General features: G+C 30.1%; 2 protein-coding genes across 2 annotated transcripts; both read right to left on the bottom strand.

Annotated features, from left to right (window-relative positions):
* Nucleotides 1–41,799: 41,799 nt before the first annotated feature.
* Nucleotides 41,800–44,459, bottom strand: LOC113517682 (NADH dehydrogenase (ubiquinone) 23 kDa subunit-like). The gene is made up of 3 exons (XM_052896591.1): nucleotides 44,336–44,459; nucleotides 43,588–44,146; nucleotides 41,800–42,416 (listed from the first exon to the last, which is right to left on the bottom strand). Exons 2-3 carry the CDS (start codon nucleotides 43,913–43,915, stop codon nucleotides 41,983–41,985), a joined length of 762 nt encoding a protein of 253 aa, XP_052752551.1. The 5' UTR covers nucleotides 43,916–44,146; nucleotides 44,336–44,459; the 3' UTR covers nucleotides 41,800–41,982.
* A 6,676-nt stretch (nucleotides 44,460–51,135) lies between these two features.
* On the bottom strand, nucleotides 51,136–116,595 carry LOC113521205 (chondroadherin-like). Its single transcript, XM_031911717.2, has 2 exons — nucleotides 116,446–116,595; nucleotides 51,136–59,263 (listed from the first exon to the last, which is right to left on the bottom strand). The coding sequence occupies exons 1-2, from the start codon at nucleotides 116,493–116,495 to the stop codon at nucleotides 57,538–57,540; spliced, it is 1,776 nt and encodes a 591-aa protein (XP_031767577.1). The 5' UTR covers nucleotides 116,496–116,595; the 3' UTR covers nucleotides 51,136–57,537.
* Between the last annotated feature and the right edge of the window lie 27,584 nt (nucleotides 116,596–144,179).

The raw sequence follows: 144,179 nt of genomic DNA, 5'->3' as shown, positions 1-144,179 counted from the left end.
TTAAATATCTAGTGTGGGGTATATTATAAAATTACTAACTAGGAAAAAGAGGTGCTGTATTAAAAATTATTGCTTTTTATTATGTCAATTTTATTGCGAAATTTTATATTAAATGACTTTAAGAATGTAGATTAATAAACAATAGGGTGTTTCATAAATACAGTAGTGTAAAAATATTTAATTTAGTACATAGAGTCGTGTGTCTTTAAAAATGATAAATTTTATTTTACAACAAACAGTGATTAAACAAAATTATAATAATAATAATGGTTTAAAATTATGACTTACGAGCGGGTATTAACGTGATCGTTTAGGTGAACTATGATAATTTATCTGGGACATCGCGATATTACTACTGGCCGTGATCACAAGTGTTTACTCACGGATGTAAGACTGCGCTACATCAGTTTTTATGTAGCGCTATCATACCTCTTCCGAGACCGAAGTTCTTCCTACTACCCATTCTTGTTTCACATCACACATACATTCCTATAATTAATTTCGGTCTCTTATAAACCGTAAACCATGCAATGTGAAAGTCTAAAAGTTAATTGGTTCAGAATTGGAAATGTAATCGCGTAAAACAGTTTCAAAACAAATTGATAACTTACATTTTCCCTGAAAACTTTAAATAGCATGTCTTGCACAACAATCGTTTAATTTTACTTGTCTTTTTTAGAACTACACTGACGAAGTTTCGATGGCAAGTTAGTAACAGTTTAATGCCCAGACTTAATTTCCAGTGTTAATTTAGGTCTAGCAAGTTAAATGCAGACGACCATTAATGTCGACAACCGACCCGTTATATGAGAAAACTTCGTCTAGACAAGAAGTTGCGCGAAATTTATCACTTGATGCCCATTTCGTGGCTTGCTCCCTTATTACTTCGTGGCTTACTAATATATAAGCAGATTGATAATTAATGTCGGTCATGTTGTCCATGAGGCCATTCTAAATGTGAATAATTTTACAAGGTGAAGCGATTAATTTTATAAAAGCTTGGCAGCTGATGATGAATAAAACTCACGACTGTAATATAAGAAGTCAGAATAATAAGCAATTAGCCTGTGTTCGACATTTTTTTATATTTATTTTGTAATTTAGACATCTACTTTTTATCTATGTACGTTTAGAATTATATTGTACAACCCGAGACAAACAGAAATGATTGTTGTATAACAATCATTTCTGCTTGTCTCGGGTTATAGCTTCTAAAGCAAGTGAGACCGCAATCTAAAATTCACACAAAAATAGATTATCGCGGCACAAAACTGAGGAAAAAACTTTTAAAAGGTTTTATAAGAGAACGAAAATAAAATTTTCTGAAATCTATGTAAAACATAAGTATTTATGAGATGTCATTTGAAAAAAAAAACGTTTTCGAAAATGGCAAAGGTTTTTAATTCGCCTTTAATCGCCTTCCAATTAATAGGGTTTACTTCCGTGTTGACCCCATATTAATTTCGTCACTGTTAAGGTTTCTGGGTCTTTCGGAGGTCATATGTAAATTTGTTAAATATTTAAATTCACAGGATCTCTTAAATTGTAAAGTAACTAGATGATCTTTGTGGATAGGAGATATTTAAGAAAAATAATAAAAGAGCCTTAATATTTTTTTTTATAGAGCTTAGAATGGCAAACAAGCTGACGGCCCACCTGATGGAAAGTGGTAACCGTCGCCTATTGACATGAGCAGTACCATGGACATAACAGAGTATACTGTTTCACCCATGATACCCCCATGCGTTGCCATTCCTGAGGACTCAGGTGTTATTCCTCTGTACCCAGTAAATTCACGCCATATCCCACCCTTCAAACCGAAACACAGCCATGCAAACACAACTGCTTCACGGTTGAAACACGAATGGGACAGAGGTACCCAAGCATTCGACTTTTGTACAAAGTCTCCCTCTGATAAGTTTTAATAATAAGAGTAATACAACCAAAACAGCAATTTTTATATTATTTAAATATCTATCTGTGTTTTTCCCGACATCACACACTGAACTGAACTGACTGAAGATCGAACTTAAAATCTGTAGCATATTTTGTCTTGTGTTATTTAGAAATAAACTATTTAATTTTTATTGGGTTCCTACTCTAAAATCCTAGTCTAGCCTACAATAAAAATTAATTTACAATGGAAGCTAGGTATACATATATACTGATATTTCAACGACTTCATAACAATTCTAAGACATACCCATCTAAAAAAATATATTGCAATAAGTATCTAGTAGTTAAATACACATTTAGAAATAAAACCTTTTTAAAATAAAGCAGACATGATACAGCTAGCTAAGCATGACTAGTACGTTATGAGATGCTCTCAGAAATGATTTACGAACAAAAATGTACCTAATGTTAACCGACAGTCACACGTCGTATGTTAAAGATAATACGCTCGCGTGAGAGACAAATGCTCGTGGCGTGGACTTGACACGAGGCTGTAAAAATAAATAAAGGGACCGTACCATACTCTGACTCTTAAGCCTTATACACACGATGAAATAAGATAACGTCGCAAACATCGTCGAGCCGGCAGATTCCAAGCCAACCTGGACATAATGCTCGCGATTTCTACGTCTATTATCGTTTGCTTGATAACGGTATGCTAAACCCCGATTTGTGTATATGAAAGTTTAACAATATCAAAGGACTTAACGTCTTGTACTTATTTACCTAAACGTATAATATACTCATAGTACGTACACGTATCTATTTCTTTTTTTATACTTGTAAGTTATCAATATATAGGGAATCCTAAAATGTTTACTAAACATTAGTAATTTTTGATTAAAATAATTATAACAATCGATCTTGTATTCATAAAGACATCGCGTAATATAGTGAAAAAATTTAAATGTACAATTTTTATTAAATAGGTTGAAAATATGAGTAGTTACTGTTTCTACTTACTTGTTCATAAAATCATCAAATTATGCTCATTTTACTTTTTTATTATATAATTACTCATATATTACATATTATTGTTCTTTATACATCATAAACCAAAAAATGGCACGATTCTAAAATCCACATAAGTTTAACACTTAGATATTGATAATATAGAATATCTTAGCTTCAAAGTGAAACGGAAGTTTGTAAATGATAACATAATTAGTAGAAAGTCAAACTTCATATGAGTACCTACTGCAAAACATCTGGCTTTGACTTACTACGGGGTTTATAATTACATGATGAAGAAATTAATAATTAAAATAGAATAGGAGATATAACTAACATCGGTTGCGTGATCTTTACATTATTTGTATTAACAGACATTTAGGAGAATACTCGTGGATAAATAATTATTTTATATTTAGGAAGTACAAATAGTTTATTTGTAATTACCGAATGAAGATTTTGTATAAACGTTATCTACTTAAATACATTTATGCTATTCGCTTCTGTCGCGAAGCAGCTGTGCTTTCATTATTGTGTCAGTTTGATATGTCAGTAAAATTATATTGATAGAGACATAATACTATAATAAAATGGAGAGTGGAGGAAAGAGAGGGAGTGGAGAGAAGAGGAGGAGTGGAGATCATAATGTATTCTGTGGTGTCCACGATGGTGTGCGTAGGCGACCGTTACCACTTCCCATATTCCATCATGTAAGTCATCAACTTATTTGCATTCTGTCGCATAAAAAAAATAGGTTGCTCCTTCTAATGTGAGTTCAATTTTGTACTTTCGATATAACAAAATACTTTCTCAAAGAAAAAGTATTTAATATTTCTATAGATGCTCTTTTGCTTAACGTATCTATCCTTATCATATCCTAGTTAACATTTAGGATATTATTTGATTAGTTTATATGGTGATTATATGTATAGTTAGGTATTAGAGATCGGTGTTCATCAAAGATTGATTTCTGCAAACCAAATACAGCTAGTAGTTATTTCACAATGTTTACACTACCGAACAAAGTAAACATTTCGAATTGGTGCAGAATTCAATAAACAACACAGATTTTTTTTAACAGTTTTTATTTCTATATTACGAAGTATGTTAATGGCATTTAAAATATATAAATATATGTCTTATTTACCTTTCTTATTTAAAGAAAACAAAAAATGTTTAAAAATTTTGAACTATTGTTATAAAATTTATAAAAATTACTGTTTTCCTCTTATTCATACTTAAACAATAGCTTAAGAATGCAAATATTTAAATATTTTTTTCAGAAAGAAGGGTATATGAATACTCATTATTTCAATAACTTATATAATGTACATTGAAAAATTTATGATAAGTCTTTGACAGAAGTAAAATTCCTACCCCTAAGCAGATCCAGACTTAGTGTAAAGTATATAAAGTCATCGGTTAAAAAAATTATCATCCGACTTCAAGAAACATGTACGTATGACCAGCTCAATTAACCCAAAGATAAATCTTTATTGTACATTGCTTTATTTATCTACACAAGATAAGTTACGATTTCTGTTCTATCAGCTTGATTGTTTATTAATTCCTACAGAGTTGGGAGATATGTGTACAGTCATGACAGTAAATAGTGACTTCTAATTATTTTTTTAAATAAAGAGTTACTTGAAAACAAAGTGTAACAGGATGACAAAAAAGTTACAGTACAATAAACGTTTTGGCACTAAAGCGTGTGTCACGCATCTGTACGTGCTGTGTTTTATGGAAATTTGCAAAGGGAGTTACCACGCAATATGATTACGCGATCGTTCCTGTCGCAGTAAAACTATTTACTTGTCGATGTTTTGTTACCTGTCTCTCTATACTATATTCACATGCGTCTCAATTTCTTTATAAACGTACACTATATAATGTTCCTAATTTGATAGCAACTAGCACTTTGTATATACACAATTTTGTTATGTTATTACGTACATAAGTAATACACCTCAGAAGCATATGGTAAATATAGCACCACTAAACAGGGTTGCTTGTTTAAAGTCTGAAGACAGCGAATTGATGAATTTATTATATATTTGATCAGTTTCGTCGTTTAGGGCATTTTCAAAGGTAAATTTTTTTATATTAGTTTTTTGTTGTGCAATCAGGATAGTTTTTTTATGGGCGAAAATGAAACTGTGACGCCGCTTGAGCTATCTGTGTACCATGGTAACAGGCCACCAGTGAGTGATGATAGGTAAAGATGAAGACTGGTCAATTATCCCATTATGTCGAATTCAACAATTAATAAACTCAATGATTACTGGGGAATACAGCTTGAAGATCGACTTGATAGGGTATATGGGTATGTAGAAATTAGACCCCAAAACTAATAATCGCTTTCTCCCATGAAAGAAAGCTGTTGAGTCACTATGAAATTAACATTTAAAAATACCCTAAACAGCTAAACTGCTTAGGTATTTATTATAAAACCTTTCTTGGAAAGGAGTATGGTCTTTTCTAATAATATCAATATCTACACAAAGTTCCACTGAGTACTATTTACATATAGCATAATCTTTACTTTTTTCATTTCGTTGGGGTCCTTATGACATTTTGTAATTATTATCACAACGTTGTTTTTCTATATCTATTGTAAAATTATAATAATTTCGCGAACAATTAGAATACATAGCCTACCTATACTCATAAAGGGATAAATTACTAGGTACTGACTTGCTCATTACCATTAAGTTGAAACTACGAAAGAAGACTACATAAATATGCGTAATAGATTATTTGTATGCAGGAAACGAGACGTAAGAAAGGATTTTGATAATTCACCCTACGAAGGGATGAATCAGAGGTGGAAAGATTTTATAAAAGCCAGTTCTAAACTTGGAGACTTGAAAGTTTTATTCATGTTTTTAATCATAATAAAAATCATCTATTAAGATGTTGAAATTAAGGGTGAGTATTTTTTTTTATGTATAAAAGATTATATTTATGTTATACATATTTACTAAAACCGTAAACAAACATATTTTAGTTATAGAAGTGTTTTGTCGCTTTCTTCTAAATTGAGAATTTAGCGCTAAAGAAAAATAGGTTTATGAGACGTTAAACATTTTTATGAATAAGGGGGTGAATCTAAGGCTAAGTTTATTAGGTTTTGTTTTCAGCATTTTTGCGAAAACATCTGAATGGCAGTAATTAAAAGTATAAAAGTTTATATAGAATAATTGGAATTTTTAAATCTTGTATTTATTATTTAATATAAAACAAAAAAAAATTATATAAGAGATTAATATTAACAACAAAATGTAAATTTAAAACGTAAATTATATTTAATTAAATTAAAGCTCAATGCTTTTATTTAATTTTTTGGCGAATATAGATATTCATCCCACATTTTAAATTTTAAAAGCGTGAACGGTACTGATTGCGGGTAAAAGCATTTAAAAATAAAGAAATGGACCAAATTTTATGTGTCCATGTTCCAGTGATTTTCTCTTGAGTAAATATTAATATAATGAAGAAAAAATAGCATGAAGAATAGCTGTAAGGTAATTATCATCCACATTTTTCTTGGTTTTTAATTTCATAATACTATATTGTAGAAAATTTAAAGGGCCACATTCTATTCAGCATAATAATCCTATTGAATCAGTTTAGCATTTAATTGTGTACTAAAACTAGAATTTTATGCAAAATAAAAAAACTTGATTCTAATATAGTCGTTGTTACATACGTAAATAAAATTTATATTTACTAGGTACTCGCCGTGTATGCCCTGGCATAGAATGGGCCGCCCCTACCTTTCCCGTGGATGTTGTAAGAGGTGACTAAGGAGGGCGAGAGATGGGCAGCAGCGATCCTCTTAAAACATCTCTAAAAGTCTAACTGCGGTTGCCAACCCGCCTGCCAAGCGTGGCAACTACTGGCAAAACTCCCGTTATGGGGTAGGCCGTTATGTCCAACAGTGGAAAGTTAACGCCTTAAATAATAATAAAAATTTACTAGGTACTGAATTATTTAATTAATCTCATAACTTGTTTATATTGTGAGAAATTTTATGTATCACACAGAAATAATACTTGAATTAAAATATGAGTTGTGTGATTTGAAATCCTAGCCTTCGATTCAGTTATTAAACGTCACTAATATAAATTATAAAAAAATGGTCACCTTGTTTCAGCGAACAATAACAATAACGGTGTTGTTATAAATAATAATATTATAATGAATACATTTATATGATACTATTTGTATAACAGTTAGACTGAGAAGTAGGTTTTGATTTTCAACTTCTCTATATACTTAAGACAAACATTTACATCGTCTTGTTTATGATTAAAATAAAGTGTTCAGAATTTTTTACTTGAAAGTGACATAAGCTAGACATTAAATGAGGTCTCCGATCCTTGTGATTAAAAATTTAGGATTATTAAATTATACACAAACTACGAGTAAATTGAAAATATTTAAACTATAAGTAATTAATAAAGAATATACTTGATATAAAGTATAAATAAAATTTACTTTTCCACTATAGTATTTAATATTTTAATAACTACTTAATTTATTTCTTGAATAACGCTACCATAAAAAGTAAGGCAATAGAATGAAACAATGTTCTTAATTAAGTATAAGAAGCGCCTTCATCACGAATCTCTGAACAAGATAATGGCTTCTAATTTTTTGTTACTAAAAGCTTAGTTACCTGTTGGTAAAAGGAAGTAAAATTCAAATTGCCATCCTTTTTACGTAGAATAAAAAATACTAAAAACAGGCAAACAGGGGTACAACCATAAATTGACAGTGACATTATCACGATCTAAAGAAAAGCGAAAGCGCTTTGGCAAGTAAATCATTTATTTAATTGAAAATCCGACCCTTTTAAATAGCCATTCTTAGTTTATTATATTTGAGCCTTAGCTATTTCATTTGAATTTACTAATGAAGTTGTATTATAAATTTAGTTAACTTTCGAACAATTTTTCGCTTAAAATTAAGGTAAGAATATCTTAGACTTCAAAATAATTCATCCATTTATCTATTATTAATAAAGAAGTATCTATTGCTAATAATAATTTAATATGAAATTGTAATTAATAATACATCAATCTTTTACTACGTTTTGCTTATTGCAACTATTACGTATATAAACTACCTACTGGTTATATATATTGGTAAAATAGCTTTTATTTTTGTACAAATGCATATTTAAAAATAAAGAAAAACAGCTATGGACATAATATACTGCAGCACCTTATCTGTAAATAAGCAGAGCTTGTTTTAGGCAACTGGTAGATGTACATATTTTTTAGTAAATGAATGCTTTAAATATATAGAAAACTCCCAAACATATGAACAAACAACTCGTGTATACAATGTATATGATATAATTAAGCACAAAGGCGGAGTCCATAACTACTGGAAAGTGAAGTGGTATAACAATTCAAATATCATAAGTTTGTTATTATACCCTGTTCGTTATTGTATACATAACTGCTAGAATCTTGTACACATAACCTTGAAAACAAATAGTACATGTTAATTAATACTTTTTAATTTGGCATCTTGAAATCTCTGCATACTGTAGCGGGAAAGACATTCTAAGCAATTAGAATAACCTTCGGGGAAGTGAGTCCTTAACGAATGGCTAAAACTCTATTCAAGTTGGAGACGAAAATTTCTCTGAATAACATTGCTGGGCGGTACGAGTTTTTCCCGTTCAAAAGTTCACGAATACATTATCGGAGTGGGATTGAATTTATATTATTCCCTTTTTCGACATCAAATGTTATATTATACTGCCTTACCTGCTTTCTCGGGTCTATTATTTTAATAGATATTCCTGTAAGGGATTTTTTCACATATTGTGCGATGGATATTGTCCTTTCTATTAAAATTTTATTCAAAAATTTAAGAAACATTCTATACTAATATTTCAATGTATATTATTTTTATTCGCTAAAAAATCACACACATTTTATTTATTAAAGCAGAAATTTTACTTACAATCGAAGGCTAATGCTACAGCAGTGCTAAAATGTCGGCAAAGATTAGTTTAAAATGTAAGGTAAGTAGGTATGCCAGACACGATCTTACAACTATCAGACAAATTTCTGCCATCCGGTTCGCGTGCATTCAGTGCACATTAGAATAATAATCGTATGTTTGAAATATCAGAATTATGACCATGTATCGAGCCCCAGTAGGTGTTGTCGGGTATTTATGACCCGAAATTAAGCTATAACCAATAGTACCTGAAACACGAAAGCTATGTTGTTTTGGCTTATTCCACAGTGTTAATGTTAGTATCAACCTACAAAAATATTATTAGATATATTCAGTCTAACACCTACCAATCGATATTTTCTATTAATAGGACAGATTATGTAACATGAATTGTTTACTACCAGAAATTATCAAAACAAAAAAAAAATTTCCACTGCCCTCTATATTTGTGATGGTATATCAATGAAAATTAAACTGAATCTCATTATTACGATATGATATTTAAATTAATAACGTATCAGTAACAAGTTTTTGAATAATAAAATATAAAATTAATCTAGAGTTATAATAATATAGCAAAGGAAAACCCTTTTTTAATTATCGTTTTGGTTTAGTGCTTACTCATACTAATGCAATAAATCGAGTAGTATACTCGATTTATTGCATTAGTTTTACAGATTAACTTACAGAAAAGACAAAGTAAAACGGAATAATATATCGTAAATAATTATAATCCGAGAATTCTACCGATGTAATAGATATAAAGTAATTCATTTTATGGAGATACGCGGAACTTCATATAACTAATTATTATAAAAACTATTTTATTCCTTATCGATTAGTATCCTTCACATCACTAGTCCTTTGCACTAGTTATTTAAAGTTAAATATTTTTTTTATTTTTACTACAATAATAAAATATAAATTTGATTTAAAATTACAAAATAGTTTTTCAATTCATTTTTAAGCACAGTACACATATTTTGTATATGTATGTTATATGGTAAATTGTGAGTTATTTGTAAAAAACAAATACATTTCTTACCTGTTATTTAGGCAATTATTATACGATTTCGTTTCAAAATGATAAAAAAAAACATTGAGAAAATATATACACAATAATTACAGTTATAAATAAATATACAGTTTACATTTATAAATTGAAATAAATGCTAAAAATATATTCTTCCATGCGTAATAAAAGAAACGTGATTTTTTCGGCAAATTTGCAGTGTGAATTTATCATATAAATAAACCTAAACAAAAGCAATCGCGGTTTTTACTTCGAAGTAAGAGTCGGTGGTTTCCATTTCATTTACTTACTATGCCATTATCCATTTTGTCGTATAAACCCAGATAGGTGTAAAACATATATTTGTTAGTATTATAAGAATATTAGAACAAATCTCTGTATTTTTAGACATAATATTAATTATTTAATATAAATATGTAGCAACATTGAAACGCATAAGAAAAAATTACTTCTCAATTGGGGATAGATGAGATAAAACAGATGAAAAACACCGGTCGTCAGCTTTCTTTTACTGTATTAACTTCTGATTAAATTCCGTTTCAAGGTTCCGTTAGATTTCCCATGGGTGGGCCGGCTTCAAAATTCTGAGTACCAGCGTGTGGTCCCCGCCGTTGATCTTGCTTATAAAAGTCAATGTTATGACCTGTTTCAACTAAAACAACATATTACATTAAATCGAGGTAGTAAGGTTAGGTCTCACAATACCGACAATACTACATTAGCAAAACTTCAATCGGAATCGCTAACGAGTATCGTGTGCTGCGTTGTCTTTTATGAATACGTAACGCAAACATTTTGAAACACTTTTTAAAGCGTCAATGTGTAGAAAGGTTAGTGAACATTTTATGCAATTAGCACGAAAACCGTTTTGGGGTAATTAAGTGAAGCGAATTTTAATTTTATATACTAAGATAAATTTTGACAGTTGCTTAAATAAAATAATTTAACATTCTTAGAAAAGTAAATATCAAAAATCGTCACGTAGTTTTATCAATGCCAAACAGCTTTTATAAACTATTAATCAACATGTAAAATGAAATAAATATTAGTGTTGATGCATTTTTAAGAAATTGAATTGTGATTAAGAAACTATATAGTAAGAGAATAACATGTAACCCATCCTTATTTTAGTTGAGAAGTTAGATAATTATTATTAAAAGTCTAGTCATTAGATGTAAATCATTCATAAGTTTATTTTTTCTTTTTACGGTTTTATTTATGATACTGACAAAGAAATTACAAACCGTGCCATCTGTATTTACAAGACAAATACTTCGGTATTTCAATTTTGATACGGAAACGATACCTCCACTTTATTTCGCTTATTCATTGTGAATTTTGTTTATTTTATATCTGCACTTGAATTTAAAAACGGTTTTACATTTTGTTAATTACAACTCTGTTTTATATCAGTATGCTTTTTATTGTTTACAGGTAAATATATCAAAATGTTTGTGCAACTTCACTGATTTTGTTAACTTAATAATTTGATGAACTCTTTAAATAGCTGTAAAAATATTAATGACTATAAATCTTATTAAATTAAATTACTTTTTTTTATAATAGCACAACATATGACTGTTCCATTCTAAGTTTTTTTTTTATTATTTAATTATACAACTGAGGTGATAATCCAACATATGTCAACCTGATGGTAAGTGGTTACTATAGCCTATTAACAGTTGCAATTTAAGCGGCATTACGTTGTTGACCTTGAAGAAAACTCTTTATCCCTTTTTTGAAGAGAATGTTTTATCCTCAACTAATATTAAAAAACGAGTAGGGGTTTTCCCAAAAAAATACAATAAATTATAGAAAATATCGAAAACAGTATCTTACTATATACTGATGAACACAGCACTAAAAGTAGCTTTACTGATTCTAATATAAACGTAGTTATTTAACTAAGTACAAACGGTTTGCTGTGAAACGTTACAACTAAAACTATGTTGTCGGGCCAAAGTTCGTGATTTATGAAAAAAATAGAAGTAAACTTGCCATTTCCATAAATAAAACTTCGAATAAAACTCAACCATTTAGGATAGTAAATTTGCGATTATCCGAATATTTATTTCATTTGATGGTAAAAAACTTGGAAATATATGGCAATTCTAGTATTCCTCCTGACATAATAACAAAAACAATATTATTTATTGACATATTGCTTCATAGTACAATAAATGTTTCAATGACTTCAGATAATCAGAGAGATGATATTTATATTTATTTGAAATCTTTTAACAATAAATGATCTGCAATTTTGTGCCGTATTAGTCTCATAGTGTCTCTCAAACAGTACAATTCATGTCATAATTGATTAATCTAGTATTATTAACAATACGCTTTGTATTGTTTTTTCATAATAAAGGACAACTGTCATTCAATTTGCGGGGTAAGCTATTGCAAGACTTAAAAGTAATAATGAATATAGGTAATATTATAATTTATATTATTAAGGTCTAGATTTTTCCTGTAATAATTAATATTGTTCTAACACAATTTTGATAATTACACTTATTTTCACATCATAATAACAACCTATAAGTTTTCATTATTATAATGTATTATATTCATACGAATTACCCAATGTAACAAATTTAATAATTATAACAAAATAATCAATAATTTTATTGTACTTAGTATACAATATTGTTCATAGCTAAATATACTTATTCAGTAACCAATTAACGTCTAAAATAAATTTGCTCTTTGTTAGACCGAATAATTATAATCAAACAAGAGGCAAATATTCCATTCCGGTATGGTCCGTAACAAAGATTTATGTAATCCATCCAGTTGTTGTTCTACCTAGAGAGATTTCATTTTATTTAGATTTTATGCCAGCTAAAATACATGACATTGTAAAACACGTAAAATACGGTGCTCCTGGGGGCGTCATGAATTCATGACTAAGATACTTGGAGTACAGGTACATATTATTATTATTATTACGTAGATACAAATGTAATGCAGGTGAATATTAAACAATCGTATATGCTAGACGTGTACTTTCATATTCATATTCAACGTCAGTTATTAAATATCTATATATATAATTATATACTAATAGTATTTACTATATACGTAACGTAATGTCACCACGAGAACATTTCTATATCAAATCTAATCCATGTCAAACCATCGCTATTTACTATCCGGTTAATCCAAAATATGTATGAAAAAATGCATAATATTATATAGTATGCATATTGGTATTACTAATACATAAATTTTATATTTTAGTTATTTGTTTTTTAGGTTTTGTTATTCCGATTAAGATGCATGTAAAGATTATTTACTAATCATGCCAAGGGTAGAAAAACATATTATGTTAATATGTTTCAATATGAAGGTTAAGAAAAGATACAAAAGAGGTAACATAGTCCTCAGGAGTATGAGAGAGAGAGAAAGTGAGAGAGAAACATATTCGTAATATGCACGTCAAACGACGAACAAAAAAATAACATTTGCACACATATATTCTTATACAAAAAACATTACGAGAGTGAATATTTTTTTGCAGAAACCGGGCCAGCAACCTAGCGGTATAAATAATTATTTTAGCACGAACTCGGCTCGAAGAATTATGGAAAGTGCACTCCGCCAACCGTACGTCCAAGATGGCTGCCTGACTATTTTACTAAGTATATGAGAATTTTCGTCTAGATAATTAATTATAATGAAAATAATCCTACGTTATGATAGTGATTTATTTTCTTTGTAATTAATTAATATTAAAATTGGATGATATTATTTCTGAAAGATTATATTACTCGATAAAACTGTGTAGTTATAATTACTTTTAAACAGTTCTTATCGATTTCCAGCTTTCCAAGAAAAGCGGCGGTTTTATCGATGTATGTTTATTGGAGACTTTTAATGTACTTGTGTGTTAATTTATTTCATTTTAAACAATTTAACAATTCTGATATGTTCTGTTGTTTCAATAATATACCTAATAGTATTTAGTATCTAATAATGTTACTTTTAAGGTTACTATTAGATCTTTTATTCGATAGGCCATACGTGATAGTATCATTATATATATATATATATATATATATATATATATATATATATATATATATATATACATTGGCCACGCTTGACAGGTGCTTGGCGGGACAGGGTTTTCGTTTTAAAAGGGATGCTGTTGCCTATCCCTTGACCATTAAGTTCCCTTAGTAACCTCTTACGACACCCATGGGAAAAGTAGGGGTGGCCTATTTTATACCGAAGCACACGGCCGATTGCGTTTAGCTACAGATAATAATAATTCTATTATTTTTTTTAGAAAATCTGTACAATTTACGCAATTATACAACCGATTCAGGTTCAAAAATTATAAGTTACATTAAATTGAATCAGTTCTAATTATAAAAATTCTTGCCAATTAAGTAAATTAGATATGCACTAATAGAATTGTGCATTTCTTGTAAAAATAAGCAAAGTACTGTTACATGTCAAAATGCTTAGAAAGTTTATATAATCAACAAGATTCGAAGAAAAAAATCCCTATTAGCTATATCAAAGATAGGAGTGGTTTGATCAAGTAATCCAAAAATGTCGGAAAAATATGTTAATATACAGAAAGAATTGTAAAGGAATAAATCATTGATCTAATATTGATGGTTAATGTCCGGAAATTTGTAAAAATATACCTAATGTTTCTCACCAACAAAGACTGAATGTTTTATATACTTGAACACTCTTTGAAATAAGACTTTTACTAGTTACTATAGTACCATAGTTTAGTACTAATTTACTAATTATATTTTAAAGAAAAATTACACCTAAATGATGTAATCTAATAAAACAGATTTTTGACTCTATTCATCGAAGTTATACAGAAATATTGTTTTATATATTTTTTTTATTTTTTTTTCTATTCGTTTAACAAAATTGTTATATATCTAACTGTATCATTCCTTGATGTGTACAATAAAGAGTTTGCATACATTAATTCGAAAAATAATATTCGAAAAATAAAATTGAATATTATACAAATATATATTTCCATTCAGATAGATAGATCAGAGAGAAAGATTATCGTCAGCTATTCAAATATCAATTATTAAGTACTTCGGCCATAACATCCGAAATGAAAACTGCATGGAGCGTCCATTTGTCTAAGGTCCAGTACAAGGTGAACGTTGTCGAGGTAGATCCCTAACTCGATGGACGGCCACTCAGCAACCTATTGGAAAATGCTCTCGCTGAGCCGTGAGCACAAATAGCCATCTATTGACAGAAATAGACACATTTCGAGGTCCTTAATCATGAATAAGAGCTGCATCGATAATCCACTATAGTTTTGAAAGCCACGATCACTCTGTTAAGAGTGTACGACTGTGAGAGATAGAGAGAAAGAGATCTTGATAAGTAGAAATATATATAAAATTTTGAAAGAATACTAACAGTATACAGAACCTTGAAATTGTTCGACGCGTTATGGAGAGGATAATATTCATAATTCTGCGTGATATAAACCCAATATGAGAATATCTGCACCAGAACCAAATTGACTGATATGTAGCGAACGATAAACAAGTTAATGACAATATTTTAGGCATATAGCTCGAATAACTGTCAACCGAGTATTACATAGGGTATAGCTGACTCGATCTATTTAATAGGTCAAAATCGCCAGCAAAACAAAAGAACAACCTAGAATGAGAACAAGATTGTAAAAGTGTTGAAAATAATAAAAACACCAAAAATAGGTATTTCCAAGCGCTTCGGTATGATATTAATAAAAACAAAATTGCCGGTGTTAAATCAATAAAAACAGCGTATTCTTTTTTTCCTAATTTATACTGAAAGTTAATATAGCATTACAGATGCAAAAATATGAAGCAATAGAATAATCATGAGGTTCTCTGTGCTCAAAATACTCGGGTGAGCGAACATAGACATTGATATTTGGCAAAATTGTTAAACAATTCTGTTTGTTTTCCTATTTGAATGTAAGTAATGGACACATATCTATATAGAGAGACATCTATATTGCTTTCGTATATAAATATTATGCGACCAGACCAGACCAATATGAGAAGGAATCAAACTGGCGTATGTTACCTTAAGTTATTACCCTCACATTTCTACATTTGGGTGTTTCGGTTTGAAGTTACGCCATAATCTCATTAATTTTGTAAAATTATAAGATCTAGATACGTAGTTTGATACTTACAATAAATAGGTAATCGACTATTAGCTATTTATTTCTTATATTTTATTAGGGAATTCTTTCAGTTGTATCCTTTGTATGTAAATATCAGTCTTGTATTTTCTTTATGTTACACTCATTTTATTAAATAAAATTCTTTAGGGACTGTTTCTAACAAAAACATAATAGTAACGAATATAACTTCAAATTTAAATAATATTAATGCAAAAAATGGAAGCATTATAATGTACCTCAACAAACTTCTTTGTAAATTGCTTTTATTACTAACTGTGGCCAACGGTTGAATTCATGGAAATCGAAACAAAATATCCATATTTATTTGAAACAATTGTATTATATGTGTATAGTAATTTTGATACTACTCGATATAACTTCGATAGTAATATCAAAACTCGGCCCAAGCTTTCAACATGTAGTAACGCTAGGTTGGATAATAGAGAAGTGGAGATATTTTATAGCGCGATACCTAATGACGAATTACAAAAAATACTTCGCTTAATTAAATACTTATACACTTTTCTTTAACAAATAAAAATTTCTATGATAGATATGACCAAATATTTTAATACAATAATAATATTATTTATAGTGTTCTTTTAAATGTATTTATAACATATGTGTAATTATAACGGGTCTGTATTATAAAAGTGATATGTTGAATCTGTCCGGAGTGCAATTGGGCGCGCGCAAATACCGGTGCACTACACTGACGAGCCCATATACGCGATGTGCCATCACTCAGGACCTACTCTTAGTCTATCTTACATCTATACTTCAATAAGAAGGAGGAATGATTTGTATATTTGTTTGTAATAGATAAACTCAAAAACTACTTAACCGATTTTAAAAATTATTTCACCTAAAGTAAGCTATATTGTCAGCGAGTGACAGAAAATTATATCTTCCCGTGCGAAGCCGGGTCGCTAGTAGATCATATACATCTAGATGAAATGTAGAATAAAAGAACGTTTCAAAACTCTTTAGCTAACTGATGGCTGACACGTCATCATATGTATGAAAAATTGAAAATATAATTGCTAATATAGTAAACATTCGCTGTGTAGGTCCCGCTATAGAATGGGCCACCCCTTTCATTCTTGTGAGTGTCGTAAGAGGCGATTAAGGAAATTTATTGATAGTGGAATGGCCAACTCTTAAAACATCCTTAAAAGCCTAACTGCGGTTGCCAACCCGCCTGCCAAGCGTGGCACCTACTGGCGAAACTCTCCTTCTAGGAAGGCTTATGTTCAAGAGTGACCAATTAACGGCTGATCTGATGATATGATAAATAAAATAAATTAACTGCATGCATCAGGTTCGGACGAGTTACGACTTTTTAAAAGTATCTTTCATACTAACCTTGTCTTTCCAATTATGAATACTAAAAAAATAATTAGTTAAATAGGTGAATCCTAAGGTGAACCCGTTGTGAAATAATACGCTTACATGCATTAGAGGGGAGAAGGAATTGTTAGTAATGCGGTTTACCGGTCCTATTGCTAGCAATATAGCTTATCAGGTTGCCCTCTACGTGATTCCCCCTGGAAACCATCGTGTCGAATTCCAGATGTTTTCATAACGATGGGCTAACTGACCTGTATTTCCATCTTAACCTATCATCCCTCACTGGTGCCCCGCCAACGTTTACTGTTAGCAGAGGTAGGATTACCATTCTATTACCATTAAAAAAAAAAAACAAAGAAACACGCATATATATATTAGCAGACTTTACGCCTAGATGTTATTGATCAAAAGCTAATTCATAGACAGAAATAGGTTATTGATTCGTCTTTGGTATTTCCCAAATGTATGTGATATATATATAGATTTTCAGTGATACGAAATATACTTTTATTTTCTAGTATCATAAAATCCTACAGGTTATGGGTCTCCGTGTCCCGCTAACCATAAAATAGGCTTATCTTATAATAGTATCTGAAAGGAGTAAAGTATAAATAAAAAATTGATCATAAAAACGTGAAAATAAACAAATTGATAAAAATGACGGCTGCAATGACAGAAGGAATGCTTTGAATTTACCGTTTATATCACATAATGTCTTTCAATTATTTTCGTCTTTTATATTACCTACATTAAGCCAGGAAAGTTTTTGCTGTGAGCAAAGCAAAAAAATAGTAGGTATTTGGAATATTGTAAAGTAAGATTTTTGAATGAACGAATGAAAAACTAATGTTTCTCTCGAAGATTACATAAGTTAAAATTATGTACACAAAAAATCTTAATTACAATAAGCAAGTTAAAGAAACAACAATGAACAGCCTTATCGCTAAATAGCAATTTCTTCCAGGCAACCATAGGATGGAGAGGAATAATATAATTATATTGCAATAATAAAAATAATCTTTAGGTAACTTTGTTCGTATTTACTTTTCTTTGTACTTACTACAGACTAAAGATTATTATTCCAAGTAGACTAGGAATTATATGAACTCGAATATAGAGGACACCTAGTGACATTATAAAGGAGCATAAATTATTAAAGGATAAAATTTGAGCAGGTAATAAATTTTTTAGACCAAATTATTTTAGCAATTGTAGTGTTTTGTCTTTTTCTTTTGTACTAATTTCTCAATATGAAAGACAGCCACAAAGCACTTTAATAGTTAAAACAGGTTTGCAGGATGTTTTTTATGAATAAGGGAAAAACAATCTGTGCATGCTGTAGAATTAGTATATATAAATTATTTGGTTTATTATATGTGATTAAAAGTAATAAACATCGAAATTTTTTACGAGTTTTACATTTATAATAATCATTAGTAAGTCAAATATAAATAATTAAACTAAAAAAAATATTTTTATTACATTAACGCAATATTTTTATTAAGACGAAGAATTGTATATGTGTTATTATTATACATATATTACTTAATGACTGCAATTTATAGGGATGATCTTCTAATACTGTATCTATAATGACAAATAATCATAGCCAACAAACCAATTGACTGCGCCTCACTGTTGTATACGTAAGAACAATTGCAAGATGTGGTGAAAACCATTAATTTCTCTGTGAATGACAGATATCAAAAATACGTGTATTGGTAAACATTTATATGGGGTCTATAATATTACCTAGTAACGTAATACACTTATGTATATTTTTAATTAATTTTCTTCATAAAAAACCAAACAACAATAATAATCAAAGGGCTTAGTAACAGAATAATGACATCAGCTATCACGATCAGTCATATTCTATATTCTTAGAACTTAAATACGCAATCAAAGTTGTAGATTGTGTGTGGAACACCTAATGACTTCGCTAACAGCCCAAGAACCAAATTGATATTAGGGAACGTCCACACTACGCACGTTAGCTATGAAACATGTTATAAATCTTTCGCATAGAATGATACGACTTATCATTAGCACTTAATGCGTATAAAATCCGTTCCTGAGAGGGTGGTAAACGATCACGTTACAAGTAACTGACACGAAAATATAAGTACCGACATCGAGATATGAGATCACTCTCTGCAAAATACATTTGGTTCGCGTCAACAAAGACTAGATACTAAACCTTTAAACCAAATATATCCAGGCACAATTATGACTATCATTTTATAGACTATATATCTAGGTATTATTGAAACGCCTGCGCAAAATATAATACAGATAAGACGTGTCAGATAGAAGTAGTATAAACAACAAGCAGGTTTATGTTTCGCAATAACGGAGCAACTTTAGACACGGCAATATTCATAATGGAACCAACAATCTCGTGTTGGAATTTTACCGATTGCAAAAAGAATTATCAAAATTGGCGAATACATATCAGTATATGTCTCTTATTTATGTATGTATCTTGCGAGAAGAGAACTAAATTTATTAATAATATTAACCAGTAAAAATAGGCAAATTTGATTTTAAATATCGTAGGAACTTTTCATATAAAAAAACATTCAAACTTTGAATTTTTTTACTTGATTATGCTTAACGATTAATAATCTGAGCACACCAGTTGAAAATTACCTCAATAATAATAATAACGATATATCCACGCAGATTAATAAAGATAAGTTTTAGTAGATAAAGTTATAAATAAACCCTCTTTATGAAAAAATTACATTATTTGTGAGGGCTTCGCATATTTGCAGCAAACACCCCACGCAAAACTGCGACAAACACTTAGTATGTGTTTAATATTACCTTTACAGAGATAAATATAAAAATTACTTAGAAAAAGTTCAAGAATTCATCAAAAAATATTTATTGGTCCTCAGTGTACTAGGGCGGGGCGCAAAATATGAGTAAACTTTACTTTCGAGGTTTCATGTTTATGATTGCTACAGAATCAGTTTTCTGATAAAATTACATTTTACAAAATAGTTAATATATTTCGACACAAAAATAATCGCTAATTATGAGTATTAGATATTTCATAATAATATTAAATTAGGAAAAAAAAATTATGAGCTGAATATCAATCGCAACGGTATTATCTATATATTACTAGAAATATCTTAAAACATGGATACTATACTAAACAATTTTCTGTTTACAAAATCTACATACGAAGTTTGTCCGGAAAGTACGTATAAAAGTTTTTTAAAAATTTTATTTTACAATTATTCAGGTAAATCAATTTTATCCCCTTCAAAGTACTCCCCCTGTGACATAATGCACTTGTGCCAACGCCGTTTCCACTGTGAGAAGGCTCCTTGAAAGTCCTCTGGTTGTAGGTTTCTCAGCTGCCCCGTCGTAGCTTTTTTTATCTCATTTATGTCCCCCAAATGCCGCCCCCGAAGTACCAATTTGGTTTTTGGGAACAAGAAGAAGTCACACGGGGCCAAATCCGGCGAAGAGGGGGGTGTTCGGTCACCGTAATGGAATTTTTACTCAAAAACTCACGGACAACAAGAGAGGTGTGGGCAGGGGCATTGTCGTGGTGAAGAATCCAACGCCCCTCTCGCGCCAATTCTGGACGAACTCGTGCCACACGAGCTTTGAGGCGTCTGAGCACATCGACGTAGAATTTTCCATCAACTGTCTGGCCTGGAGGGACGAATTCTTGATGGACAATCCCCCGAACATCGAAAAAAACAATCAACATTGTCTTGACATTTGAGCGGGATTTTCTTGATTTTTTTGTTCGTGGTTCCCCGGATGTCTTCCACTCTTTGCTTTGGGATTTTAATTCGACATCAAATTCGTAGAACCAAGACTCATCTCCAGTGATGACTCGGTTCAAAAAGTCACCATTCTCTTCGGCTTCCAACCAGTCCTCACAGCAAGCAACTCTTCGTGATTTTTGATCCGGGGACAAAAGCTTGGGAACGATCTTGGCGCAAATTTTTTTCATTTGAAGTTCGTTTCTTAGAATTTCGTGGACCACGGTTTGGCCCAAATTAAGCTCTTCAGCCACCTGTCTGACCGTTAAACGACGGTCCCCATTAACACAAGTTCGAATTCTTTCCACGTTTTCGTCGGAATGTGAAGTGGAAGGACGTCCTGAACGTGGGTCATCTTGAACGCTTTCTCGGCCCTCTCTGAATCTTTTTAGCCACTTGTGGACGGTTGGTTCCTTCACAGCATCATCCCCATAAACTGTTCTGAGATCGGCAAAAATTTCACGGCCATTCTTGCCGAGTTTCGAGAGAAACTTGATTACGACGTGCTGCTCTTCAACGGAAGCGGGCTCCATGCCGACGGGGTTTCGTTAAGAGGTAACTTCACAGATGGCGTGACAAGCCAGTTCGCACCGCACGGCGGTCAGACCAGAACTGAAGCATTGTTAGGGACATAAGGAAGGGGTCCTGCGCTTACCTGGCCTCCCCACTCCTCTTTCTCGCATTCCAGAACACTTTTATACGAACTTTCCGGACAGACCTCGTATATCAAAATTTATATTTTTAAACTTTTCCATTAATTCGTCATCAATTTTAATTACTGTTGGCTTAGAGAAGATTTTAATCATAAATATCTAGTTACACCGTCATAAGAACAAATAATAGTCTAAACGTTAGTAGATGAAACGACCCGTTAACGTTGTGAGACTTCTATTACAACATGACATTAGTAAGACGGGATAAAAGTGATGTTGGCTTGAGATAGATAGTTTGGTGATACACATGTAGTTACATACGCAGAGTATATTTATATGCCGTAAAAATTATCTTGGTTACCCTCTACCAATATGCAAAATAGTTACGATTTTCCAGTTCTACTAGTAAAATTAAAATAGGTATTCTCTTGTAAATCCTCATAATTTCCGTTTAAAAGCTTTAATCCTGTCTTATCCTCCCGTCTGTTTTCATTTTTATTTCCAAAGTACCTTATTATTTTTAATGTGTAATCAACAAATGAAGGCACGTAATTGAAATATTATTTGGTTTTAAAACTAAAATATATTAAGTATTATATTAGTATTAATAACAATATTATTACTTGATTCTCAATGATTACTTAGTAAAAATGTTCTAGAATACTCGTAGTGAAAGCAAAATAATTTAACTTAATATATTGTATAAAAAATATTTCACTTTAAAAATATTGAATTTTTGAGCAGGATTTGATTGTAATGTTTTAATCTTCTTAAGATAGATCGACCCAATATTGACGGTTTAATACGTCTTACGCAATTCTCCAAGAACAAATTACCCACCGCCTTGAGTTCGCGTTTCAGTAGTATTAATCGATATGTGAAATAAAATAAATTGTATCTATTAATCTCGGAGCATTTCAATACCGCTGACTCGATGGCACTTCACTGTAAAGAATGCCCCATAATAAACAGGTAACAGTTTTCTTTTGAATTCCAGATTTCGCAAAACGTAGTTTATTTTATTTATATTTACCATCGCATTTATTATATATATTATTAATCATTATTAAGAACGTTTTTTATTCAGTTTTATTTTTATTCAGTATAATCTAATATATAAAATTCTCGTGTCACGGTGTTTGTTACCAAACTCCTCCGAAACGGCCTAATTTTTTTTTTATTTTATTGACAAAATTTTTTATTTTTATTTTATTATGATTTAGCATTGAAAAATATGTACAAATGCCAATTATTACGCTTTTAAGATCAACCTCTGTTTTTTAATCGCGATTTTTATATACCGCAATAGGGTTATAAGATGGTAATCGAATATAATAATTTTAGTAGGATAAATTTTCATGTATAGTTCTCGAAATAATGTATATGGTAAAACAACGTTTGCCGAGTCAGCTAGTCTTATATATAAAATTCTCGTGTCACGGTGTTTGTTACCAAACTCCTCCGAAACAGCTTTACCGATATTTATGAAATTTTGTGTGCATATTGGGTAGGTCTGAGAATCGGCTAACATCTATTTTTCATACCCGTAAGTGATAAGGGTGACCTACCCCAAAATATTTTTTTTTCTTTTATTGACAATTTTTTTTATTTTTATTTTATTATAATTTAGCATTGAAAAATACATACTACTTTAAATTTTCATCCTTTTACGATCAACCCCTGTATTTTAATCGCAACTTTTATATTTCGCAATAAGTGGTAAAACAACGTTTACGGGGTCAGCTACTATATATATTTAGTTTATATCTATAATTGAAAAAGATATATATGTAGGTAATTGTCAATTATAGAGATTTTTTTTAAATAAACTGAATAAAAAACGTTCTTAATAATGTATATAATAAATGCGATGGTAAATATAAATAAAATAAACTACGTTTTGCGAAATCTGGAATTCAAAAGAAAACTGTTACCTGTTTATTATGAGGCATTCTTTACAGTGAAGTGCCATCGAGTCAGCGGTATTGAAATGCTCTAATTTTATGTAAAATTGGCATAAATTTGGCCCCTTTCTTTCCTGTAAGTGCGAGGGATGGGCAGCAGCGTTCCTCTTAAAACATCTCCAAAACCTAACTGCGATTGCCAAGCGTAAGCCGCCTGTCAAGCGTGTAAATTACCAGCAAATCCCCCAAGGAGGAGACTTATCTTTAGTAGTGGGTAGTTAAAGGTTAATATAAATAAGTTATTAATACGTGAATAAAAAATACGTGAATATCAGATAAATAATCTAAAATTAGCTACTAGAATTTAGAAATACCTTATTGCAGGTGATAATTGACCTATTCTACATCAAAAACTTGTAATAAATCCTGAAAACAAGAGAATTATATTGATTCATTTATTTGTGCTTTACCAAAATTGGATTAGAATCAGATTATATAAAACACTGGGTAAAAAAATTAACATCAAAATATTTCAGAATATGGGTCACGCCTTTTATTTTTACTGATTACCTTTGTGGCGGCAGTCATATACTATTTCCTTTTAAATTAGAAACTTTACTAATCCTTCCTAATATGAAGCATCATATTATGGTGGGATATGATACTTTCCTAAATAGCTTCTCCTCTTTCAAATAATTATTTGAGCTGATATTGTTAGTTGCATAAAATAAATAACGTTGTCACTTTCATATGGATTTAAACTAAAAACTATTTAAAATTAAGGAAGCTGATTTACTATAAATATATTGTATTTCGGATTTAAAATATAATCAATAATAATAATAAGTCTCTTACAATCGAACAGGAATAGAATAAACCGCATTTTTTGTAGCCATACTACTTCTTATTCCATAATTCTATTTGACAGATGAGAAGTTCAATCCAATTTAAGCCCTCTAAGACACAAGCTTGCGCGTTCACCGTTAAGAAAACTCCATTTGCTGTGGGCCCACCTAATGTGGATACTTAGAAAAAAATAATTTTCTGACTAATACAAGTAACATCCGTCTCGATTACAGAACACGGGTGAGTTCAAAATATTGATTACTACACCTATTTACTTGTCTAAAAGTGAATCACAAAAACATATTTTGTTGATACCAAGTTCGGAATATAGAAAAACTGCGCTCTTTTACCTTATGCTGTATTCTTAAGGAAAAGCTTTGACATAATTTTCTGAAATCGCAGTTTCATAATACAGTAAAGTGCCTGTCTAATTTGTACATTTTTTTAACTCAACTAATTCTATCTATACAAATATTATAAATGCAAAAAAGAGTTTTGTTTGGTTGCTACCTTTTTATTATTTTAACAACATGTCATGAAATTTTGTATGAATACAGTATTAGGGATGGAGAATGACATGAGTTACTTTTTATCTCGGTTAATCAATATAGCATAGAACGAACTTATGGAAATATATCTTAAAATAGTTTATTCTCTCATTTGTACTATATTTCAAAGTAAAGCGGTAAGGCGACAATCTTTTGCTTACGACTACTACTAACGATTTATTTTATAAATATTTTATGCATTATTTTTAATAACAGATTCTGTTATTACATTACACCTATTTTCAGATTGTTTCACTTCAATGAAATGCACAACGATGAAATTTTTAGATTAAAATTCACCGCAGCGAGGCATGGTACGACCCTATTTTACAATAAAAACAAAAACGTGCCTCGCCATGCTATGATAGATTCAAACGTGCCTAAATACATAATATCTATTTTTTTTTAGTGAATTCTTATAAATATTATAAATGTGAAACTGAGTTTGTTTATCTGTTTGCTATCTTATAGCGCCTTTATGGTTTTACTAATTATTATGAAATTTAATATACACGTACTATATAAATGAAGGAAGACATAGACTACTTTTTATCCTGGTCAGTAAACATATCCAAGTTACGTAGACGAAATCGCGAGTAAAAATTAGTAATAAATAATAAAATATTAATGAAAAGTACCCCCATAACACTTCAAATAAATAAATGGTAACCCAGTTAGATAAATAATAGTTTATTAGTAAACTATGTAAATAAACCGTCTAACTTCCTAGTTTTGACATTTACATCTTGGCTGGTGTCTAATTAGATCATTGAATTTGCCCATGCCAAGGGTGGATATTCAGCTGAGTAAAATTTTCTGTAATTAGTATAATGCTTTCCTGGGTATTTGCCAACGAAACTAACAGAGGAGGAATACCTTAGCCTTTAATAAAAAAAAAAAGATTGGTGTTGAACCTATAACGTAGAAAGTTATATAGACTGAATTATTTTCTGTTACTAAATATTCTGTTATATCATAATATTATTTTTTCAGTTCACGTACGTTCAGTATGTCTACTTCGTATAAAAATAAATGTCAATAATAATAATAATAATAATGTATTGTATATCTTATTTATTTTTATTATATTTCTTTGTACAATAAACAAAGTAGAGATCCATGTAATTTAAAATGATATTGTCTATAATATTTGGTATTTCATGAATACAATAGTTTCTACAATGCAAGCATTTTTCTAGAACTTACTATGTTACGCTTGTAGACATGGTACTAGTTTGTTACTCTTTACAATAAAATACAAAAAGATAAGATTTTCTAATTATTCTTCGAAAAAGTAAACTTTAATCTTAAGAAACTTCATTAAATTTAAATGTTTTACTTAATATCTACCATATTTTGCGAACAGAAGAGTTACGTCAATACTAGGCGATTTTATTTGCATTTTGTTCGTAACTGAGATACGAGGTGAGAAAGGGCTATTTTTGTCGTTTGTCCAATTTTCTAGCAACGTTGATCAGAGGTAAACTTCACTTTATAAATTACCAGTTAAAAAACTGAATAAATAAGCTTCGGTGTCTATATGGCTTACTATGTACATATAATAAACGTGTTATTTATTATATGCAGATCATTCCACATAATAAATACCTTAACATAAGTTCTTATTCCATTATTTCACTGGGGAAGTTTGGTGACGTCACTGTAAAATTAATCAATCAAAGTGTCCTGTAAGCTGACATTTGACAAGTATAATAATGTCAAATTTAACAATGATAAAGGATACCTACTCTATTGCAACAAATTTATAATTATTTTGCTAAATTAAATAACAAACAACTATAAATGTCTAACTTTAAAAAAAACTTATTTATATGGTTATGCAAAATTTTAATTTATTTTCTATTTGTTTATAATTAAATGTAATATAATACATTTTATTACAATAACATAATAATTTTCAAAATAATTGATTAATGTGGAGGTCAGTCAGTCAGTTGCTTTTTCCATTTTCTTGCAAATCAATGAATATAAACAATCATTCATTTTGTAACTGAAATAATCCAGATTGTAACAATGTTGATATCAATAAAATATGTTGCCAAAGTCGCTAAATGAAGCGATCAAACCATAAACATAAGTAACAATGACGGAAATTCCTATTCGTCATAATTTTACTTGCGACTAACGTGATTGTTACGTAGGAAAATAATTGAGAATATTGATTTTACCAACAAATATTATTATTATATCTTTAATAGTTTAGTAAGTAAAAATCTTTTATTTTTTATCCACAGACAAACAGTTACGTAGTATCTACTAAAAGATCATTTGAATAATTTAATGAACTTTCATATTTTTTTAAATATTATTCAAAGAGGAAAGTAATAAAGTATAATTAAGAAAATTGCGAATAATATTTAACATTACCGAATAAAATAAAACTTTCAAACATTTTGTAGCAATTTTAATAGTAAAAAGTCTTCGTTCTGAATATTCAAAGATAATTTAATATTTGCTATTTTAGTCTTAAATATATCAACTTGTTACTAGCTGAATTTCGCGATTTCGTCCGCGTAAATTTGTATGTAAAGTATCTTATATACTAAGTTAGGATATAACCTACTCGTGTACTCAAATTCATTTGGCAGTTTTTGCATGAAAGAGTAACGAACATCTCTCCATCCATCATTACAAACATTTGAATTCATAATATCAATAGGATAATATTATTTATTTATAGAATATTTAATATTTACATTGTATTTTACAATTCAAGGCCAGAAAAATTCGAGCCAAATTTCTATGTCAAGTCGCATGCTAATATCACACTTCGGACACTATATAAAAACGCTACAAACCCTATCAAAACTACAAAAACAAGTAATCATATCAATATTGAAATACATTTATTTAAATATTAACATAAGCATATTTAGTCACAATATAATACAAATTTATGTATAAAAATTTTCGGTAATGTACTGCAACAGTAAAACAAATAGATGATTTATTACCAGTATTTTCAGTATTCTCTTAGTGAACCATTGTTACTATTCAATAGTATTAATATTTTTATATTAAAAAGGGTTTTAAATTACCAGGTGCGTATGGATAAAATATTAGTTCTCAGTAATAGTAATAATATATGAGTGGCGCCCAAAATATACAATGACATCTATATGTCATAGTATATTTTGGGAGACGCAGTAGTTTTTGTATCTGTAAGACATAATTAAAATTTTAATTAAATGAGCTAACGTACTATATATTATTATTTTGTTAGTTGTCTAAGTGGTCGCTTTCATAATATTATAAGGATAGTGCGACGCAACAATAGTCGACTTCGAATTTTAAATTTTAATTAACTCTGGATTTCGATAATAATTAAGACTAGCTGCAACTATCTAGTTATCTTCTTCATACCTCATAAATATTTTATTATCGATCCTTCTCTGATATTGGCGGCATCTGTATCATAGACAAGAGACATCCTGAGGTCAGATGGCAAAAAACAGTAAAAAGAGTTCATTGTGTATTCGTATTTTAGTACTATTATTTATACTGTGCTAATATACTCCTTTAATGGAGGGAAACTAGTACCCAACCAAACGCACAAACTGTCCTTATAATAAATATTATTATTCTAGGATTACTGAATACCGACACAGCACCTTCTAGTATCAAACTAGGGAGAGAGAAGATTGTCAGTAATAGAGTCTAATGCTTCCATTGCGAGCAATATACCTCATCAAGTCAACCTCCACGCTTTCACTACTGAAAAATATTGTGGTTAATTCCTGAAGAATACGTCACGATGAGCTAAATGATCTAACTTCACCTTCCTCTATGCCAGGTTGCCAACCTATTTTCTATATAAAAGTACCAAAATATTCAGAGCTTGTATTATGTATATGTGACAACCTCATGATCTTTTTCTTGGAAATAAAGGATTTTTTATTTATACTACTAAAAACTTTTTTTTTTATTTATACTACTAAAAATCTGCATGTGAATATACAATAAACAAAGCTTAGACCATTCAACATATGAAAAATTTCTAGTCTCAGAAAAAATAAAATAAAAGGAAACCTACACAATTTAATATCTACTTCAAGCTACAATGTTCAAGACATACCTATGAGAGCATTTTAAAAATGCAAAGCTACTTTAAGATATTGTTCGCGTTGGCAGTTATAAAATTTTCTATTATATAGCATATAAAAAAGAAAAGTAATTTTGACGTAAAGGTTTTTGCCCAAAAGATATTTAATTTAGAAACCTTTTGGTAAAAAAATAAAATATAAAACTTTAATTCTCCCATCGGCTATATTTACCCTTAATCAAACTTACCCTGAAGGGGAAACAACGCATTGCTAAAGTTTAAAGTTATTAGGTAGTTAGTAGAGGCTTCGCGTAAGTACAATCAATCTCAAATAAACTTAATATTTTGTTCCCAAAAAGAATCGGGTTTTACAAAGTTGTAGCAAAATTATATACCAATAACATAAGAGTAAATATTATCGTTTGCAAAAAGAATGATCAGAATCATAGTTAAAATATTTCACCAATCTTAAACTTATATTGACGGACAGAAAAATTGGCAGGAAATGAAAACAAATAAACATTTATAGTCAACAGCTGTCGTGTAAAGCAATAAAATCTGTCATATTAGGAAAATAATAAAAGTACGAAATTTCTTATGAGTAGACTATATTTCTATTTTGATTTTATTCAGGATTATCATTACGCAGGGAGCATTTAGTAAGTTTGAAATAAACTATTCAAAAATTCGTTGGTATCATCTGTCTACGTTAGAAAAGGAGATTACACTTTTTTTGTTTTGGGAACATAGCTACATTAATTTTGACTTTAGAGTGAGTCACCTAATTAATATTTCTTTGTTTATTATAATGGTATATATAAAAAAAAATTAATCAAAATCTTAGTAGGCGATGTATTATTAAACGTAAGTGTATATCTGTCTATTTAAACATGTATTTAACAAAACTTTTTTACTGAAACTGATTAAGTTTAAAACCTACTTAATTTACTGTTCAATAAAATTACCTGATAAAAAATGTAATATGATGCTTCAATAAATTAATTCGGTAATTTCTATTTTATCATTATGTACAATTTAAACAAGATATTTTAGTATATACATTTTCATTCCGACTTTCATTTATATATATTTATTTTAATCTATTATTTTAATGTGTATAACATTTGATACTTATTAATTAAAAAATAGTCATATTAAAATATGTAATCGGCTTAAAGTATTATTGAATAATTTTTCCAATACATATAGTATAATAATATATTTTTATAATCTATAAATCTATGTTATAATCATAATTATCTATGAAACATGCTAAGGATTACGGACATATAATAATCATTTAACTCAAATAACTACATAAGAAATGTGTGATATACTCGAATATAAATTTTGTATATACTTAATATTGTTGTTTAGATTTCTGTTTTACACTACTGCTGCCCACTCACTATTTCCTATACTACAGTGTTAGGTTGACTAGAAGAGATTTCTTTTACCTTTGCTTACATTATAATTATTATTATTTATTTGTTTAAACTTCAATACACAATTGTATAAATAAGTGTATATATGGCGGACTTAACACCTATTGGTGTTCTATTATTATTAGTGTATGTTTTAGTGTCATAAAAAATATAACAAATAGTATGTACCTAATTTACGAAATGTAATACAATGTAAAGAATATAAAAACTTGCGGTTTCTTGCGAACAAAAGGCAATTTTTAAATTTATAGATCATATTATAATATTTTTTTATGAACCATATGAAACATAAAAACCGACATTGTTACTATCGATTCCCGAATATAACAATATCGTGCAGATCGTATAATACTAACCTATATATGCACATTACAATGTTAGTCGATGTTTACCAATATTTGCAATCGTAGTCTTCACTTTAATTAATTTATAAGTCAGTCGAGAATCAAACACATAATCTGATTTGCCTCTGTATAAATTTCACACATTTTTTTTTTTAAATATTGATATGCCAAGTTAACGCAATTATTTGATAAGTAAATAATCTAATGTAATAAATATTAATATATTGCTTATACATTCAGATCCAATCATAGAGTAATAGAAAAGGATGCAAACATTTCGATATATTTTTATATACTCATAATATTTTTTATAAATACTTAGATTGGTATAAAAGTTATATTTATTTTTAGTGGACAACTGTACGTTGAGGCTTGTTAGCGTTTATAATTTAACTGTGGTCTGGTAATTATGCAATCTCGCCGTCCGGCTCTCTAATCAGAGTCAATTCACGCCCTAAACCAATAAACGCATAAAGCGAGTTACTTATTTTAGATGATTTTAATTATTAAGTCAGTAGATAGACCCAAGGTTTGTTGTTTACAGTCAGCTTTGCGCTAGTAGGTATAGATAGACAAAGTTTACACATTGTGCTAGTTTTTAATCCAAAATGGTTTAAAAATACAACTAACTACGTGGAATCACATAACTATTTAGTTTATAATTTGGAAATCTCTAAAGCTATTAATTAGCATTGTGTTTTATACGTATTCTTAATTCATAAGTATTTATAATATGTTGAATTAGATACAATTTACTTACTTAAAACCTTTAGATATCAATGATATTCTCGTACCATTATAATTGCACTAATATAATTTAATTATTATAGACCAGGTACTCAAAATAAATGCAAAATTGGTTTCAATTTGAATACTTCAATTCTGGAAATTGCAACCCCAACAAAGAGGCCTATCGACGAAAACTAAACTCATTAATGACGTCATTAAGAAACACTGAGTAAAGCCTATTACTCACTAAACGATTACTCGGAAGGCAAACGTGCTTGGCGTTGGTCTATCATGTAAGGGATTTTAAATTTATTCATTATGTTAGACGTATATACCTAAACATATAGACATTATATTAACAGAGTATTAAAACAGATATGTTTATAATTATATTGTCCATTTAAAAAAAAAAAAAAACAGTAGTACTGTGAAAAAAATACCTTGTATGATATATCGAAAACATTACCATTATCTAAATAACCTATGACCTTTTCCATTTCAAATAATATTAGTATACCTAAGTGCATGACGATTGGTTGAGCCGTTAAGATACCAAATGACAAAAAATTATTATATTTATATTATATATATATCCTAAACATGTTTGGAAATGTAAGCATTATTTTGATAATCTTCTTAAAGATAAATGAAAATTGCCATACTGGCCAGATACATGCAGGCAGCGGCCGGCAAAAGTTGTATGAAAATCCATATCTGTCGTGTTTTGCGGCCAGATAAATTACTATGTAAACTCATATCTGTCCTGTAATTTAAAAATGGAATAACCTTTTACTTCGAAACATGGCTTCCAAGGAGATAACTAATAAAAGGTTTTATTTAAATTTCGAACTGGCTTGCAAATGGAAAGCTGTTTATTGAAAAAAACAAAGGAATATTATGGCGCGTGAAAAATTATTATTGTTCGTTATTCGTCATTGAACTTAAAAAGTAAAATTGTGTTTTTGATTTCTGCGCATTGTTCGAGAAAAGTACTATACAAGCCTTGGCCACAACTAGGGATTGATGGACTCACGTATGTGTGCCTCGGCTACGCCTCGGTCCACATTTGCACGTTCTCCCATCAATGCCTCAGTTGCTAGCCGCTGCAGTAATGTACTATAAATTCCAATAAGGCAATAAAGGTTATTGTTTTAAAAGGTCTCGTATTTTTTACTGGGATTACTTTAACATAAGTATTAGCTAATTATTTTTTATTAAAATAGGAAATGCGCACTGGTAATATATCTTTGAACACTTCAAATAATAATCACACCTATATTTTTATAAAAGTTAATATTCTACATTAAACGATAGTTTCGTAGATAAAGAACCAATAAAATATAATAAATTTCAATCTCTATTTCAGCAATGCTTAGAATAATGTAGGAGAGATAAAACTTCCCTACATCTAAAAGCTCTCGTCACATTAATAGAACCGAACGCCGCCACTAACTAAGGATAATAAATCTATCTTACTCGCACGTTGGACTAGTGATGAATGAAAAAGCCGCTGTTACAAATGAAATGCATTGTGAATCGGAATAAAGAAACCCTCAAGTTTGTGGTATAATTTATGTATACATGATTGTGTAGTATTGTACAGTAAAGTGACAGCAAGCAGACTTACATGGCAGGAAAACCAGTAGTGCGCAGTGATTGGATTGTGTACCCAACTTTGTAAGTTTGCAGAGACTTAAGTAATCTATGAGCCCTGGGGACTTTTATAATATGTATGCTTTGAAAAATATTATACAATATATTATTGCCAAAAGACGTCGAATAATAAGCGAAATTATATTATTATGATTGCACAAAGCAACATTGTTGAAAATATTTTTATTAGCTTCTGCTATAAATTATCCGATATATTGTGTGGCGAAGAAATCTCAACGTTTTATATACAATAGCGCTTTTAATACTTACTTGTTGCCAATAAAATTAACAACCGCAATAATGAGCGTCACTTTGTGTAAATAAATTTATGCTTTTAATTCTTGCATGACCCAATTTAAGTAATACTTATAAATTTGTATTTTGATATTCCAGCGATTGTTGACGATTGTGGAATTTATCTTTATAAATAGGAATTAACGCCATCATCATCTAATTTTTGAATATTATGGTTTACCAAGTTATAGAAAATTAGATTTGGATTTAGTCATAGTCTACTCAGATCTTTATTGTATGGTTATAGGTACGACAGATGCTCATTAATAAATATTAACTAATAATAATAAATTTAATTTGAATTAATACTACACAGCGTTATCGAGTCCGAAACTAAGTAGAGCTGATACTATGAGTACAAGACAAATGAAAATTATAGTTAAATATGTATAGGTATTTTGAGTAAGTTAAATTATAATTAATACATATTTTTCTTTATACAATAGCAAGATCGATACAAATATACTCTCATTAATATAATTGTATTATGCAGAAATCGACCGGCATTAATTAGAAGGTAATCCAATAATGTTAAATCACATCACCACTAAGGTTAATATTAATAATAAAATTAATAATTATAATTGAATAGATACCATAATAACCTCAAAACAACTACGATTTGGACATTTTTGTCAGAAGCCTATCCTTTGGGAGTTAAAGGTCGATCCATCTTTATTAATAATGTCAGGATCGAAGCCGACAAAGTGGTTTCCACACAAAAAATAAATTCAAGTTACTTAACAATGTTTAATTGTTTTAATTTAATAATGCCTATTATATTATTATTAGTATGAAAGATAAAATTAAAAAAATTAAGAAAGTGGTAAAATTAATCACAAGTAGAAGTATCATAGATAACGTTTTTTACTTCGTCCACAATTTAAAATCATTAATAAAATTATAAAATAATATAACAGTGGCATAACAAAATTCAAAAGTTTTGTAAATTTAACGACATTTAACCTATGCTTTGACGTTACGAAACAATACAAGGAGTATTAACACCATTTCAATTGTAGTAAATTGTTATAGTATGACTAGTCCAAAGCTTAACTTTTAGAGGAGAAATTGTTAGAAGCAATCCCATTGCTAACAACATACCCTGTCAGGCGATTCCTTCTGAAAACTCTTATATTTAATTTCCGATTAATTATAAAAGTCGTGTCTTTTTATCATAAAAAATATGTCACTGGAGAACAAGAACAATATTCTAAGAGTATTAATTTATTACTACTTCCGTAATAATATTTCTGTTTATCCCTAACCCGACTAAAAAAATCACATGTCTTGTAATGAAATAACATTAAATAATTATTCCTTAATTCATTAATTAATGATTTCAAGTAGCAACCATAAATTTCCAGTCAATATTATGTCAATCGAATTATGAGATCTAAACAAGCATGAGATTTTTTCACTCTTCTTTATTTTTCATTTTCACTGGTGGCAAAGATTGACTTTTTAATTATTGAGTTCATTAATTAGGCCAATATTAAAATTTTAATTCGGTAGATTACCAAAATTCTTATATTAAGATCCTTTCATAGATAAGGAGTCGGATTATAAATATGCTGCAGAGACTAAAATATTCAAGCGGAGGCTTAAGCGGCAAACAGGTGACAAGACTCGGCCGTTGTAGAACAACGTGGAAGCAATCGGTTGAGAAAGAAGCTGCATTAAATTTCAGCTTAGCTTAGCTATCAAAAATGGAAGTCAAATTTTCTACGGTCCTTTATGAGGGATAAAAAGTAAACATCATCATCACCATTCTATTTAGGAATACTAACACTTACATAAGTAATTTCGATTCAATTTTATTAAGAATTTAGTTTATTCCTTATTATATACTAGTAACTTTACTGTAATTTCAAATTATAATTTTGGTTTGTCTCATGAACCTTTAGTGCATATAGCTATATACTCTAACTATGGACTATAACTACAGATGTACTCATAAGTTTACAGTCTACATTCTTACAAACTCAACAAAAGTTTGTAAGAACTATTGATGAGTTTTTTATATTTTTTTAGAAAAGGAATTATATTAAAAAACCACATCATTTAAACAGCTAAAATAGATTTATTACATGAATAAATTTTTTATGTATACAACACATATAGTATATGAACTTTAAAAACTGGTAGACTAATTACGAAAATCTAATATATATATCAATCAATACTGTAGTTCAAATATTCAAAAAAAATCAATAGAGCTGTAGATAGCCAATAGATTTTTCCCAGAAATAGAGATTTTGTCATTTTTATAGTAGCTGATACTGGCAGCAAACTTATTCCCTTCTAGTTGAAAATTTTTAAACTTAAAATTTTTGCAATATAAAGTATATAACAACCCTAAAAACAAATTATTGTTTCTATATAGACTCATTGGCTATGCATTGATTAATTGGTCAAATTCTTTTTTATATAAATTATATTTCATTAATAATATATAATTAAATATAAATAAAATACACACGACAAATGTCATTTTACATTTTGACTTATCACTGAAATGCCAAACATGCGAAGTTTATGTTACTATAGAGTTACTTATTAAATAACAAAATATATACTAAATCAATGAGAACTAATAATAACATGAGTACGATATAGTGTGATAAAGCTAATTAGTGAGGCGACAGAGTGAGTATCTACACATCAAATATTTAATAGTTAGCGGATTCGATCGACTAAGATAGATATCTACATAAATTAAATACAGTAGCAAGGAAACTCTTATAAAATTTCAGAGTACTTTAAAGAGCTTAAACAAAAATTTCTGTACCTATTGAATAGCTATAAGATTTTGTAGCAAAATGGCTTCAATTAACCGTTATCAGCATAGAATAGCAAACAAACTAATGGTCCACCTGATGGAAAGCGGTAACCGTCTTTTACAAACTTGATGCCTATATTCCTTATATATTATTATATTTTACTATAGTCTGATAGATTTAAAAATTTAGTTTTTATTATAAGGTTCAAACTGACGATATTAAAAGACTAACTACAAGCAAAAAAAAAGTCGAAATATTTTCTTTTCAGCAAAACAATATTGCAATACATTTTAACCTAAACACAGCACTGATATGTTTGTAATTTTGGTTCCGTAAACATTATTAACATTTTATTCTGTGATATTGTTAACAATTTTGTATACGCATATACATAATAGCTTAATAAATACTAGTATACTTGCGGGAATACCAATGTCTTAAATATACATATTGCAGCGAAATATGTATATTTAAGACATTGGTAAAATAAAAAATCAGATATTTGAAAGGTTATTTTGAAAAATCTTTGTTTACGATTATATTTTACTTTTACATTTCACATTATATGTTTATTTATAGGTTGTTACTTAAGATATTTCTATATATATGTACGATACATATGTATAATACACAAAGGTATATTTTGTGTCGTGTAGGTCCTAGCATAGAATAGGCTACTCCTTCCTTTCTCGTGAGTGTCGTAAGAGGTGACTATAAGCTTATGGTCGAAAGATGAAAAGCAGCGTCCCTCTTAACATCACCAAAAACCAAATTGCGGTTGCCATTCCGCCTTCCAAACGTGGCAACTACTGGTAAAACCTCCCTTATGGAGGAGGCTATGTTCAGCAGTGGTCAGTTAACGGTTGATACAAACAAACAATATTTCGTGAATTATATTTTGGTTCCTTTCCAAGAATTCAAGTCAATAAATAAAAAAAAAATTGGTTTTATACGTATATCCACTAGAAGGGCGTACCGATTAAACTTGTCTACTTACTCGTATATAGGTACCGAACTAGTTCTGCGTTACAAGAAAAAACAAGTGACCGTGAAATCATCAAATCCGAACCGCCGCCATTTGGGCGCACTTCGGTGAAATATCGTCCCTTTTTACAGAATCATTAACTTTGTGACCACTAGCAAATTGTTCAACATATATATTCTATTAACCATAAACCAAACTGATCAAATATGAACATGAGAAAGAAATAAGCGCTACGGCGAGAGGTAAAGGACCGGGAGAGGAACATTTTCGAGAATGAAAGTGAACGTAATAAAAAACGCATTACATGCGTTACATTTCATTCTATTGTTTCCATTTATTTTAGTCTATTTGGTACTTTATCTATAAGTAGTATACTCTGTATACTCAGTATACTCTGTTATGTCCATGGTACTGCTTGTAGCTATAGGCGACGGTTACCATTTTCCATCAGGTGGGCCGTCAGCTTGTTTGCCATCCTAAGTTGCATAAAAAAAGTATAAAAAAGTAGGCATTTTTGAAATATATTAAACAGAAATATAATATAATTACTAAGATAGATGTCGTGTTAATTGTTAGTCATTAATACATAGTTAATAAGATTTATTTTATTTGCCATTATATTACAACCGTTATCACCTAATACTCGCATAAGGTCAATGACATAATCCCTATTTAATAATTATTTTAGGGCTTAATTTACACAGAGTCTGATAGTAGTTTATTTTCGATAGTAAATTATACAGAACACTGTTAGCAATATACGATCAGTAAGTAGCACGGACTAAAATTATCAAAAATTCCTTTTAAAGCTATTTATGTTACGTGATTATTGTACATGAGTATAATCAAATCGATTTTATGTAGAACGTAATAAACTAACACGGGTAACCTGAACAATGAAGTAGGAAAATCTGAAGTAAATTAAGCTAACTAACGTTTTAAATTCGCCAAATTCTATTTCACTATTTACTTATTACATACTTAAATTTCAGGTAGCGTGCAAAACTTGTTCGTTAACAAAATGTCTTCAAGATTTTCAACAAATTTTTTTATTAGACAGGACAATCACCGAATGAAATAGAATTCTAACTTCAAGGTATATTTGCTGTCTTGTATATTGACATTAATGGTACTTGTATATTCATGTAGAATTATAAAAAAAATCTGCCATCAAGCAATGGCATATTCATATCCAATGTCTTCGTCAGAATTTTAAATGTCTACTATCGAAATAAACATGATATCTATTTAGACCACCTGTTACATATACAGATTGTAATGCTTATGAATATAAATTATAATTATCGATTAACTAATGACATAGAGAAATAATCGATATATTCATCCAAATTATAGATTTTAATATCTGACCTATATTTTGTATACAAATAAAAAAATAGATCTTTATATACTATTGGAAACGTTGAAGAACTTAAGGTTTATCCGATAGGAAACGATAGCCTTAACCTATCAAAAACAATATCATAAACAACATAAAAATAAACTATGGCAAACATCAGTATTCATATATTGCCATAAACTTGAATGTCTAAACTTTATGGGCGACGTAGTGACCATTATGCTCTAATGATAATTCAACTGGCAATTATTCCATAATATTTAATTATGTATAAATCTAAATAAAAGTAAAATGCGATGGTAAGCGAATCATTTGAGTACGGCTAAACTGATTTGGCTAATTTCTTTTTTAAATGTTTATGATAATCCGATTAAGATTATATGGGATAAGAAAAAATGGAATTTGAATTTAACGTTTATATTGAGTCAGTTAATAGAAAATAAAAACATTAAAAGTAATACCAAATTAACACCATTTAAAATTTTCAAGAGCCGTCAGATTCAAGGGACAAGACTTTTAAATAGGTCAGAAATTCTTAAAATTTGATAATTGATTTCTACTTTAGTTCTTGATTTATAGTGGCATCTCTTTGATTTCAAATTTTATTTTCTAACTGATGCCATAATATGTAAATGAATAATACTCTTCTTAAATTCAGTAAAAACATAAAAGCACAACACAAAGTATGTACAACATTTCATAGAAGACGCTTTTAGTGCAAAAAGCAATTCGTGGGTCTGTAGCTTCGAATAAATTGGATTATCGGCTGCCAATGACTTGATAGGCCGGACATCGCTCTATTACGGAACTCTATTTATCCTTACTGTAGTGGAAATAGGTAGTGATAGTAACACATTCAAATAAGACATATGTACGAATGGATTTTACAAAAATACATATAAATATTAACATCATCTTTTGTCAATAAATCATCTTATGCTATTAATGCGAAATAATTTAACGAGGATCATGACATTTGTTTCTTGTCTAACAGTACAAATTTAGTAGCTGAATGAAACCATCAATGATCTTTAATAATACCCTTTGTAGATACTTGGTAACAAATTGGCCGTAATTTTAACTACGGCTCATATTTTATTTCCTTTGAATTTCATTGCGGAATAGAGAAGAAAATAATTCAGGTTTAATTCTGTTAATCGTGGTCATTAAATGCTGGTATCACGGACTGGATGTCGCTACCTCTAACGACCTTTTACGAAGGCATTTACCTAACGAATGACCTAGGCAAGCGTACCGCCCCGTATTTTACCTTCTGCATCACTCTGTGCTACTATCATGACCGAAATATACTATGTTGAATTTCGTATAACTTTCCTGAGATGTTTTACTACGTTTCAACTTTCTTTAAATCTTTTTTTTAAAACCATACGATGTGTTAGGAAACCTGCGCTATTCTGAAATCGAGTCACTTAAGCGAAAATAAAATAAAAATATAAACGAAAATATAAAAATGTATATGTTAAAAACAAATTGAAATATAAAGATGTATAATGAAAGTATTTTATTATTATTTCAGTCATTAACTGTCCACTGCTGAACATAAGGATTGTTTTGCCAGTAGTTGCCACGCTTAGCAGGCGGGTTGATAACCGAAGTTAGACTTTTAGAGATGTTTTAAGAGGGACGCTGCTGCCCATCCCCCGTTTTCTCTTAGTCGCCCCTTACGACACCCACAGAAAAGGAATGCCGGGGCCCACACGACGATGTATGAAAGCATTATGTTCCATTAAATTATACAAAATGTGGCTTATTATGATTTTATGTGATAAATGAAAATTATTTTCATTATTATTTTCGCATGACAAAACGAAAGAGAACTTATAGAGTATTATATTTATTTTTATTTAATGAAAAATACGTTTATATAATAAATACACGAAGGTGCAAAAAATATAATTAAATCTAAGAAGGCTTGGCATACGATTGACAAGATCCTTTCTATTTACTCTCCTAACATTATAGACATAAAAGTTTGTATGTTTCTCTTTCACGCTTAAAGCACAACTTAAACAACTGAATAGTTTTGTTATTTAAAAAAAAAATTAAATTACGTATTCTGAGATAATCTATTTCCTACATCAAGTGAGAGAAGTTGCTAAATACTTACTATCAAACTTATAATATTAGTTGCATAACATTTTTAACGGAATATTTTTATACTTTTTTATGCAGACAAAGTGGCATAAATACAGCTAATAATTAAATATTTTTTGTTGTCGTTGCGTCGTTCGCCATCACGACGTATTTTGTAATAGCCACAGTACTGTAGAAATATCAGCGTGTTTGCCTCCAGAATAAAAAAAAAATTGATAAAATTAGTCGGACCAGTGCGGAATATAGTTATTAGTTATACAATATCTATTCCAGTTGAATTTACGATTGGTAAAGATATAGTAACTACGAATTTGAAAAAATACAGTTGATTTGAAAATATCTTCCAAATTGATATCAATTACAAGTTTCAAAAGATCTTATTATTTAGTATAAAACCGTGGTAACATTGTTACCATTGATGTTAAGATCCAAACTTCTAAGTTCTGTAGTTAATGAATAATGACCTACCTTTATAACTTTATGTCAAATATACAGTAAGTCTCGAACAATAGATTGAATTCTATTATAAAACCAATTCATATTTTAAGTTTTAATCAGATTGAAATTGCTATAATTTCGGTTACGATTATTTTATACCAAACAAAGGTCTGCGCCAAACTCATCTAATCTATGTATAAAATGCGACTTATAAATAAACTTCTTAAGAAAGTTACGTCAATGTAAAATATACATTAAGGTACAACCTACATACAGAATAAAACAATATTTCAATGTCGTAACTTTTTTAAAAGTTTTCATTATATAAATAACAATATCTATTATTTTATTTTTATTATCATCTGTAAGTGCACACTATAATTCTGTACAGAGTTTACTATAAATATGAAACAACACGAATTTAAAAACAATTTTTTAAAATACTAATTACTAATAAAATAATACACAAAATGAAACATTTGAATGTCGCGTTGTGATAATTCTTCGCACCGAGAACCACTTAAAGAATTAAGTATTGTGTGAATAACACACTAAGTACCAAGGCAGACTGAAGCCTAACGATATAAGTGATTATCCCTGATATTACTTGCTATCTCGGGTTCCCAGCGATCGCCGTTCGAGAGTAATTTTTCTTTATTATACAAAAGCTCCTCGTGCGTTTCTGTTGAGTATTCAAAATTTGGCCCCTCAACAATTGCATCTACAGGGCACGCCTGTTGGCAGAAACCACAAAAGATGCATTTAGTCATATCGATATCATAACGCACCGCTCTACGGGAACCATCCTGCCTCTGCTCGGCATCAATTGTGATTGCTTGAGCTGGACATATTGCCTCACATAATTTGCAGGCAATACACCGTTCTTCCCCAGACGGATATCTTCGTAACGCATGTTCACCTTTGAAACGTGGTGACAATGGTCCCTTTTCGAATGGATAGTTTATAGTCGCAGGTTCCTTGAAAACATGTGCCAACGTAACCGCAAATCCTGTAATTTGTATAGAAGTTTCGATGTATAGAAATAGTTATACAACATAAAAAAAACTTTTTAATTCTTGTATATTTTATTTGTGTGTATGTTTTACACAATTACAATTGAGTGACTGGTTTAATAGTTAAGGTGTCAAGAAGTAAAAAACAAACACTTTCACATTTATAATATTAGCAAGGATAAAAGCTCCTTAATAGATAAAATGTATAGATACCTATCTATATATTACTCCTATTTTATATTCCTTGTAGAAATATGTATTTATATCTCTTTATACAAAAAAAACTGTGATGTCATATGTAAAATATAAATATTATTTATTTAAACAGCAAATATATTTAAATACATAATATTAGTTTAGAAACTATTTAAAATTGTTATTATATTTTATATACGTAATACGTACAATATAACTACAAACATTGAATATAAGTAAATGTCATAATAAAAATAAAAAAAGGAAAATGAGCTGGAGACAACTTTGAATATTCTGAAAACTCAAATATTACTAATGACCTCATTAGTTAGATGTGAGTTCACAAAACCTATACATTTAATAAAAAATCATATAACAGTTTTGATTGCTCCCTTATCTATAACATAACGACAAGTAAATAAGACCGTTTGATCTATAGATCTAAAAAATCTATACAAAGTATAGATTTCTACGTAGAGACATCTATAGTACCCAATTTGGGTTTCAGTACAACTACAGTAAAATCAGCCAATAAAATATACATTAGGCAAATTTAGTATAAATACTAACGAATTTCGAGTATTACTTAGTATTATCTATTATTACTTAACTTAAAATTGTATAATTTTGCTGAATTCAAAAACTTTCTGCTATTTTTTTTAAATATCAAGAATATTATAAAAGTTCATATAAACCACATAATATCATATAAAATATAAAGTTATTTTTATTTTTTAAATGACACCTTCCCACAAAGGGAGGATGATCGGTTATTATTATCCTTAAGGATATCTCTTTATAAATGTAAAATGTATTAACGTAATAAAGATATTTGATATAACAATTACAAAATTTTTTATGAACTTTCTGTATGAAATTAGTCACTTACAATCGGATAGTTTTATTTTTTAAGATTTTTCTAAAAGACTACTCTGTAACTTGTATTTGATTAAAATACTGAGATGAAGTTACCTCGTATTAATTCCGTCCAAAAAAAAATTTGCGATGCTCGATCGAAAAAATCTCTGACAGTAGTACTTGGTGGCTTGTCATTCACACAGATAAAGTTTACATCATATTTTGTCCTGGGACAGCAGTAAAATGGTGGATATTGTGGCCTTGGGCAAGAAGAACATGGAGGAGAAGGAGTATAAGCAGGATATGGAGGACACGGGATATTTTTCGGTGCACAAGGATCACAACAATCACCTTTACAGCCACGAATAAAATAGTTCACAAGTTTATTTCTACTCCAGATAATATGTTCTTTATTTGTATTTCTCAAAATCATGGAAAACATCTTTATTTATTTTTGCACAATATGAATCAACATTTGTCTGCTGTTAGTATGTCAATATGAAAATAAAAAAAAGATTCAATATAAAAAAGGTTAATAAGAAAAAGTTATTTAAAAATATTAATAACAATAACAAACCTGAACCCTGATCGGTTTTGTCATGGTCGTCTCGTCTCCAAACAGCGTTCCAATTCAATTTCCTTTCTAGACGTGAATATTTGATGTACCAACCATCTGAAAATAGTATTTTGTGATAAAATGGGTCATGTTCAATTTGTTGTAGACTTCAAGGGTCAATGTCGGAACAAATTTATCTTTTTTCTATTTCAAACACAGATTTGGATCTGAGATTCTGTTTTTATACTATGAGTCACAACATGAAGAGAAAGTACACTTTATCTTAAGTTAAGCTATTTTCTTTACCTGAGATAAAATATTAAACGCACTGTATATTTTCATATTATCTTTAATAAGGAATTGTCGACTCATGATGTACATGATTAAATAGTACATTACTGCAGCGGCCAGCAACTGAGGCATTGATGGACGAACGGGCAAATCTGGACCGAGGCGAAGCCGAGGCACACATACGTGAGTCAATCGATGCCTAGTTGTGGCCAAGGCGTGTATAGTACTTTTCTCAAACAATGCGCGGCAATCAAAAACACAATTTTACTTTTTAAGTTCAATGACGAATAATGAACAATAATAATATTTCACGCGCCATTTTGTTCGTTTATTTTTTTTTCAATAAACAGCTTTCTATATGCAAGCCAGACCGAAATTTAAATAATACCTTTTATTAGTTACCTCCTTGGCAGCCATGTTTCGAAGTAAAAGTCATTCCATTTTTAAATTACAGGATAGATATGAGTTTACATAGTAATTTATCTGGCCGCAAAACACGATAGATATGGATTTTCATACAACTTTTGCCGGCCGCTGCCCGCATGTATCTGGCCAGTACGGTAATTTTGATTTATCTCTAAGAAGATTGTCAAAATAATGCTCACATTTCCAAGCATGTTTGAGAAAAATATTTTAATTCATACATTAAGGATACTTGCCACATTGAGTCTAAGTGTAATTCGCACTTGCTCAGATAAAAAAAAAATTATTATATTACCGATTAATTCATAAACTTGAAAAAATTAATATTTATTTACACCAATTAATATTAATATTTAAAATTTCATTTGTAAAAATTAAGTAAATGTAGTTATTAGATTACGAATCGCTTTGACACCTACAAAATAATACAGCTATATCAACAGAAGTTCGGTCACGTGCTCTCTGTCGTCGTTAGCTGGTCGTTATGCTAATAGCCTTAGAGTAACGCGTCATATTACATACCCGAACCACGTACGAATTGATTCAGAAATTAACACTTTCTTGTAAGAATAGCTAAGTAATATCCAAATGCATTACATATACACTGCATTTTTATGAAAATACTCATCATAAAACATATTTACTACTTCTAGAAAACATAAGAGCGAGCGAGAGGGGCATCTAGATTTTTCACTAAAATTTCAAATTTCTATTCCCAAAATATACACATCTAAATTACCCATATATCAAACTCTCCTGGAGACATACTTGTATGTTCCTAACGTAATTTTAAATTTGGATATTAGTCAACATAATAAATTTCTGCTGTTCATTTTAAACACATTACCAGTCTACTAAATTTAAAAAATATTCTACTATTATACCCTAATAATTACGCTCAAAAACATTATTGTCAATCGTACAACCAGGCCCTTGTAGGAAACTACTTTAAAACCAAATCGTGCAATCCATTAACTTTAATCTATATCCGGGATATAGAGCTAACTTTAGCGTGGATTCCCGACCAACGAGTATAAGCTGACCAATTGACTGTATATATAAGAACTAAAGGATAAGGATAGGAATCCACTATGGCTGATTATAAATTCAATAGATTATGAAAAAAAAAACATGTTCTACATATATCGCAATTTTTATAATGCGTTTTGGGATTTTAAGTTCCATGTGTTTCCTAATAAAATAAGCTTAAGACTCTTCTCTATGTAACTGCGGATTGTTAAGGGGGGTCACCTTTTCTTTTCATATAAATTACTCCACTTTCATCAATTGTCTAATCCAATATTTTTTCACCATGTCAATGTTTTTTTGTATTGCATTTTATGCATCGTTGTTCTTTAAGTAGGTAAGTTTATACCAAATTGTTATATTAAACAAAAGCAAATCATGACCTATTTATCATAAACCACAAGTAATACCTTCTATCTAGTATTGCTCGCAATATAGATTAAAGGATTTTTGTTAAGCACTTCAGTCGCGAAGTCCAATAAATTATAAGGAAGATTTAAATCGCCGATCTTACAGGTGGTTTCAAAGTCTTTACAATAAAATCGGCGATTGTCTTTATCTAAACCTTCTTTACCAATTACGATTAAGTATACCTACTTTTTATAATATACAATTTCTAATAATAAATAAACTGAATCATTTAATGAAAAATGATAAGCGTCTAATTTAGTTGATACTGTCCAGGAACTAGCTCGTTATTGAAAATTTTAGATCAATATACTGAAATGTTATTCTGGGACTAACTCGGCCAAGACGTGTTCTACGAGATAGTCGAGCTTAGTTGATTCTTGCGATTTTCTCGACTCTGGGTAGAGAATTGTGTTCAGCGCCACCCAAAAGTACTTCAAGTAAACTTGTTTCGTTTTATGTGGCGTCCTCGATTCCACAAATAAATATTGGTATGTCCACTGTCTTTTATAAAAAAGAACAATAGCTATTCCAAAAGCGGTTTTAAGCACCCAATATAATTAGTAATAAATAAACTTTATCATCATCATTAAAACTATATCTACTATCTGAATTGTATCTTATATATTTTTAATATTCAATAATATAAATTAGATTCACCTTCCAAGTTGAATGATCAGTTTCAATTATTAGTTTTCTACTGTAAATAAAAAGATTGAACTTTTCACAACCTAATAAAATAGTAAAAATTTCTTCTTCATTTGAGCGTAATTATTTTGACACTCATTCAATGCTTTAAGTACATACGCAACAGGGAGATTATTTTGTAATAAAATATTTTGATGAATTAACAGACAAAACCATAACTCTTTATTATAAACTTTTTTTTTTAATTAATAAAATTTATAAAACTTATACTTATTAAAAATATTTACATGACTCTCTGTTTAATTAAAGTCAACGTCTATTTTTAAAAGATTAGGAAATCTTTTTATTGAAATTAACATTTTCTATTACAAGATTAAGAACAAATTTTGAAATTTATTTATTTATTTTCTCCACTAATTTTACAGAAAAATATACTTATATGAAAAAAGTAGTTAAAAAATCCTAAAACCGTTCCAAATTCTTACAGTTTTTAGGACTTTTCTTCTAATTATATTCTATGTTTTACAAGTTGTATTCCTTTTTTACTTATAATATGGCCTAAGCACTTCACTTCTGTTACACCAATTTAACATGTTGTTTCATTCATTTTCACATTAAATTCATATTGACTTAGGGTTAAGATAAAATTTCAACTCTTTTTAATCTTTCTAAGGTCTGTTTTACATAATGTTAATAAATTTATAGAGTACTACAAATGCCAAAAGGGCATTTTTTTAAATTTATGCCAAGCAAAAGGACCATTAAAAAGAACAAAGATCAGAATTAGCTGATGTTAATTTGATATCACAAAATCCGTTTAATAAATGTAGTGTACTAAGCACAGTGACCCTTAGTAATAATAATTCCTATTGTTGTTATAAAATTTGTCTAAACTGGACAGCCAAGTAGTATACAGGCCGATACAGACTACTCATAACTAACTATTAGTTTGAGATTTTGACGCATTTTCTTTATTATTATTTATTCTATATGGCGCTAAATGCCCCCTGAAGAAGAATTCCGGATGAAGTTGAAACAATTATCTAAAATGATAAAAATACAGTAAGTTCATGAATTCCCTGTTACTTATGTATATAGACATCAAATTAATACACAACTAACATAATAAATTGAATTAAGTAATCGATAATAAAATTATTTATTATTCTAAAATATTCACTGACCCAACATAGTTCTGTGGCCTCAATTTATTAATTGCGAGACTAACTTTGAAAGCTGTAATTTTTTTAAATATACAGGAGATAAATTACACTGGATTATTTTAATCTTTATAATTTACTTTAAATTTTTTACCATCATCAACTTTATCATTACAAGCCATCTATCGTTCACTGCTGAACATAGCCTTCTCTCACATTTCGTCGCAAAGTACTCTTTCAAGACACCTGCTTCCATCGACTCCCTAGAACACAAATTGTTTTAAGTGTTATTATTAGACATCAAAATGTATAATGTACAATATTTGGTTACCATTAGTAGTAAATTGCATAAATTACAATTTTATAAAATCGTACAACATTGTGAAGTAGATTGCAGACAAATTTCTTTGTGTAATATTACAAACTCGAGGTTATGTAAGTACTTTAATTTATATAAAAACAAAGCGTACCATATTACTTGCTTGATGATTAGAACCTTGTTTATTGATAGTAAATCTCTACTAATACCAAAGATTGTAATAATTCTTTCTACGACGCTCGCCGTTTTTATTAATCCTTTAAATTTTTGACTCTGAATCTTCTGGTTAGGCTTTAGTAAACCTATTTTAATATCTAAATTTACATGACGATGCAACTCAATATTGTGTGGCTGAAATATGAATGCATTGTTTTATTTTCTATATTATCCACTAATTGTGTATCGCCCTAAACTGTTTACTTTTTCTGACATCTAGATTGATGTAGATGGAAAACTGTTACTTCATTTCGAACTTCGACTTGAATTTCTCTCCCAAATTGCAAAGAACTTTATCTAGCAGTTTAGCCGTAGAAATACAACAACCAAACAGATAGCCAAGCTACAGATAGAGGCTCACTTAGAAATAAATTGTTGTAAAGGATGAATTTTAATGTATTGCATAGTACATATATAATGTACTATGCAATACATTAAGATTCATTTTCGTAACGTAGATAGCGTAAGCAGGCAATTACTTATTATTGTCTTGGAAGAATCCGGATCTCAGGATAATAAGTGAAAATTCCTTGCATATTCGTTCCACCTGAATGGAACCCGACCCGTATCTAATGTAAATCTGAATAATTTTTTTAAAAGACCTACATTCCCTGCCTTTATATTATTATATGGGTACTTACAAACTACAGAGTTATTTTTAAAAGTTTAGTAAATAGTTCTTTTCTTTAATTTTATCTCCTTTTTTCTTTTTTGGCTAACTTTTTTGTTTTATCGATATTAATGTATTATTTTCTAAAATAAATAAAACTACTTTTATGTATAACATTCACAGTCACAATAAGGAAAATCAATAAAATTACAAAATTAAGGGCATATGGAGGTACCACTTATTTAAAATGAATTGATATAACTTAAAACACATCTAAAATTAAAAAATCTAGTAAATCGCACTTTTTATTTATTATTTATTAATATAGATACCTGCGTATTACATGTTTTTATAACGATGAGACGCAAATTAATAATAATCACAGAAAAAGAAGCCCTATAATAAATTTGGATACCCCGCATCTCGAAGTTACCAGTCCCTACAAAACACAAAGACATTATCATATCTTCTGATCAATAAAACTGAATTCGGATAATTTATCTCTCATTATGGATTCTTTTGTTATTTCTTTTGAGGTTTCACCCTCTGTTGATTCTGAATTGGCAAATAGAACTATTAAATGAATCATGTTGTAATTATTATTATTAACTCTTAATCAGTAATTATTATTAACTTTGGGATAGACAAAATACAAAACAACCCAATAATTTTAGCCAATGTGATTTATTAATTTTAAGACAATAAATAATAAAGTGTATGGAATTAAAAATAACAAAATAAGATTAGTTTTATACAAACTATATGCATACGTAGTTTGTTTTATCTTAAAGTCACAAGCATGTTCTTATGAATTGTTAAATAATAACAAACGTCACTTACATTATTTAATATTAGCCACTGTTTTTCTAGCTAGGTATTGATAAATAAAACAGATATGTTATTTTATCACAATTATTTTAATTAAATTTAAAAACATGTAGGAAAAACCTAATAGTGACGAATTATTCCATGATTTTATTAGAAATTAAAAATAAATCTTAAATATAAAAAAAATATAGGTTATTAGTTGAAATATACTCTATTATAATTCAGTAAGCCGTATTTATATTGTATTACTAACTGTTTGCCTGTTACTTCGTACAAGTGAATTTCACAAGTAGTGAAACTTATGAAACAGACCATTTCTAGATAGCATATCAAGATAAATCGAATTATCAGATTTTAAGTTACACCTTCGAGAACACAATTATTAAAACTGCATTCAATTTGGTCCAGTAATTTGTGCGTAATGCCAGAACAAATATACAGACCGACAGACAAAATGTCTAAAAAATATTGTTTTGGTTTCAATAGCTCTTATTTAGATCCTCATATCCATTTTGCTTGCATATCTCCCATGTGCAGACACCGTCCAGTTTATGACATTTTTTATTCAATTTAATACAGTACCTTATAAAAAGAAAGTATAAACCTTACCATTGACGACATTATAGACTATATATTAAGGATAGTACGGATACCTTCTACGTTATAGGATCTTAAAGAAATGAATAATTAAGTATGAATGTACTTATGTGTGATTGTAAACATAAGAATAAAAAATATATACTTATTATAAAAAAGTAAATATCTATGTACGATAAAGGAAGCCCTAATAAAATATGTAGTGACAAATATTGATAGAATTGTATTTTAAGTTTTATATTTACTGAAAATAATTATAATCGATAGACAACATAATCTCTATCTTGACCCAATTTAGAATTTGATAGGTTTAAACACAAAGTTAATAGCGAAGAGTATTTGTTTTAATTACAGATGATAAAAATGTCTCCAGGACGACTTTATTTTTTAATTCCTTTTTTTTTCCTAATAACAAGAAAATATATTTGTATTATTATTACACCTATATATATATATATATATATATATATATATATATATATATATATATATATATATATATATATATATATATATATATATATATATATATATATATATATATATATATATATATATATATATATATATATTACTCCATGTAATGAGAATAATATAGTGATTTTATGATTTATAAAATTATAAAATACAAATCGGTAATGTTACTCGTCTTAGTTTATTTATACATTACGTTACACTTATATGGACATTTTAAGATTGTACTGCACCTGCTAAACAGCGAATCCAAAACATATTAGCTTTTAACAGTTCTTTTGTTTGTTTTATTGTTTTCTGGTACAAAATAAATCCAAAATTAAATAATTGTAATTCAAAGACAAACACGCATCATATTGGCCTGCTCATTAATTTTTATTCAACTAACCGTTGCTTCTCGGCATGAACCTATTAATGTACTTACGCTTCTTTTAAGAATTTCGGGGCATATATTCTTACTGTTTATTTATTTTTTAAATTCTACAGATGCATGTTTCGAAAACAATTAATACTATTGTCTGTCTGTAGGTACTATTGTCTGTCTGTAGGTACTATTGTCTGTTGGTGTTAAAATTTTAATCTAGGTTATAGTTTACATATTCAAAACTGCATTATCAGAAAGTTACATACACTTGTTTTTTTTACGAAAATATTATACTTAAAAAACTTACAAATCAGTAAATTTCCATAGATTATTTTGTTAGAATGATTAAACTTATATAGGTTTATTTATAATAAGATAGATTGGTATCCACCACAACGATTTTTTATTAAAACTGTCGCAAAACCACACGTGACCTGGCACGCGATATGACGCAATACGACGCAAGCTCTTTGTACTTGTACGTAGGTACACAATTCTGAATTAGACCTTATTTAAGATTTTCTTTGTACCATATTAATACATAAATATTATCTTTATATATGGTATATTTTTTTTTAATTTTTAGCCTAACAGAAACTTATTATTTGAATAGTAATACAATAAAGAAAACACTATTAAAATATGAAAATCATTTTTGTAATATAGTAAGTTTTTGATAATGATTTTCAATAACCATATAATCATATAACATAGGCCATTGAAAAAAAAATGAGCGTGCAGGCTGCAGTATTTTAATATTAAACTTTGGTTTTTAATATTTTCTGTAAAAATCATTCACAATTTATAATTTTCAAGTTTCTTGTTAAAAAAGAAATGTAATAATATAAAGGTGTAATATATTTCATAGCAATTTTAGTACAGATCCATTTAAAGGGGCATTAGTTACAGTGCTATTGTCTTCTAAATACTATAATTTAAATACATTGCACACCAGACACTATAAAGATTTTTGCTATTTCTGTATTTTATATTATAGATGACAAACACTTATTTATTTTTATTAGAAACTTTTTAAATCCACAATTTATATTTACTATATGGTACGATATGGTTCACTACAAATAGAAACAAAACAGTTTTAATAAATATTGAGGAATGATTTATTTTGATATTTAATAACAAGTTCAAACTGTAATTTTTACATTAACCACACGCAGATTTTTGTGTATTTATTGAATAATATTCATTATTTACTTATCTATAGAGATTTTTTGATTATATGTGATGCTTTGATTACATGTAGGTATAACATATTTTAGTTATTATATATCTAACACTGATATTGTATATATATATATATATATATATATATATATATATATATATATATATATCATAATATTTATTTTATGTGCTACTTTTGATTGGTGTTCTGCTTACAGTGCAACTGATAGTATTCAATTGCAAAAAAAACATAATCCCTATTTGCCTATGAATTGTTAATATAAATAAATTTTGTAATATTTACTATATCGTCCTATGTATACTATATTCACTGTATTTTATTATTTTTTTGTTACTATTTTACAATAACAGGTACTCTTCAGAATTACAGATTATGTTATTATGGTCTTAGAAGAAAAGGTTGTTACAAAAAAATTAAAATATATCAGATTATAAACTTGCATTATAAATAAGAATGATTTTCTCCAATATTATATCTACTTAATACTTATATCACTAAGACGTAAACAAAGCTATTGTAATGATAGAAAAAATAATATAAGCAAAATTCGTTAATCGGTTATATTATTATTGAAAGAAATCATATATATTTATAAGAGAACGAAATTAATTATTTTATTGCATGTCTCATTAACCGATATAGAATGAAAAAACGAATTCCCTTATCTTAATGATAGTTGGTACTTCATCTATATTTATTGGGTTATCTACTAAGCTCACGAACTTACAAAATACGTTACTTGTCTTTATATTACTAAATACTGAGATATAAGTGTAATGAACATTAGAATTCTTATAAAAGTTGTATCACTGTCGTCATTGAAATCATACCAATACATTTAGTATACATATTACTATTACCTTAGTCGTTGTAGTATGCTGTAATTTTTTTTTTTTGACAATAGTATCAAGATGAGCACATCTCTCATTTACTGTTTACATTATCTTATCGTCGTCATGACTGAACGACCAAAGGTACCATAACAAATGCTGAATAACGTAGTTGACTAGTCCCAACGTATCGGTCTTTGGATAGTCAAAACTTTTAAATAAAGCTAAAATCGTGTTAAAAGATTATTTTCGCTTATAATCAGTTATAAAAATAATAAATTAAATTGTTTTCAAAATTGTCCAAGAACAGATATATATATACAGGAGAACCTAAGTAATAACATTTATGAAAGAGCACAAAATCATGCTCAACCGCTTAGTTAAGGCTAATATTATAGATGACATTATAACCTCGCCATGTCTGCAAATACAATCCGTATTGAATGAACGTAGATTACTAAAAATAATCGATCTCATTAATGAAATAATTTACAATGTATGGGACACTTATCGCTTGTAAAATTTTTTATTATATACGAGTACAGGTCCAGGTAGTCTTAATATTTTACCAGAGGGAGATTTTTACAGAGTCCTCTACATAAGTTCCTGTGTCTTATTTTGGTTTGATTTTATTTTTTATTATTAGGGAGGCAAACGAGCAGACGGTCCACATGATGGAAAGCGGCTACCGTCGCCCATGGACACCACGATAGGAGTTGCTTGTGTGTTTTCAATCTATTAAATGTTTGTAGGCATGTTGAAACTCCCTTTATTTGACATATATATTAATAATGTATGAGTGATACTTCTAACGTTTCAAGTGTTCACAGGCTGCCGTGGACTCTTTATCAGGCAAACAATAAATAACCTTGATTGACATCCTTGTTACATAAAAAAAGTAAATAAATATAAAAAAATGTATGCTGAAACTATTTATTCACTATACTTATAAAATCAATAAATCGTCCACCAACTCCTATTATTTTATTCTTATCTTACGTATTCAATACTAATCCTACTATCAAATCCTTCTTTGAATTTGGTTTTTTGATATTATTAATACAGTTTTTCTTATAACTATAAATAAAAATATTATATTGTAGTTCTATTAAATAGAAGATATACATTAGGGTAGAATACATAATCCGAATTCATGTAGGTATATATTCTCAAGTATCACTTACTTGTTTGTTGCCGAACATCTAACCAAGGGGCCCTTTACCTCAATGACCGTTTACCTATCGATACTATCAATTACCAATATAATTATTTTCGAATGTCTCTAGCATGATGATGACAACAGAGATATAATTTTGGCATTATCAAACGAACTTTGGCACTTAGCCCTCTAAATTACAAAGTTATTTACAATATTATTAACCTCTAACATCACATTCATTACATTTCTTTACAAGTGATCATAATGAGCAAAATATTGAAGCATTAATCCTTTTTTTTACTTTAATACAATAGATTTGTACCTACTCAGTACTTAGAGATATCATTATAAAAAAATAAAAAAAATATTGATTCGTTAAATTAAAGTACATTTTTACTTAAATAAAGACCCTCAAATAACATTCAATAACAGAACTTTAATGTTCCAATAATTTAATACAAGAAGTTTAACAGTATTCATAATCATGATCGAAAGTCGAAAGGAAAATATTAAGTATTTATATTATCTTATATTACTGTTGCATTATAGTCCCAGGGTTTATAATCAAAGTTGCTTAACTTTTACCATTTTAAGGCAAAAAAAAAAATTTGCCATAATATTTAAAATATAATATTATATATGGTTATACGTAGAGCACGTTGAAAGTTTTACGTAAATTATTATTAATAAAACAAGAAAAATAGAAATTACATTTATTTTTTCGAAGCAGTTTACTTTTTCAATATTATTTTCATTTGATCGAACTATTTTTCAACTACTAGAACCGTTCATCTGGATGTATGTTTTCCAGAGTGAGAATGAAAATTGTCCCCGCCTACTCTGATAAAAAAAAGTAAAACCTTTTATCAATTTTTATTTACGAGTATATTCCCTAAAATCAAATAGCTAAAGTCACTTGAGACTATACTAATGATATCCCGGATGTCAGTTTGCACGAGACTGAAATGACTCTCAAACAGCTTAAAAACGGCAAGGCACCGAGGGAAGACAGAATTACGGTAGAGCTTCTGAGAGCAGGTTTTGACCAATTGTTTTACCCACAAACTCGACGACTTTCAACCACCCGAACAAGCTGACTTTCGAAAGGACTTCACCACTATAGACCATATACATACGCTATGACAGATATTTGTGGACTATGAGAAAGCCTTTGATTCGATCGAAACATGAGTGGTACTACAGTCCCTCTAGCGGTGCCGGTGTAGTGCAGATTGACTATAGGTATATCGAAGTGTTGAAGTGTATGTACAGTAAGTCTACAATATATATCCGAGTACATAATCAGGATATGAAACCCATTCCAGTGCAGAAAGGTGTAAGACAGGGTGACATCACATTCCCGAAACTCTTCATAACTGTATTAGAAAATGTTTTCAATCTTTTGTACTATAAAAGGTATGGAATAAACATTAATAGTGAATATATCAGCCACTTTTGATTTATCGATGATATAAGAAATCATGACGAAATCCCCAATAACCTCAAGACTACTTTTCAACAGGTTGCTTTTAGTACTTTATGCAAAATGTTTACAATATAACTCATCTCAATCCCCAGATAAGGTCTCCAAATTGTCTCTGGTAATATGTCACTTTACGTCATACATACAAACAAGGACAGTCTCGACGAATCTCGTCATTCAAAGAAACCCGCTGGAATTTGGCAAACCATTGCATTATAGTACTTAAAAGTGGTATTTCTTTCTCCATAGCATTTTAAAGCCAAGCGGTAAAAATATTGGGAATAAGATCACTTTTAAAATCCTAGAAAATCTTTGCTCTAATTCCAGTTAATTCTATTTTCACTTCACTCGATGAACTTGAAAGTATGATAAAAAATTGATGTATATTTTTCCTGCATTTTTTTCTAAATAACTAATAAAATATATATTATATTTTAATAAATGAATAATTTTAATTCAAAAGTAATTAGCGAGAAGTGCAAAAGTTTTAGTGAGCCTCATCTAAGTGCCTAATTATCGAGATTTTTTTTATGCAACGTAAAATGGAAAACAACCTGACGGCCCACTTGATGGAAAGAGGTAACTATCACCTATAGACATGAATAGTAAACAGGTAAAATATAATAAGGGTAAATAATCGGCACAATATAATAATGTATAATACTTATGTGTTGCTTAGTATCGTATATATCTTTCCCCAGGCCGTCCTAAGTACCTCTAGTCTATTTAATACTGTATTATGATAATGGAGCCAATTCTGAAATATTAAATACTCTATATTAATCTCTAACATTTGTTAATTATTAGATATGAATATTTGTATAAGAACATGATTTATAAAGTTCAAATTATATCATCTCTCAGATCAATTAATAAAAACACATCCAAGAAATTTTATTTTTATAATCGGTTCCAATGTCTGGTTTCTCTTAACTACTTTTTTTTTTCAATAAAATAATCAATAATAAATTGAACAGCATGCTAAAAGATTATTATTACTACCTAATAATATTATTATTTATCTTATCTTATCATTATAAATATTATAATATAAATACGAAATAAATACTTATAGAATATCATAAAGACCTGTTCCAGGTGAAAATTTGATAACCTTATTTATAAAATTTATAAGTAGAAAAATAATTTTTTGCATTAATTTGAAGATGTTACCTACCTAATATCAATATCAACAATTTTACAATTTTAATAGAAACGTTATCTGTTCATAAATATACTATTCATAGTCTTTGGCTTTATTTTACACTAGATCATCTTCATATTCGTATCATATATCATTCGAATTGAGTACGGGCGGGGGTAAAGGCGGAGGTGGTGGAGGGAAGTAACGTTGTGTGATAGTATCAAGGGCAGGAGCAGAAACATTTGTGAAGGGCGGATCGAGCACCACGCAAACTGAACGTTGCGGCACCGCCTGCAGTGGAGCCGGCCTGCTAGCACGATGTTAGCTGCCTTTAGATACCAAATGATAAGGTGCATGGATGGTAGCTACGCTACCTAATTCAGTTCTTCCGAGAAGCTCCTCTGGATGTTCTACATCATGCTCGCGACGTTTTTCTTCGTTGGTATAATAATGAGCTGCTCGTCGTCTGGTACAACATAAAGCACCAGCGACTGCTGCTAGAACGGCGACACACAGCAACATTAATCCAGCTATTACACTCATCTGGGCCTCATGTGTGCTTGGACATGGATCCAGCCGATCGAATGTCATATCTGCGAAATAAACTCCTCGTAATCTGATTGGAGAGTAACATTTAAGATGCCTTATCGTTCCATTTAATACGCTAGTTGTCATGTAAACAAGCATTGTTCCCGCAGAACACTGATCACATCGCCAAGAATTTTTCGATAAATCTATCTGTGCAATAGCTTCCAACCTTTGCAGATCTTGCTCAGTTAAAATTTGTAATTTATTGTGAGATATATCCAACCGCTGTAAAAATTTCGTCTTTGTCAGCAATTTATAAGGAAAGGTAGTCAATTTATTCCAAGATATGTCTAGAGCTACTAAATGTTCATTGTAGGTAAAAAAATTAGGAGGTATCATCTCCAAAGATAAATTGGCAAGCCCCACTCCGTGAATGTCCGGTAATATCTGAAGAACTATAGCAATTTCATTGAGAGGTAAATTATTGCCACTAAAATTAATGGTCTTTAAGGATTCTACAACAGGAGCAAATGTTTGTAAATGAAACTTGTCAATTTTATTATGACTTAAATCCAAATGCACCAGTGTAGTCAAATTCGTGAGGGCCGCTGGCGCCAATAAGGCGAGACGATTGCGTGCAAGCGACAATACTCGTAACTCACGATTTCGACCAAACATGTTGTCCACTATCACAGATAACTGGTTGCCATCTAGTTTTAATTTTTTTAATTTCTTTAGACTTATAAATTCATCTGATGTTAAGTATTTGAACTGATTCTCTCCTAAATCTAATTCATCCAAATGGGGTACTAAATGGTAGATTTGAGTATTGACCCTCCTGAGAAGACATCTTCTACATTTAAATATTCTTAAATGTTGTATATCTTTAAATACTTCTGGATTCAAATCGGCCAGTGGATTATCACTCAGGTCCAGGTAAAAGAGTTTTGCTAGCATTCGAAATAGTCTAGGAACCAGCGATGTAATTTTATTATTCGATAAAATCAAAATCTTTAATGAAGTAAGATGTCTGAATGTTTCACTAGGCATCTGCTCAATTTTGTTGTGGTCAAGATGTAGCTCTGTAAGATTAATAAGACCACGAAAATTGTCGGTACCTATGCTTGTTAAATTGTTGTGACTCATATTGATTAATCTTAAATTTTGAAGACCCCAAAATGAGTACTGTCCTATGGAGGGAATATTTGAGTTTACGATGTGAAGCTCTCGAAGATTAGCAAAAGGTATAGGTTGCGTAAATATAGGGCCAATAGTAAGAAAATTGGGGCGCTCTGGTGGAGCAGAGATGACAAGCACTTGCGCAGTTCGATCAAGGAATTCTACGGGAACTTCCCGCATATTTCCACGAATACATGAGATTCGTAATTCAGTGCCTTCCTCTGGATCAAAAATTGTGCGACACGAACACTCCGTAGGACAGGTGATATCAGCTCCTTCTCCGCCCATGGCCAACAGTAAGGTTGTATATCCTAGTAACCACAATTGACCTCTTGCAATTCTGAAACAAGAAGATAAATATAATAAGCAAATTTTCATATTAATATACAGTAATTATTGAATACTAATATAATAGTTACTAATAAACCTATATATGCATATAGGTTTATTAGTAACTATTATATTAGGATTTTCTTATTAACAATAAATAATTTTCATTAATTTCATTAAATGTAACTGAGTAAGTCGAAATCGTTCCAAAATGTTATCTCTCTTAACGGGATACATCTACCTATATAATTTTCGTTCATATACATCTTTATTTGTTTCGTTATATTTTAATTATGATGTAAGTTGATTAATTTAATTAAATTCTCCTTATCTAGTATATAAGTTATATACTTAAATACTGAGAGTGAGAGATAAACTTTTGAGCGTGTTCATAATGTATTATAAATTTTCAAACGACATATTCCCAGGAAAATAATATTTTTTGGTACAAAGTAGACTTTTTTACACATTTCCTCACAAAATCTTCTTCTGGTAATGTATCATTCTTATCTATATTTTCATATAGTAGTTGTACGAGAATCTAATAACTGTTATTATTTGTTAAAAATTAAAAAGATTCAAATATGCAAATAGTATTCGACGTTAATTTAAAAACTTAAACATTTAACATTCAAGTATATTATTTAAGACTACCTTGTTAAACAATCTTAAATATAGCAATACTTTATACAATTTCACCAACTATAATTCAACTAAATGAATTAGATAAACTCAGGTGCGCTTAAAATCCATGTGTACCTAATAGTTCCCCGGAGATCAGTCGACTTGGACCGAATAAATCATGGAGAATTAACGTGGCAAAGTGTAAAAAACTTGCCTAAATCCTGTGAACTAGGCGCGAGATTACAGTCTTGTGAAATATGCGCCTCGCTTTGTCCGCGGAATCCAAACCCCCTGAAAAATAACGCGCAGATAACAAAAGGCTTTTTGACGCAACGACTAAGCGGCATCCATTACCCAAAATTCAGAAATACTCATTTGCACCTTAATGAAAAAAGGTTTACGTTTATGTTAGTTTTGTCAACATAATAAAATTTATAGATGAAGTTTATATAAAAATTATAGTTCAAATACAACAAGAAAGTAATCAATGAATTATTACTTGTGAAGCTGAGATTGAGAGCGTTGAGAGTTAACCTTGCATGTAGTCCAAAATTATCTAATAACCATAATCTTTATTTACAATAATTGCTAATAATACTGAATTCGATGAAAGAGTATCATGAAGTTAACAAGTAATAATATGACCCGAAGTGTAGACGATAACGAATTCAGAGAATTCGATATCGTAGCATAACAATTAATCAGAAACTAATCATAAGTATCATTAAGTTAATTACAAGTTACAGTCTAATAGCAGTTACAATAAACGTATGCAATTATACAAATACACGCCAATTACAACTTAATTTAGACATGTAAAAAATACTTATACTACGTACTTTATTATATATATTAGTGTACTATATTATGATCCCAAAGTTTTAAGTTAGATGATTGCAATTGTTTATTCACGTTTTATGACATAAAACTAATTATAAAACTTTATGATTGCTATAATCATCATCATCGTATCAATGGTTAACTGTTTGCTGCTGAACATAGGCTTCCTCCGTAAAAGGAGGATATATTATAACAGCCATGTGTGTTAGAATCTCTGTAAAATAAAACCCTAAGATAGATAGTATAATCGAAACTGAATTTAGGGAAAACAAATGAACTGTTTGTACAAACATATGTCGGACCTGAGTAATTTCTATTTATACTCATTGAAATTACTATTGTAATGAATGTCACTGTTAAGCTAAAGTCGCTAGTTTATAATGATAACTTCTAATATTAAGAGTTTTCTATACAACTTTTATTAACTATACAAAATTGTGAAATTAAAATATTTAAATATCTAACATACGATTACAATATATGAAACGCCTTTTTAAATTATTCTACATACTCATAATACATACTTATACTCATTATCACGAAATGTGTTTATTGAAGCCATGTAAAAGAAAACGTTTCTATTACATCGTAACAGAATTTTGATTCCGGAAAAAACAAAATACTGTAACTGTATCGCATAAACTTCAAATGTTAGGTTTATCCTGCACATAAAAGCGGTAATTGCGTACATATCTACAATATGTGTTGTGCTACAGCGGGGAACAAAATAAAAAGAAAAAACAAGCGCAGCCTGCCTTGGCTGGATCGTTAGGAGTTTGTTTAATAAAGAAACATTTAATGCGACTAAACTAAAGAGATGAGAAAAAATAGTTAAATCCTAAACCTGGTAGAATAAAATTTGTTATTTAGTTAGAGCACATAACCTGTGCTCCAGAGTGCGTGATCTGGATAAATAGTGGTCTGTAAATGTCTTTCTTCGTATCAAATACTATGTGTCTTGCATTATCCATCAATACGCTAAAAGGTAATAAACGAACAATCTATATTTTTATACAAGTATATATAATATTAGTAAGGGATGCATTCTGATGAAGCAACAATTAAACTCAAATTATTATTATTTTAATCAATTTATGATCCCCATATACCATGCCAGGTAACTAATAAAAAGGAATAACAATATTACGGACGTAAGAAATATATCTTGAACAATCCTTTTTAGGTGCTCAAAATATATTAGATAATAAATATGCGTGTTTGTTCACAAACATGCCCAATAATAAACAACTTCAATGTACCTAGTATTTTAATCTATCAAAATAAGTTTCCTATTTAAAGACAATTAAACTAAATAAGTACTTATCTATCCATTGTTACATAGGTATCTATAAATTAGTACCTATCCTATTTGTGAATACTGCATTAAATAGGCATGCTTATAATTATATTGTTCTTTTGTCCTACTATCCTACTAATACCATAAAAGTGAAAGTTTGTTAACATGTTTGTATGTTTATTACACTACTAACTGTAATAGAATGAAATTTGGTACGCAGGTAGACATATCCTTACATAAATACATTGTACAACTGCAAAACACCTAGTAATTTTGAAATATGAAATAGATACAATATATTGTTACAAATTTTGTACACGCTTAATTTTCTTGGAAAAAGTATCAAAGTAAATACACTTCATTTTCTGCATAACATATAAGTGTATTGAAATATGTTCAGTAATATATAGAAGTATTTTAACGCGTAATTGTAATATCTTGTTAAATATATTTAGTGTAGGTAACATATATATTAACATTTTCCGCTTATTTTACGCTTAATTTGAATTACACCACCACGTAATGTAAAGGTGTATTCTTGTAATAGTGAGAACCTCAATTAATTTTATTCGAACTACGCTAACTGACAAAGAACACTCTGGTTACATGTACCTAAATATTATCCTAAACTTTGATTACAAAATTAAAGTGCGTTGTAAAAACTTTAAACATAAAAAAAAAATTACCTAATAAATAAATTCTTTTGTAATGTAGTATCTTGTGATTTTAAACACTGTCAACAATTCTTTTAGGATACCTACAAAAGATCCTTTATGTAAAGCTTACCGTCTGTCTTAAATATGATCTGAATACAATGTCTTAAAGGAATATGTTTCGTGCTTACGTGTGTATTTTTGTATTCATTGATTTGGACCTAATCAAAGGCAAATTGTATTACTTATACGATACGAGTACATGTTTTCTCATTATTTAATAAGTATTATCTTGTTATTATTCATGGTAAATATTGATGCCAGTCAATACATATTCTCATAAACTAATTACATCTTTCTGCTTTTATACTTCATTGTTCGAACTGTATCCTACATCTATCACAGAAAGTCATAACCGCCAACAACTGCTTCAAAAATTTGTTATGCTTTACATTGCACTCTATAAAACTACTTCCTTGTCTTATTCTTTTACGCCAAAAACTTCACGACTCTTAAATTCACTACCCGAAGACATCCATCCGTGTTCTCTCTAATAAATGTGCCTTCAAGAAAAAAGGTCATGGTCATTTTTTAAACCTTTTATCAAACAACCAATAGATCATTATCCTATACATATATATTATTCTTATTGTTATATAAGTATGTCTTATTCTTTTAGAGTTTCTGTCTGTAACAACAGTGTTGTCTTTAATAGTGTCTGTTGCTGTCTTGCGTATCAAAGATTAACTGGTAGAATGTCAATTATTATTATTTTATTGTTATATCAATAGTTAACTGTCTACTGCTGAACATAAACCTCACCCTTGGGAATCTTTGCCAATAGGTGCCACTCCTGGCAGGCGGATTAGCAACCGCAGATATTAGGTACAAGGTAATATATATATATATATATATATATATATATATATATATATATATATATATATATATATATATATATATATATATATATATATATATATATATATATATATATATATATATATATATATATATATACTATATTATAAAGGTACACAGTGATAAAACTTCAAGCCAACGTGCACAAGATTCTGCCCTCTGCAAAGCTTCAGAATCTATTTACATGGGTCACGTTCCTTAATCATGAAAATTCTATAAAAAAATTTATAAACTACGCGCAATCATATGTTAAGACTTTGAATAATTAGATAAATGAAAATAAATATAATCGTTAATTTTCAGTATTATAAATATTGATTATAAAACATTTTGCAGGAAAAAACCTCTAAAAACATATTTCGTGACTAATTTACGTTACTATACTATATTACTGCTACTCTAACATTATTTCCTACCATAAATAAAAATATTCCTACAGTAAAAAGCGGTAGGCAATAACATAAATCCAATGTATAAATGGTTTATAAAATTTGATTTGTAATTGTACCTGTAATTACCGATGTATCCTATTAAAAATGAAATATCGCTACATGATGATTGGAATTTTAATTCATAATCTATTTGTAAAATTACTTAATAACGACTTTTTCATAATTGAAAAAATATGCTCGATTTGTACATTAATTTCAGAAAAAATAGTCAATAGCGTTCTACCTACTAAATTATGACCTCTCTTTGTGCCGACTATTGACATACTTTATGCCTTACACTACATTCATTACTAGTGTTATTCAAGAACTTCACGTTCAAAGTTATCGAAATCAACAAACAACACAATAAAGATGTGTCCCCTAGTTGCCCTCAAGTGTTATGTTTCGAGACCAATAAGTTATTGATTTTAACTACCTACTGCCTATAATGAATGACTAAAAATGTTTTTTTTAATAATATACCTATATATAAATTGTAACTTTCTTCTTGTTTCTTTTCTGTGATGCAGATGTTCTGACAAAGTGCAAAAACTATTAAAAAAACGGCCGAAATGGTTAATGGACGTAAACCAAGACCGACCGACTCTGTTACAAAGTTGGAGAAATGGGAAGCAGAAGACGATACTTTATCCATGAGCGGAAAGGAGCTGCGGCATGTAAAAGGGTGCACAACTTCACAAAAGGTATGAATGAACTTAGCTTTATATGGTTCGAAAGGTCCTACGAAAAAGGCAACCTTACTAAGACAACTCTGTACCATATCAGTCATTAACTGTACACTGCTGAACATAAGCCTCCTCTTATTGGGAGAATTTGCCAGTAGTTACCCCGCTTTGAAGGTGGGTTGACAACCGCAGTTAAGCTTTGGTGATGTTTTAAGACGGACGCTACTGCCTATCCCTCAACCGTTAATTTCCCTAGTCGCCTCCTACGACACTCATGGAAAAGAAAAGACGACCTATTTTATGGCGGGACCACACGCCGGTAGGATAACTCACTTTTCATAAAATGAGCGAAACAAGCCGACGATTAGCAAGACTATTTAATGGATTTTTGATGCTATAGGTAAGCTAGGTGATATGGGTGTGACGATATACTGTATGTACTTGCTATCGATAATATTACTGTATAGTTTACCGGCGAGCTTTGAAATCTTTAGATATGTGACAAAGTCGAGATATGATCTACTGAAACCAGACTACTTTAAAGTTAAAGTTATTATAGAGGAGCATGAGTCAAGAAGGCAAACGACGAGTTCTCAGGCAGATAAAATTACTGTCAGCGAATTTGTAAATTTCGTAAGGACGACATCACGACAGTAGGGGCACATCTTATGGAAGATGTAAGTGTATGTGGACGAAATTTTGGTCACATCTGAACAAGTAGATTACATTTTAATTTAAAAAAAAAATTAACTAAAAAGTTTGACTTGAAAGATCACGGTATGGTACTATATGTCTTGGGAATTGACGTGAAACAAAATAGCAATGTCGTTGTTTTATCACAACGAAAAATATACTTCTGATCTTTTAGAGAAATTTGATATGAAAAGTTTTAATCCATGATCAATACCGATGGAAATAATTTTTGTAAACTGTATGAATCAAAATAAAGAATTAGATGAAAAATTTAAAGTTAAGTCGCCATTCAGAGAACATTAGTTACTTGATTTACTTGAGCGTAGATACCAGGCCTGATATATCGAATGCTGTTGCTAAGCTTGCCCAATTTACAAATTGTTCTGAGATGTATCATTGGAAGGCAGGAAAGAGAATTCTTATTACTTGAAGAAAAAAAATTTCGTTTAATATGGAAAGACCATTGATGCAAATATTTGCTGGAAATCACAAAAAAAAAGATAACTAATTTATGTATGTGGACAAAATGGGGATAAACCCTTTGGTTATTTTTTTTAACTAGGATAAATTTATTAGGACGTAAAACTTCTTTATAAATAATATGTAAATTTAAATGTGGGCAAGTGCATGTGGATATTTTTTTTATATTTTTTCTTACATTTTTTTATTGACTTGTATCTGTACGTAAAATATATATTTGCTAATATTATTGCTTCTAAAAATATTTATTTCCACTGTAACCCTCTACAAGATCCCCTTATAGATAAGTGTAGTAATGTAATAAAGTATGGTTCAGTCAGTAGTATGTAGTAAATTGCAGATTTTTTTTTAATAAAATATAGGTAGCTTCCACGCCACATAAAAGATTTATTGACAGATATGCTTCATAGTTCGGAAATCTAATTATGTACTCTCTTTATCAAATATATTAAAGAATATAAAATAAATATTTAGAAATAGATATGGAAATAAAATTACTCGTCGTATGTTTAGGACGTAAACCTTTGAAAAGTATTTGTCTACGACTATATTATAAATGTTATTTCTCGTATATCTTTTATTATGTAAATAGGAATTTCATAAAATTACATATTTAAAATTATGATTAGGAAATATTCAAAGTCTGATAAAAGTTCCAAATTTAATATGATTTTGATATTTGATGCAAAAGTATGATAGTATACGCCCTCATAAAAATAACATTGTACAATGCAGACATTATAAGATCTGGACTACGACCATTTTACGAATTGAACATAATCCGACGTTTCTAAAAGACTGAATAGTGAAGAATGATCGGCTACGCATATGCTATCAAGATTGCGACTTTCTTGGAAGTCAACTTAAGTTATATGGAGTATGATAGATATATATTTAATCTTATAAGTAATCGTAAAAAAAGCCAAAAAAAATTCCGACTAATGTGATAATTAAACACTTGTTCAGTATATTATTTACAAACTTTTACATTTACATATACAGTCACTGCAATATATTGGAACTTACTACGAATTATTTGACATTTTATACTATTAGATAGTTACCTTTAAATTATTTTATCTTTATAGTTTTAATGTACTAAATGTATTTGCCATATTTAAATAATTTTGATCTACTTGTATATTCAAATATAATTGTCTTCGAATAAATACACAAAACATTATCTAATTTATCACTTTGTTTGGTGACCATCTTAATTACATTTACCATGCAAATTTAAATACGAAAGCCCGTACACTTAACTATTATAATCATAAATGGTAACGCATTTTATTTTTATATTTACTTGATCGTTTTAATTATTCACTAGGTAATTCTTGTGGTGTCACCCACGCAGATGTGTCGTCTCCTGTTCCTTGTTGTCAAATTCAGAACTTTCTTTATTTTGTAATCGCTTGAAAATAGAAAAGTAGGCATTAAGAAACTTGTAAAATACGTCAGACATTTATTAACAATTAATATTACATATTTATAGCAGTCCCATTCCTTGTAATATACAGGAGTATAGGCCTCTGTTTAATGCAGTCAATATTCAGCAGACAATTCAATAGACCAGTGAATACGGAACAGACAGGCTGAAGTGATGATACAGCATCAATAGGCCAGCTATTAATATTACACCTATCTATTAATGGCCGTGTGGTCCCGGCATAGAATAGGCTACTCTTTTCTTTCCCGTAGGTGTCGTAAGAGCCGACTAAAAGTGGGGCGAGGGATTGGCTGTAGCGCCCCTCTTGAAACATCTCTAAAGTCTGACTACGATTTGCCAATCTGCCTGCCAAGCGTGGTAACTACTGTCAAAACCCTCAAGGGGGAGGCTTATGTTTAACAGTGGACAGTTAAAGGCTGGTATGATAATGATATATAATAATATTGATTTTACAAATATTTTTTACATATATGAATATATATCACAATTTATGTAATAAATATCAATGCAAACATAGTATTGAAAAATAAAACGCTAAACTTGTAAGAAAAGTCTAATTCTGTCTATTACAGCTGTTGAACATTTCAAACTTAGGGAGTAGAGCAGTCATTTGAAAATTTTCTTTTTTTCTCTAATAAATTAAGTTTGTCGCACCACTCGAGAGAAACCGTTAACCGCTGGCTACATAAACCCAAAGTAGAGAAATTGACATTATGATAGAGATCTAAAATAAGTATGAATTAAACAATATTAATATTTTGCAAAATATTTTAATAAGTTTTTCGAAATTGATTGTTATGTTATTAATTGTTATATATATATGTTTTTAATTGTTATAACTTATCGTCACATCGTATTTATTTGTACATACAGCCTGACTTGCTTAGTTAAAACAATGTAATAAAATTATATTTGATACATATAAGTTCCTTGATGTACTTGTATCTGTATACGAGTATACGTATATATTTCTTTAGCATCAATGTTGAAGGTTACTGACGGAAAGAAATGTTAATGTTATTGTCACGATTATTTACCTTAACTAAAAAATAAACAAACAATATCACGTTTATGAAAAAATATGTGAAAACAAAAATACTTAATATCTTTTAACCAATGCTTTAAAAAACTAGGTTTAATCTATTCTAAGATTCCTTTTTAAACCTTAAAAATAGAGGAAGACTAAAGTTTCTATAACTTTTGACTCAATTGTCGAGACAAAGTTAACGATCTAATGATAGAATCAGGCTGGAGTTGTCGTATCTAATTTCACAGTAGGAACAAACAATTTTCTTTAAATTGCTAGTCCCCGCTTGTCGACAACGCCACGTGAATATCGAACAAGTATTTAAATGCTGCCAGTTTCTAAGATCCTAATAAATTCAATAAAGTTCGCATCCGAAAAAATCATTAGATAATTTACATAAGTCAAATAGCTCTTATTTAATATTTAATCCTCGATTCCTATCCCACTCGTGGAAGAATAAAATACATGTAGGTAGTTCTTAATGATTGGAACTACAGTATTGACGGTTTCCAATTTCTATCAGTTTATTACTTGCATAAAAAATCTGAATTTCATTGTCTAAAATGTAACAATTATAATATTTCTCAGTACCATTTATTTGAAAATTTCCGATCATTATAACAAAAAAATGAACCGTTATTTAAAATTTTCTTATATTTGTGCTCCATACGTTATTATAATTTTACATATTTACAGTTGAAATTTGGTAGTTATAATCTATATGAAGACCTGATTAAATAAATACGAACAGTATTTCCAATTTTTTTTTAAATGTAAAATGCACATCATTTTTAATTCAGTGCTCAATTATTTTAACTGATGAAATTTCCTAAGAGCGATTATAAAATTAAATTATTTTATTTTACGAGTATCCATTATTTTTCTAATTTTGAATTGTTAATATATTGCTATCCACAATTTTCATTTATCTGTATATTTACATGCAAATGAATAATATCTACATGGTAACTTATTATTTTCATCATGTAAATTTCTGTAATAGCTATTAATAGTTAATTAGAAATAGCATAGAATGAAATAGGCCAAGTGCAATACTATATATGGGCATATATTCTTTACTGTCAAAATGATATTTTGCCTTAGTTTATCGTTAAACATTCATCAAACATGGCATCAGTCCATACAAATACCTTCCTTACTTCAAATTTTCTAAATTTTCTACTAAAAGGACGTTGTCAAAGACTGCTTAATTTCAAAACATGAATTTAGGTAATGATATAGAAGGTGGCGCGTAAATTACTTTCCATCGTGAATGATTTGCATACGTGGTTAATTTCTGAGCAACCATTAGTACGATCTGCTTCCACGTTACGTGTAAGTAACTATGTTAGACACATTTGTGGAATGTCGTATTTAAGCTTTTAGAACCCCATTACTTCGGGTAATCAATAAACACAATGATATCTGAACTAGATCTCCCGTTGCCGGTAATTCACGGACCGTCGGATTCGAATCAATTGAGTATTTAACTATCTTATCTACCGAGGGTTTCTGATCCTTTCCCATACATTTGGAACTAACACGCTTCGTCGGCTCATTTAAGTGGACATTCACATGTATTTAGGGACCAATAGGAAATATGTTGATGTACATTAACGGACCATTTAGCACCGATCGTGCTTCCGTTTGTAACCACCGGTAATTATGGAATCCATACGGTAATAAATCGATATTACTACTGTATACTCTGTGTAACATACTTATGTTTGTGTGTAATATTAAATGTAATCTTATATAAAATTAAAACTCCTGTGAAAACAGATTTATTACTAAGAAAATTTATTTACTCAAAGCGTCCATTTTTAAGTCAGAATAGATATTCTGACTTAGTAGGTACTAGTTTTGGAATTTAGTGGACATATTGGTAGTAATGTTTAAAATTAATGACAGTAAGTTTTGATTATGTATATGTTTAGGACCTTTGACAATATATAGTATTAAAATAACATCAGTCATCAAGGAATAGAACAGAGATTAGTTATTTGAATGAAAGAAATTTCTAAAAGAAATATTGATACAAGCAACTATATATTTTTCTTTCTTAGAGTTTTTAATCATATACATACGTAGTAAGCTAAGATATAGATTTAAGAGTTATCACTCAGTTATGAATATTTACTCTTTTTTCTTTTTTACTCGACTATTTTTACACGAACTTGAGAATTTCTATTACGAGTACAATAAGGTGAGTCGTTATACAGAATTCAGGCGCAGGCGCAGGTGAACAAACACATTTCCAGAAAAGAGTAACATCATTAACAAGATATGTCGGAATCAGACGAAAACTAGAACAGATCTAAAAATTATAATGTTACAACAGCTGAATCCTTATCATGTGGGCAAATTTAGAAAATATTTCTTATTATATTGTTCAGTATAATATTTTAATAAATCCGAATTTTATCTGTAGACATTTAACATAAAGGGTTAATATAATTGAGTTAATTTTATATGCAATTTTATTTTAATGCTATTACGGGTGGCTTTGTCCGCGTGATCGAGATATACTCTCTGACTAGATTAAAAAGAAGTCTATAACCTCTTCCATTCCATATAGTACGTGTACGCCAAATTTCATGTCAATTGGTTAAGCCTCACGGCTTAATACGTAAGAAACAAACAAATTAACTTTTAGATTTATTACGAGTAGTATAATGTTAAGTAAACAACTATTATTCAAGTAACTTTTATTTGTTTTAAGCAATTATTACAAAAATAAATATTTCCATGTTGCATTAATAACTTTGATTGACTGACTTACGAAGACTCACTGACATAGACAAAGCTATCATAGATTAAGTATCATAGATTAAGTTTACAACCCATTACAACCAGTAACGATATTATTAGATAAATCACAATGCTATTACATCTGTTAATATTACAACTCTATGAACTGTTTACATTCATGTTTTGTTAATATGAGCGTGGAACAAATAGATTCTGGGCCTTGGTTTTATGGCTCAGTCCTACGGAGCTCTAAAAACTTTGATTAATTTATTAACTCCAAAACTTTTCTCATTACAAACTCATGCTGGGAACACTGTTATGATAACATTTAATCTCTCTATGATAATTATTATCTATGTTTATTTGCAGTATACGTTTATATTTTTTACAAATAAACAAAGATATATAAATACTTAGGTATATCTTCAATATCTCTATATAGCCACGCACCAAGTGCGACTATTTAAAATATTTATCGCAAGGCAGTGGCAATTTAATATCCTTATTTATTTTTTTCCGGATGTATTAAAATTTACATAAAGGTGTGATGTTATAATAAATGTGTATGTTTTTTCCGACGTGATGGGATCACGTAGTCACGCAGCGAGCTCAGTTCGCTGTCAGCGACGTCACGTACTAACTCAGTACCCCTCCGCCCATAAAGTCGGGAAATCGCTGCCCAAGCCACCTCTTGTCATCGCTTTTATGTGTAGCGACAACAGTATACGTAATCACATGTTGATTTATTTTATTAACTAATTTATTGTAACATCTTGATTCGTTCATCGAATTACCTAGTTAATTAGTAAGTATAAGAAGTATTTTCTTTTTCTATTTACAAGAATAAAACATTTGTCCTATTAAATATAGATTTAGAAGTTTTATCCGATCACCAAGTTAATTTATTATAGATACCCAATAAGCCTGACGCAGCACTTTTATTGAGTTCTATTTTTATTCTTATATCACTCGTTAATAACAATAAATAAACCCGGCATTTTATTTACTTATAGAACGCCTTTAATTGAAATTAAAATGTATAACTACCCAAAATCTGTCCATTATTGTAACCCTAGCTTTAATTTGAGATCTCTCTCTCTCTCTCTCTCTCTCTCTCTCTCTCTCTCTGTGTGTGTGTGTGTGTGTGTGTGTGTGTGTGTGTGTGTGCGCGCGCGCGCGTGTCTATGTGCGTGTGATACGATAAGACAATAAATAATTTCCACGGTCTCAAGATTGCATATAACGACACGCAATGTGAACAACATGAATAGCGCACTAAATACTATTAACTTCGCGTTTAACAATGAGCCCCTGTGGACAATTATAGAACTGAAGTAGTTAGTGATGAATCGGTAGCTATAGTGAAAGGGGATTCATCTCAATCAAGAACAGAGTTAATTGTGCGGGTTTCAACGTGTATAAGAAGATTATATTAATTAATATGCATTATATTGGAGACTGTATGAATTTGCCAAGGATAAATTTTGATATAATTTCTTGAATCAGCACACAAATAAAGAGATTACGTATTAGATGTGGCTAAAACTAAATTCTGTGTAATAATCGTAAACATTGTTAGTAGTAGAAAAAAGAAACACTGGCTAAGAAAAAACTACCACTCAAATGTAGAGTATAAATATCTTTTTTGTAGAGAATAGTTTATTCTTGAAATTGAGCCCTGTTTTATTACCGTTGAGAACAACAAACGTTAATGAATGAACAACCGAGGATTGTCAATTTCTAAAGCAATGAACTGATGCCTAATACTTCACAATAACGTCAGTTTACACAACGCACGACGGAACGTCTCTAAATTACAAGATAGACTGTTATCACAATATTATATACCGTACTCGGGTGAGTGTCGACTCCTTCTAATTTCCATTTTTTCCGCAATTTAGATAACTCTTACGGGGCTAAAATTTCATCTGTGAATATACGATGACTAACGTCTTTTAAGAATTCATCGATTCTCCTCTACAGGATTTCTATAGCAGAGAAGCCTCAATAAAATCCGTTAATATGACAAAAAAAATCATCGATAATAATGGGCGATACATCAATAAATTCAATTTACCAGGTATTTCGTTAAACAAAAGTATTATTTTATTTATTTTATACAAAATCACAATTTCCCAGTTAAACTTTTATGCATATAAACGTTAAATTAACACAAATAATAAATTACAATAATATACATATTTTAACCTCGATTTCTTTGACGGAATATTCTATAATAATTTGGAAACGGCTGTTTGACATATTTTCCACTTTTCAGAGAAATAAAAACATATGTCTATATATATATATACAACAATTTTCAATTTATTCACCGCATAATTAAATTTCTGTTTTACTAGGAACGAATACTATATAGCATTAAATCAGCTTTTTGTACCAAACATTTTTTGCAATGTAATCAATAAAGAATAAATAAATAAATGAATATTTTAACATTTTGAATTAATATTGTGCAACAGAAGCTATGGAAATATTGAATAAACCCTCAAAGTATCTGAGGATAATGTAAAAAATTATTTCTACCGAATACACGGTTTGTGTTTTCTTTTCAAATTCTTTTAAAATAATGGATAGATAGATAATTGATGGATAGGTTGAACGAATCATAAGCTTGAAGAGAGTACTTTTAGAGCCAATGTAACAAGATAACAATATACAAGTACACAATTTAAACAACCTTTCTCCAACTAACATTGCTTGTACCACTACGGGTACGTACAACAATTACCACTCGAGGTACATCCAAATTTCAAAAATGTAAACATATAAAGTGTATTCAAATAATAATGTGTAAATAAACAGCCCATGAGAATGTAGTAATTTGTGTGTGTGTGTGTGTGTGTGTGTGTGTGTGTGTGTGTGTGTGTGTGTGTGTGTGTGTGTGTGTGTGTGTGTGTGTGTGTGTGTGTGTAGTCATTATATATTATTATTTGCTGTGTGATCCTGGCATAGAATGGGTCACCTTTCATTCCCTATAGATATCGTAAGATACAACTAGGGGAACTTGATGGTCGAGTGATGGGCAGCGGCGTCCCTTTTAAAATATCACCAAAAGCCTAACTATGACTGCAAACCCGGTTGCCAAAAGTGGCATCTACTGGCAAAACGCCCCATATGGGGGAGGCCTAGGTTCAACAGTGGACAGTCATGATGAGATGATGATATATTTTTAGAAATTAAGTTTAAGGGTACATATGATACTAAGATGTTTGTTTAAATTTTCGCTATATGTGTGCTTGTCAGTTTGTGTGTTTTGCAGTCTTTCACATAACAATAGACTGATTGTGATGAATTTTAACAATAAAAGCTAAATATAGGTGACAATTCATTAAACTAGGGACAATTTTTTTATGTTTTTGGTATACATACAAAGTAGGACGCGAGCAAATCTATACACATCTAAGTCTTAAACTGTTATTAAATATAATCGAGTAATATTGTGAATCTTAACCACTATAACACAAATTTATTTAAGAATACAATATACTCGTATTAGCAGCACCTTCATGCAGGGCGAAGTTATTGTTAAAAGCATTTTCTCTCAGTCGACCTTTCGAAACTAATAGGAAACATGAAAGCGCTATATGAATAATACATAATATAAATGAATACATACATGGTATACAACTTGTTTTTATTCATAAAAAATCATAAAAAAAAACTTACATTATATTAAATACTAAAAATTTACAACAAATGTGTTGTTATTTTTAGTTCCGCCAACATTAGAATAATTAAATCCTCTAAAAAGACAGTTGACACACTCATAGTGGCAAAAATAAATAAAGTAACAGTAATTGTGCGACTAAAATTTAGACTTCTGAAAAATTACAACTGATTCACAAAGTAAGAAATCATCAGGTTGATTAAATTCATATAATAAATATTACGGTACTTGTACGGTTAAAAACTAAGACATGCGAAATTGAAAGGTTTAATCAGAAATACGAGTATAGGATGTATCGCCGTGTCAGTCTCTGCATAAAATCGGCCGCACCTTCCTTTCTCGTGAGTGTGTTTCCAAATTATTTATTCAGTGCGTGTTTCCAATGATGACTTATGGAAACGAAATATGGTCCTACACCATTGCCCGTATACAAAAGCTTCAAATTACTCAGCTATGGAGAGGACTATGTTCGGAGTTTCTTTGCGTGATATCCACAAAAGAATAAAAGTAACCGACATAGCCCAAAAGATAAGCAAGCTAAAGTAGTAATGGGTTGGTCACAGCTTGAAGAACCGACAACCGATGGGGAAGAAAGGTTCTTGAGTAACGACCCCGTACGGGCACACGCAGTGTAGTACGATCCCCCACTAGATACGATGACAACCTCGAATATATTTCAGGGAGTTAGTAGATGCAGGTGGTCCATGACCATTCTTTATGTCAATCTATGGGGGAGGTCTATGTCCAGCAAGAGAGGAATAATGGACAAAATGATGATGATTATAGGATGTAGTAATTTCGTGTGATCCCAGAAAACGGGCCACTCCTTCCTTTCCCATGGATATCGTAAGAGGCGACTAAGAGGATTTAATTGTCGGGAAATGGGCAGCAGTGACCCTCTTAAAATATTATCAAAACTAACTGCAGTTGCCAACCTAACTGCCAAGTGTGGCAACTATTGATAAAACTTCTCAAGAAAGAAGCCTATGTTCAGTGGACAGATGCTGATGTGACATAATGATAGGATGTGGTAAAAAACTATAGCATATATATTATTCAAATATTAAATATTACTTTTTTATTTAAAATTTTGTTTGAAAATCCCATAAAAATAGCTACTCCATTAAGAATCAACAAAACAAAAAAGTCAGTAAAATCGATTAGAAATTGGCGAAGGTGTATGGTAATAAATTATATAAAAAAAAATTACAAATTAAAAAAAACAGATGATGAAACCTTACCTTCTTTATGAAGTAGCTCAAAATTACTGTTTTTATTTATAGTAGTTATCTACTCGTACATAATAAAAATAAGAATAGTTTTAAGTTAACCTTTAACTCGAAATAAACCACTTATAAAATAATACAAAGGTACAAGCGTAGTAATATCTACCAATCACTAGATAAATAATGTAAAGATACAATATACACTTTACATATTATTTTGAATTATTTATCCTATCAGGTATAGAAAATTCCGCTTCCAACTCTGCATCAGAAAAAAGGTTCTTTAGACATATTATACTTTCACCAAGGTACTGTTTGGAAAAATCTTTTCTACTAGGACAAACAAAGGATAGATAATCTAGAGAACGCTCCCCTAAGAGATGGTTTGACGCTATTTAAGGCGGCTGCTGGTGATAGCATCCACGGGGAAAAAATGCTCGTAGTTAAGATCTTGAGCCAGTTAAGGGATCAAATAAAAACAGAAGAGAATAAAACTTATAAATAGTAATCATTTCACAGAAACAAAATACCACGCAATTTGGCGTATTGATATCATTAATTGAAAAACAACAATAAAATAAAAAAAACCTACACTAAATATATTCCTTCACCTGAAATAATAAGTCACAATGATAGTTACTGAAAAGTAATCTAAAGAACTAAACATTAAGATTATGTAATGACTTCTTCGAGACTACTTTATTCGTAAAAACATTGTGTTTATTTAATAACATGCCACTTTTTAAATTAATACGAATACATATCTATTTATAAAATTTCGTTGAAATTAGTTTAGTTTTTTTTCTTGTAATGATGTAACAAACAAATTCAAATAGTTACTATTTTGGATTCCACAGCTTATTTCTAGCGTCTCTAGCTAATTTTGTCAAAAATATAATTATATTATACTTTCAATTATTACTATTTTCCAATAATATAGATATGAAATTTCCTAAAATATACTTATCTACCTGGATATAATAATATTTACTAAAATAAATTATTTATTTGAAAAATAAATTATTATTTATAAAACAATAAAACTTGTAGTCTAGTATAATAGTAGGCTGCTATTACAATTAACACACATTTTATCTTTATAAGTGGTTGATGTTTTAATACAATATATATTAGATTTTTTTTCAAAGTCCATTACTCAACTCAATTAGTTTTCAAAAACTTTATAATGCACATTAAATTTTTATAAAACTGGCCAATGCCTCATAATTATTTTTTGTGTAATGACTTTGTTCATTTATACCTGCTTGAAGATTCACCTCGTATAGAGTGAAGTAAAATCTATATTTAACATAATATGTAAGTATACACATATACTAAGTACATTGTCTTTTACATAGGTATTTTAGAATATTATTATTGTACATTGTACAAATTTATTATAGGTAAATCTTATGTCTGTCATACTATTTTGAAAAAAAAAATAATATATATATATATATATATATATATATATATATATATATATATATATATATATATATATATATATATATATGAATTTTGTATACTATTACAATACGCAAGGTGATTAAATATATTTTATAAGCAACATAAAATTAAAGTAAAAATATACAATTTCTACTTTGAAACGAGTTTGTCTTCGTAACCGGGCAAGTCAGGACGACAAACAATACATATTAATTGAAAATTTGCCCCTACTAGCCCTTAGCCAGTAAGCGACGTTTTACGAATATGGACGCCCATTATGCAGGTATTATGATGCATTATTCATGCCGAAACCCGTTGTCTGATATATATTCTCAGCATTATCCCTGCATATCCCGTAAGGCACGCAGCGTGATAATATGCACGTAAACTTTTTCTATTATCTGATAGAATACTGTCGAATACCTTCTAGGTATAAGTATTTATAAATAAAAATTCAAATGCTGTTCATTGAAAACGCATCGTTTGAAAATGACTGGACCAATTTGATTATTGTTTTCGTATCTATATTAATTCTATAAATGTTTTGTTAAAAAAATATTTAAACCAAAAACCACGATATGAAATACTTGCATAATTTTCAGTTTATTGAAATTTTTTACATATAAATTAGTATCAAATATCTCCGTTTGACCGATTTCATTAAATACTATCTTCTAACAAACTTATTTAAATGTCTAACATATTTAACCAAATTTTCCCTTGCATACTGAACTTGGGGACTAATGGTAATGCAGATATTTTCTCCTTGAATATAAATTATAAAAATTGTAAATTGTACCTTATGCAACTGTATCTTTCTTAAACAATAATAATAATTATAATTATACCTATATAGAAATGAAAGAATAAATGTGAAAACTTGTTTGAGAAATGTGATTTTTATCAGTGGATTCTGAATATTGTACCCATCAAATCGATTTAGATTAAATTTGTTGTATAGCAAAGTGTTGGATTTATATAAATTTTTGAGTTCGTAAATATAAAAGTAGGTGGTAGTTGGCCTTCCTTAGATCTTCTCGCCGACAGTTCCTAAAGGCGAATTGTTTCCTCTTATAACTGAGCTCTTCTTAAAAATAAATATATATAAATACATCAAACTAAATATATTTAACTAAATCTTTCATGAGTTATTTCACATCAATTAAAAAGTTTGAAATTGGAAATTAACATATGAAGTCCATGGTGAATACATTTTATTTCATTTTACATTAACATATAAAGTACTTTGAAAACTGTGATTGTTACAGCCTATGCTGTAAATACTATAAATGACGTAGTGGAGTAACTTGAAACAGTCATGCTCGTTATAAAGTTCAAATTTGTGGCGGCATGGTAGCCCAGGTCGATGTACTCCCTCTAATATGGTTGAGTGCAATGATGCCTGGCTCATCCGTCATACTCGTGAACGGGGGCCGCTTGTGGGGACTGGTCTGTTCGGGTTACAAACACTAATTAGACTATTTGCTTTTGCAATAGCATATGCTGGTGGTCACTCTATTCTCCCAAATTTGAATTTAAAAATGAATCTGTATTATTGTATACATGTATAAAATTTATTTGAAAACAATACGAGCTGAGTTTCTTGTCAGTTCTTCTCATTTCGAAATCATTCCGAACTGACGGTAGATTTAACATTTCATAAGAGTCTGTAATAGACCTACATGAATAAAGATATTTTGAATTTGAATTTGAACGTTTACATTTCGATATATAGATATAATTGGATACATAAAATACCACAATACATAAAACACAGGTTATTTTTTGTCATTATGACACGTAGGTGTTATAATTACATCCATAAATAGTGTTTCATGTCTATTTAAAAAAACTGAGAATGAGTTATTAAAGTACAATAGTATTAGCAGTATTCTGTAAGTTTTAATTTAAAAAAATATTATTTACTAGTTTTTAACCGAGATTTCGCCGCGAGACCATAATATATATATATATATATATATATATATATATATATATATATATATATATATATATATATATATATATATATATATATATATATATATATAGGTGCTATAAAGTAAAAAAAACACTACACATACTATTTGACATACACACGCTACTCACTACTACACAATACTACAATATACTCTTTTGTTTATTGTTAAAATCTGTGGTCAAATTGCGAATAGATTAATATTGTTTGTCTTTAATATTATTTATCTACATTCTTACTAAATGTCAAACATAACCATAATACATTCATTTATTACAATATATGTTATGGTCGAATTTCACTCACTAGACGAGCACTAGTATCAAATAAAAACATTAATTATTTGTTATGTTATCTAGTAAATTTGGATACTCTAAATAATATGCACCATCATCTCCTGTTAGCGTCTGCGTTTTCAAAGTATATGGGATCAAATAAGTAATGGCAAACCCTAATCATGACCCTATTTATCATTCCGAATGATTTCGAACCCACTTTGCAGTTTCATCACAAACTAATCATGCCAAAACAGCAATTTTTTTAGTTAATGGTCAATTACGTAGATATTATTTGTAACTGAAATTAATAACATTAAAATTGGAATTTTAATAGATGCATGCTTTTAAACATAATAAGTTATTGCATATATGAAAATCCCTTGTTGGGATATGTTCTTGCCAATCTCCGAACCTGCTTAACTGATTTTAATAAAAAATTGTAAATGTATATTTGCTCTAACTTCAAAGATAGGACAGTTTTTATCCCGATAAGAAATAATGGGCCCAGTGGGTGGCGATAGACGTCAAAACAACGTTTCCTTGGTGAACTATTCTATTAGGTTGTATCCACATTATAATGCGGTCCATTCTCCGGTCTCAGCCGATCTCGTTTCATTCTCGGTCCGATCATGGTATGGTACGTAGAAATTGTTCGACTTTGATCGTGAATGGAACAGAATGAGACTGGACTGTAATATGAATACACACATTGTTTCTTATGTAATAATATTTTATCAGACCGGAATCGGACCGAGAACGCACCGAAGCCAACATTATAGTGTGGATCTTATAGTTTTGCAGAAACCTTGTAATCATGAAATTCATTTGTCCTTAAAAATAAATTGAATATTCGTGTATTACACTGAATATAAACGAAAATAATTAAGTAATGCAATATTATTTCGAGATATATCCACAAAGAGCAATTGCCTCTCTGAGTACATGGGTAGCAGTTGACTGAAGCTAAATTATGTCGTCGAATCAAATTTCCGTCAATAATAGAAATGTCACTCAATCCAATACAAAATGAACGTACAACGAAGTTCTATTATTGGAATTATAATTTACGTTTGTTAAGAGAGCGCGGCAAAATGTCTTGGTGAGTAGACTGGCCTGTTCTTTTCTACCAATAACAAAGGTTTGCCCGTTGGTCCTTTTTGTGTGAGGCTCGCGGCTCGAGCACAATGAGATAAGGCGTTTATAAAGAATCTTTTTCGTGGGTCAAATCGAAGGCTTATCGTTATTATTTATCTTCGAAACACATTTGTAGAAGCTTCTCTTTATATCCCTTTATTTTACATGATGACGCGATACAAATTGATTTCCCGGGACAGAAGCTCAATAAAAAACAAGTACCTACGTATTGATTTTATTATAGTTTTTTTTAGTCTGCACCCGAATCTATTTAATCATTGGCAAAAAATATATGTCTAGTCACGTTCAAACGTGATGTTATGATAACAGATAAATCTGAAAAAATGAGTCGGAAGTGTAATCAAACTGATGTTGGTAGGGAGTAAAAGAAAATTATTAATGATCTCGTCCTGAGAATACACATGCTAGCCTTAGCATAATAATAAATAATAATCGTCTTGAATGTAAAAGGGCTTGAATGAGCATTATATTATATTTATATTTATAATTGGCTAACACATTATATATATTATATATTGACAACATTATTAATTAAATTTACCTAAATAAAGATGCAAACTATATATTTGTCTGGATTCTTCATTTGATATATACTTTATTGTGACTGAGGAACAATAAGAATCAACTCTTGTTACGTGTATATTTTAAAAAGGTATGCACCTTCATTTGAAGGAGGAATAAATAAAAACGTGCAAAAAAATATATGTCAAAATGATATTAAAAAATAATATTGAAAATAAAAATATACAAAAAGGCCATAAGGCTAATTGCAAGCAACAATTTTGATGAAAATAATAATCATAACATTTATAGTTACATTTTACTACTAGTATACCTAAGATCACACACATCTATTTGTTATTTATATTTACTTTACAGTGAATGCCATTTCGCTTGTGATGTTTTAAAATTCTTAACGTAATATCTTCATATTACGTTATCTGTGACTGCATATACGGACGTCGTAAGATTATTTATAAATAGCGTTCAGACTAAAATTCTGTATTTTTGATATTTTTTAAGGTTTTAATATTCTTTTTCATGTTTATATATAATGAAATGAAAACTAATTAATGGTCAATATATAAGAAAGATAAATATAGGTAAACGATAAATTACTGAATTTCCATACCTATGTTATTTACACCAACAGACTATAAAAATATTATAGTAAAGAATATCATATTCAGTTAATTCCATTTGTATGTACCTATGTTCAATAATTATTTAACTATCCTAATATTTTTACAATAATGTAAGTATATTTATGTCTGGAAAGTCATACTGTCTCTTATATATTTATTACATAACTTCAAACTTAAAAAATAGAAACAAGTTACCCCCCCCCCCCCTAAAGTCAGCTTAGATACTTGCATATTTTTCATTCTAGTGAGACTTCTTATCGACTTAGTTGATTTTATACGGAAATACTAAGTTCCGTTAAAAACAAAGTCGAAGAAAGAAATCATCTTGAGTAGGTAGTTAGAAACCGAAATACCTAATAAATAATACTTATTCAAAATGAGCCAACATCAAGTTTTATTGCGTCGTTTACAGTTTTACAATGCATTCGGTGAATAGACAGACAAAAACTTGTCTCTTTTGTGTCCGAGCAGACCCTTCAAGAAGGGCGTTTCACCCCTCGATTTTATAGTGGGTAATCTACGTCGTATGAATCTTGCAATATAGAAATACATTTACACATAAGTATATGTGTATTTTGATTCAATACAATATTGTATAGGTGTTTACTCTTTCACTTTTCTACGCATTTCTATTTCTTTGAAATATGATTTGATGTTTATAAAGTAACTTTTATGTTATAAATGCGACATCTTTATATAAGAAACTAACAACGTTAATTCAGTTAATATAAGGTAAAACTATTAATTATTTATAATTTCGCTTTAAAATAACCGGAAAAAGAATGCTACCCCTATATCTTATAAAGTAAGATTTTTTTATTTTACTTATTTTCTGTAAAGAAACAAAATAAATAATTATTTTATACAAAATGGTTATTTTTTTGATCAACTATTTCTTATTGTGGGTAGAGAATTAATTTATATAGTTTTGGTATACGTACATAATATATATGTGACGTATAAGTAATAAAATATAAATAGGTTGTAAAGAACCGGTTGTTATTTTACTAAAAATCTTTTTTTTTTTTATAAATAAACGTAATTTCTGCTACCCTACATATCAATATATCGTTTATTACAATCCCTTTTATTACAAGCTTTACTAATTTATCATAAAGGATTTATTTTCAAAAGGATTATTTTAAAGGTATTCATAACCAGTATTTAAATGGTACTTTTATGCGTGACCTCTATATAGTGCTTCATAATCGTGATACAAATCAGTGGCAATAAGAGTTTTATGAAAGAACATGATAGAGCTATTCCAGTTTTTATAGGAACATATAATAACTGCGCAACTAAATTCTCAAATAAAAGCTGGAATGCCTTTGCTACACTTGTATTGAATAGTTAAAGTATGTAAATGTTTTTTATATATATAAATATATATTTATTTCTCTCACAAAATAACAACAATAAAACTTACAGCTATATAGGTTACAATTTTAAAGTTATGCAATAATATACAATATGTCATATATATGAGAGGATGCTTAAGTGACTGATTCATATATCAACGCATAGCCGAAACCGCTGAGTCTAATTAATTTTTATCCAATTAAGCACCTTAAGTACATTGTCCATTTAATATAGATCAATATGGCCCTTTACAGCATGTAATTTAAATGAATATTTCCGAAGATATTACAGATTTAAAATGCAAGGACATAGCGGGTGCGGTATTGCACCCGTGCAAAGCCGTGGCGGGTCGCTAGTTTTAATTATAAAACAGAAAGTACGTGTTCCAACGTTTATAAAATTCACCTCTGAATCTACTCCTTGAGGAAGTGAAAACGTGAAGTAAAAATGAATCTTTGTATGGAAATCTGGGATTTTTGGTGCCGGAAATTAAAAGTATTTATTTTTAAAACTACCTTTGAGGGGGTGAAAGACATAATGTTTATATTACAAACTTATTGTATATAAACAAACTTCATGTTGACAAAGTCGTTGACAAAAGTTAGTAATTAATGTAAGTCTTAATAAAATATGTCAATAAGAACTAAAACAATATATTTTTTTCTGTCTGTATATTTGTTCTGACAAAAATTACTACATTATTAAGGATGAGGTTTTCACAATTGTACTCATGTGTAACTTAACATACAATGTATTTTTTATTGCCTCTGCAAAGAGATTTGGAAATGAACTATAATGATTCGTTTTCTTTTATTGAGAATAGTATATTACCCAGTAATAATCATATCATGTAGTACTTTTTTTTTTTACAATCGGTTATCGTTTGCGAATTGTTCACGCAGTAATGCGCTGTATTTGCTGTTTTAGGAAATCATCTCCTTAATATACACTATGCATTATTTTTCAATGAATATCTAATTTTATATACCTAAATACATAAACTAATGGCACGGTACGGTATGTTATGTGTGTAGAAAAAAATAATCTTGCCTATTTCCAAAATCCCAATTGCAAAAGCTTGTATTAATATATTTCTATTTTTGACAGAATAATATTTAAAAGTAATAAATTAGTACAAAAAAATTAAAACTGCTCAATTATTATTTATTAATTATTTATTAGCTGTATGCAAAGATATCCTTTGCTTACAGCCAATAAATCTAAGAAGTAAATTCTAGAAGCATGACCCACAAAATGTCCAGACCTGAACTAATTATTATTCATATTTTAATATAGATTACCCAACTGACCTCAATTTATAAAAGCGACGTGCCTTACCATCATATTACGGAGGTTGTTATTCAAAATAAAATAATTATTATAGTTGTATCAAAATCGATCTAAAACTTTTTACGGTCGTAAAGTTCAAACTAGATCGCAAACTTCTCCAATAAAGCATTGCCCATACCACGACGTTTCGAATACAGTAAATATAACATGTAGGAAAAATTTCATAACAAAAAGTTATACTTCAAAAACTTTTAACAATCAAATGAAGAAAATATGATTATCTCAGGTATACGATAATAATAATATTTGATATATACAGACTACATTTTCCATGACTGAGCATGAATAAGGTATAAGAAATGTCGTAATTTGAACTTGGTAAAGCCACGAACGACTTACGCATTTGTAAGAAGCCCTATTGATATTCAAAAAGAGATTTTAAATGGAATAAAAGTTAGTATTGATGCGTGTGTGAAGGGTAGCGGGGTTTGGTAGACGGGAACAGTTCGAAACTGGGGGCTTCCATTACAGGAACATAGTTCATAGTTAGGGTTTGATTCACTAAATAAAAATCGGTAAAAAAACTTTTAAGTTAAACGGTTTTATTTTATGTGCACTGAAAACTACAAAATAAATAAATAGTTACTTACCTATCAACCTACGTAGGTGATCTCGGTCATTAATATCTCTGATGGTAGTGGTTGTCATAGCATGAACCATGTCAGCGGCCGAAAGGCAGTTCATGAGAGAACACTGACACCAGGGTTTGCTTGGTAGGTAAACTAAGCAGCCCACACTATAACAAGTAGGTATTTTGACCTTCTAGTTCAGAAATATTTTAGTACTAGGCAGAATAGCTTTTAGGCATATTAGACTAAAATAAAAACGTGGGGCCCATTAACTATTTCTGTATTACTTTCTACTATACTAAGTGTGGATTGCATTGACTTATTATAATCGTCATCATCATCATCCTAGCGGTTTATCCCGGTCGCATCCGAAACCTCATAGCTCCGGAGTCCAGGGTCCGCTGAATCGACTTACTATAATCGTTACTGGAGGTTTTGACCATCAATAACCAGCCGTTACGGCTTCACCAGCGAACGCTGAGCTCATGATCTACCAAAGTATAAGATATGCTCTGCTATAGGTATGATTTCAGAGGGGCCCCACGTTTTTATTTTAGTCTAATATGCCTAAAAGCTATTCTGCCTAGTACTAAAATATTTCTGAACTAGAAGGTCAAAATACCTACTTGTTATAGTGTGGGCTGCTTAGTTTACCTACCAAGCAAACCCTGGTGTCAGTGTTCTCTCATGAACTGCCTTTCGGCCGCTGACATGGTTCATGCTATGACAACCACTACCATCAGAGATAATAATGACCGAGATCACCTACGTAGGTTGATAGGTAAGTAACTATTTATTTATTTTGTAGTTTTCAGTGCACATAAAATAAAACCGTTTAACTTAAAAGTTTTTTTACCGATTTTTATTTTCTTGTTTTTAGTTTTTAGTAGTGAAATTGTTTACCGAATATTCCTCATTCTATTTAATTCATTCAGTGCATCATTATTACATGGTTTCTTACCTGAAAATTTAGTACAATCTAATTCCTCAATACATAGCCCTTCCAGAGACTTGACTCGACTTAGAGCCACGTACGCTTGTCCTTCCTCAAACCATTTTGAGCCCAAATATACCACTGCATGGTCGACGGTGCTGCCCTGCATTTTATGGACGGTGAATGCTCATGACAAAACTAAGGGCAACATCCTTTTTTCAGCCGTACCATAATTGAATTTTGCTGGAAACTGTATGGCTTTAAGGTAAATAACGTGCATGCCGTCTGTGCCAAAGTCAATTAAAACTGATGATATATCTGTTTCGTACATTTGGGTTCGACGGAACTGAGACCAAAAAATTTCTGTAATGTGGCCTATAGCGTCATTTACCAATCCTTTTGTAACGTCAATGTTGGGCCACAACATTACTTTTGCACCTACAAATATTTCAAGTACTGATGGTAAGCCTCCAGTCTTATTTATATTTGTTGGTATTTTTTATTTATTGTTACCATGTTGTTCCCACAATTAAGGGGCATTTTGACGGTCGACCCCCCCCCCCCGCAGTCCAGTAAAGGGGCAAGGCTTAATATACAACAAGATGCGCCCAATCTTGAGGGGGAAGCGCTTACGACATTACATTTTTATCCACCCTAATGGCATACAGTCCTCGGCACGTTTTAACCTATTACCTTAACTTGGGTGGTATAACTACCGCTTACTAACGAGGTATCTAATTACCTATTTTTTTTTATTTACCCCTCTAACGTCACACAATCTTAGACGCAACTGTTCTCGATACGACTAATCATGCCCCCACCTAATACGCCATTTTGTAACAGCGTCCATCTTGAATTTAAAATTTTGACATAATGACAGTATTCTGCAGTGTAGTCCTATTATTTGATACCCATATTGTGGTGGTTGTGGAAAAATATGTACCTAGTCCGCCATATGGGAACGGCGTCCATCTTGAATTTTAAATTTTGACATAATCATCGTGTTTTACTAGTGTAGCCCTTTCATTTGATACCCATATTGCGGGGGTTAAGGAAAAAAATATGTAATCCGCCATTTTGTATCGGCGGCCATCTTAGATTTATAATGTTATTGATTTTATTATATTGTATTGTCATCTAAATTAAATGTGTGTACCAAATTTCAGATCAATCTGACAACGGGAAGGTGCTTAAATTCAAATTTCTAATTTTGACCCAAATAAATAAATACCGTACAGGTCGAGCTAAATAAAACCGTTTAAAAACAATACTCTAAATGCTCCTCTATTCTAAGTATGTTTTCTTTGTATACACTAATTTCTTTTTTTAGTCTTATACTTATATAATAACAATGTAGAAAATTATTGCAAAAAAGGCATTGTATCCTCAATTAAATAAACGTACTTTGCTAAATTACAAAAATAAATTCAAATAAAAAAGGGGTATTGAAGTAACACGCGGTAACATCAACGGAATAATTAATTGTTGTAAGCGTTGAGCTAAAATGAATATTGCTGATAAAAATGAAAGGCCTCGCCATTTGTATCACCGATATTCCAACGATAAAAATCTAAATAATAAATTTAAATCTGACATTAAATGTACGTGTATATTGAATTCCTCCATATTGTTTATATTGTAATTGTCACGTTGATATGATATAATACATTTATATCACATTAAAAGGTTTAATTTTCAGGATTTATGAACTACATATTACTTAAATACTCATACCGTTACCTTATTTATTTTATTTTTTTATAAAATAAATATATGCTAGATACGCGTCGTCATGTTGCGAGAAATTAAATCGTGCTCTGTTTTTTTTTTTTTATTATATTTCATATCATAGTAACTAGTCTGACCATAAATACTGTTACATAAAAAGTTTTCTTTTTTCAACTTTTTAGTTATTTTGAATTTGGAACACGTTTATTATTTTAAAAACTATTTTCCATTTCGCGCCATATCACATATTTTTTCATGTTCATTATCAAATTATAATATGGAGTGTGGTGTTAAAGAAAATAGGATTACAGTGAACGCCTTGCACAAAGTGGGTATGAAGCCGTCGGAAGCTTGGTATCAGCTGTATGTTTGTATATTGTACTATCAACAGATACAACAACATTTCCTCTGTCGAAGACCAAAAGAGATCGGGGCTCGGTTCTGTTAGAACTACAAAGGCTGTTAATGCTGTTAAAGCCAGAATTCGTCGAAACCCCATTAGGAAGCAAAAAATCTTATCGCGAGAAATGAAGATCTCCGCTAGGACTCTATCGCGTATGATAAAACAAGACCTGAAGCTCGGTGCTTATCGCCGATATACAGGACATGTCCTAAATCAATCTTTATAATTAAAAAGAGTGGATCGATCAAAACGTCTTCTGTTGCAATACGCACAGAAAACTCTTACCAATGAAAAAATGTTTACGAATGAAGAACACTACAATAAGCAAAATGATAATGTATACGCTCACAGTTCTAAAGAAGCTGCTCAAGTGGTTAGAAAGGTACAACATGGTCATCACCCTGCGTCAGTGATGTTTGTTGATGGGCGTGTCTTATTCAGGAGTCACAAAACTGCATTTTTATGAAAAAAGGATAAAAACTTCAGACAAACTGTATCAAGATATAGTCTCGAACCGTGTTATAAAACTTCTCAGAAATACACTTTTTAAAAGTATATAGTAGACTTTCCAGCAAGACTTTGCATCTGTTTACAAGGTCCGATCTACCCAAACCTGGCTTAAAATCAACGTTCCGGACTTTATAAGATCTGAAGACTGACCTCTTCTAGTCTAGACCTCAACCCTTTAAAGTTCAAATTATGATCAGTTTTAGAGGACATGACCTGCTCTAAATGACTCGGCGACATTGAGTCTCTTAAAAAACCTTTGGAGCAAGCAGTGATGAAATTTTCTTTGGAAACAGTGCGTAGATTCATTGATTCGTGGCCAGACAGGCCACGAATAAATGATTAAAGGCTTGTTTAAAAGCCAAAGGAGGCCATTTCGAATAGAATATTTTTTTTTGCTGAGACTTTAATAAATATGTAGGTATAAATTTTAGTATTACATTACTGAATAAAAAAAAATTCATTTTCATTTGTAACAGAACTTATGGTTGGACTAGGTAATAGTTTTCTAATTATTTCTAGTTACTTCAAACTTCAATTAAAATTTCATTATCATCATTTCAACCATAATCCGTTCACTGCTGGACATAAGTCTTCCCCATAGACTGCTTCCACTGACTTCCTGCAATGCATTTCAGGTCGTCACTCCATCTAGTGGGGGTCACCTACACTGCGTTTATCCGTTCGTGGTCGCCACTCAATCACCTTTCTTCCCCATCGGACGGTTGTCGGTTCTTCGAGCTATGTGACCAGCACATTGCCGCTTCAGCTTGCTTATCCTTTGGACTATTTCGGTTATTTTGGTTTGCTATTGCGGATATCCTCGTTTTGGATTCTATCACGCAAAGAGACTCCGAGCATAGCCCTCCCCATAGCCCGCTGAATAACTTGTAGTTTTTACATAAGGGCGATCGTGTAGGACCACGTTTCGGTTCCGTAAGTCATCACTGGCAACACACACTGGTTAAGGACCTTTGTCTTTAAACTAAGTTAAAACTTAATTTTAATAAATTAAATTACATCGATCGTTGATAAAATAAAGGGTTTTTTAAATTGATAAAATTGTAACTTCAAGATGGAAGAAAGTTTATAAAACCCTCTTGGTGGCTGAAATGTTCAATTACAACGAAGTTAGCAAAGGTTAAAAACTCATGAATTGTAATCATTCCATGCCTACTCGTCTTGGTCTAGAGCACTGCCGTAACTGTAGATTTGAGACAAGCAATGATGATATATTCTAATTATAAACTATCTAATAATCTTTACTGTTTTGTTTTTAATATGTGCCACAGAAGTATCACTAGTAGATTTAAAAATTACTACTCATTTATAAATTCATTGTATAACTACATATTTCGGAGCTATAGAGCTGAGGTTGAAATTTTAACAAAGGCAGACTGTAGACTTCTTGTTTTCTAAACTTGTTATAACGAATAACTCGATTAATCAATGTTAATCAACAATACGTACAAATATAATAAAATATTACCGCACATTACATGTATGTACCTTGTGTACCTTGAACCGATAACAGTTAGGAGGAATGATTCTCTGCTTGCAACTTCGTGCGCGTACAAGCAAACATAATTTAGTAGGCATGAAAATTATTGTTTCATTTAATTCATTATTATTTAATAATATTATTATTTTTATTCGCAGTAATAAAAGATAAAAGTGATTTTCGCTCATAATGACTTAATATCACACTCGCTACTATTTGCTATTTAAAGTTGAAATATGAATTACGATATTTAAGATAAAAGTGAGTGAAGAGAGTCTTTAATGTACTATGATAAAGTTCCTATTCGCTCACTTTGTACGGCCCAGTCGGTCGTCTACTTCAATTTCATTACACTGCTGATCGAGCGCAGCCGACTATTCGCGATTTCATTTAGAGTGATATGCAGCAGTGTATATGAAGCGACATAGCTGAAGTGATGTATAATTTCACGTAGCATATTATATTTCACATGTTACATGTAAAATACTCCATGCCTTCAATCTAGATCCCGATATATTGGGAGCAACATCATGAACAAAATGGAGATACGAGTAACTAAGCAATTATTTATGAGACTTTATAAACAATGTATAAAAAATTATTTTAAAGTATTTAAAAAAAAGTATAAAATATCATCTAGTAGTAAAATACAGTAGTAACCTAAAATAAGCAGGTATTTATACGCTACGGGAAAATACGATTGTAAGCTAATAAACGGCATTATTCATTACTGAAGTAATACAAATATATTTCGATAATCTGTGGGTTGTCAGAAAACGAATTAATTTTTTGGCTTAAACATAAATAGACCGTTAGTTGATCGATTAATTTTTAATCTACTGTGAGGTAATAACAGCTAGCAGATTGTAGTTATTTAATCATAGGCTTTCTCGAAACAGGCTTGTTTATTCAGGGAATCACTAGGTATTATTGAAACAAGATAGGAATTAGAATAAACATCTGCATGATATTTATATGTATTATTATATATATAGAGTTACTGCTACTACTCGAATTGCTATATAATGCGCATTATTTTGTAATTTGTTGCAGAATACATATTTATTTGTCACCTGAATTTATTATAATACTAACTGTTCCCGGCAGCTTTGCCAGTGTACATTAATGTATAAATTATCCTATGTGCTAAGGTAACGATGAGCCGTTTAAGTATAATTGAGAAATAAACATACACTACAATACTTCACCAACTTACTCATTTATAGTAGTAGTATTCGTAGAATGAAGCAAGAAGTAAAACCATATCATTTATTTAAAAAACCTTAAACATCTAGCTGTTTTAGCTATAGCAGTGTTATCTTTTTATTTTTTTATATGCAGGCTGAAATTGAATTCGTTAGCATCTTATGAAGGGAGAAGCATTTTATCGACAAAATTGAACATTTTCACCGACGAAATGTGGGTTAAAAATGACATCATTCTTTATTAAATACAGTTAAGGGTTAAATTTTGAGAAATACTGAAACAAATATTATTTTTATATAAGAGAGGTATAATTTCAAGTAAATCGATTAAAAAAATGTACTTTATCGTACAAACTTCCGCTCCTATAACACTCTCAGGGGTCTTTTTTTTAATGGTGTGCGGTACAGTATTTAAGGCATCCCGTCCTCGCTATTGGATACGGGTGACGAAATGCCTATACAAGAGGGTACATGGTGGGCGCAATTTAGATGCAATATTTGAGGATCATTAGGAAAGTAAATGAACGGCCGGGTACAGCAAAAAATGAGTATGTGGTCGGCCCCCGAACTGGCGACTTCTGCTGTCTATGGGCCCCCAATTCGAGGGACGACCGATCACCGGCCGTAAGAGATGACACAGAGCACCTATGAAACCACATTAATCATGTAGTTGCATTACACTGTGTAAAAATGATTAAAAATGGCTTATAGAGAGCGGCAGAAGAATAAAGCGGGTAGAGACTGCGAAGAGGTAAAAGAATGGTCGAGTACCGGGCACACGACCGTCCCGGGCATTGTTGCGGCCACGCGTCCATCATAACCTGCTGTGAAATAAAGCAGAATTATGTACAATGACAAACATAATGATGCATGTACAGCTGCTGGGTTATTAGTATTTTATTATATTTTTATGATACCAAATATTATAATTTTTCGTATATCGATACGTACTATTATAATTTTTCTTTTATTATTTTCTGTTATACTTTTTTTATACACTCGTATTATATAGTTATAATTTTAGATACGGTAAAACTTAAATATATCACTTATATTCCATTTTCTTTTAATTGATTATATTTATGATGATCATGACCGAAATATGGTAAATGAAATGTGTAAAAAGATGTATATGGATTTATACAATGGACTGTCTAAACCTATGTATTATTGATGACTTTTAACCTATTTACAATGTATGTACAGAAATCAACAAACGAATCAACAACAGACTCCTTGGAGATGATATCATCTAACTAGTATGGTGCGATTCTAAGCATAGTGCAGCGGCTTACATGGTTGTGCCGCTGTTTAGCAAATATAGGACAATCACGCAACAGGTACTGGATGATCTGGATTGAGTTGTTGTCGCAAGGGCACGTATTGTTATCGGTAATGCGGAATCAATGTAGATATTGCTTCGTAAAGGAATGCCCGGTTATTATCTGAGTCATGGCGAATGATATTGGGATAGCCTTTCTATAAGCGGCAATACTATCAAGTGTGGGAAGCCAACTGCTAATTAATGAAGAAGAAGTCTCAGCCACATACTCGTTGTTGGAAGCACTATATGTGTCTTTTCTGATGCAGTAACGAGCGTAGAATATCGGGAACGAATTCTTTTGGGAAGCCACTTTTAGAGTGGCCGCCGTTCTAGCCGCTTCATCTGCTTATTCATTCCCGATAATTCCCACATGAGCCTTGACCCAGACGAAATGTGGTTGGAGGATGTGTATATGGCTCTATGAATACTATTGACCGTCGGCTCCCTATTGCTGCGTTGTTGCAATGCCATAAGGACTGAGCGACTATCTGATAGTATGGTGATACTAGCATCCGAAACTTTCATGTCTTCAAGCCACTGAATACCGATTTTGATGACAGTGAGCTCAGCCGTAAACACTGTGTTGGTACGGCAGTTTCACCTTTTTTAAGGATAGGTTGCCCTGTTGGCCGATAGATTATTGCTGCTGCACCAACTTCACCTGAGTCCAGACCAGGGGTCAAATTTCGAAAAATCTTTAATCCTTTCTTATTACTTGTGTAAATTATAAAAGGAACCTACTATCTAAATTTGGTTTGGTTTGGCTTGCTCTAGTAATTTTGGCTGTGCATTGATGGGTTAACCAGGACATTTCTCTTTACTTCATCACTTTTTTAACATGTGAGGTTGAATTTCGAAATGGTAAATTCTAAATATATATCAATCAATTAAAAAAATTGCATACAAACTTTCACCCTTATATTTACACGAATTTCGAAAAATTCTTTCTTAATATTTGAGTAGATCATAAAAGAAACCTATCAAAATTTCAGAATTACTCGTATATCTTTAGTAATTTCCAGCCAATCAGTCAAGAGTTTTTACTTTATAATATAGTATACATCTACAGTATATATATGTTGTACTGATATCCGCTGTTTATCTGTACATATTTTCTTTCATTCGATCATTAAAATTACTGTTCGACGTTTGGTTCATCGTCTCATCCAATAGGTACGTTGTTCTTATTAACTTTACATGCGTAGGTGTTAATTTCAACTTCCTGAATGATGTACATGTTAATCTATTTGCAGTTTAATCTAATTTTCCTTAAAAACTCCATAAAAAATGGAGTCTTTACTTCATTTACCTGCCATAATAATTTGTTAAATAATAATTATTTTTATATAATTATTACCGCAGAGAATGAATTTTTAAATAAAATATTCAATGTATGGTATTAACCTAAAATCTCGCCATTATAATATCAACATAATCATAGAAACGACAACAATATTAAACAGGTAATATTATTTTTATTATACGAATATACACTATCCTCATTCAGTGGAACGACATACTTGCATTACATGAAACACAGAAAATGCATTATTCATCTGTACACTACTTACAAAAATGACATAAATCGGTTCTCATATAAAATTAACATTAAGAAGATCATAAAGGATATTGCGGACCGGATTTGACTTTCGATTTCTCTGCTACCGCCATAATAGGTTAACCGTCCTCACCCTTTTATAAAAAATGGCCTTGAGCTAGATTTATGTTAATCCACGTTTGGGTCTTCAAAGGCCTTAAAAGTTGACAAATATTTAGTAGGTATAACGAATAGCCATAATTATTTTTAAATGTCAAGCTTATATTAATTACTATAATATTAACCACAATTGACCTAAGCAACTTGATACAGATGGTCATTATCTATTAGTATCGTATTGTATAACTACACACGCCTGTCCTTCAAGTAGCACTACTTGAAACATTGATTCTCTATTAAAGTTATATTTAGAGATCAAAGGGCACGCTCTTACCTAACCTCCCATACAGTGTCGAATTAAATTGAAATTGAATAAATTAGTAACATACTGGTATAGTAATAAGTTTCCAAGGACTTTATCCATTTACCTATCGTCATTAAATTTGTAGATGATAAGGTTAGAAAAGACCGTATTTATGATTTTTCGTGAAATTTAACTAGGAAATATGTGCAATGAGAATCTATACATAGTTTTAATGAAAAATAGCTCAATTATAATTATATTATATCGTAATTTATAATCATAAATCAATAGTGTAACTTAAAAAGCGATGTCTACATGCGTTTCCTGAATTGGGAGATAATATAACTTCTTCATTGTATAAAGTGACGAAGACGTAGAGACCTTTATTAATTGCATAATTATATTAGAAAGACACGGCTGGATAATAATGAAACAGGATACAATCTACTAATTATGCTAGACCGGAGGGAGGGCGTTGTTAGTAAAGCGGACTACCAGGCCCATTGCTAGTAATATACCTTGTGAGGTCAACCTTCACATGGCCTCCTTGGAAACCGTCATGTTGAATCCCAGGTGTATTCATCACGACGGGCTATCTGACCTGCGTTTCCATTTTCACCGCTCATCCCTCACTGTTGGCTCGCCAATGTATACCGTTAGCGCAAACGGGGTTGCCATTCCTTTATCATTCATTAAAAAAAGATTATGCTAGACCTGGAATTGGAAAGATTCAAAGGTTCTTGCTAGAGAGTGCCAATCCTTAAGTGCTCAATTGCTAGAAACAACAACCTACTTGTAGATAACAAGACCAACAATCTACAAAATTATTACAAACAACTGAAAAGAAATGACACTAAATAATGATATCTCTCAACATAAGTGGAGAACATATTTGATACGACAAAAACGCACAAAATATCTGTTTATAGTGGAACACATAATACTAACAACCAGTGCCGACTGGCCGAATCTCGGCCTTCAATTAGGACGCGCTTATAGAATCGCTTATGTCGAGAGTCGCTCTAAGTCTGAGCCTAGATAGGCCTTAACTATCCTTCCTAGACACCGGAAACTACGAAGCAGGCATCCTCGCTCTCCTCATTGCCTTCGCCAACTGTTAACGTCTTGTTGTTCGATACCTTCGATTGAAGCGTTTGCAGGTACTTACGCAGCCATTGTCCCCAGAAATGATAAGTGAAATGCAATACCCTCTTTCAATCACATCTACGTACCAAGTCATAATCTGTTTAAGAGCATATCTATCGTAACGTAAACGAAGTATCCAGGGTGAAATAAAATAACGTTAGAGTTTCGGGTGTATGTGGTAATAACGTATGTATGTGTGTGGCCTTGCATTTATGATAACATCCGCCTCGAGTAAAAGCGTCGATATAAAACTCTTCTTTTACTATCTTGTCCTTTAGGCAGGCCTTTTTATCTTTCTTTTAACCTCCGACGCAAAAAAGAGGTGTTATAAGTTTGACATGTCTATGTGTCTGTTTAAACGAATGTACCGTCTATGATGCAGTTTTTTTTGTTTGAAAGCATGATATGATTAAGATGGTTCTTAGCTACAATTTAAAATGATGTATACAAGTGTTTCGGGGGTTACTTAAAATTTGTAAATTTATTTATTGTTATCTTGACCTGCAAAACTTGTGTAATCTGATCAAACAGCCTTGATATCTTAACATACCGCACAAGTTTTGAAGGTCAAAATATCTTTAACGCATATATTTCAGTCCTTTAGACTGAAATATAAGAGTTAAAGAAGATAATCTTAAGGGTACGAGGCTAAAAGTAAATAATATATGTAGAATATTTAGTTAAACACCAAAATTTTATTTGTTTAATTTTTTAGAGAAAGACTTTGTACAAAAGTCGTCTGATTGGATATCTCTATCCCAATCTTGTCTCTGTCGTGAAGCAGTTATATTTGCATGATTGTGTTTCAATTTTAAGAGAAGGATATGCCAGTGAAATTACAGGATACAGAGGCGTAATACCTTGTCCATAAAAATGGCAACGCATGAAGGATATCATAGGTGACGGTTACCACTTTCCGTCAAATGGGCCGTTAGCTTGTGTGCTATTCTATATTACATAAAAAAATTACAACGTTTCTTAAGATATTATTTCTTCATTCCAGAAATGTAATTGCAAATTTAGTGCTCCAAGCTACATACTGTAGAAAATATACAGGTGTTTAAAAAAATCAAGGGCAATAAATCAGTAATGCGCCACAGCTGTTTAGTCAGAAATCGCCTTGTTGTACCAGCCATCAACTGTCCACTACTAGACATAGCCTCCTCCATAAAGGGGGTTTTGTCAGTAGTTGCCACGCTTGGCAAGCAGGTTAGAAACCGCAGCTTTACTTTTGGCGATGTTTTAAGAAGAACACTGATGCCCATTCTTCCACCACCTTCCTTAGTCGCCTCTTACACCTACGGGAATGGAAGAAGTATTCTATCCCGGGACCTACACGGCGATAAAAAACGGCTATATTAAGGTAAACTTTACGAAATATTTAATGCAAACAACCTGCATCTACCCACTGACTCCTTGCAACACAATAACTCCTCAATCTGGTGGAGTCTTTTCTATATATAGGTCGCAGAAAAATTTGCAGCTTCTATACAAGTAAGGTAGCCTTATTTGGGTTCCGTACGCCATCATGACAACTTGCATTCGTAAACTTTTGTCTCCGAATCTTGAGACATTTTGAATGCAAAAATATAGCATAACACTACCACCTGAGTTCGATTCGTTAACCTCTCAATCGAAGTTGGACTCTCTTAATTTGACTAGTTATCTCAAGTTGCTAACAAGTATTATACTCGTCTACAACTTTAACCATAGTGTGCTACCCACAACCGGTGTAAACGTGACATGTACGTTTAATATAATTTTAGTCTTGTCCATGTTTATTCAAAGGTTTATTTATTAAGACACATTAATAAATTTATGAAAGATGAATGGCAAATAAGCTGACGACCCTCCTGATGGAAAGTGGTTACCGTCGTCTATAGATATGAGTAGTACCATGGACATAACAGCGTATATCCTTTCACCCATAATACCCCCTATGCATTACCATTCCTCAGGACTCAAGTATTATTTCTCTATACCCTGTAAATTCACTACCATATCCCACTTTTCAAACCGAAACACAGCCATGCAAACACAACTGCTTCAAGGTAGAAACACGAATGGGACAGAGGTGCCCAATCAAACGACTTTTATACAAAGTCTCCCTCTGGTAGTTGTTCGTGTCTTCCAGGAATTTCGCCATAATTATTATACTGTCTGCGAATTTCATATTAATATTCACCATTGATGTTTCTACAACGATGACGTGTTTCAAAAATATGGCGTCAACCTATTTTACACTTTTCAGTAAAATGATTAGGTTTCGTATGCTAATTCTCTGTTCTTATAGACGACGTAATCTTATTGAATAATTATACACCTCAACATTTCAGCATACCAATATTCAATACGACTTAGCTGAAAAGATTTTAGCACCACCAATATTTCAACTGAATCCAAGTTCTTTTTATAAACTATAAAAACTAAATATATTTGCTGATTATACATTTCGATCTCTAGTCTGCCTTGTTGTGTATGTAGTGTATATTAAAATAACATAATATCAGAAACGTCTAAAACTCTACCAATAAAATAATAATACTGTTTAATCTTTTTACTCGTTGGAAAGCTTAAATATCTTATATATATTTATTTAGATTACTGTACAAAAACGTACCAGCAAAGTTTGGTACCATAACAATAGTCAAAGCGCCTTTTGAAAGACAGACCAAACTTTACAGACATTCAAAGCATCTTTAAACTACCTGCTCTTTATTACAAATTTCATTATAAAGCTGTTATTTTCCCCCTTTTAAATCATATATGTAACAATTTTATGGCATCAGTAACATATTTGCTGATTATTAAGAAGTTATCTATTAACTTCTTAATAATCAGCAAATAAGTAAAAAAACATCATAATAAAAGATATCCGCTAAAAGTAATTATCTATTAATTACTTTTATCGGATGTGATTAATCTTTATATTATGATGCTTTTTTATCTCCAAAGTTTAGCTGCGTTGCCAATTCATCTGCCAAGCGTGGCAATTACTGGCAATATTCCCCAAGGGGAAGACTTATGTTCAGCAGTGTATAATTAAAGGCTGATATGATGTTTTAGAAGATTTTACTATAAAGAAAAATACATACAAAAAATATATAGATTGCACAAAATTAAAAATAGCAATTTTAATATGAAGAACCTTTTCATTATTGTATTTTGCATTCTTATATAAAATATTTTTAATGAAATTTGGGAAGTTCTGTTTTAAACATTATATAATTATCCAGAATGAGTGATAATAAAGACACACATATATATATATATATATATATATATATATATATATATATATATATATATATATATATATATATATATATATACACTAAACTGAAGATCGCACTTACAGAGTACGTACCATCACGGTCATACCCGTATAACTTTCTGATTTTACATAAACATTATCCTGAAACATTCGACTTCTCTTTAGTTTTGACAATAAACTTCAGGCGAAGCTTTTAAGCTGGTTTAGTATTTCACTTCGGACCCATACCTACATGTTAACTTTATCACATGTTTGCCCGTTGTAATGTAAGCGGATTGGGAAGGCCCTCGACTGAATCTCGAGGGTTGGAAGGACAACAGGCCGCAACAAGCGTTATTTACTGCTTCACATTCATATAAAAGACCACTTAAATGTTAATTACAATTAAAAGACATATTCCGCAGAACAAGTAAAATTAAAAATAACTTAGACATGCATCTAAATATATAAATCAAAATAATTTTATACGTTGAATGGCAATATACCTAACTTGCAAACAAAATTAATCTTTCAACCGTTCAAATTAGGAGACCGAGACAACTAACAAAGAGCTCTAAATATATTCAATTAAAGATCTGGGCCTCTAGACAAGTGGCAAGCGAATTCGTCGATGGAATTGACATCGCTAGCGAGCCCGTGAGATAGAATGAGATAGCAATGTCGGGTGACTCATTCCAACTTATGGTCTCGCTAGTGATGTCGATTCCATCGACGAATTCGCTTGCCACTTGTCTAGAGGCCCAGTTGAACGGATCGCTAAGTAAAATTATCAATAATTATTATATTCTTAATCCCATTGTTATAAAAGAAATAAAATGTACTTCATTTTATTTACGAGTATACTCTTTAATAAACATTTTTGGGATTGCAAACAAGCTGGTGGCTCACCTTATGAGAGATGGTACTCGTTGTCATTTATAGATATAAACATGAACATTATATAATATATGATGTTTTTCCATTTCTGAAAAGTACCTATTAGTTTCAATGGTATTATCGCATTCCACAAACCGAATCACAGCCATACAAGTATAGTTACTTGGTATTAAAAACAAGAATTTGATTGAAATATCCACGCAGATAACTTTTGTATAAAGTCTCATTCTGTATCGAACTAAAATAGATGTCCATAATCTTACTAATATATTAAAATTGTAACTAGACAATGTGTGTACGCATAATATAGTTAAAAAATATACGCTAGAGGTTTTAATGGAAGCAGTAGAAGCTAAATCGATGACTTTTAGAATTTTTATTTGTCTGTCTGTCTCGCAAAATACACTGCAGTGTTTTGTTAAACTTTCATACTATGTTCTTGAATTCATCACATCATCAAGATTCTAAGAAGGACAACTCTTCAAAGCTAAATCACATGAGATTATAACATTGTTACTAAGGATTTGGATGTCCGTTTGAAATTACAGACCAACTCTTCGATAAGGGCATGCCGTTAATAAACCTATGTATTTAATCCTAAAAATGGTTACCAATCTGTCCCTTGTTATTTGAATATGCTCGACGAAATATGTTCAAACCTAATCACTTTCACCAGAACGGTAACGATGAACAAAACGCCTCCGAAGCTTTAATTGTGCTTCCCAATCAGAGATTATAAATATAGTATGTAAATATCCAAGTGATCTATGAGCACACTTTAAAAACTACGGTGCTAGAAGCTTGAAATTTTGCACGCTGGTTCTATTATTTAGTCTAGACGTTTTTTAAAGTATCCAAGATGTACCTTAGGCGATATCTCGAAATTCGCTTCCAGTCTATGCATATAAAAATACGTCTTTCGTAAGGTGTGTCACAGGAAAAATAGAACGCAAGCGAAGCTGAGAAATAAATTTCTAGTTATACATTATTGTAAAATGTAGATAGGTAAAACAGGTATGTCACATTAGCTTAAAAATACTTTTTATTGTTTATTAAAATTAGAACTACCATCTTTGTAAACTCGTCACCAAAATTATATACATGGGACTAAGTAGTTATTATTTATTTTATATATAATAGATGGTATAAGTGTATATAATGTAATATCGACATGACTCTCGACAATGCGTCCCTTAAATGAGCGACCTAACGATGCTGAGATGGAACGATCCGAGTACTGTCATCAGGTGGCTCCAAAAGCAATTTACACTGTCTACTCGATTATCCTACTATTTCCTTCGTGAAACAAACCATTTTAACAAGGCGTAAAAGTGGTTTTCTGAATATCACTTTATATTGTCTTACATCATGTAACGACGTAAGCAGTACTTACTCTTTGTGTAGTGGCCCACACGGCGGGCATTAACACAACGTGGGTTACGGAACGGTTCTTTTATTCCCCCTTTTCTTTACAAATGGGAAATCGTACCCACATTATTACATGTCTGTAGTCGTGCGTAGATATATGAACAGCTCTCCTGGTACACCATTCACTAGTTTAAAGATTTTTGTTGACAAAAATGTTAGTCGATATTACTTATTTGATCTTAGTAAAGCAGAATTACTGTTATTTTAGATACTCGCAATTTCCTGCAGTTCCTTTCCGGTTATTCCTTGGCGTAATTGTATATTTCGTGCCATTAGAAATGTGTAAAAATGTTTAATACTTATCTACTTAATAAAATAACATCCATTTATTAGTCTGTGCATTGATCTATCTCTTCTCTTTCTCTCATTCTTATGTAATTTTTTTTTGTACATTATAAGTACATAGATTATATTTTTTGTTATAAATAGATTAACAAGATTTATATTATATTTCATTTCCATACTTAGTAGTCTATACTACCTACAAATATAAAATCGTCTACTGGGTAAACAATGGAATGGGTTTATATTTTTCCATTCGATAAACAACTAGGGAAGTAGCATCAAGGAAATTGGAACAAAGTACTTAAAGATCGAACTGCTATAACTATGTATTTGCCAAGACACTCTTTATGTCAATACAATTAATGCTTTTTCCTATATACAGTAGGCATATAAGCAAGTTAATGGTAGATAACCATAAGGTCACATAAGACCATTTTAAAAATATTTTTTTTATAATCCTACACACCTAAAAATCCACGCCGTTGTTACTTATTCCTAATATTTGAGCGACTATATGATATATATATATATATATATATATATATGACAATGAATGATGAGAAACAAAATATGAAAGTAATAGAGTAAGTATAAGAGATTTACATTAACGGCTTAAACTCACTGTAAAAAGTTAGAGGTTAGGACTCCATTTACTGTGAATACAATTAACCATTGAATTAACTATTATTTGTACTCCATCGTAAATTAACAAACACTTGATCTTTTTCCATCCATTTCGTTGTTTAGGTTGTACAATTTCATTTAGAGAAAAACTTTCACGGGAAAGACTTCGGAACTGTGCTATTTCTAGTGAGTTTTCTTTTTGTACTCTAGTACTTACCAAAGTACATAAAAAATAGTATTTAATGTTTTTATTCTGAATAATGATGGATTCAAGATAACGACGGGAAATTATTCAGCTCCTTTATTATTTTATTATAACATGTTATAATACATACTTAAAAGAATTTTACATATCTGTAGTAGTCATAGTTTGTACCTATAGATAGTAGAAATAATATTATCTGTAAGATGTCAAAAATCAGGTATTTGGTATTTCCACCACTGTACATAATATTATTATTCGCTACAAGAAATTTGTTTTTTCTTCAAAATGATATTCATAAATCCAATATACTTATATTTTCTATAAGAAATTCCAATAACGTAATCGTAACTACACGCCTGTGAGGTACGAATATGTAATCCCAGTTTATTTTTCTAAGAATAAGCACACTAAGCATAAAATCATCAAAGGCAAAAAATACTCTTATTTTTAGGGTTTCTGGTATAATACTATACTATACAATTAAGAAGAGAAAGGTGGTAACTAGTTGGTAGATAACAGTAGCGACAATATTATTTATATGTCTAAATATCTATGTGTTCGTTATTTCAAACAATCTAATCATCTTTTCTTGTGACTTTTTCTTCTCGAGATTCTCGTGTATTTTTCTTTTCTGGGCGAAATGACTGATTTACTTCTTTAAACGCTTTGTATTAAGTCACTCGTATAAGTAGCGTGTGCCAATAAAAATTTATAACTTAACAATGTTCATTTACTTTCTAATGATTGCAGAGTGATTATAATTCACCTAACCTTATTAATATAATATTATAACATTTATAATATTATATTAATAGAAATAGGTAAATTAAAAAGATAATGAAAGTGTTTTTGTTTTCTGTTTTACAGTTTATTGTACAGTAAAGTCTTAAATTATAGGATACAGAGTTCCTGATAAAAGAAAGGAAAGAAGTGAATTTGCTACTTAAATCTTACTAATATAATAAAATTGTAACTAGATATGTATGCACATGGGAGATATTTAAAAAATAATTATGTGACAGGCCCTAATAAGAGCATTTTTGATTTTTTTTTGTCGGTATATCTATATGTTTACTCCGGTAACATGCAAAAATTACTGTACCAAATTGTATACGGTTTTCATAGTTGTATTCTTGAAGATCTAACTTCAAATCTGGTATATATTTTGTTCAAAAGTGGCTTATTTAATTGGTATTCCTACTTCTGAATCCACACGGAAAATACGTACGTGGCACCTAAAATAATTTAACTTCCCGGTAATAGATTTTTGTAATCCCAATATCTCCTAATAGAAGCAACTCCGTTAACTCTTGCCTAATAACGTCATCTGCATGGCAAAATATACCTACGAAATACTATAGCTGTATTTATCAAATTCAAAGAAATTATGTATTAATAACTAGTGTGTAATCTAGTAATCGTAACAACTAGCGCATAATAAATTTATCGACGTACAACTCAATATATGTAAATCCTGTCAGAAATTCTAGTAAGTAAATATGTATCAATACATCAGGTATTTACTTAGTTTGAAGTGAATTGCTTCCGTAGAACAAGCCACGCGAAATTTAGTTAACAAGCATTATCGATGATAGCGCTCGATTCTATGTAGCTTAGGTATTAATTTAATTAATACGTACCTAATCTCACCGTAGAGTTTGCTATTTATACGTATAATCCAAGCACTAATAATATCATACAATTAGTGTTCTGTATTTATTTATTTTTTATTGCACAATAAAATTTGTACAAATGGCGAGCTTAATGTCATGCGGCAATTTCTATTACAGAATTTTTAAATTCGACTGTCAATTTTAAGGTTTAGTACGAAAAAGTCATAAAGGAATCCTTATGATGATGACTTCTGTTTGTTGGTTTATCTCACCACTGTCTGTATACGTATACAAAAAAAGTTTAAATACTTAAACCAAAAATAAATAAACCAAGATTTCAACACAAAAATACTTATTTTTTATAAAAGCTACTAGCGGTTGGCTTACTACTAGCGGCTTTGTGCACATAATATCATGTTGTTAAGTATAAATTTTCTTAAGTACTTTCTTAACGGATACTTTATAAAATAAACCTATGTTCCAATTTTCAGCTTTCTAGACTTAGGCTTAAGAGTTCTTAAGAGTAAGGCTGCGCCTTAATAGTCAGAACAAACAAACAACCCTATTATAAAATTGTAAAGGTTCAAAAGTCAAAAAAATAAAAAATCAATTAAAGGAAAAAGTATATACTAAAGCTTTTTCCCATACAAAGCCAACACAGATATTATTTCTGAAATAATTATGGACTTACATCAGCAAATTTTATAAATATTTTCTGACTATACCATTTTTTTTTTTCAATGGATGATATAATTATAAAACCGCCTGTGCTAACGGTATATGCTGGCGGGGTATCAGTGAAGGATGGTAGGCGAGAATGAAAAGAGAGGTCAGTTAGCCCATCGTGATGAATACACCCGGAATGCAGCACGATGGTTTCCAGTGGGGGCCAGGTGGAGATCGACTTACCACGATATATTACTACCAATGGAACTGACTGTATCATATTTAAAAAATATTAATGATAAATATTAGTGTAGGTATTAGTTGAAATAAAAAATTACTGTATGTTTTATCTAATTTGATCCAGCGAATTTTTAGATACAACTGGCCTCTCCGTTGGTAAAAAGTGAATTTTAACTACGAGGATCATGACGTCTATTTTGAATAGGAAGAATTTAAGACATTGTTTGTTCCAGTATAAAATAATCAAATAACAGTATGTCTGTCCGTTCGTAAACCACAACGCTATAACATATGTCATGAAATTTTGTGGGTGCTAACAATAAAACAATAGTTTAAAGTACATTCGTCTTCAATTATTTGAAAATAACTCTTATCAATTTTCAATGTTATTTTTTTAACTCGAGTCACTAACGTATCAAAAACGGCTATGTTACTTCCTGTACAATCCTTTTTATCTTTCATAAAATATTGAAATATAATTATGTTCACGGCTATATACCTCAAACTGTTACGTCAAAGATATATCATAAATGCAATACTCGATTTTACTACATTTCTCTAAACATATTGGAATCTAGCATGGTAGGAAGCAAGCTAATACAACGCGTGCATTTTAATTAACTAATTATGTTAACAGAACCGTTGTCTGGTATGGTATCATGTGGTAGTTTTAGGTGACTGACCTGGCGATAACTAACTTATCCTCTGCCATACCTTTTCCTGTCCAGAAAAGAGAATGCATGCGTGATTAAGTTTTAGTTTCGATTTAACTTTGTCATTCTATATAAAAAAAAAAACTACTATATTCTCTACACTCAAACTAGAACTGTTGGCAACAGACCTCGTTTGAATTATGGATTTACCTTTTTTTATTTTATTTGTTTATTTAATAGACTAGATGAGATTTACAGTTTCCTATTATGCTTACCTAGGAAAGTATTAATATAGAAATAAATAGTGTATTAAAGTTAAAAAATATAAACAATATATAATAAATGAATAATACATAACAACTTGATGTACGTAATAATAAATAACAATAATTAAAATAAAATTATATACTTAAAGTAAACATAAATATGTCTCGGCCATCCAACTTAACTTTTTAAGAATATTTTTCTATTCTGAATACGAGTATTGCAATACATCAGTATTGCAATATGTGACCAAAATAAATTGATATATCTCGTATTTATTTATTGAATTAGTAACTGCCCTACTTATTTAACAACGCACAATTAATAAGGACAATGTAGCTATCAAATATTAATCCATCCATGTAAAATTATACTGCAATGTTCGGATTATCGCATTTCCATAATTATATAATACTAATTTTCTCCATATTATGTTCCAGCTACCCACACACTTTATTCGTATTGTAATTATTATTACAAAATATTTATCAATAGTTAAATAAAATTAACATTTTAATAATATCAAATATACTTAAATATACTTACTTTACTTATTCTTTCTAATACTGTAAATGTGAAAGTGAGTTTGTTTGTTTATTACCTTCTAGAGCTTTAACGGCTTAACCAATTACTATGAAATTTGGTATACACATACTAAATATGTATACCAAATTTCATAGTAATTGGTAATTAATTAATTAATTTCAAATTGTATGGAGAAGGATATAGATATGGAGAAAGATATTCTTTTTATCCCAATCAGTAAATATGTCCCGATCACGCTGAAAAAAGTTAAAAGCCAAATTGCTCCATTTTATTCTAAAACGGAACTGTTTAATACAAAAACTCGCGCCTGCCAATATTTTAGTCAAATAAAAAAAAACTAAGTTAAACTCACACGACGAAAGTTCCGTGCATAAAATAATATGTGCCTAACTTGGCTTCCATTTTCATTAAATAAATAATATTTGAGTTAAATTAACCTTATCTGTAGATAAGATTCATTTAACTCTAATATTATAATGAGTTTATCATACTTTGTATATGAAATAGACACTTAATATTAGGAATTATTTCTTTATAATTCAAAATTTCTAATTTTAAAGCTTATGTAAAGAAGAGAATTAAAAAATAGTTTTAAAGGTATAAATAAAGCCCCTTCATACTCGTATGATATCCTTCTTGGACTAGTATATTCCAAATGGGATATCAAATGCTAAGAAAATGATTTTTTTTTAATAATCTCTTTAATATGTTTATATTATGTGGATCAATGTCATATAATTGATATCGCGTCGTATAAAGCTGATAATATAAGACAGATGCACAATATCGGGTATAACAACATAGGAGTTCTTTTGTACTATTACTCAACTTTAAAAATGCTAGTAAATATCCTATCGTGTCTTTTTCCTTAGATAGAATATGTGTATGTAGTGTTACAGAGAATCCTCAAAAAGAAATTTAATTGAATTATGATTTAAAAATAAACCATAAATATTATAAGAAATCCTTGTCAACAGATTTCAATCTACTCAAACCTTCCGCTAATTAAAGAGCCCGTAAATTCAACGACTCTTGTAAATAGAAATTTTGTAGTAGATTCCCATTCAAATACTAAATAATACGTAGAATTCAATTCAGGATGTTAGTCATCATAGTTGTTGGGTTTTATTCCAGATTTTCTCTTAATATTCATTGGATATTTAGAAAAGTTATATTGTACACAAATTTAATACAGTTGTTATTACAATTGTGTATTATAACTACAAATAACTTTTAATACTGTTTTATATATTATATATTATATATATTTGTTTGTATACCTATATATACGAGTAGTAAGTTGAGTTTGATTTTATTTTTGTTTATTAATAATAATTGTAGATTACTCTGTAAGTAAATCAGATGAAAAAAATTATGTCAATGGTATACTATTTTGTCTATGATGTCCTTGGATTCATGATCAGCACCCTGTGTCACTTTTGATACGGTGGATCGTCCGCTTATTTATTATTCCCAATAAAACAATAATAAACGAAACTCAAACCATTTTATAGTTCAACTGTATGTTGACAAATAATATAAGTTTTGCAATACTCAGCTAATAAAACAACGTTTTTTTTTTTTTTTTTATTTTATGAAATAGTGAGATGTAGCAATAAGAACACACCACACAAACAGACGAACATAATGAAATTACATGAACTCCTAGTTTGATTACGACACCATAAAAAAAGGATTACGAGGGAAACATACCCATGTTTTTCTTTACTTTTTATTAGGATTCCTTGCACAAACTGTGTGAATGAAACTGTTTTTCCTTTATATCTACAGCACGTCCTTCAGTATACCTAAATAAGTTTTTTACTCCTCCGATGTTAAACAAAGTAATGAAAGCTCTTTCTTTCACTTCTTATTCTCTTTCCCAAATCAATCTCTTAAAGTAATTGTTCGACTACAATATGAATTTTAACTACAACTATTTACAATAAAATAATAAAAATAATAAAGAAGGTAATTGTTGTTGATGTTATAGAAATTAGGCTACCAGAAATATATTTACGACTAGCATAGTAATTTAATTGTATTTAATATGGTACAAAATCTTTGAACACATATATTCATTATACTTATACTCGTTAATACGTAGGTACATATAAATAAATTTATGATTTCCTTGAACTTTATTGCAAGTTAACTTTTATCCAGCTGTGGTTAAAATTTTGTGTCTCCACGTCAAACGGTTCGAAAGTTATGACAAACGAGTGATCCCCGGGGCCGCTTTTTACCTTTTTGTGGAATGGAATATAAAAATCTCTACCTAATTCGAGACGAGGTCGAATATTAAACGCCTCAACATCTACTTTAAATTTCTTCAAGGGTTCCTCCAATTAACTTTGGTGTAATGTAGTAGGTACGTATATATAAGATACAATGAAACCTATAAGATGTTACAAGGTAAACAATTAACTCGGAATTTAATATCGCTTTCATGTAATATATCTATCTGTAATAAGAATGTCTATTGAAAATACTCTATGAGGTATTAAATTTTTTTATAATAATAAAATGAAAGGAATTTATATGAAATGACACTCTGAATGCTTAATGAAAAATATGTAACATTTTTTGTGTTTATTTTTCGTAATGTAATGTTATAAATAATCTTATTATTAATAACTTGTGTCAAATACAATTGAATATAGTTTTATTATTATTATCAATTACTGTATAATTTACCAAATAATAAATATAATATGATAAAAAATAAATAAAAAATACCAAATGAATATGACATAGTAGCAAGCAAACAACGTAATCTGTAGGTACACCCTTCATTTTAATTGGCTCTGTCCTCTCTCTCTTTTACTCTATACCTATCTCTCTCTCGCTCTTTTTATTCTTTTTATGTAATTTTACAGTAATGCACTATATATACATAGTAATACTTTTCTATACTATAGTTACGGAAACCTAGTTTGGTGAAAATACAAAATCAAAGATATATACAAAATAATACTCATAAATAAAATGAAAAAGTAAAGTAGTAGTTCAATGCAGCTGCGTAGCTTATTTGAGAGACAAAAACATGCGTATATTTATGCCACCCTCGATATGAAACAACCCCTCGTATTTTAATCGGCAGTTTTAGGGTCCTGGAAGGGTCGATACAGTAAGGGTCCTGTGTGATAGTGATTCAGAATTGGATATCAAAAATTATACATTCCATCAACTATTACGTGCTAACATTTACGAATCTCATACAAATATTAAAATTATTTAAATTGAAATTTATTAAAGTATTTATGACACGATTTACAGAGATTTTTTTAAATCGATTATCTTATAAATATTATCTATATAACAGCATATTTTAAAATTAGAAACATATTAAGTGTAATTTTTATAGCAGGATTTCGGGGATTTTCTTTTTAATATAAGCGATTGCCTTATAAAAGTTATTTATATTACAACAAAATTTTTATATATAGATACCATTTTTTCATTCCCTAAACCTTCAATGGAACTATTACGAATATCTAAAAATATAGCTAAATCTTGCCAGTTAAAATTATTATATAGTATTTATATAATTAGAATAATATATATATATATATATATATATATATATATATATATATATATATATATATATATATATATATATATATATATATATATATATATTAATTACTTAATTTTTATTACTTTGTTGTTATTATTTTATAATTTGAATCAAATTATTTAACAATATTTGCAATTATTTTAGTTCAATTATTTGTTGTTTACTTAAATCTAATCCCATGTACGATTGAAAGAACTGAGGACTATCTATTTATGCTATTTGTTGAATGTAACACAAAAGTTCAATATTTATCCATGAATACTAACGAAATTGTATACAAATTTATTATAGTATGTGCGCTATTTATGCGCGTAATACCCCTGGTATTGCAGATATTTATAAGCTACGATAACTGCTTACCATCAGGTGGGCCGTATACTTTTTAATGATATAAAAAAATAGTCGAAAATGAAGTTTTTTTTTTATACAACTTAGAATGGCAAACAAGCTGACGGCTCACCTGAAGGAAAGTGGTAACCGTCGCCTATAGACATGAGCAGTACTATGGACATAACAGAGTAAATACTATTTCATTACACATACTTCAGACACTAATAAAATTTGCTTTTGCTTATCATATTTTATCTTTAAATTATATTCCGTTCATACTCCTGTTGGGAACCATGGATGCAATAAGGTTCGCCACTTAACCGTTTACCATATAAAAATGGCTGTGTACTTAGAACTAAATATTGTGATATTAAAAAATAATATTTTTTTTTTATATAGTTTAGCATAATAATTTTAATATATCAGAAAAATGAGAGAAACAGATACACCAACACTTACTTATGCTATTTATTGTTGTATTCAAATTATTTATATTATTGACCGCAAATATTTGAATTATAGCAGGTATAATTTTATTACCACCAAGAAATTAAATTCAGTGGGTAGGCAGGTAGAAGTAGTTACTAACATAGTAGCCCAAGTAGTTAATAACTTAATAATAAACATATTAAAGCGCTGTAAAGTATATGGGACTGTAACTAATTTTTATATCTGCAATAAATTTTAATATCAGAACTATATTTATATGCTTTAATGAATTATTAAAATTAACGATTAAGTATACTGTTATATCCATAACTAGTTTTTATCCACGATTTTGTCCGCATGCCTGACTGTTTCTCTCCATCCCATACTTAATACGTGTATACCAAATTTCATAGTAATAGATTAAACTGTTAAAGCACTAAGAGAGAACAAACAAACAGACTCAAGAGAAATCCTGATAAAACAAAACATGATCGTTCTTTAACAAACACCTGCCGGGCGGTCTTTCTAAAAAGTCGTTAAAGGAGATTGAACTTTGTCTATAAATCTCACAACTGCGAGATACGATATTGCATTCATGCGCTTTTACGAATTTTACGTGACTCACGTCGCCAATTTGTGCACAGAATAAGCAATAATATAAGTTTAGCTATGAATCTGAAAGTTTTGTCCTTTCTTTTCTCGCCTTTTCTATTTGCTCTTTGACTTTATTCATTGAACTAGGTAGTTGAATGACTTGTTTCATAGATTTATAGACAGCAAAATTTTCTTAATGAAATACTTTTTTTATATTTTATTTATTACATTATATGTTACAAAACTTTATTCATAGTCCTGTTTTCTTAAAACATTGATATTATTTTACTGTATTGTACAAAATAATAAGCTAGATATTATAAAGTAGTATTTTTTATTAATATTTTTATTTTTGTGTCTAAAATAAAAAACAAAACCCAAAAATATTTTTTTTTAATTAATAATCAAAAACTGACTATTAAATTTACTTATTGAGGTTTACGCAGAGGGTATTTATTTTTCTCAGAAGTCATGAAAATATAATGAAACTTGTCTTATTTTTTACTATATCATATTATACCTTTTGACATAAATTTGTTATAACATGTAACCTATATGACTTTATTTGTAATCCCTGGAGAATATAGAATGAAGGAAAGGAAATATAAAAAAATGTTTTGAATGACAAAATCCTACACATAATACATTTCAGACATTAAAAAAAAAATACCTATACGTTATTTAATAAAACCAATAAATTTTCGAGATTCGTTAACGTCGTCGGTCCCGCAGATTTCTTATTGGTCCATTATAATAATAATGTCGTTTTCGCTGAATTTGAACTTCATTAATTTCTTATAGGGAAAATTCAGGTCGAGCCTGAACTTTCTGTACCTGTCCATAAAATGCCAGCCATCACCATTCATTTTCATTCCAATCGCTCCATCGTTGCCAATATTGGTAACAAGTTTTGCGGATGAAGCATAAAAACATGTGTTTTTTTGCACAACATTTTTTGCTAGCTTGTTACAGACCGTAATAGAAGTAACCTTCCTAGAGAAAATTCGAGTAAATTCCACAAAGAAACGAAAACACGTTCGTAAATAAGTAGGTATTCAATAAATGAACACACGTTTTTATGTCAAAGGATTTTTTGTTTGGTTCTGCTTGAAAAACATGAAAATCAAAATATATGGAAAATATTTGATTGGCGTGGCGTACCTACCACTTTATCTAAATCTGTAATTGACTATTTCTTACTTACGTGATTATTTATTATTGAATATATTGGCAAGAATATTTCCAATTTTTATAGGACAATGTCCTGGGAATTACCAAAAATTTTTTTTACCAAGCCAACCTCTAAGAAACGTTCTTAGAAAATTTTAAATTCAAAGAATCACATTTTCTGAGATTTCGTCAGTAGTTCTTTAGTGGTATTTCATTTTAATGAAAGAAAGTCGAATGTGCGACATATGGAAAAAAAAATATTTTTCATGACATCACATGGTCATTCAATACTAAAAAGTATTTTCTTTTCATATCCCCCATTTTGTTATTAGATATTATTGAATTGAAGATTAGCATACCAATTCTGTTATATACAGTATAGATAAGATAATACAGAAGGAAGCTATATCTCCCTTGTATTTTATTCTTAAATGGGTATCTAAACTTAATTATTTTCATTCAAAGACTTCTTAGTGTAAATGGTAAAACGCTCATTTGCTCAAATAGAAGAAGAAAACAAGAATCCCTTGATAGAGCTGTTGCCACGCCAAATCCAACTAGATCAAGAAAATGAGAAAGTTATTTTGCTCTTAGATTGTTTTATACTATAGTTATATAGTAGTTCTTTTGGAATAATACATTTAAAGTAGTCCAACATTATTATAGCAATTATTGTAATCATGTTTGCTAAGTAAAATCAAACAACAGGAAGAATTTACTATTATATTATCTTTATCTTCTATAGAAATTAAAAATTATGTCAATAATACAATACTCGAATTAAACATAGGATTTGTTCCTTGATATATATATATATATATATATATATATATATATAATACAATATTAATATGTATATGATAAATTACAAAAAGAGGAGAAGCATATCATTTATTATAATTGTGATTGAAATACATAGTTGGTATACTTTCTGATCTGCCTATACCAAAATAAAACAGAAGTGAGCTTAACAAATAATAACAAAGATAATATTCTCTGTCCCTAAATATAATAAAAATAATGTTTATTTTAACGCTAACAGTTTATGGAGAATTAATTTTAGAAAAATTCAGGTTCATAGCCACTCCTATACCTAATAATGCCTACTCTGACCAACTTCAACTATGTCGTTCGAGAGTTCTACTTCATGGAATAAGTACTCTCTAGCATATAGAACGCTTTACTTTACTCGACATATACGACGAAAGGAACCTTAATACAAGTGTATGTGACACACGCACTGTTCGGTGGTTCGGTGGTTCATAGAGGACGCCCTTAATGTCACCAAGAGGTTAGATATTGGCACCATTAGGTAGCTACGCTTAAACGCAAATGTCTTGACCTAGATATTCAATCATTGAATAACAGATCTATCCTATATTCACGTCTATTTGACATGTACAGTTAAGTAGGAAAAAACGATATCCAAGAGTAATATAAAATATAAATCCATTTTATTTTATAAATTTTCCACAGGGTATGTATACCTGCATCTGCTTATTGTATTTGGAATTGCCATGCATGCAAATGTATCATGCTCGAATGAATTGACATGCTTAATATAAGGTCTTCTGTTAATATAAATGATTAAGTGTGGATACATTTTCATGTCAGTTCACTGACTTTATAATTAATAATAATAATAATGAGAAGGTTAGTACAATTCTAATTTTATTATAGTAGTAAAAAAAGTTTTGACAAAGTTTCCGGAGACGTTACCTAGTTATAAATATGATTTGAATAATTTTAAATTTTCAAGTGATAAAAAAATAACTATCATATCATTAAAGTTATATTCTAGTCAGTGCAAAATAATAGTTTTTTTTGTTTCAAATAATCCAAGCAACAGCTGTAAAGTTTTTTGCAATACATGTTGAAATTGAACATTTCATTATGTGAATATACCGGACAAACTTCTCTAAAGGAAGATAGGGCGCATACCTTTGTTGTTTATTATCATAAAGCAACAATGTTAGGTACAAAAGTGAAGAGATAGCGGTCAACAATGTACATTGACTACGTGCGGTACCCGACCATGGGGCACAGCGTCGGTAGTGAAACATTGTGGTAACCCGCAACACTGTCGTGTTACTCATATTGTAATGCAGGCGACGTAATTCTATATTCCCTGCTATATATATAAAGTCGAATCGAACGTAGCTGTTAAAGCTGACAGCATTAAACTGTTAGTTTCATTTTACTAATTTGATCCAACCTACTAGTATACGGGGAAAGAGATTATTAGTAATGGAGTCTAATAACCCCTTTGCTAGCAATTGAGCCTATTAGGTCGACCTCCACACAGTGCCTCTATTAGTAGAAACTATCTGAAATAATGTTTGTAAAATTTGTCACAATAGGCTGAACCTGCCTGCTTTCACCCTCACCTATCATGCTTCAGTTGCGCCTCCGCCAGCGCATACCGATAGATATAGCAGAATTACTATTCCAATATTACTCATTACAAAAAAACATACTTAAACAGATACAATTTATATCGATAACCACTACACACACTGATACTGAAATCTCCTAATTAATAAAAGGTCTTCAAAAATAATAAATACATATTTTATTCATATATTAAATCATTATCAGGAAAAACTTTTTTAAATGTCGTGATATCTTAATTCTTAAGTAAACATACATATTGTGAAAAAATATATGCATACTTAAAGAAAATTATGTGAATAACTTATGTGTATATATACTTAGTTCGGTTCATAACATTTGCTATTTCTTTTTTGTTAAACCCTACAGTTTTCTACATATATCTAATATAAACACGCGTTAGGCTACTAATCTATTTTCGGAACCCTTTTCATGTCTGGCCAGAAAATTTAGAATGAGTTTACAAGCTTTTTTGGAGTTTCACATATTATCTCTTATTTGTTTAATACAGTGATATTATTTCAATAGAAAAATCGGGATAATTTATCCAAAGTATCTCAATAATACTAAGCTTAAACCTAAGATAAATTATTTTGGAAAAGAATTAGCTACAAATACAAAAATACCTCTGCTTATGACCAACCAGAAATATTTTTATTAGCTCCGATCCAATATGTATGATTGGATTCATCCGGCTCCGGGAAATTGATTTATTTCCCAATTGGAATTGTTATGTTCCCTATTCTTCATTAGCACCTTTCGCCCTGTATCCAAGGAAGGTCAATGCGCTTGTTATTTATAAAAAAAAATCATAAACAGTCATTGTATTTTGGTACTATTACAATTCTAAATCAATTCTAAATTATTTCAATACTATATTTGTAACGAAAAAAAAGAGTAAATACATAGTTCTAGGTAAAAATTGTTTAGAGTTCACATTTTATAATAATTGTAAGAAAATACTGAATAGGTATTTTTATAATCCATCTTTAGTGTCTAAATATATGTAGATCTCGATTTGTCTGAATAAATAAACCAAAACTATTTAATGTAAATAACTATTTAACTAGTAAGTCATCAGCATTTTTATTTACAATATTGAATATAAAAAAAAGGAGCTTGGATCGCATAGCAAATAAACAATCATTATGTGAAATAAATAAATTCGCAAATAGCCTAGTACAGGGAAATCGGGACATAATAAATATTAACTTGTTTGTATAAATAACAATACATTTTGAGGAATAATAAAAAATACTAACCTTGACGATCGGCGCGGCGGGCCAGCAGCACAAAAATTTGCGTCTCCCATTTTCCACAATATTTAGTTTAAACATTCGCATAAAGTTTGTGCGTACACATGGCAAGTATGGTTGGCCAGAGCGTAGCGGCACACGACACAGTCGCGGCCGCGGTCGTCACTGAGTGCTGTAGCGTGTAGCGGTGTAGCTCGGGCTCGGATGGGGTGGCTCTTGGCCCTCGTCCCGCGCTGCGCGCCCTCTCCGAGTTTCGTCTACTGACACCCGGTTGCCCCCAGCTTTAAGGCATTATTCTACGCCGGACACTAAGCTTTCTAAAAAGTGAGCGTGATAGCACCTATTTAGTGGCGAGCAGACAATAAATCTCCTCATTTTTTTCTCTTGTGTATGCAAATGGACGCCTGTTATCCCTTTATGCCATCGCTCCTGATTTTTCTACGTTACTTTTGTATCGTAATCCACTATGAATCTGTTTCTATTCACTATCCGTACGCAGACTAAAGGCTTATATTATTTTGTAAGGTCATGTCATTAGCCTTATCGTAGATAAATGTAGTAATATTATACTTTTCCTATAGTTTTAAATGTAACAAAGTGTCAATTTTTATTAAATTATAAATTACGTTATATAATGCAACAATCAGACTTAAAGCTAAATAATATTTTTCCCCTACTATTCTTAGATTGAAACGAAAATTTAACTGATATAAAAATAAAATACTTTTAGCCATGAACTTGATATTACTTATTTCATCTATGCCTTTTGTAAATAGGAATTTATTGTTTTCTTAATTATAATTTGTATTAATAATAAAAATTACTCTAAATATTTTATACCAAACAATCATTTATTACGTTTTTATTAAAATAAAGTTATTATACAGTGAGTAGATAATAATGGTATGTATTTTTATAATATTCTTCACAAAAATTTAAGAGTAAATAGTATTTGTTTATGCGAAATATAATATCTATTACTTATACTTTTAAAAAATGGACATTATCAAAAATTTTAAAAATAATCGAAGATAGCTCTTCGAAAAAGATCGATATACCTAATAAAATAATTATAATATTGTTCTCGTACGCTATTTTAAGCTTTTAAGGGTCCCAGTTGAGTGTCTATACCAAGTAAGTGAGTTGGATCATAAATGAAGCGGTTTTGGTTTCTCCTAAGTAACTTAATGTAAGAATTGACAAGGATTCAACCTTAAAATTTTGCTTTGTTTACATCGCCATGAAACTAATGAAATCACGTACAAACTTGGATCAATTTGCATCATTAATGCTCAAATAATACACTAATGGATCAACATTATCCACTAATGAAAACCTTAATTATAAAATGTAGCAAATTTATCCGGTAAATCGAATCCGCAAATATTCATATTTTATAACTATGTTATTTCAATACAAACCCAATTTTTAAATTATGGATATTATTTAACATATCCATATCATAATCACACATGCATATCTGTATCAGATTGTATATCTTTTATAAAAGATTGTTTATAATAGAATTAGTAATTAGTTGATTCGTATTTTGATAAAATGTTTAACGAAGTAGCCTGATTGATCAAAACGAGAAAAGAGCTTTATCATCATCTCAGCTGTTAACTGTCCACTGCTGTACATAGGCCTCCCCTATAAAGGGGATTTTAGCAGTAGTTGCCACTACACTGCTGCCCATCGGCACGGGAAATGAATGAGTGGCTTATTCTATACCGCGACTACACTGTTAGTAAAAAAAATTTATTCTTTCCTAAAAGGCCGACAACACACCTGGAGTTTCTGTGTTGTCATAAGATGCCGTAGATGATGGTATTTACTTACCATCAAATGAATTGTATGCACATGATTATTTCGGTATAGAATATATATAACCTAGTAGACAAGTGTAATAAAATTCTTATTTATTAATGATCATGAAGGTCATCAAACCACCTGTTAGAAAATTAGAAACAAAATAAATAGATAGTAGCTATTTTACCAATTGGTATAAATATTAAGTAACCTCTAACTACTTAAACACTAAGTAATTCAGTTTAAGTATAATTTATTTCACAATTTTATGCGGTCGCTTTAAAAAATAAGACAATTAACATCTATACTAATTTACACAGTAGGTATATTCTAAGGCAAGAAAGTAAGTAGGCAATTAATTTGTCACAAATTACGTAATTTGTACTGAAATTTAATAACAAGATTTACCAGATACATATCTTGCTCAATATATTATCAGTCTTATTCATAAAAATTATCAACTTTTTATAAATCCTCTATAATAAGGGCGTGGTTATCAAAATTGTTATTTATAAATGTAGAATAACTCTGCAATAACTGCTCAATAGCGACGTCACAAATAAATTATCTCTAAACATATCATAAACCTATAATAGCAAAAAGTGTATACGCTCTATAGGCTAGACAATAAGGCGAAAACATCAAATAGCTGTTCCATAGTATTATAATCGACTAATACCTACAATAAGAACATTTTAACTCCAAAATTATTACTATTAAATTAAAATAATATATTATTTTACGCATATAAATAAAAAATTATCTCTTTTATGATCTAAAATATGTATGAATTGAAATTCTGTAAAAAATTATGGAGAATTACATTATATATGCACTCTAATTCAAAAGACATGCTCAAACCACATTATATTTGCTTAACTTGGCCCATGTTCATTAATAATTTGAGATATATATAATTTTTAAATTAAAATGGCAACAACATTTATATTTTTCTAGTTGTTGTTACAAAAATATAATAGTAGGATTAGTATTAGGTTCTTACATATGAAATTAGCGTTTTGTACGGGAGGAATATAAAGTGATTTTTATTTTTTGTAAAATATATTTAATTAATCAAAGTATGCACCTATATGTATGTATCTATGCACTTTTGCCATATTATAGGTAGTTCATTAATACCTTTACTAAAAAACCATGGGAGCGAGAATAAACACACTTTTAAAAGGCGGTTTAGACTGCCGCATCGTTGTTGAATTTTTAAACACTCACAAGTAACTTTTTCTAAGTCAATTTTCGTTTAGGGCAGGGTTTGGCTAGGTCTCCAGGGTTCAGCCATTGCGACGAGCGCTTCCGATTATCATACAGTATCCACTTTTCATCACAAGCAATAATTCGATTTAAAATCCCTTTATTATTCTGTCGGTTGAGCAAAGTAACACAGCAGTCGACGCGTGTTTGCAAGTTCGATTCACTCAATTTATGAGGTACCCATCGTTTAAGTCTTTTCACTTTCCTAATTTGCTTCAAGTGAATTAATACAGTTTTATCACTTACTCCGAAGCCTGCAGCTATCTCTGAAGTGCTTTGTGATGGATCTGCTTCCACAATAGCCTTTAATTTTTCATTTTCCACCTTGTTCTCCGGCCGTCCACGGGGTTGATTCTGAAGGTCGAAATTTCCAGAACGAAAATGCTGAAACCAAAAACGTACCGTGCTTTCTTTTGCTCTCTCGAGAAATATTTTAAAAGCCCAAATAATAACCGTCAAGTAATTTCAACGTATTGTAAATATACAGACAGATTTGGTAGGCGAGTTTCTTTTTATACTATTTGTAAATATCCTTTCAGTTCATTAAATAAAATGTAAAATTAAATAAACATAATATAGTTTAATATATAATAGATAATAAACACAATATAATGAGGGACTTGCTGTAGGCATAACATACGATTCTGATGATGATGAATTTATGAGGAGATTTAAATACTTAACCGACAATTAAGTAAGCTTATTTTTGTCGAACCAAATGAAATATTTTAGCTCGTTGGAATTTTAAAAGGTTTCTAATTTATTTTGCAAAATTTAACTTAAATAAACTAACACATATTGCCAGTTAAAATCTTGTAAAAATGAAAAATTGAAAATACGCTTCTACTGAAGCTACCTGGCCAACCCAATAATAGTAGCCTATATCTTCTTCTCATCTTAAAAAAGCCGTATCTAGAAATATTCAAAATCTTTATAGTATCCAAATTTTAAATATAGTTTAATAGTCAATAACTAACAGGACCTATATTCAAGTAACATCTGGATAAACAACTGAGTACTTACCTAATTACTTTATAACTAATTTTTAACATTTACAACAGTTTTGAAATTAATATTGTGAATTACAATAATATATATATACATAATGTATATATAAATAGACTAGTATCTAATTAATTACAGAAACCCCGATCCCAACCAATAATAATATTATCATGATTAAACGAGTACCTAGCTGGTTACAGAAGGAAGATAAATAAAACGCAATATCTATTAATATAACTTAAATTTTCCTGAAGATATTTTAATTAATTCTCAGCGTGCCAACATATAACCTCAGCAAATTTTTCTTTAAACATTATTTTACTTGTGTATTTTTTATAAGAACATAAACTATTTGTTCTAACAATATAATTGAAAAAGAATGTATTTTATGTATAATAATTATACATATATTAAAAGAAGGTCTGTTTCATATTATTTATGCTACGTTTGAGAAAGTTTAAATAGTAGGTACGTACTTTATAATATAATCACAGTTACTGTTTCTTCAGATTATACAAAATGACTACCATATAAATTATGTTAACAGTATACAGTTGAGATCATACAATTAGTAATAATGATATAAAACAGAAGATGTTTAATAAACAATGTCGATTAACATAATGTATACTTATATCTTATTTATGTAGTATCGGAATCATCAAGCTAAAAAACATATTGAGTAAAAAAATACTCATATTACTTAAAAAAAAATTTACATTTTTTATATTTTTTAGAAATTCATATTAAAACGACTTCAAGTCTAATTCTCACATGCCTACTTCTTCTTTTTTTGTGTCAATAGGCAATCTACGTACTTATTTATACATGTAATCTTTTCATTATGATGACGATAAGCCATTATCTGTTCACTGCTAAACGTAGGCCTCCGCATATTGGGGGAGCTCTTATTTGCTAGTAGTTGCCATGCTTGGCAGGCAGATTGACAAACCGCAGTCAGGATTTAGTGATGTTTATTTATTATTTGTTTTCTTTATTTTAAATCTCAACAATTTCAAAATGTACATGTAATAATTGTTGTCATCATAACTGTCTGAACTCACGTCATTAGTACTTGACAATGTTGAAGCCTTAGTTAGGCTGCCATAACTCTTCACTTTATTAATTAATGTAGTTGGTTTTGGGGAAACATTGCTGTAGTAATTAAACTGATAACCAAACTATAATAAAGAGAAAAGGTCCATTTAATTAGTGCAGTTCTTGGAATTTGTAAACTAGTTTTTCAAAGTCAAACAATGTATAAGTTTGCTATCGTATTCATTATAATAGGCAATCCACTGGTGAGTATAGGTCGTCACTGAGCGTGATCTTCAGCTCTTCGCTTCCAATTTTAACCAGCCACTCTACGTATATCGTCACTCTATCTAGCAACAGGTCATCCTACACTACGTTTGCCGGTACACAGTCTCCACTCCAGAGGGTCACCATGAAATGTTTTCCGAAATTTGAAAAAAAAAACAATTATGATATTAAAATTACATAATATATACATGCCGTTTATAAATATTAAACTATCATTCTTTTATCTTGATAGGATTCACGATGAACAAAATATTAAGCTCCATTTACTGTGTCCATTTCGGTATGAATGAAAACACGAAATTGAGTCCGAAAATTCAGGATTTCTGTACCAATGGCTGTCGGTACTACGACAAATATGATCAGTCCATTGACATTTCAGCTAACAAATCCACTGAGCTATGTTTGTATAATAATTTTGATTCTCTAGTGAATTATTTCGTTCCAAATTCGACACCTCAGAGACAAGACTACAAGCACAGCTATCTCCATAAATCGCTGAACGACCATTGGTGGACTAGTCTTATCGTAAATATCTACGTTTTGACAATATACGTTACAATTTTTTTTTAATATGCAAATGTATCTACAAATAAATATGTACGTTAACAACCATAACTAGAATAAAAAAAAAATTAAATGATAATAATACGTAGTAGCCTTTATCGCTGTACAAATAAAATCCAAAAACGTTGTTATTTTATTTATGATATTTAAATACGTTGTTAATTTTAAAAAGCTCCTTATAAAATTCAGTTGAAATACTTATTTAATATGTAGGTACGGCTACTACTACTGATAGACTAGCATAGCTTCCAGTTACACTATAACTATATAGTATAAACTGTACAATCGATTTGGATGCTTTAATCAATTAAAAATTTTCCAAGTTTAAATCAAACATCAGAGTGAAGATAAAAAATAACTGTTAGTTAGTAGGACATTGCTCATGTCAATTTAACTAATTGCTTCGGACATCGGTATTTGGTATTCACTTCAACTGATATGTCTATCATATCAGCAGTCTTTGACAGATTGTTATCAATTCATTTTTACAAAGTTACATGAAAATTAAATATTCTGAGGACACGTAAATCCTACGCCTTTGCTCGCATTAAATAGGGTGAAATATTCCCTATGTTAATACAGAATATTTATATATATAAAACATTTCTTTCAAATCTATTTAAACATTTAAGTGGTTTAAATGTACTTAGCAAAAACCCGAACTTCTATTTGAACTCTCACATTTATAATATTAATAGGATTTATCTGAAATATTAAAAAAACTAACGGCCCACTAAATGGTAAATTATAACTGTCGATTACTGCTCATCAACATCTCTTTAGTATAGTAAGTATATAGTAGTAACACAGAGTACGTACAAGTAATTAGTTACATATGTAATGGTTGCCACTTCTGCGGACTACCTACCAGGTAATGTCATCTGATGACAGATATTCTGTAAGGGTCTTTATAAACCATAGACGTAACATAACGTGCTACGTCAAACTGTTTGCATTTCTTTGCATAAACTTATAAAGTTTATTATCTACTTGCTTTCCGTTGCTGCGTTTATACTGTTAGAGATACAGTGTACGGTGTGCTGGCTACCAAATTTACATGTTTGACTAAACATTATGAATAAATCTTATAAACATTATATCTAATACTTATAACATTTATTCATTAATATTTATTTCTTCATAGCCCTCTTGATTTTTTAGGAACCTTCTCTTTATTGCACTGGCTAAGGAGTACCACTTAAAGTGCTGAGTAAATTATAACCGCGGCCAACTTAAGTTGCGGAAATGCGAGTAAGAATACTTGAATTTATTATGCAAAATTGTCGTTATGACGGAATGAAAGTTATACTGCTAACTACCATTCAACTTTTTAATTGAAGATTGTTATCGATATTCAATAGTCATCTAGAAGAAAACATTGCGATGTAATTACCTATTGAACAACCAGTACGAATATCTTTTTTTTTTTTATTCTAAGTATATATTACATTTTATTCTCTTTCCTTTTGAATAGGCAAAGATTTCAGAACGCTGCTTACACAAAACTACTGGGTCTAAAAACATAACATTTTACAGAGGGATCCCCTATGTAACGTAAGTAAGCACTTAGAAGGATTTCCTGAAATTCCCACGGGAACGAAACAAAACAGTTTCTGCGTTAGTTGAATTGCGGGAAACAACTAGTTATGTTTACACTCAAAAGTTTATACTCAAAAAGATAGTCTGACTGAGTAACTTACTCTCGAGGAGGCAAATTTGTCGCGCAGGGCCACCACAGAATATCAGCGCTGTAGCAATTAATTCGCTGCAGCACACGCTGAGTGGTAGCCATGTTGGCAATAACAAATGTAAAGTTTGTTTTCTATTGATAATTAATGTAACCCTTTTTGTTGTTGGCAATAAATGTTTTCGTTCTTCCTTTCTTCTTTCTTTCAAGTCTATTAAAATTGCAACAATTAAAATACTTCAGAAAAAAAGCTACTTAATTCTAATCTATATTTGTATATAATATATAGTTCTAATTTAATTAAAGTTCATATATGACACAAAAGGTATTTTTTATGGATAATATTAGAATGGTAACCTCACCCGCGCTGTTGGTATATACAGGCAGGGCACCAGTGAAGGATGACAATCAGCTCGTCGTGGCGAGTACCACAAGAATTAATCACGTTAGTTTCCAGGGAAACTGTGAGAAGGTTGACCTGATAATGTATTTTCTAGCATTGGAACTATTAGACCCCATAACTAACAATTCCCAGATAAGGAATTAGGTCAAATATCTTTTCAAAAAATCAATTCTTATCACAAAAGAAAGGCTTAATCTCGAGCGAAACCGCAATAAACAACTAGTAATGAATAAAGCCGTTTGTATAAACTCGATGTCTCTATTACTGTACTGATCGCTTCAATTAAAAGCATCGCTGTGTTATTGTCTAAGTGTTACTTAACAAGGAAAGCATTACTTGGGTATTATTAGATTACTGTGTACATCATAGTGAAAATTAGGTCACAGAAAATTAAGTATAAAGCACATACCTTTCTACCCGACTTAGACCAGCAACCTTGACCTTTCGAGGTGAAAGTTTCGTAATAAGTTACGGAGTACACACTGGCTGCTTCTATATATATATCTGTTAATTGTGTGCTGTAAGTAATGCAAATAAATTATATATCTATCTATATATTTATATCTCTGGTTTAACGTTTACCCTAAACTCCTTTATTTTTATTAACATCGTGACTGTCATTGAATTAATCTTAATTGTGAACTACGGCGACAATCCTTGCTAATATTTTAAATGTAAAAGAGAGTTTCTTTATTACCTGTTGGCACTTTAAAGGCTTAAGCAATCACTATGAATTTTGATATACAGGTACTATACGAAATAGAGAAGGACATAGGCTATTTTTTATCCCTACTAGTGAACATATCTTAGAAACACGGACGAAGTCGCAGGTAAAAGCTAGTATAAAATAATTAAAACCGTCATAAACAGTCTAAAACTTGGGAAAATTAACAGTCGACTATAAAGCTAACAATGTCACAGAAGTAACATTGTCATATCTACTTGTTTAAATATGTCAATTTAATTTACGTAAAGGGCAAAACTACTGCAACAACATTAGTATAAATAAAATAAAAATACTTAAGAAACATAATTACTATGTAAATAACGAAAATTGTTTTTTTAACTATTATGTATGACAATTTCTAAAAACATACCGTAATAAAAAAACACTTATAAAATTTATAATGTACTAATATGTACATTTTATTAATATACTTACTATATCTTCTAAATATAGAAAAGAAAGAAGAAAAACGAATAAAAACAGATTTGTTAAATAAATGCTGTGACGTGTATGAAATGCCGTCGACAGACTGCTGCAGTACACACGTCACTTATCAGATTATGATCTCCAAAACTCGTACATCGCATACCAATCGCTCAACATAATGGTTGACACACTAGATATTTCAGTGCGGCGATAAAATCCTTTCATATTTTCCTATTATTAAAAAGAGCTCTATAAATACACTACTTTTAAAGCTTTATAAAAATGCAAGGAATCGTATTCTATCGACTTTGTTCAAAAAATTATGGTCAATTTAATTTGCATCAGCTCAGTATTGCAGATTTGGATTCACGATCACTAACTTATTTGTGAGTTGAATAGTAAATCACTCAGCCACAATGTTTGTCTATTTTCGTATCAAATAAATAAACAAGTATATCTATACTTATAATAAATATGTAGAGAGGTCAATTCTGTACATGAAATATATTTCTAAAATAACTATCAGGGGGTGATTAGTGATCGATACTGATCGCAAAAATGCAATCAGTACAATTTTTGTCTATCTGTATGTTCGTTATAGAAACAATAACTACTCGACGGATTTTAAGGAAACTTGATACAATTATTCTTTATACTCCTGGGCAGGTTATAGTATACTTTTCATCACGCTATGATCAATAGGAGCAGCAGTGAAGGGAAAATTGTGTCTGTTACATCAAAGCCACTGAACCGCGAAGAAGGACATAGGCTACTTATTTTACAAAAAACGACGGAAACGCGGACGAAGTCGCGGGCAACAGCTAGTAGGACAATATTTTTCTTAACTTATTTACATATAAGTATATACTCTTATATGATATAAATAATGTACCTATACTTAAAATCTCTCAGGCACAAAAAAAATCTCTCATATTAATTTTTATAAATCAAGTTGGTAAAGTCAAACTGCAATTATATTCCTGCTTTTAATGTACATACCATTGTGTATTTGGAGTAGATATGTGTCTATCCTGAATTTTTACCATACTCGTATAAAAATTTAATCAGCAAAATGCAGACAACCCAATTTCCCCAAAAAATTCTCAATTTACCATACCAGTAACCAATAATTTACGACAATAGTTTTTCAACAGGAAGTATGCTAGTTTAAACGATAGCATTTTTATGAGGAAAATTTCCACATAACGCCTCTATAAATATGAGGCTATAAAACAAAAAACTCATCGTGTTAAATAAAACGTGGAGGCATGATAAAACTAAACAGCATAACGTGACGTGCGTATATAATATCGGAATAGTAGTTATTACAACACACCCATTTCGTGTGAAACCGCAATAAATGAAAAGCACACAAATAGTCGATAGAGGTATTCGTGAACAAATAGGTACCAGCTACGGACGGCTGAATATTAGATATTTAATCAATATCAATAATTATGCTGATATTTTCTTACAATTCACTGCACAAAAAAAATCAGAACTCTGTCTTTATTCTATATTTTCTTTACACCTTTATATACGACTTATAGGCATGCATATAGAGCATCATGAAATCCGCAATGCTTAGCCATTCTTAAAATCTAAACTGTCAAGCCTCTGTAATAATAATTATCAAATAAAGTTACCGATGCCCATATTCTTTTATAAAAGAAACTAACAATTCCTCACATTTATGCTACCAATATTTCTGTGCCTTTGAACTGACTCAAATGAAATTTCAATGGCATCGTCCGTCAATTTGTTTAATGAGTATCTTTAAAAATTAAAAATAATTATATCTTGCATTCAACTACCTGAATGTAATTCTTTTTTCAAGTAATGTTTGGTATACGAAAGTAAGGTGAAAACTTTATATATAAATTTTCCGTGATGGTAACATCATCATGATTCAAAGTTAGTATTCTGTCCACAATATCCGATTCGATATCCGTTCCGCATCACCGTTGTGCGGTGTCAATTTTGCTATCCAGTCCAAGATCCAGTCGGGCGTAAGGTACCCGTCCCTTATATTCAGGATTTACTGAATTGCAATAATTTGAACTTTCCGTATGTACTATTTAGTATCAGAACATATCAATTTAAATACAAATGGTAAAATATTGTTTATCTTATTTATAAAACTTATTGACAAAACTTAATGAAATGTGAAATTTTATTACGAACATTATTACTTTTGTGCTAACTTTACGTTTTATCCTTGTCAATCAATATATCCCGGTCACGCAAAGCCACAGGCAAAGATTAGTATACTATATATAATACATAAAGAAATAATTTTTCAACCGTATCATGAAAAATAATATGATTTATTTCATTTGTGAGAACAGGAAACGGCCATTCTTTTAGGTAAAATACGAACTCCGGTGCTGAATAATATGGTTTGACCAGTGACCTAAATTGCACGATAATACAGATTTTTATTATTCTATTTATATTTTAGTTTTGAGATAAAAATTGACCAATAAAATGCTATTTATATATCAGTCATTATTATTAGTATGTTATTGTCTTACATGTAGACGTTACATTAATTCGTATTTCATATTAAATATATTAAAAACATAAAATGTTTATATTATTGAGTTTTTACGTAAGTATATTTTTTAGTTCTTCCTGTATGGCTCAGCTACAATATTGAGTCTTGTTTGGATCAATAAAAAACTGTAACATTCAGTAAAATAGATACAAACAGACACATTCCTAACACACACAAATTATGTACTTATAAACAACATATACAGAAAGAATAGGCGTCATTCTACACAATATGTACACATGTTTAATAACGTAACAAAGTTTTTACTAAATTATTTTTAAGTAATAAATAGGTAATGAAATTTTTAATCAATAAGTCGACTTTTGAAAACATGGACAATGACGCAAAAGGAAAGAAAGATGCTTGAGGCATTCGAAATGTGGACATGGAGAAGAATGGAAAGGATAAGCTGGACAGAAAAACTAACGAACGAGGAAGTCCTAAAAAAAGTAAACGAGAAGAGAATATTAATTAAAATAATAAAGAATAGAAGAGGCAAAATGCTGGGCCATAATAATAGAAGGAAAGATAGAGGGCAAAAGAGGAAGAGGAAGACCGAGGATTAACTACATGGGACAGATAAAGGAAACACTAGGCGTCATGTCGTATAAGGAGATAAAGGATATGGCCTGGGATAGAGCTGGCTGGAGGAAGATGCATGAATTAGTTGCACCGACAAGAGGAAACTCTTAAATGAAAATGAATGTGAATCGGCTTTTGTGTATTCACAAAAATAAAAAAAAAAAACAGTATTTCGCTCAATTTAACGTGTGAACGAATCAATTTATTAAATTGAACTAAAAATATTAGTTTGTAATTCTTATTATGTAATTTTATAATTATCAAAATAAAAATATACACTGTAAGATATGGAATAATATCAATTTCTTTAAAAATCATTTATCTATCCTTCCTTCTATCTATCCATACATTATTACAAACTTTCGTATTTATTATATTAATATAATACCTACTTCTTAAATTCTTTATCGTCAAATACCAATCTAGTAATAAATTTAATACCCTCTCTAAGAAGTAATTTAACGCAAGTAACCCTGAATTTACAACCCATTAAGTAAATTAGGTACATTTCAAAATTTCCATGATTTCCTAGTATTAGGCGTCTCAGGCGCTATTTCATTTACCTGCAATTCCTGTTATACCTATTAGAAAGCTACACCGCCCGAAACACGCTACTTAAAGTAAAATCTATATTTTGTAGGGTTATCTTGCATTCATTCTATCGAATATTTTTTTATCTGACAATAATTATTTAACATCATTATTGATTTTCATTAAAGTTATTATTTTTATATTATAAATGAACATAAAGGTATAACAGTTGCGTATATAAAATATTTTGTTGCGCATATTTAAATACCTATCTTATAAATGTATTATAGATATTATTATTATTATTACAAGTCTAAAACTACAACATTTAAAAGGTAACATAAGAACCTGAACATGAGAATTTATCCCGATCGTCGTATTTGGAATTTTATACTTCTGAGTTTTTGATATAATATAACGTATTTTATTTAAATCGTTCATATTATTAGAATAAACAATATTGGATTTACAGGAAATGTAATTTATTTATATTTAAAATAACTATATAATGTAAGATATGTGTTTAAGCTGCTTTTGCTAATTGATATAACAGGAAGGTTTATGTGCTCGAAACTGATTAATGATGCTAATTCTGCACGAGCAGAAAACATAGTTTAGTCATCAAAACTCATTACCTCAATTAAATTCCAATTCTATAATAAAAAAAAATAGTTAAAATTAAGTTACACAAAGACTTACATTATGGTTTCATGTTTACGTTATCCCCGTTTGAATGTAAATCTGCGTTTCCAAAATCATCCGCTAGATAGCTAAGTTTTTAATATAAATTTATGAACTGAAACGTTAACACAGTAGTAACGTAGTAAATCTCTGTTAAACTTATACTAAAGATTCAGAACATTACTACCGAGACCGAAAGTAATTGATAGCCAAGTAATTCTAACAAAAAGACTAAAGAATTCTTTAATGATTTTCCAGCAAAGATTAATTTCAGAAATATATAAATGTATGTAGACTTATACATAAATACTTTTTCCATGTAAAAATAAAGCATCACCGGTCTATATTTTTTAACAATCCGTTAGTTTATCATTCTAAACTGTATTCTACAAATAAAGAACTACTTCAATTATAATAAAATTATTGTGGTACCAATAAAGGAATAATCTAATCGACTGCAAGCAGAATTATCAAAGTTATTTTAGAATAGCCGAAGTAATCGCATATACAGGAAAACTATAAAGGTGAATATACAACCTTCTCATTTTATAGTTGCTTTAAAATCTTTACATAGACAATTTATTATAGTAAAATATGACCTGTATACAAATTATAATTTATTTATTTGCAATTATTATTATATAATTTAAAATAAGTATAATATTACGAAATTACAAATGCAATTAAAAAATCGCCTGATTTTCTGTTGATAAGGAATATAAGTACTATTAATAAACCAAATTAATCCAGCGATAAGCTTGCTCCCTAGCACGTTAAATTCAAATATTTTTAACTAGCCTGTCCAACGTGAGATTTATTATAACGGTATCTATTTTTTTTATTATTATTAACCTATGATGTCCCAGTGGGCTGAATAAAGGTCCTCATTTCTTCCAAAGCTTCCTGTTTTGCGTCATTTCAAATCTGCCCCTTTTATAAAGCGTCTAGGTCATCACACTATCGCTTCCTGGGCCGGTTTCAGTAACGATCACCATCAGAGGCAACAGTCGAAAAAATATGTCTGGTTTAATAATATCTTTGTCTTTAGAAAAATATAAAATACGATAAAGGGCAAATCGTGACAAGGATTTAAGGAGGATAATGCAAACTAAGTATTTAATACTTGTTTGAGGCATGTATTATTTGGGTCAAAGTCACGGGTCGGGTTTCGTAAAAGTTGCGATGCGGAAAATCACATAGTTGAACCAAAATTCATCAAATTAAATGCATATCAAAGAGCTATTCACTCCTTATAAATGGTATTTAAAGACTGCATTCAATTTATACTAGAACGATAATTCACATCTGCATTAAAAATCTAAATTTTACTTACCTATTAAATATACCTAATAAATCTTCAGTTATTTGTTTTTAACAATAAATTGACAAGGAAATGTAACATCATAATATCATACTATATAATCACGTAAGCCTATCATGTGTTTAAACAAAGACGAGTCTCCGCTAATATCTACATGCTTATTATGTATACCATCCATTGTTCGTCTGTTACCTCTCGGCTCCAATAGGTTCCAATGGTCATGAAATTATAACAGGAATTTAATAATTATAACTGTAATATATAGCAACTAGAATTCCACTCAATTGTCTTATCAATTGACAAAGACAGCCTACATTTATCCTATTCAATCAATATATAACATAGAACAATAAATGTAATTGCACGCATGCAAAACCACGGATAACATCTAGTAAAGACATAAAAAGAAGCCTCAATCAGACAGTTTCAGAAATTCTCTTTGAAATAAATATTTCACATTTGTGTCACATTATTTCTTTTACAGATTAAAGCAAATCGAGTAGACGCAGTAACAGTGGAAAATTGCCAGAGTAGGATGTCATTTATCAATGCCATTTGGTGACATTTTACGCCTTCCTTGAATGTTAGGCGCTTCGCATATTACGACCGCACATGGCATGTATCCTGTATCAATTTGACGACTACAAGACAATGACACGCCATTTTGTCAACAGCTAACTAGAAAAAGGATAATTAAACAGATAAATATTAATGTTCATTCAGCGTTTAACTTATAATCAAATTGGATTTATAAAGATAAGATAAATTAATTCTTAGCTGATTTCATCTTTTGCAATGGAAAAGGTGTCGTTTGCCGTATGGTCCCACGACATGGACACGAGAAAAGAAAATTCCATAGAATTGGCCACCCCTTCTTTTCTCATGGATGTCGTAAGAGGCGACTATGAGAACTTAATGGTCGAGAGATGGGTAACGTCCCTCTTAAAACATCATCAAAACGAATAGAAAACGGCTGATATGATAATGATGATGATGATGATGAACGGAAAAGGAGCAATTGGTGGTGACAAAGTAATTAATAAGACAAAATAATTATATCAATTGATTTTCAAATAAATTCTTTGTTTCTTCTTTAATTATACTTAAATGCATTTAAAAGACTTAAATAGCCAAATATATTGCAAAGAGCTATTTAACTCCAAACTAACAAAGCTTAGTTTGGGATAATTTTCTGTGTTATAAAATATGTATACATTATACGCCCTGTAACTTCTTTATGATTTAACAAGTACCTATAAATTTCATACTATCTAAAGACCTCCGTGATGCAACTCGTGGTTTCTTTGCGCAAATAAGGCCCTTAGTTCGTTAGCCGGTCAGATCAATTTAAGAAATTATTTTTTTGGATTGATTCCAGTCAGTAGGTGTTCTGAGTTGTTGTATTCCCAAATGTACATTACCTAGTTCCTCGCAACACTAGCATATCTTGAAAATCAGGACATTAGTGTGATTATATAGCACTTAAAATAAACAACATACTATCAATGACCGAATTTCTTACTGTTAGTAAAGCATATTATGTAGCACAGTATATGCAGTGATACTTATAATATGTTGAGTTAGATTACGTAAACTACAGTGCGACCGAGGTACCAAAGCATGAAAACATTATTGTGTCGTAGCTGTAATATAGAATCGTACATACATTAGCGGAGCCTAATCTACTATATCTATGTCACATTATTGTATTGTACATGTTTGTAACTAGTGACACATCTTTGCAATTCTGTCTTTTCATTCCGACGAAACGTTGAAAGCTGAGCTGCTACCGAAACCCTATATGATCATTTTATGTCGTCTAGGGAATATCTCGTTTTCCGTACCAACATCTAAGTGGACTTTAATCGTTTCTAACATTGAAATAAGTATATTTTGTACTTATTTTATAAGAAAATAAATCGTTATATAAAAAGGATCGAATAAAAACTATATTATGACTGTTGTCTTATTTATGGAGAATTGCTCATATATAATATTAATATTATAAATGTGAAAGCAACTCTGTTTATCTTTTTTGTTTTCACAATTAAATAGCTTATTCGATTGCAAATTAACCTGAAATGAGAGGATACCTGAAATCCTGGTAAATATTAGGTGCTTTAGTCGTTACAAAGCACTAACCACTATACAACACCTATCTACTGACTGTTACTAAAGCAAAACTGGTAACGTCGTCTATATGTAATTTACAAGTGCAATAAAGAAATATATATATATATATATATATATATATATTGCCAGTCAAATTTCAAACAAATCAAAACCTGATATATAAATATTTTACTATACTTAAGAAATTAAAAAATTTTTGGACTTTCATATTAAACGATATTATAGCATTGCCATTCATACATGGTTAAATAGAAATTATTAACATCCTTTGAAGAGAATGTTCTGAAAGTGAAATTAAACATTTTCATAAAAAAACAGGGGTCGTAAAATAACAGAAAAAAATTAACCTTGCTTAGTAACACGGCTCGTTTACCTATTGAGTTAGTATGAGGAAATCAAATATTTTGTAAGTTTTTTAATTTCCATTTAATGTACAATTTCAATAATACTATCGCTAGATACTGAATTTCATTAATGTAATTATAAAACGTATTTACTATTAACTGAATATGTAATATAACTAAATATATTATAATGTAATTGAATTTAAATTATATAGCTATTGATTCTTAATATTGGATTAATAATGCTAAAACACAGATATATCAAAAGCTTCCTGTATACCAAATATATAGTCGGACATAACACAGTATAGTTATAATCTACTGTCATCAATAACTAACTTAGTAATTGATGATCCAAGTTTACAAAGAGCGTTAAGATAAGTACTCTTGAAGCCGAAACATCGATAAGAGGAGACATAAAACGTTATAAATAATATGACTTTTTATAATATCTTTGACACAAATTTAGCAATTAAGCTAATTTATCGGAAATTAAACCATAATTAAGCTGCAAGACAACAGGTGGCAATCGCTAAATGTACCTCTTTGTAACGAGTTTGTGCTTTGTTCTAAGCAGACATCCAATAGGTTCCATCAGATATGGATTTGTCACTGCCAGAGATTAAAATATTTTTTACTTCTCATTATATTATTAATTAAATGACAACTTCGTGATAACAACAAGCATTTCATTCAGTATTAATGGATTGTTTCCTGTTGAACACTGTTTTGAAAAAACTCTTTTAAAATAATATAATGCTGATATTTCTCGCGCCATTTAGTAAATAAGGTATCTTATGCCAAAAGTATAAGGGATACCTGGATATAATGAACCATTATGAATATCGGAATTTAACATCTCTTCATCCCTCTTTATACAACCTTCTATTATCTACAAAGAAGACTATTGGAATATATGTAAGGACCTTTAAAATTATACTTCTAGTATATACCTAATGTGCAATTATATGTATATTTCAAGACTTTTGAAATAAATATGTCTTAATAAAACCAAAGTTTGTATAGGAAACTTTATTTGCCTTAAAATATAATATTAAGATAATGTGTTACTGCACTTTTTTTTAATTGATACTAGAGGTAAGAATTTGATACCACCGTGTATTTCGAGTAAAATTTTGAGAAAAAAAAAGAGATGCTTCTTCTTTATGTAGTTTGTGATCACATGCCATGCCGTCATAACAACTCGCAACTTTACCGTTTGTAAAGGCGACCCATCCATATTTCATTCTTACCGTTCATTCAATCGAGTTGCGTATTTCAACGGCTTATTCACCATTGATGTTTATATTGTATCCTTTCCGGTCCAAGAGTTTGGAAATATCTGCCTATACAACAGTGCAGAGGCTTGGAGATAATCTCGACCTATCTTATATCTTTCTTTACTTGAATTACTTTTGTACTCAAATAGACATCATAACCCGCCTGTAGATATAGTTCAAAATTTCAATATTGTAGTTATAGTCAACCTTGAATCGCTGGAAGCCTTGGTCACGTCTTTACTGAATCAAAGCCTTTTTCGATCATCTTGATCATTATTATTTCCTTTTGGTGACTTATAATTTATCGTATAAACTGTATGTGATCTTTAGCAATAAACAGACCTGCCTCTTGTACTCGAACAAGATACAGGAGAAATATCGGTTTAAGATTTCTCAGTCAACAATTGCCATATATTTTGAAGATCAAAATCAATGTACTACTGTTCGATACTTATTTATTTATTTATTCATTATTACATGTATGTGTGCAAGACAGCCTTAATGCTAAAAGCGTTCTTTCCCAGTTAACCTTAAGGAAGTGTTAGAATACCTGAATGCGGTACTATTAATTATTTAAATTAATTATTGAAATATCAGGCCGTAAAGAATATAAAACAAAATAATTTGATACGTAACCAGTACGGTAAGAAGAGATAGAAAGTTAGAGAGTATCACAGGAACGTAGGTTACGATCATGAGTTTGAAAAAGGTATTGGAATTTGCTGCTTAAATAATGTACTACTTATTTTTGGATTTTAAACGTAATACCATATTGAATTATGAAAAATCTTCTAATAAACAAAATTTTTGTTTGAAGAAATCTATTGTAATCTTTTAGAGCTAATCATTGTCCTACAACCTGGTGTACAAGACATCATTGGTATAGTATGTACCAGCTGTGCTGACGTAATTGTGTTTCAAACTGAAGAGTACTATTTATTCTTCAGTTATAAATTACTATATAGTATAAAATAGTAAAATTAAAATGTATAAACTACAAAGCACTTACAAGGCACTCACATCGACAACACACTTGAGATCTTGGTTATGGTGCTACAGCAAGCATCCACTCAAGAGTAAGATAATTAGTGTCAATTGTCTATATTATATTTACTATTAATAAAAAAACCGATTAGGTGCGAATTATACTTTTATGCCAAGTTGTACATATGTATGAGACAAAATGAACTCTTTCCCATTCCTTATGTGGAATAGACACATCATAGTTACTATTGTATTCGCACCGTTATTGTAGTTAAAAGCTAGACCGAAAACTTAATTTGTTTTTGAAGGTATTTTGATCATTTATTAAATATTGTGCTAGTTAGAAATATTGTTTTAAGTAATACCTTTATAAATAGTAATTCATTAAAATTTTTCGCTTCACAAATTGTATTTTACTCACATTTTCAGTTACAAGTCAAAAACTACAAAGCATAAAAATATATAAAATTTATTTTAAAATGTACAAATGATTCCCTTTCATATGATATTCCACTTAGTTTATTTATTTTTAGTTTATTCTATTTTAAATTTTTGAGTATCCCATTGGAAGTCCCTAGCAAAGAAAATAATCAATAGCAATAGTAGTTGCTGAGATATTGCGTTGTGACAGATGACAAACGAATGGACAAAGTCCTATCATAAGTGTCTCTTTATACTTATTTGGGAGAGAATCCTAAAAAACTAAAAGAGAATTATCTTAATTTAATCCAGTGAATTGTGGTATTTTATAAATTCATCAAAATGTCGCAAAGTTATCGGGACCTTTGACAAATGATCCAACGGACCAAAATAACGCGATACAACTCCAATCTATTCATGTGGATTTCAAAACCACACAGAGATGAAAAACCCTTATAATACGATACGCTAGGTACACCTAAGCTTTTATTAAGTCTCTATAGTATAACAAATTTTGTGTGTGACATTTGTAAATTACATAGGTTACAAAAACCAATTAGTTTTGCATAAATTACATCGTTTCTTGACTTATCATATATAAAGTATTAATTTATGTTTAGCAAAACGATTAATTCCATGTTTAGTCCGCCATGTGTTTATTGGCTCTGAGTTATAGAATAATTTTATAACTTTAGTCGTTTTGATATATAGATATATAGATTATTGCCTGCTATTTGTATATGACACTTCATACTACAACGCATTTGTTTTTATTTCCGTTTTCCGTTTGAAGAGCAGAGAGAGAAGACAAAAAATAGGGCAAGCTGTTGATAAAAATAATCGTCTTAATTAATGTGCAATAGTATAAGATATCTATGTGTACGTGTCTATTAATAATCATGTCTACATACATTTGAACACATATACTGCATACATACATTTACATTGCCACTCTTTGGAATCAACTTCCAACAGCAGTATTTCCGAAGCGATACGACATCATAACCTTTAAGAAAATAGTATATTCCTTTTTAAAAGGCCGGCAGCATACCTGCAATGCCGTTGGTGTTATGGGTGGTCATTAGCAGCGGTAGTCACTTACCACCAGGTGAGCCGCATGCTCGTTTGCCCCCTGTGTTGTAAAAAAAAAAGCAATTGCCACAACAACTTTTAATTGTGAGATAAGTAGTAGTCCATCAATTTTCTGCTTCATACTCTACAAAATATTTATATTATTTCTATTCTTATCAATGTTTATTATTAATCTCGAACTGTATCCATTATTGTTTATAAAACTTGAAACTTCCTACTTCAAAGAAATAATTCAGTCTCAATCAAAACATTTTTTTTTTTAAATCTATTTAAAAAAAATATATAGTAAAATTACTGCAGTGTGAATCATAACTACTTTATTATTCAATTTAAGGTGTAAATATAATATTAAATCGATAATATGCAATGTACTAGACTAAAATGCGTAAGGGTGAGCCAATCAGTCTAAGAGTAGAGAAGTGTATTATCGCTGATTGCCCGCTCCGGTAATACCGAACATAAACTGGGTTTACAACTATGTCAGACGTAGAGGCACCTTCCGTGCTCCCATTGAATGAATAAATAGAAATAAACAAATCTCAGATGTGCAGATAAATTGTATCTCTTTTCTGTGTTACAAAGCACTACCTCATATATTATTTTGACCTCAAACGTATATATATCTAACCGAAAATTGTCTGTCTATTAAATCTTAGTTACATATCAAATTAACTTTGCATACTTATTACAAACAGGTATGTAAAGGAAGCATAGAAGAGATAGGTATTAACCAAATTTTAAATCTTACATATTAAACAGATTTAGATATAGAACGATTATTTTAATAAATATTTAATTAAACTACATCGACAATTTGAATATACTTAATAAATAGAAAAATTCCCAGTCATGAATAAATCAACAGTATGCTGTGTTTTGATCAAAAACTGTTCTGTACGCGAATGGCATTACTTCTGACTTTATGAATGTTTTAATAATGTTTCTGTTTTAGGAAAAGTGTTATTTTATGAGATTTTGTTCATTAAAGTTAGAGACCATTTGTAATAGTTTAACATAAATCTTTTTAGTATCTAGTTTATTTGTTTCCACTTAAAAATATTGCCTTATAAGTAGCTGTTAACATATTATTATAAAAACTGTACTGTTTCATAATTTGATATAACGAGGAACGGATTTTTCTTCCCAAACATTTTAAAATTTTTAATTTAATGAAACTAAATGAGGTATTTGTCCCGTTAAATAAGCGTACATGTTTTCATTTGATTCAAATGTTAAAAAAACTGTGGCATATTTTGCAAAACCACTGTCCCGGTAAACATAAAACCGTACCGTAAGTTAGACGCAGTGGAAACAAATGTCTCTTTTGTGGACGAAACTGCCCTAACGACCTAATTAGAGTTACATACCTAATATAACTAACAAAGTTTGGAAAACGTAAATGTTGGATTTTTATTTCCGTAATACAAAACAACAAAGAAAAGCTTGAACAAAATCACTCAAACTCGTAGCCTATATTAAGAATGTGAAATATATGAAAAAAATAAAATTAATATACAAGCTATCTTATAAACATCCTACCTAAACTAACCTTAGACTTCATATTTACTTATGTTTAGTCGTAAATTGCCAAAATTTTGAATAAGTAATTACTAAACAAATTAAATATAAAAATATTATATTAAGAAAAAGTGTAATTTTTTAAAATTGAAATATATAGAAAGCCAAGAGTAATTGAAATTATATATATGAATAATATATATACAATAATATAAATGATTTCTAGGCAAAATTGTTTTAGGGTCACCATTATTACTTAAGAATATAAAAAATAGATAATCTATTCTCAGACCTACCTGCCTAAGTATATATATAAAATTTCATCAAAATCTTTTAAGCTGTTTCAGTAAAGTATGGCAACAACACTGTGACACGAGAATTTTATATATATAGAAGATATATACTGAAATTTGGTATAATTTTATTATAATATTTTGTCATTTCATTTTAGTTAATTTATAAAATAGATGATTTAATAACGCGATGTTTCTGACATTTTACCTTTTCTACAGTAATATTCATATACACCTTCATAAACTGTAATTGTTTTAGATTTTTCTATATTCGAATATAACAGAAAACGGTATTTTTTATGATTTATAATATATAAGCTGAAAACTACGCAATACATGAATAAGCGATGTGACAGAAGTACAAAAGGATCATTAGGGTCCCTTTATATATTTTGGTTACAAAAACCTAAAAAATTAAAATATATGATCTCCATAAATTTATAAAACTTTTATTTTTTGTTTTACTCCTTTATAAGACAAATTTCTGAGTGCACCCCTGCTTTGGATGTTCAAAGCTTAGTGCCAGTTTTTTGCCATAGCCCCTTGAACTATCAATTATATTAGTAAGTCATTTCTTACTTTCTTTTAACTATACACTTGCTAGTACATAGGTAAAAGCTAGCTAGTGCTGGAAAGTTTTCTTCACGTTGCTCACGTCTCGGCACTTTATATGATTATGAGAAAGAAGAAAAAAAAAAGAGACGCACTGATTGAAAACCTTAGTTTTTCTTTGGAATATACAGAGCAGATACGACAATGCAGCTTCTCCATACAAAAGCGTCAACCTTTCGGCTTCTTTCTCAAAGTTATTTTACGTAATTGTAATATTCGGCTGAGATACCTATATTTTTAACATTTGCTTGTGTTCTCCTATTGGAAATAAATAAGAACCTTTTTGATTAGATATATTTCTTCAGCCGTTAAAAGTTTGACTGCAACTCCATTTTTTTGTAATGAAAAAAAAAATTATTTATTTCCATAAATATTTCTTAGGTATATCTCCGTACATAGAAGTATAACAATGTGTAAATGTAGGAAGGTAATCAAATCGCTGAATGTCAGTGTTTCATACATTTGTGTACTTATTGTGTTCCCTGTTGCATATAAATTAATCTGTGGCCTTTGTTAGCAACATGGGCTCCACGCGCCCTGGTGCCGATTCAAATGCAAATTGAAAATCGACCTCCCACCTCCATCCTCCTTAAAAGCCATCTCCCCTTCTGTCTTAATTACCGACTTCACGCCGACAACAGAAGCCGGTCGAAGTCTAATTTACCTCAACTTTTATATTTTTTATAATAAGTTAAACAAAACATAAAAACCGCACCTACTTTAGCCTTTTGTAAGAAAAGTAAAAATTAATAAAATACGTGTATAAAAATCATAATAAAATTATTCATTTACTAGTGGTCTTTGTCAATTCTAATCCCGCTAGCTAAACAATGATGAGTCCACTCGGCCTTGACTCCATTATCTGGGGTATATACATAATTCTTCTTCCTCAGTGCTATATCGAAGCGTAACAGCGATCTACAACATGAAGCGGTTGCACTCACTGCAGCAGAAACAATACCATGGTTGTTTTAAATTAATCTAGCTCGATGCTTTTGTTTTTCTACAAGGATGAAACTATCGGCATCAGACTTAAATGTTTTGTTGTTGTACGCTTATGCGTAATTGTATTTATATATAATTCAAGATGCTGGCTGAAACATTTCCACATATGTCCTCTCGGTTAGTATGGGAGATATCACAGTAAAACACTGAAATATCGCAGGTTTCATTAGCATTCTATCAACAGTAACAAATTATATAGAACGGTCATTAGCCTGCACGGAATCGATGTCACATGACGGTGTCACTTGTTTGCTGACCGGTGATTTCTTACCGCGTCGACACAATGTAACATTTTGCGCTGACATTGGCGGAATGGCCAGCGAATAAAAAATAATTATTGATCGATTAAATTGATCAATAATTAGTTTTGCTTCGTAATTAATTTTTGTCAAATTTTATTGATATCATAAACGTGACTTCATTCTCATCACACCGACATAATCAAATGTAACAGGAGGCCATTTGTGAAGATCCATGAAGGTCAAAACGTGGTCTAGAACAGTTATTTTGAAAACATTGAAAATATTCTGTAGATAATTCTTGCAGCAACCATCTCGTTGTCGGATGGTAGTCACGACGGTGACCCAAACCATTTATTTTTGCAATCACAATTTTCTCCTGCGAATAACTGAATCTACAAATCAATTCTAAACTGATCTCATCCATCACATCTAGCTTTTGCTGTACGAAGATAAACAACACGTGAACACGATTAGAGCGGTTCTTGTTCACTGCATATTATTCTTTGACCGAGCGCTCTAGCCAGTGACATGATTACGCCAGAATAGTAAATGCATGACTACAGACCACTATTCATCGAATTATTTTCTATTATCAGGAGACGGTACAGATAATTTTCCTTATGAAGTATCATACTCGTACTCACTCTTCTTTTACTTGTATCATTTTTCATACAATTTAGATAAATTATAATAAAAATTATAAAATAAAGGACTGACTATAGAGATATATATAGCCAGCACCGTCCAGTTTGTAGCCTATTAATTATTTCTTACTACTATTATAAATGCAAAAGTTTCTAAGGATGTTTAATGGATCAACAAATACTCATATGTTTATTACTTATTATTATTACTTTTTAATATTTATACAATTTATATTAAAATTATTACTTTTAAGTAAAAATTATTAAACGGATTTGAATGAAATTTGGTACACGTATAGGTAATATTCTAATTTAAACCATTGACTAATATGTATATTTATTCATGGGATGATAAGCTGCGAGATGCACCTAGTTATCTATACTTATAATAAATCTGTAGAGAGATCAATCCTGTACATGAAATATATTTACAAAATAACTATCAGTGATCGATACTGATGCCAAAAATGCAATCAGTAAAATTTTTGTCTGTCTGTCTGTATGTTCGTTATAGAAACAAAAACTACTCGACGGATTTTAACGAAACTTGGTACAATTATTCTTCATACTTCTAGGCAGGTATACTTTTCATCACGCTACGATCAATAGGGACAGAGCAGTGAAAAGTTGGGAAAACGCGAGAAGTTACTCCATATTTAAGCTTCCGTCGCGTGTCCAACCTTAATGGCCACTTTTTTAAATGTAAAAATATGCGAGGCCGGGACGAGCTGCTAGTCATTGAATAAAATTAAACTAATCATTTGCTTGTACGATCGTAAAAGAATTAAACCACGGGTAGAAATTTTAATTATCCACGTCAATTACAGAATCATTTATTACAGTGTTCCAAGTTCGCCTCTCGTTTAGCTCAAAAGCAAAAATGAACGAGGAGAGAAAACTTTGGCAAAAATACTTTAATAAATAATTTTGTCTAAAACTAACTTTGGTTTTAACTGGTGTTAATAGGATTTCGATATTAAATATTTATTTTTTAATGTAATGTAACTTCAAGAATATTATAATAATATCATATTTTCATTTTAGGTTTATATCAATAAATTCAAAAATTAACCAAAAGTTAAAATAAAGACCAGTTGGATGTAAGCTAAATCTCATCAAAAGCATAAATGTGAAATGAGAGCCAAGTTCAATATTACGTATATTTGTCGAAAAAAGAATTGAGATCTATATTAATGGCAAATTCTATGTAGAAAATCTAGAAAGTTACAAGTTACATGAATATACAACGTTAAAAAATTAATTTATATATATTTTTTTTTCTTGGTACTACTACCATGTTTGCAAATTAATATGTATTGTAAATTCTTAAATTTTAAATGACAATTATTTACCCAATACACTTATTTTACTTGAAATGTAATCAAGTTCAAGATTTGACTTGGCTACTTAAAATTTAAGGATTAAGAATAAAGAGTAAAGTTAATATGATGCCTCTGGAACGATTGTAGTATCTACCGCCCATGTCTCAACCAAATAAATGGCTTTTTCATAATCCATAAACACTAGACATAATGACAGATTATACTCTTCAGCCTTCTGTATAATCCGCCGAATTATATGTATGGGGTCTGTGGTACTAAAACCCTTTAGGAAGCTAGTTTGTTCGGGTGAATGGAAGTCGTCGAGTTTGCGCGTAAAACAATTGGTCAGAACCCTCGAAAACAGTACGTAAATGCGATTCAGAAAAGATAACGGTTTATAGTTTTTCGATAGGGTATGGTCAACCTTCTTGAAGATAAAACGACCCCTTAGACGTAACACTGTTATAGATGACGAAATTACCATAAGTAGCATATAAAGGACAGCAAGTACTGGTTTTCCATCCGCCCTTAAAAGCTCTACTGTGATTCCATCCTCCCCTGGTGCTTTGCCGTTTTCAAGCTGTTTGAAAATCGTTGCAATTGCTCAAGCAATTTGATGTCTGGGATATCATCGGTACAGTGTCTAGTGTTACTTAGTTCTTTGGCCGTGAATCACATTGGAATGTGGTGTTAACGACGTTGTATATAGCTGTCTAATGTAATGTAAATTGGACTCTCTTTTCCGCGCTTAGCCTCTCATTTGGTTCGTTGTGCGTATGAGTCGTAGCTAGTACAACCAACCCAGCTCCGCCCATAAGCACAGAAGCTTCCTGGGATCTTCATAGGCTTCACGGAGCGACCGAGGTGGCGAGCGGCCACAGCTTCACATTCCAGGATTACGTGAGCAATTGTTTCTCCGGCGTCGAAACAGCCTCGACATAGAGGGCTGTCTGTAGCTTCTATTGT

The sequence above is a fragment of the Galleria mellonella genome, unplaced genomic scaffold (genome assembly GCF_026898425.1).
Source record: "Galleria mellonella isolate WM207_F2 unplaced genomic scaffold, CSIRO_AGI_GalMel_v1 utg33, whole genome shotgun sequence".
NCBI classification, from domain to species: Eukaryota; Metazoa; Arthropoda; class Insecta; order Lepidoptera; family Pyralidae; genus Galleria; species Galleria mellonella.
The sequence above is the reverse complement of the archived record's forward strand: the minus strand, read 5'-3'. Positions and strand labels throughout refer to the sequence as shown.

Excerpts from the sequence above, each read along its gene's own strand:
- LOC113517682 (XM_052896591.1), bottom strand. The coding sequence starts at position 43,915 with ATGTTTTCCATGATTTTGAGAAATACAAATAAAGAACATATTATCTGG. Across the intron at positions 42,417-43,587 it reads TTGGACGGAATTAATACGAG|GATTTGCGGTTACGTTGGCA; the intron begins GTAACTTCATCT and ends TACAAATTACAG.
- LOC113521205 (XM_031911717.2), bottom strand. The coding sequence starts at position 116,495 with ATGGGAGACGCAAATTTTTGTGCTGCTGGCCCGCCGCGCCGATCGTCA. Across the intron at positions 59,264-116,445 it reads CCGCCGCGCCGATCGTCAAG|AATTGCAAGAGGTCAATTGT; the intron begins GTTAGTATTTTT and ends TTCTTGTTTCAG.